At 36.0% G+C, this 144179-nt stretch overlaps 3 protein-coding genes across 4 annotated transcripts; 1 reads left to right on the plus strand and 2 right to left on the minus strand.

The window, feature by feature from the left end:
* Window positions 1-11187: 11187 nt before the first annotated feature.
* VTA1 (vesicle trafficking 1) lies at window positions 11188-77819 on the minus strand. 2 transcript variants are annotated; one of them, XM_060029873.1, is made up of 8 exons: window positions 77667-77819; window positions 59423-59517; window positions 56754-56881; window positions 56046-56121; window positions 37989-38097; window positions 32433-32606; window positions 20262-20342; window positions 11188-13413 (listed from the first exon to the last, which is right to left on the minus strand). In XM_060029873.1, exons 1-8 carry the CDS (start codon window positions 77785-77787, stop codon window positions 13268-13270), a joined length of 930 nt encoding a protein of 309 aa, XP_059885856.1. In that variant the 5' UTR covers window positions 77788-77819; the 3' UTR covers window positions 11188-13267. The 2 variants fall into 2 exon arrangements, with proteins under 2 accessions (XP_059885856.1, XP_059885857.1); XM_060029874.1 differs by lacking the exon at window positions 77667-77819 and adding an exon at window positions 69535-69553.
* A 10368-nt stretch (window positions 77820-88187) lies between these two features.
* On the minus strand, window positions 88188-90049 carry GJE1 (gap junction protein epsilon 1). Its single transcript, XM_060030505.1, has 3 exons — window positions 90011-90049; window positions 89149-89331; window positions 88188-88583 (listed from the first exon to the last, which is right to left on the minus strand). The coding sequence occupies exons 1-3, from the start codon at window positions 90047-90049 to the stop codon at window positions 88188-88190; spliced, it is 618 nt and encodes a 205-aa protein (XP_059886488.1).
* Window positions 90050-112088: 22039 nt separating this feature from the next.
* On the plus strand, window positions 112089-117641 carry NMBR (neuromedin B receptor). The gene is given in 6 exon segments (XM_060030659.1): window positions 112089-112309; window positions 112311-112385; window positions 112822-112941; window positions 114375-114664; window positions 114667-114718; window positions 117155-117641. Coding segments are annotated over 6 exon segments (1245 nt in total).
* Window positions 117642-144179: the final 26538 nt, after the last annotated feature.

The following is a 144179-nucleotide window of genomic DNA, read 5'->3' on the forward strand; positions in this document are numbered from 1 at the left end:
ACTCACATAAATATCTATCCCCCAAATAAACACCTAAATGGCAAAAGATATACCCACATTTATGTTTGTTGAATAATTGTCAATTATAACAGCAGACAGGGAAGATATTAATTAAATTATGACAAACATAAAATTGAGTACTATGTTGCACTACAATTGATGACATATACTTTTATTGTGGTGATGTGAAAAAATATAATAGATATTGCTAAATAAAAAGAATCAGGATATAGAATTCCGAGTGGTATTACATGATATAAAGATCTTACAAATATATAATCGTGTAGAAAGGGAGCATATTTATCAAAATGTTTACAGTGGTTATCTCTGGGGCTTGAGGTGGTTTTTCACTTACTACTTTGTTCTTTCCTAATATGTTGGATTATTTTTCCCACTGAGAATGAGTTATTTTTCCAAAATAAGAAGGTATACATCTCATATCTGTGAAAATCAACCTACGATGATTTGAATACTAGAGTTTGTTCGCAAAATCTGATTCCTCTTCCTCCTGGGCACATAGCTATACTGCATTTGTCATCCTCCTTTGCAGTTAGGTGTGGTCATGTGACAAATTCTTTCAATAGAATTTGAGTGGAAATGATGTGTACAACTTCTGGGGAAAAACTTTTAAGAAGAGGGTGTATCACCGCCAAGTTCTTTTCCCCATTCCTCCAGCTGTATATTGATGATAAAAAGCCTCTGGGGGATGAGAGAGCCACAAGACAGAAGCAGCCTGGGCCCATCACTCACCACTTGCAATACTATGTTGAAAAAAAGTGGCTAGAGTGGGCATCCTTGTTTTGTTCCTGATCTTAGAAGAACAGGTTTCAACTTTTTTACCATTGATTGTGATGTTGGCTCTGGGCTTGTTATATATGGCCTTTATTATGTGGAGGTACATTGTCTCTATACCTTCTTTGTTGAGAGTTTTTTTCATAAATGGATATTGAATTTTGTCAAATGCTTTCTCTGCACCTATAGAGATGATCATATGATTTTTGTCCTTCATTTTGTTAACGTTGTGTATCACATTGACTGATTTGTGAATATTGAACCATTCTTGCATCCCTGGAATAAATCCCACTTGATCAAGGTGTATGATATTTTTAATTGAATTCAGTTTGTTGATATTTTGATGAGAATTTTTGCATCCATGTTTATCAGTGATATTGGCCTATATTTTTTTTTCTTGAGGCTCCTTGTCTGCTTTTCGTAGTATGCTATTTTCTACTATATTAAAATTAATTTAAAAAATCAGAACGGTCAAGTGCTGTTTGCATCTCCAATAGGTATTTCCTCTCTTTTGTCACCACTTACCATACAATGCCCAGCATTTAGGAAGTTTTTAGTTATATGACAATACCAATAAAATGCTGGTCTCAGTTGAGGGTTGCTATTAAAGATGTGAGATATTTTTCAGATGTGAGAATATACAATTGCTTTAGTGAAAAAGTAAGTCCAAACTTTAGGAAGCACAACTTAAATGTTTATTGATTTTTCAGCTGCATTTTAGCATCACTTTACTTTTTCTACATTTTAGAAAACTCCCTGCAAGACATTCTGAAAATCTCCCATGTGATAATAGATGTCATTTAACACAACTTTCTGTACCTGAGGCAGAATGTGCATCTCTATTAATGAGAAATATTAGTTTTGAATTCCTGAAAATGCATCAAGGTTCATAAAGTACGGAAAGAAGATGTATCACTTAACTTAGACCTTGCGCAGTGGAAAGCTGGCAACATTACAGTTTTGGCATTCCATTTTGTCCAAGGCCCAGATATTATACTTTATTATACACTGTATGTTCTTGACTTCAACAAAACTAGCGTGTCTGTCTTTCATTACCCAAAGAAGTGAGTCCTGGGAAGTAATGATTAGATTACTCTATGTATATTTTCAAAAGCAAATTGATCAGTGATTTACAATTTTATAATGTTTGCATTGACGGTTTTAATTAAAATTTTTTTAAATACCCACAAGTACACATTTAACAAGACTGCTTGTTACAAGAGCATATGGAGGTTGTGCTGATAAGTGTTTTGTAAGTTTTAACCAGCAGCAGACAAATGATGCTGCTGTTGACATAGGTATACTTGTTGCTTTTTACATGGTGTAGTTTTACGTAAGGGAAGAAACAAGTCTTTTGGAATAAGAATTTCTTTTTTTTCTGATAGACTCCAAAGCAACAGATAAGAATGGCACCAGTAAAATTGTACCAGGCATTTCCCTAGAACTTTACAGAACACAAATATCATTATCAATTTTAATTAACAAGATAATTCAAAAGGTGCTTATTTACACTTAACAAGTAGGAAAATGGAAACACTTTTTAAAGTCATTTTGGCATCAACATTTTATACCAGGATTAGAAACAGACCCCCAGAATTCCAACAAAGGAATCATCAGAGACCCTATCACTACTGGGAATGGGAAACACATCTCCTTTGGCACATGTCCTCTTTATTGGATTTTCATTTTTTTACAACAATTCCCTGCATGATATTTTAGTAGCTGCTGGGTTCATTTGGAAGCCTGTAAAGTAACAATGTCAATTAAAGGAATTAAAATCACTCTTCCCTTGGCTCTCATTCCTGCATGAATGAGTTTCATATGTGAATGTAATCCAGACACGGAAATGGTGGAAGCCAGAAAAAATAAGAACCACTGAGAAAGAAAAGTACTGAGAAAAAGCCAAGTCTGAAGGAGAACTGTGCTTGTGATTTTGCTACAAAAATATTTACTGGAACATTTGGACCATTGTCAAAAATATATATATATATTTACCTTTGGGGTCCCAGTAGACATTGACTGATGTCAATGTCAGATTACCTAAGGTTTTCCTTTTAATTGTAGCAACAGACACTACTACTAGGCAAGGTTTTTAACCTGTACTTGTGCATGAACATCTTTGGTGAAGTTCTCAGAATAATATTTTAAATGAATAATATAAATAATATACTAGATTTCTATTGCTGCCATAACTACTTACCACAAACTTAGTGGCTTAAACAGCACAAATTTATTATCCAACAGTTCTGAAGATCAGAAGTCTGATAGAAGTCTTACTGGGCTAAAATTAAGGTGCTAACAGGGCTGTGTTCCTCTTTGGAGTATCTAGGGCAGAATCTGTTTCGTAGCCTCTTCCAGTTCCTAGAGGCCATCCACATTCCTTGGCTCATGGCTCCCTTTTCTCATCTTCCCTTTCCTCATCTTTCAATTTGCCTGCAAAGGCAAATCAAGTTCTTTTCATGTCCCCCTTTTTCACTACTACTGGGAAAGATTCTCTTTTTTTATTTTTATTTATTTATTTTACTTTGTTTTGTTGTTTTTTTCGGTATGCGGGCCTCACTGTTGTGGCCTCTCCAGTTGCGGAGCACAGGCTCAGCGTCCATGGCTCACGGGCCCAGCTGCTCTGCAGCATGTGGGATCTTCGCGGACTGGGGCACGAACCCGTGTCCCCCGCATTGGCAGGCGGACTCTCAACCACTGCGCCACTAGGGAAGTCCGGCATTTCAATTCTTAAACTACTTGAGGAAGCTGAATAATACTAGAAACTTGAATTCAGTCCTAATGAAGTGTTAAAAGCTTTAATAATGTTGATGAAGGTGATATAAACTCTTTGATTCACAAACTCTTAAAGACGGTAGAGGTCCCCTAGAGGTGATCTAATCCAATCCTTCCATTTTTACTAAGGATGGAATTGAGACCCAGGAGAGATGCATTTACTTGATCAGTATCACAAAACTGATTAGTGAAAGAGGAAAAAAGAAGAAACTCCAACTTTCAGAGCAAGAATCTTTTCATATAATAGATCTTGTTCTGAGGACTAGCTCAAAAAGACTAAGCACAATTCTTGAAATTTGTCATTTTCACCTAAATATGTATGTAAATACAGTTTGAATCATTAATTGATTAACTGGTCAATCACTTCATACATATTCACCCATTACTACTCTTAAAAGCTCTCAAAGCTCCACTGAGGAACAGAGATGTGTATTACTTTATTTATAGAGATCCAAGCTCATCAGGGTGGTAAGAAACATACGCATGAAAGATATATAACATCTCAAGGCAATGTATGATAAAATGCCAAATCAGTGAGAGAGAAAAAGGTCCCTTGATTGAGAAAAAAAACATATTTACTGTTTTAACTTCTAGCTGAAATTTACCATTCTTTGTAAATATAAATATAAACAACAAACCACAGTGGTATGAGCAATTCCAGTGACTCTGTTACCAATAAAAATTACAGATATTTTCATACCTCATCACAGTCATTGCAGTTGTTACTGATACATTGAAAAATCATCTACACTCACCGCTATTTTGAATTTATGGACATTAGTAGACCTGTTCTAGATCTTGTTATTAAATACACATTATTATAGGACAAGTTTGGCTTTTTAATATATTTTTATTACTGATTTCCACATAATTATTTCATCCATAATCCTAATTATGTAGAATAATGGTCCCCAGGATCCCCAAGCTCTAATCCCCAGAACCTGTGAATATGTTACCTTACAGGGCAAAAAGGACTTTGCAGATGTGATTAAACTTAAGGACCTTGAGGTGGGGAGGGGATCCTGGGTTATCTAGGTGGTCTCCATCTACTCACATGCATTCTTTAAAAAAAGAGAATCTAGGGCTTCCCTGGTGGCGCAGTGGTTGAGAGTCCGCCCGCCGATGCGGGGGACACGGGTTCGTGCCCGTGTCCGCGAAGATCCCACATGCTGCAGAGCGGGCACAGGCTCCGGGCACGGCTCACGGACCTAGCCGCTCCGCGGCATGTGAGATCTTCCCGGACTGGGGCACGAACCCGTGTCCCCTGCATCGGCAAGTGGACTCTCAACCACTGCGCCACCAGGGAAGACCACTTTGCAACTTCTTAAGCAAAGTTTGTTGAACTGAAGTAGATTGAAAACCTGCAGTATCTGTTCATCAGCTCAAAGATCATTCATTAGAAATGTTTGGATCATCTCTTGCACTCCATTTTGAGGAGAAATAACTACCCAGTACGGTAGGAACGAAAATGCACCTCCAGTCATAGCAGATGAGGAAATTATAGTAGAAAATAAATTATTTATGATTTTCTTTGCTTTTTGTTCCACATAATTCTAAAAATAATTTTCAAAAGGATTACTGTCATTCGTGAAGCAATTTCATTCTTTTTCCAGTATTGTCTTAAGACACTGTTTATAAACATCTCCTGACTTTCTAAGTGTTTTCAAAAGTCTGCCAACCAAGCAGCTTGGAAAAAATTTATTCCAAGTCACTATAGTAGAAGCTCTCAGATTAATTATATATACATATGTAATATATGTAATTTATATAATATAAATATAATTACATATACACAAACACAACACATTTATTTAACAGGATCTTCTATGTTATTCTACCTGTGACATTGAGAGTTTTCTCATAAATGGTACCAATAAATAAAGAATTAGAGAGCTTTCGTAATAGTGACTTGGAAGAAATACTTTCTATGCTGCTTGGCTGGCAGACATTTGGAAATACATAGAAAATCAGGGGATGTTTATAGACAGTATCTCAAGACAATATTACAAAAAGAATAAGTATATATATATATACACACTCTCAGTAAGTATATATACTCATTTGTAAATAACTTAGCACACCCATGCGTTTCCCTTTAAATTCAGCATCAAAAAAAGCAGACATATTGCTTGCAGTCTTCACACATGTAGAAATAAAACCTCCAATTTTGACAAACAGGGTCAGAAGATTATTCTCATATCATCCTATGTAGGAGTCATTACAAAAGAAGAAGAGCAAACAAAACCCACTGCAAAAAGAAAAAAAAGATACATTGGTTTTATTCAGGGTCATAGACCAATTTTAAGGGTCATATTTTCTTATTGTTCCATCAATTAATAAGATGGCTATTAAAGTCCCCAATTATAATTCTGAATTTTTCTATTTCTCCTTGAAATTATACTAGTTTTTGCTTCATGTATTTTGAAGCTCTGTTAGTAAGTACATAAACCTTTAGGATTGTTATGCCCTCTCGATTAACTGACCACTTTTTCATTATGAAATGACTCTCTTTGTCCCTGGTAATATTCTTTGTCAGATTTTTGCTCACTGGCAATCTTTGCATTGGCAGTAGAAAATTCCCTGCCCAAAGGAACAATTATTTTGCTGCCTTGGTCCTTGGTTTCAACTTTGTTCAAAAGTATTTATTTACTGAATTCTTGGCATATTAATATAAGATATTCAGGGGATATTTATTCATTAAATAGGATGGATGTCAGAATTTAAGTTTTGAAAACATGGTATAATGTGTCTAGTTCAAATGAAGACTGATTCAAGGACCACTGACCTAACCTCAAAATTTGCCTACAGAAATCTATGGAGTAGTCAGAGACTTAAGGAATCTTAGATCTTTAAAGGACATTAGATATCTAAACCAAGCTGCTTATGTTATATGTGGGACGACTAATGCTCAGAGGAAGGTCAGGGAGGGTAAATTTTCTCTAGTCAATGGGCAGAAAAGATTACAGCAACAAGGGTACTGGAACCACGGTTACCTGACTCAGAATAGAACACTTTGCATTATATCACCCTTTGCCCGTGGTTTTATAATCTCCACACCTTTTCTTCAGTTGCTTGTCTTTGGAGCAGTGGGTAGAATAAAGTAGTATATACTGAGAAAAAAAATTCAAATGAGTTCTGACTTTTCTCAAAATGTTCAGGTCTCAGTGGCTGCTTCTAAAATTTTAAACTTTTATTTGCCCATTCATCTGTAAAAACAATCTTTCAGTTACAATTTCCTCAGACACCACAATTATTTCCAATTTTCACTGTGGCCTGAGTATTTTTTTCCCCCTACTTTTAAGACAGAGGATTTTTTGTCAAATAACTCCAATGGGCTTGAACATGTTAATTTCTGCTAGAGTACAGATAGACTGAGAACCTATAAGCTGCCAGCAGGGAACATGTATGTTGTTACAAAGATGTTATTAGTATATATGATAAGAATGTTCTGAGCATATCTAAGTCACTGTTATCCTTCATGTTTTCAACAAAGAACCACGTATTTGAATTAGTAATCAAGACTTACTGGGTGGTATAGATGGATTCTACCAATATTCCAATATTCTGATATTGTGGAATGAGGGTTTCTTAGATAGCAATGATTAACAAATGATTTCAGAACATTTGGATGTAATTATCCTTATAAATTTATCTTACACTTCAATATTTGAGAACTTTGAACACAATATTTGAGGTTTCTGAACACAATTAACATTTATTTTATGAGTTCAGTATAATATCTTTATTCTTCCACCCATTCATCTATTAATTTTGCCAGTTAGGGATACTTAATATGCAACAGACATCATGTGAAATACTAGGGATTCACAGATATATAAATAGCTCTCACCATACTTAGCATCTAATGATCTATCTATATATATATTTAACTTACATGATATATAAGGTGAAGATGTAAATAGTAATTTTGCCAAGTTATGGTTGTTAGAGGGGTATTATTAGTTTTATATAAAATAGTATAGGGACTCCCTTGGTGGTGCAGTGGTTAAGAATCCACCTGCCAATTTAGGGAACACGGGTTCGATCCCTGGTCCAGGAAGATCCCACATGCCACGGAGCAACTAAGCCCGTGTGCCACAACTACTGAGCATGTGCTCTAGGGTCTGCAACTACTGAGCCCGCATGTTGCAACTACTGAAGCCCGTGCGTCCTACAGCCCGTGTTCTGCAACAAGAGAAGCCACTGCAATGAGAAGCCCGTGCACCACAACAAAGAGTAGACCCTGCTCGCTGCAACTAGAGAAAGCCCGCACGCAGCAACGAAGACCGAACGCAGCCAAAAAAAAAAAAAAAGTATAAAAGCACAGCACAATAGACAAATCTAAATTCTTCTTCTTTCTCAAGGGACTTTGAATGGCTCCTTTATCACAACACAAAATAACACAGCTGAGGGGTCAAAAAGACAAAACTAACTTGATGGTTTACCAATATAAAGCAAGCAACCAATATGTTAGGAGCATATCTGAGGCGATCAAAGCCTTAAACTGTGAGAAATTTAGGTTGGAAGTCCAAGATCAAGGTGCCAACAGGGTGGGGTTCTGGTGAGTTCATTTTTTCTGGCTTGTAGGTGGCCGCCTTCTCATTGTGCCCTCGCGTGACCATGGAGAGAACTCTGGCATCTCTTATTTCCAATAACACCAGCCCTATGGACTTAGGGTCCCACCCTTATGACCTCATTTAACCTTAATTACCTCCCCAAAGGTCCTATATCCAAATATAGTCACATTGGGAGGTAGGGCTTCAACCTGTGAAGTTTCGGGGGGAGACTATTTAGTCCATAACATCTTCCCACGTATGCAATCTCACATTTGTAATTCTTGGTCTTGATAAGCCATCTGCCACAGCAACACTAAATTCCTCAAATTCCCTGAATTTCTAACATTTTTTTCTCCATGTTTTTGATCACGTTTTATTTTTGCTAAGTTCTCCCTGCTTCTCTCTCTGGCAAACCTGCAGGTCGATCCCTTTTCCCAGGCCTTCCCTGACTTTCTGCAGGAAGAATGACTGTGTCTCCTACATAACCTCTCATACGGTACAGCACTATCACGTTAAACTTTAATTTATGGTAGACGCTCAATACATATTCATATTTTTCAACAAATGGATGATACTAACATTTTTACAAAATCTCCCAATATTGCTCACTATGAAGATAGTTCTCCAGGAAGTTATATTCATGGATTATTGTTATGCAATCATTTCTTTTCCCCGCAATTTTAAGGGATATCTAAAGTTAAGGGATAGGTGTTCTTGTCTCATACTTTTGGGCAAAAATTTAATTTAAAGAAATAACTAATTATAAACGTTACTGTTATTTTGAAGTCCTGTGACAGCTACATAATTAGGAAAAACAGTTATGTTGTTTAAAATAAAGAGAAAAAGACAGGTGTGTCTGGGAAACCCAGGACTCCGTAGTGATGTGGAACTCTCTCCAGATGACATATTAATCCATTGCACCAGTCATTCAAATCTGCCTATTTTCTCTCTGGACACAAACTCCATTTGCTATCAGGCCATGGCTCCAGCGTGTGTGATCATGCCCTGTATTCACTGCCTAGCACCCACAGTTAATTGGAACATATTGTCCAGATAACAAAAAAATCTAGTTGCTACACGTCCCACTAATAAAAGGAATTGTCCAGTGACCTTGATAACACCTCATTCTCACAATAATTTAACTGATCCTTTACCTACATGGATGATAATATTATTGCCTGAAATAGGCAGCCTGAGCTTAGAAAATTTCAATATTAGCTGTGTAGCCTCAGGCAAATTTATTATCCTGTGGTTGTCTCATCTGTAAACGGGGACCAATGGTAGGACCCACCTCTCAGGATCGCTGGCAAGATTAAATGAATACATGTAAAATACTCAGAATAGTGCCTGACATTTAGTAAACACTCAAATGTTAGTTACTATATTTACTATTATTAAAGTATCACTTAGTTGAAATTAGTCCTACTTAAGTATACTCCATTAAATGAGCTTTTAGTCTCAGAATCCCATATGGACATCAAAGATTACAACGAACCAGGTGAGCATATTTCCATATGAGGGGTGCCTTAAAATTCTGTGATCTCTTGAAAATAGAACTTTTCTACTGGTGGAGGTTTATGTACTGTCCAAACTAGATGATCTGATCCAATTGCTTTGGAACATAAAATGAGTAAAGTTAAAAAAAAATGGGGATGGGTAGAGAAAGCCGTGCAGATCACCAAAAACATTCAACCCTGAGTCAGTTATTGTTGTTTTCAAGTTGAAGATAATTGTAACAATGCTATTAGGATTTAAGTTTCTTTAGAAAGGACAGTATACAACCATTTCTTAATCCATACACAGTGACGTCACATTTCTAGAAGTACAAGTTATATATAAATAAATTCTATGAATACTAGGATGTTAATTTTCAAGACCTGTAACTGGGGTCTTTTTCATGGGTGTAATCTTGAAGCCTGCAAACTTCCTTGACCATAACCTTGGGAACCGTTCTTGGCTTCTAGGTCCAGTTCAGCAGTGATTTGGTGAGATGTCTGTGACAATCACTGTAGACAGAACTTATCTTTTCTTCTTCCTCCTCTGTCTGTATTGACAAAACAGTATTATCAAATAGTTTTACTGGGATGCTCACCAGAACTTGGGAACACTGTACTTCAGCCTAAATGTCAGCATAATTCTGCGACTTTCCCCACTGCAATTAATGACTACTTGCTCCTTCTAAGCGTTCAAGTTAAATTTGGGGAGTCAACCTTCACTCCTTCTATGCTCATACCTCAGATCCGGTTTATCAGAAATACTGTGGCTCTACAGAAACCCACTACACTGTATAACCTCCACTTCTACTCCTGATCTAAGCCATCATAACACTGCACCTTGAATTGTTGCAATACTCTTTAACTCCTCTCCTAGCTTCCACCCTTGCCCACCTTATGGTCTTGTCTCAACACAGTAGCCAATATGATCCTTTTAAAAGTTGTGGCTACTCTTTTGTTCAAAACCTTTGAGTGGCTCCCTATCTTGCTCAGAGGAAAAGCTTAGTGTTTTACAAAAAGCCTGTGTAATCCTGAGCTTCTCGCTCCTTCACCAGCGTTCCTCACTTATCCCCTCTTCCCTCCTCTGTCGACCTCCCTCTGCCACGAATACTCTTCCTCCCTTTCCCTTTTCACTCAACTGTCACCTCAGTGAGGCTTATTCCATCCTATTTAAATGTGCACAGGTCCACACACACCCAAGCATTTCCTATCCCATACTGTGGTTTTCTCCAGAGCATTTATCACTGTCTAATACAGAAGTTCCTGAAGTGTGATTCCCATCCCACGTGACACTGATGCTGGGCGTCCAGGCACACTTCAGGCGAATCTTCCTCCCAGACTCTCAATCTTTCCTATGGGAGTAGGGCTAAACCACTGACTTGAGGGACCACCAGATTACAAGAAGTGTTTTGTAAAGTGTTTCTTAAATCTCAGAAGGCTGGGCCCCACCCTTGGAATTTCTGATTGGGTAGGACTGGGGTAGGGTCTGAGATTTACATTTCTAACAATTACATGTTCAAAACCACTGGTTGAATAGAATATATGATATACTTTTTATTAAGTTTGTCCGTTTCCTTCCCATTAGAATAAAACTCTATGAGGCAGGGATTTCTTTTTCTTGTTTTCTGCTGTTTCCTCATGCAAAGGACAATACCAGGCACATAGTAGCTGCTCAATAAATACATGTTGACTGACCAAATGAAAACTATTTACCCTAGTGTTACATCAGAAAATTTCTAACTTTCTCCTGTCAGATTTTATAGCAGATGAAAGCTAAAAAATCTTTATAGTTCAATCCCTTCATGCAAGAAAGCATTTTAAAGTAATGGGCCACAAAACAACTGGGATTTCTGCTACATCACAGCTCACTTCTCAGTGGACTCCGTGGTTTCCACAGCATCTTCTCCCCTCCATGTGCTCTCCCAACTGGGAGCAACAGGTACGGTGTGAAATGAGAGGTGACAGTTTTCTTTCTAGTGGCCAGACATGTTAGGATTTGAATTAAAATTTGCTGAACTGTATTTTACATTTATCTTTTATGACATGAAATATCACCCTAGTCATTTTTCTACTTCAATAAACTTCTATAGAACTATATCAGAGTCCTGGAACTCCAGATGCAAATGTTGAACCCTGCAAATGTTTTAAGAATTCAGCTGTGAAAGATATGAAAATGTTTTTCAGGAGGTATGTTTTTGGGGGGCTTGCTTTTGCAATAATTTAGAACAGTTTATTCTGTCAATATTCATTCTATGGAACTCTATATAAATAACATTACACTTATGCAAAGAAAAATAGGAGGACATAAGAGATTATGAGATAATGATTCATTTTCTTTCAAACAGACTGTCAGAACAGGGGTCAGCAAACTTTTCCTTAAAGGGCCAAGTAGTACATATTTTAGACTTGCAGGCCATATAATTCTGCTATCATGGAAAGCAACCAAACACAAAACATAAATAAATGGCTATTATTTGGTTTCAATAAAACTTTATTTACACAAATGGCCAGCCCATGGACCATAGTTTGCTGACCCCTATGTTAAAAGATTCCCAATATTAGTGGAATGAATGAAATGGACCAGATAATTTAAGTAAATCTGCCAAATTTCTCTCTCTTTACATTCTTATAACTAAAAATAATGACTTTAGAAAAGTGACAATTTTAGCATGCAAAACAGACATTTGGCTCTGTGATAAACTGAATTAGTTAAAAGAATCCTTGTATTTATTTTTTAAACAGCACAAATGCAGGTGACATAGGAAGTCCATAATTCCCACATAACTTATAAACTTAACAACTGAGAGTCTATGTTTTTATAATCTTCTGCATCATTCATAACTATTCACTCTATGGAATCCATTCCATAGCAGCAGAGGAGAACCTTAACTCAAAGCACCAAGTTTCCAGGCATTATTACAAATGTCTTGTTTTCATTCTCTAACACATGCAGTCAAACTGCCTAGGAAGCAAATACCAATTCACCTTAAGCGTCAATGAATAAGGAAAAACAGTTGAGCAACCAACATTACTCTTACGTCTAAAACTGATTCTACCTCTTTACCTTGTTACATTTCCTTCCATGAACATTTTAACTTTTAATGTAGCTATATTTAATATGAATATAAATTGAAATTTGAACATAATCTCTTTCAGATTCAACAGTTTAGGATGTTCGTATCTGTTTCAGAAGTCCTGAGGAAAACAAAAACATTTCTAGAATATTCTGGCAATCTTTATTAAAAGTTAAATTTAGAATTTTATAGCAAAGTAATATGGTCTGTTTGTCCAAATTATAGATTAAAAAATTCCTTAATTTACGTAGATTAAGATACAAAGCTAATTCCCAATACATTTTATAGAAGTGTGTTCTCATTTTTTGAACAAGCAGGGTTCAAATGGGCATTTTTAGGACCTTGCTCACATCAGCCCTATACACCCAGAGACTACTGAATCCACTAAATGGACAATGAAAACTGGTTGAGGCTGCTGATGAATGCTTCAACAGGAATCTGATACACAGACACAGATTCCATTGTTATAGTCAATGGAACTGAAGTCTTCCTTAAAATATGCTCCTGATAGGCTGAAGATAGAGTAGTGGACTGTTAGTTCTTTAAGCCAAAAATGCATGGATGTTGTACAAAGGCTTCATTCTCTGCCTGTAGTCAGTAACTTGAGGGCCTTCTGTAGATTCTGCACTGCAGTGCTGACATCTTCATACTGCAAAGCACTGCCAGCATATTTGCAGTATTTCTGAGCTCTAGCAAAGTCCTCTGGTGTTAGTCGGATATCTCCTAAGAGAAATACAGAGTAATTAAGATATTTATAAAGAATATAGGAAGCGTTCTTTTAGGCTAGGTAAATGCTTATATTCAAGATTACAGAAAATGTTTAAGGTTATATTAAAAATTGAGGGTTGTTTTCCCCAATCCCCAGTTGTATTTGAATAGTTTCTTTATGCTTTTAAATTTTTAAATTACTAATATAAACCATACAGATGTCAATACATAACAACTTATATGAGCAAGATTTTCCTACCAGAAGTCATAAACTGGAAGCCTTTATATTTTGGCAAATTAACTGCAAAAAAAATCATATTCTGTATAAAACAAGGAAAATTGCTTTGGTGTGTATGTTAGAATTGCTGAGACTCTCTTCATGGAACAATAAATACACACAGACTAAACCATTCAACCCTCATTTGAACTAGAATATAAATATAACTCAAAAAAAAAATTAAATGACAAACTTTATGTTAAAAAATTACATAAGTCATCTAACTTTTTTTAAGCAAGAAAATAGTTTGCATTTTTGTGCTGTCCATATACAAAACTCTACGGTTTAACTAAGACATATCATTACACTACACAATTTTTAAACATGTAAACAACCCTTACCAATTATTTGTCCAAAATTTTTTCCAGCAAGTTTTCTAGTTACACTATGATTGATATGGATGAGCCCAACTAAATAATTTGGGTTAAAAAAACACACTGAAAACATTTCATTTAATCTAAGATTTGAATATACTTGAATATATATTTCTAAAGGTGAAATTAAAACTGACTTTGTGTCTTATCTTTGGAAATAAATACAATTTTCTTTAGAAATTTTTATGAGGACTCTAAGGAGAACTGGTCAGAAGGCTGGGGGCATACAATATAACGAAAAGATAATATATTTCGATTCTGTTTCTAAATGAACATATATTTTGATCCTGTTTATAAGCTTGTAGTTATAAATATAATTACTTTTTTTAGTTGCTTTTAATTTTGCCAGATAGTACAGCATTAAATGAAAACTTTGACATTCCCTAGGCAAGGACTTCAAAGTATTTAGCAATTCCAGATACTCTGATACTAAATTCTTATCCAAATTATTATTTTCTAAAAATTTTCAAAAAAGAATACTGAAACAATGTATCCTAAAGTTTCTAGCCCAGTGTAAGTGCTGAATAACTTCAACAAAGGAATATAAAAAAGCTGTCTGTACTTTAAATTCTTTCCCACATTTTAAAAGGAATAAAAGTTCACATAGAATTAAACATTGATTAAATTTCAGATTTTAAGATAATGCACTTAGACATCTACATATAGTAACTAGCCCAGTGTGTTACACATACAAAGCCTTCAAATATTTGTTGAATTAATATTATTAAAGCTTATATTAAGAGTTGGTCCTTACTGTTGTGAATCAGAGATTACACATTCCAATTTTAACAGAACTTATTTTAATTTCCCTGAATTCTGGTCTTGCCTAAACGTAAGAAATACAAATGAATAAACTAGTAAAATGTAATTATATATTTAAAAAACAAAAAACAGTTTCTCCACAGTTCTATTTTTAGTATTGTAGTGACTTGGCATTTCTTACCCATTAAACCTAAAAAACAACTGTCCTGCAGTTCTTTTGACAATTTAGTCAGGCACACTTCTTATTTTTTTTACTGAAAGATTCATCAATGTTTTTTCAAAGTATATTGAGAGGCTCTAGTCACCTAGATGTGTACTATTATCTAGGTGAGTGAGACATATTATCTAGGTGAGTGAGACATCTATGAAAATTAAGTTTACCTTAATACTACTCATTTTGTGCTTTAATAGTCTATTCTTCTATCTCCAGGCAATGTTTAAATATGTAAGACATCTATCCAGAATTTACTGGACTTTCTGGAGGAAAGCCCTAATGCTCAGGACTAATTTTATTTTTTACAGCATCAGCTTTAACACTGTTTTGCTGACATATCACTTATTTATTAATAAGATAAAAATGTGTATAGTAGTAAGAACTCCGTTACTATTTTAGTTTTTATAAACTTATCTACTAGTGATAAAACTATTTAAAAACAAAAATATTGCATTTTTTATGGTATAACAATTTCAATATTTATAAAATGAATATCTTAGAAAACTATAATTATAGATACATAATATATAGCTTACAGCATGTATGACAAATTATGTAACTATCTTATAAAATGTAATAACTAGATGATAAGAACCAACTTAGATTTAGATGCAAAATGTAATTTACAAATTTATATAGATGTTAAGATTTATTTTTACCAATTAAATATATAAATATTTATAAGTAAATATATATTTATGTAGAATATATAAAAATATTCTATATAAATATATAATATATATATAAATATATAAAGAACTTAAAAAGCCATGTCAAATAGTTACTTTTGCTATTTTGTAATATTTCAAGCTTTCTTTCCTTTAAAAATATTATCTATAAGTCATTAATAATAAAACACATGAATTAAAATTTTAAATTAAATAAAATTTGCTTCCTAGTTAGGATTCTTTTAAATTAGCATTTAAAAACTAAATAGAGAAAGTAAAAAAGACATAACAAAGGAAAACACATTTTAGGAAGAGAACAACTATTCAATTTCAGTTTCTCTGATTTTATATTCAAAATAGTAACTATTACTTAATGCACCTAAATGAAAGCTGTTTTTTTTCCTATCATTAAAATTTACCAGAAGCCATAATCAGAACCAGAGAGAGCACACTGTGGACCTAAAAGGTGTTTAAAGAATTAGAAAAAAGAAAGATCACATACAGCTAATCCAACCGTTAAAAAAAAAAAAAGAATTAGAGAAGTTGTCTAATTTAATATAATATCTCTTTTTTGAAATCTGTGCTTATAAGTTCCAGATGCCTTCACGAAGACTGTCTTTATCACAGAGCTGCTTCTCCCCTTCATAGGGCAGGACAAGAACCGGGCAGAGGAGAGGTAGAGCCATCAGTTAAGTTCTCTATTCCGGGGGAAAGAGCCTGGGTCAGCACTGGATCAAAAGTAACATTATTTGGTATAAAGAGAAATCCCTGCATGCTCAGTTGCTAGAAGCATCTATTTCCAAGGTTGATTTATCTAACCTTGGCAGAAGATGGAATACTTAATTGTAAATATTTCCGAAATGGGTCTTTAGAGATTTTTTCCTACTTAACTAGAAATGCATGTGAAGGACCTTGGATAATCTGATCCTAGTGTACTCAATTATCCTCTGACTTGAATGGAAAGCATAGGCAAAAATCTTATGGGAATCATCTGATTCCCTGAAGTAAATCTTGGAGGTAAATATAAAGTACAGTACTGACCCCTTAAATCCAGGCATCGCCAGGACACATCACTTAATAATGGCAACAGCAATGATTAGAGGCAGAATATTATTATGTCACGAACCATACTAAATATTTTTCATATATTCTATTTAATTTTTAAAAAACCTTTAAGCAGTAAGTTGTTATTCGCACTCTAATACTATCAGGTATATACAAGTTAAAAAAGTAAATACTGAACTTCAAATACCTACCTTCCCAATTCCATTCTCCTCTTCAGAGTGAGCCACAAATTCACTATAAAAGTATTTAACCTTTTTTAATATGTGCACAGTATTCCATAGGACAGATGAGCCATAATTTCTCATTAATAGACATTTAAAATTGTTTTCTACTAATACAAGTGATGCTGAAATAAAATACCCTTGTAAATACATTTTGTGCTCATGTCTAAATATTTCTCTAAGATAGATTCCCAAAAGTGGAATAGCTGAGTCAAAAAAAATTTGCAATTCTGACAGTGACAGAATGCTACTGAAGAAGGCTTCACCAATTTATATTCCCACCAACAGCATACAAATCATTCCCTATGTTTATTTCTCTGTTTTTTTTCCCTATTAAGTTTTATTTATTTATTTGCAGGAGCTCTTTATATATGCTCTGAACAGTAATTCTTTATTTTTTTAAGTATTGATTTCCTCCTGGTCTATTAGTTGCATTTTAACAATATAATGGGGAGAAGAAATCTTTTGCTGTATGCAATTTATTACTTTTCATTAGTCTAACCTGTTAAGATACAACCAAATGAGATACAGGAATTGGGGGATAGTATCTAATATATATTTTTTCTAACATCAGTTTTGATGTTTTGTTTTTCTTGCCACACTGTTCCAAATGCCACTTTTGTCATTATTTTAATTCCCATACTGTGTGGCCTGATTTCTGGATTCTTTATTCTGTTTCACTGTTCTGTCTAGTCTGCTTCTGATATTTTCACATCATATTTTAGGGAGAGCTTTTACAGGTACATGGGACTGTAGAGAGGAATCTGGAAAACAAGTTTAACAGAGGAATATAGTATTTACTGGGCAGGTTATCTGTCTACTAATAGACATTTTCCACTATGTTCTTGGGTAATTTGCTAGTTTATTATAGTTTCTTTACTCTTCTTACCTTAGCACTGTGTTCCCCCATGAAACATACACAGACTCTTTTTTTTTTGCGGTACGTGGGCCTCTCACTGCTGTGGCCTCTCCCGTTGCGGAGCTCAGGCTCCGGATGTGCAGGCTCAGTGGCCATGGCTCACGGGCCTAGCCGCTCCGTGGCATGTGGGATCTTCCCGGACCGGGGCACAAACCCGTATCCCCTGCATCAGCAGGCGGACTCTCAACCACTGTGCCACCAGGGAAGCCCCATACACATACTCTTAAACTAGGCCTTTCAGGATTCAAAGGCCATTGCAGCTCTTGATTTTAGGTTTTATAACTTATCTGCTTTTAATAAAATCAGGAAAAGTAGAATAAACTTAACATAACTCATACACTTAAATAAGTCATCTACCTTGCCCCTGCCCACTTCACTTTTGAATTATTTCTATTTTTTGTTTTCTCTAGGTTACTTCCCTAACCCCAGTTGATAAGCCTATACCATTTCTTGATTTATCAGTCTTTAGGCTTTATCTACTGACACTCTGCTATGAAAGGTAAAGAATTTATCTCACTATCCTCCTCTCCTGCCCTGTCTCCTTCTAAATTTATTAGTGCTTTTAAATTTCTTAGTTGCTTACTTTTGTCTTCTACTTCTCATTCCATCAACTCTAGAAAAAAATCACAACATTTCACTTCTGGACACTCATCCTAATAACAGCTTTCTTTTATTCCACCTTTCAACTTCCAGAAATATCTCTCTACCTTCACTTGTCAGTGTTGATTTATATTCTGCCCTGAATAAAGTATTCTGTTTGTGATAAGCCTATGCCATTGCAAGGAGAATGTTCTTTGTGTCCAAGTCAAACAAAATCCCTTTTCTTATATTTCATAATTCTATTATTGCTCAAAATCATGGCATATTTCAGTTTGCTTCTTACTTGAAACTACTTGTACGATTTAAAATGTTTTCTTGGATCTTTTCGTTCTTCTTGGGAAAGGAATTCTACAGCTTCTTATCCATTTCTTTCCCAGTCTACAGCTTCTTATTCTATGTATTGCATAGAATCCACTTGATTTTTCTTAAAGGAGGGGAGCTCTGATTTTCTGTTCTAATTTTAGAGCAATTGCTTTTCAAGCCTATGGAAAAGCTGTCAATGGACTTTTTCTTTAGGTGACCTAAGATTAATTTCACCAATTCTTATATCTCGTATTTCTTTTCTTGGTTATCATTCTTTTCTTGATGGAGTAACTTCTTCTGATAACTTCCTTAGAAATGGTGTATGGTAGGCAAAACTTCAGAATCCTTACATATTTAATAATATTTATTTTGCCTTCATACCTGACAGTTTGGTTGGGTAAAGAATTCCAGGGTTCTAGTTCTAGATGGTAGACTAAGCATACATAATTGACTATTTTTCCTTCTGAAACTATATTAAAATGATAAGGTAAAACAAAACGAAATAAAATTCCAAAACTGAAGGAAAAGCAGAGAAGAGAAAAGAGTGTAAAAACTGGAAAGGATAATTGACAAGAGATTTAAAGAAACTTCTAGAAAAGTAGAAATTAAGTGAAGGTATGCTGTTAGATAAAACAGTGTCAAAAAAAATCCCAACTCAGAACATGTAATATAGGAGGCAACTGGGGAGCCTATCCAGAGAAACTTCAGAGAGGGTCTAGCTGTATGAGGAGTGGGACTGGGGGGATCTTTACTGAGTCAGTCTAAAACAATTATCTGCACTAGTTTCACATCCTTCCCCCCTCTATCAACCTCTGCATACCTGTACACCCTCAGCCTTAATGGCTTTCCATCTCTCACATGAGACCCTAGACAAAAAAGATAGAGAATGTCTCTCTAAAACTGTGGAATTAACTTCCTGGACAGAGCTAGGATGGACAAGGTATGTGTGGTACACTCTTTGCCATCCCTCTCCAAGAAAAGATCTCATCCATGGCTGAGATGCAGGAGGAAGCTGAATGGCCTGTTCCCACTCACAGGGGAGAACAGAAAAATCAAGTGAGAAACAGACCTGCAGACATAGTATCGGGGGAAATTCAATAACATCTACTGAAAATAATCAATCAACATCTTCATTCTAAATATAAAAGGACTAATCTCAGCAGACACATGAAGAAAACTCTGAATAAGAATGACCAAATTAAACAAACAGAACAACAAAGTGGGGGAAAAAAAAAGAAGTTGAAAAGATTTAAAAAGAAAGAGAGAATGCCTTTGGATTTAGGTATTTTTGATAATAAGAAACAATCTTGGTTTACTGGAGAATCTAGTGAATAAAGGCATTCAAAGAAATGTGTTTCAAATTACCTAGACATTCAAATACACTGCACTCCTAAGATAAAAGTACAAAACAACGCCCCCAAACAGCAGAAACACTATATCTCATAAAACAGCTGACTTACCCTGGGAAACTGTATTGAAAAGTGCAGGATCAATGGCCGGAATAGTCTGTGGAGTAGGCTGGATAGTGTTACTTGCTACACCTGCAAATCAGAAAACCATAAATGGGTATAAAAGTGTTACACCTCTCAATTACATTCTAGGAAAGTGCTCAAAGGATCATGGAGGAATTTCATTACTTCACTTAATTACTTTCTTGAAACCTTAATGAACTGAAATTTGATATACTTATTTGACGGTGGAGGCTGCTATAGGAAATATGCAGAAAAATACATTTTGAGTGTTTACACACATGTATTGGCCACACATTTCTTATCATGTATTTTGCATTTTCTATCATGTCTAATACTTCAAGTTGCTTCTCAAGTAAAGCTTACCTAATATCTGTAGAAGTAACAGACTCCCTTCCTACCTTTTAATTTCTTAAATAAATAATTAATTTTGGGGATAAGGTGGGCTATAATTATGATTTAGTTTAACTTATGGGATGAGTCCCATTTCATCACTATGAATGAAATTATAAATTATATATTCCAGTTTTCTAGTTTATGTTTTTAAGATAATATTTTTATATATCCAATAAGCAATTAGTTTTGACTTCCTATTAGAACCTGTCATGACTGTCATATTTAGTGGATAACTAGCATTCTTGACTAATACTAAGTAATATACTAGAGTTGAAGATTATTAATCATCTAAAAAATTAACATAAATTGTTGAAACTTCCCAAAAGAGACTTAGGTGATTCAATTAACAAGAAAGCAAATGAACAGGAAAAGTTGATTGCTCTTGATTAATGGACTGCCCTAAGCTAAGAGGATTCTTCTGCCCTAAGCTAAGAGGTTAAATCTGAATAGGCAATCTGTAGTAACGGTAAAGTAGGATAGACACTAGGACAAGAAGGCGGGAACAGAAGAGAGGGAGAAAACAAATTGTGAAGTTTTCAGGGTCACGGATACATAGCCAATGAGAGTTCTAGAGCTATGGTTTCACAAAGGTTGACTGAAGTTCTGAAATATATTCTGCAGCTATGAAGTCTTGAGTGTGAAGGATCTTCTCAATCCCTATCCAAAGGAAAAAAAATGGTTTAAATATATACTATTTTATCTCATTTAATTTTGTCTTAGGACAAACTAGTTTCACTTTACAGGCTTGGTGCTATTAAGTCATGAAAGTCTTACTTTTTAAACTAAAAATTGAACTAACAAAAATTTTAACAGTACAAAGGGGTATGGATGAAAAGTCAAGTACAAATTTTAAATAGTACAAAAAAAAAAAAAGAGAGGCAGAGAAAAAAAAACGGTGAAAAGCCTGCCTCTCATTCCTATTCCAGGTCACTTGAGGGCTATCACTAGTTTTAGAATACCCTTCTATGCACATACAAACATGTGTGTGTCCAGGCGTGTGTGTGTGTACAAGGAAATAAATGTACTTTGCTAAGAAATTTGTGTTCTAGCCTAAATCAAAACCCTCCGGACAAACTCCTTTCTCTATGGAGAATGCATTATTTGGTATGTATGTTTTGCCAGTGGTAATATGTCTGCATACTGTACTATTCTGTGCATTTTTCACTTAATATGCCTTAGCAATAATTCCAGATTAAATATATTTAAATCCACCTTTTTTTTTTAAGATTTTTTTTTGTGTGTGGACCATTTTAAAATCTTTATTGAATTTGTTAAAACACTGCTTCTGTTTCATGTTTTGGCTTTTTGGCCATGAGGCATGTGGGATCTTAGCTCCCCAACCAGGGATTGAACCTGCACCCCCTGCACTACAAGGCAAAGTCTTAACCCATGGACCACCAGGGAAGTCCCTAATCCTCCTTGTTCTTTTTAATGGCTACATAGTGTTCCATTCCATGCATGAACCACAATTTATAATGCTATCCATTACTGACGAACATTTACGTTGTTTCCAAACTTTTGTTGCTAAAGCTAATACTACATGAATATTTTTATACACTGTATACATATATATGCATGAATATATTTACAGGAAAAAAATTACAGAAGTATAACTGCAAAGTCAGGAGATATACAAATTTAAACTGACCAATTCAATGTCTATCTTTTGCTTGATTTTGATAAATACTAACAAACTATATTAAACTGTAAACATATGACATAATTCTCCCCATAAAACTTGAACTTTCAAAGGCACATAATTTACATAACATATATATTTTAAAGTTAGAATGCAAGATTTGAGAGGGCTCTTGAGACTACCTGGTGAAGTCCAGTGATTTGAAGCAGCTGAGCATAAAAACACAGGTAGGTGACTATATATATTCTTCACACGGATCTTTAGAAAAGAGGATAAGTTGACAACCATCTCACAATCTGGATATCAGTGCCATTCCTTACTAAGTAATTTGTGCTTCTGCCTAAATTAAAATTCTCCTAACAAACCCTTTTCTCTATGGAGAAGGCATACTTTCTTTGGTCAGCCTCCTGCATTAATTTTTAAATGCTTATTTGTACATCTCCAGATGATTAATTAAGTAGGTAATATTATTTAACAAGAACAAAACAGAATTTACAGAGAAATAATTTACTTACGTAGTAAAATTTTACTTGAGCGATATTAAAAGAAAAACACAGGTAATCTGCATTTTATTAAGAACTCTGGTCACAGTCATTCAACCAAGACTTGAACAGACAGCACAGGCTGCTCAACACGCCTCATGCAGCAGTCAGAGATGCTGCTTCTCATTTGTTTCCACGCCCAGGGACCAAGGCCTGTGTTCTTGGCAGCCATCATGACATGTTCCCACTGGGGCCTAGCATACAGGTTCAACTAAGTGCATAAATATCTGTTAAATCAGTAAAGATGGTTTTTAGTTTATGTTATTTATTTTTTGAAATGCCCAAATCTAGTTAATTTTCCTTCTTTCTTGATTTGGAAAGATTTCAACTGTCAATTATTGAATGGATTGCAGCCCCCTGGACTACAGTATGTTGGAATGATGTCACCATAAAAACATTCCTGGGGGAAAGCAGAACTGTGTTAGAAATTTCTTTCTTTCTATTACTTAACAAAAAGCAATGTTAACAAGTAACTTCTGGTTAATTTTTCAGCGGATGGTTGTTACACAGGCTATTTGATGAAATTAATATATATTCAAGAATTAAATGGTATATGATTTCTAATTAAGTACTAAATTGTTCTCCTGACTATGTGGTGTGGGGATTCTGAAAAGGGAGAAATGGGTGTTATTTAGAAAACTCTAGAAGATGTTGTAAAAAGTATTAATTAAACAGAACCCTGAAGGTCAGTAGCATTTGAAGAGCCAGAGAAAGAGAAAGACATGCTAACTATGAGGAACACTGTAAGCAAATGTAAGAAGATTGGGTTAAATAAACCTCAGAATAGTCATGGAAAATAGCACTGATAGAAATGGTTAGGCCAGAATATTAACCACTTTGAAAGCTGTACAGCAGAATTCAAATGCAGTACTTCTGTCACTTAAAAGAACAACAATAAAAGAGCTAAGCTTTGGATTTACTTATGAGGTGAGCTGCATTTATAATTAAAAGGCTAGCATTTATTCTAAAATAACTCTTTTAATCTATTTAGATTTATCACTGACATCTTCAATATTTACAGACTGTGAAAAGCATGTTTCAAGAGAAAGAAAAAACCATAGGCTGTATTGCCTCTATCTGATATTACACAGTGGTAAAAGCACAAAGAGGTAAACACTTGGCTGTTCAAACAATCTCTATCCCGGCCCTCCTTGCACCCTCTGCTTTTCTGTGGAAGAACTAAAAACTGTATATTAGTACATACTATTCTTTTCAGCTATCTTAAGGATTTCCCTTTGATAAAAGTGCATCCTGGACCTTTATATGAGAGAAAGTAAATCATTCTTAAAGTGAGTAAAAGGGGAAACATCTGCTATATTTATAAACTAAAAATGTTATTTCACTTTCTATTAGGCAACTATGAACTTTTTTTTTTTTTTTACTGTTTTAAATATAATAGAAAAAAAAATCTGCCAGCAAAGAGGAGATTCCCATATCTCAAGCCAACCTTAAGAGGAAAAATATTATGAGAAATGTAGGTTTTGATTTGATAGAACTTTAGTTCCTTGGAAGGGAAACAGAAGGGAGGTGCCAAAAACATGAAATCCAAAAGACTTGGATTCAAATTCTAGTACTGTTACTTATTAGGTATGTTTCTATGTGTATTTTTTTTGGATAACTGCTTAATTTCTTTAGTTTGTAAAGTAGGGATAGCAATATCTAATATAGCTCTGTTAGAATAAGTTTATGAAATAGCTATGATAATTATTTAAATGCTAAGTCTATAAGAATGTACACCTGATGCCCTAAAGCAGTTCCAAGGTTTTTAGTTTTATGTCTCACTCTGAAGAACATGAGAGTGAAAAAAAAAAAATAAGGCTCATGCCAGATTTAAATGGATCAAAATGAACTGTTCATGCCAGAAAACTTCCTAACAGAAATAGAAGACTACCTCCTGATATCTATCTTTATGTGTGGATATTCTGAGCAGGAGTCTATTAGCTTGAACATATGAAACTACTAATATTTTATCACTTTTGTTGTACAAAAAGACACTTTGTTTGGTTCAACCTATAACCCTCCTACTACAAGCATATTTTCCCTCTCATATATACACACAGTATGCCTACATATAAAATATATGTATATGGGCCTATACCACAACTCTGCCCTAAGATACACTGCCTGAGCAATACCCCTTAGGCAATCTTTTTGTAAGGTCAATGTCCTACCCCAACAGTGACACTTTTCTTGATTCACAAAATGATTTTAAGTGTTCATTAACTTCCTATTAAATACCCTTTCTTTGGCACAGAAATAGGAAGGAACATTAAAAAAAAGGAAGCACAACTAAGGCACGTACCAGGCACCTGTGGAGGACCACGGACACCTAAGGGGACGGCAGGAACCCCCAGCGACCGGGTAGGACGTGGGGCGTGGGGGGGTAGTGAAGGGGGAGGAGAAGTGGAGGTGGGAGGGACTGGTGCCCCTGTGGGGGGGGGGGCTGGGGGAGGGGAAGGGATCCCACGCCAGAAGGGGGAAACTGGGGAACCACTGGGAGGGCAGAGGATCAAAAGGGAGCGTGGCCAGGTTTCTCCTGCCCACTTGGGCCCCCAGGAACCTGCTGAGATCCTGGGCCTGATCCTCTGCCCACCACGGCCCCCTCCAGCCATGCGGGTCCTGACAGAGCGGGAGGGAGGGAAGGGGGAGCAAAAGTAAAGGCTGGACCTCTGGAACCAGCGCCCCTGAGGGGTGGCTGGGGGAAGGGAGGAATTCCTAAACCCAGTGACCCACACACGGTTAGGGGTCCCGTGGGGATGGGGGAGACCCTGGGGAGGAACGGCGGGGGGGGGTACTCAGAGGAACAGAAGGGAATGGGGCCAGAGCTTTCCCTGTCCACTTAGCTACGGGGGAGCCTGCTGGGCTCTTGGGCCTAATCCTCTGCCCTCGGAGCCAACCTCCTGCCGTGCAGAGCCCAAGCCCCACTCCCACACGCTCACCCAGGCCCTACCTCCAAACTCCGGAACTCCACACTCCAGAGGCCCTCCTTTGTACATGCTGCCTCTCGCCTTCCCTTCAGGTCCTAAGCAGAGGCCCCGTCCCCAGGGCCTTTTCCAGCTGGGTCCTGAGCCTAGGCCCCGCCCCACGCTCAAACGTCACCCCCCCACCCGCCTAGGCCCCGCCCTACCCTAAACCCCGCCCCTGCCTAAGTTCCACCCCTGCCTAAATTCTGCCCCATACAAAGGCTTTTTTTTTCCTCCTCTTTTAGATTGGGGTTCTGTTTTATCTTGTGGATTCACTGTTGTTGATTCACTATTTTTCCTAATAAAGCTTTTATTTTTCTAAATTTATTTTATTCTTTATAGTTTGTTATTGTTCTCTCTCTTTGGCTTGTTCCCCTGACCTCCCTTTTTTTTCTTTCTTTTTTTTTTTTTTTGGTGTGCCATGCAGCTTGCCAGATCTTCACTCCCAGGCTGGAGGTCAGGCCCCAGCTCCTGTGGTGGGGGCTCCAAGTCCAACCCACTGGACTAACAGAGAACCTCAGATCCCAAGAAATATTCATCAGAGTAAGACCTCCCAGAGGTCCTCCTCTGAACACCAAGACCCAGCTCTATCCAACTGCCTGCAAACTCCAGTGCTGGACACCTCAGGCCAAACAACCAGTAAGACAGGAATAAAGCCTCACCCATCAAAAAAAATTTTTTTAAATGGAAATGACAAAAAAATATGTTACAGATGAAGAAGCAAGGTAAAAACCTACAAGACCAAATAAATGAAGATGATTAGCCAACCTACCTGAAAAAGAATTCAGAGTAATCATAGTAAACATGACCCAAAATCTGGGAAACAGAATGGAGAAAATACAAGAAACATTTAACAAAGATCTAGAAGAACTAAAGAGCAAACAAACAGTGATGAACAACACAATAACTGAAACTGAAAATACTCTAGAACGAATGAACAGCAGAATAACTGAGGCAGAAGAACGGATACGTGAGCTGGAAGATAAAATGGTGGAAATAACTGCCAGGGAGCAGAGAAAAGAAAAAAGAATGAAGAGAATTGAGGACAGTCTCAGAGACCTCTGGGACAACACTGAACACACCAACATTCGAATTATAGGGGTCCCAGAAGAAGAAGAGAAAAAGAAATGGTCTGAGAAAATATTTGAAGAGATTATAGTTGAAAACTTCCCTAGCATGGGAAAGGAGATAGTCAATCAAATCCAGGAAGCGCAGAGAGTGCCATATATGATAAACCCAAAGAGAAACATGCCAGACACATATTACTCAAACTATCAAAAATTAAATACAAATAAAAAATATTAAAAGCAGCAAGAGAAAAGCAACAAATAACATACAAGGGAATCCCCATAAAGTTAACAGCTGATCTTTCAGGAGAAATTCTGCAAGCCAGAAGGGAGTGGCAGGACATATTTAGAGTGAAGAAAGGGATAAACCTACAACCAAGATTACTCTACCCTGCAAGGATCTCATTCAGATTCGATGGAGAAATTAAAACCTTTACAGCAAGCAAAAGCTAAGAGAATTCAGCACCACCAAACCAGCTTTACAACAAATGCTAAAGGAACTTCTCTAGGCAGGAAACACAAGAGAAGGAAAAGACCTATAATAACAAACCCCCCCAAATTAAGAAAATGGTAATAGGAACATACATATCGATAATTACCTTAAATTGAAATGGATTAAATGCTCCAACCAAAAGACACAGACTGGCTCAATGGATACAAAAACAAGACCTGTATATATGCTGTCTACAAGAGACCCATTTCAGACCTAGGGAACATACAGACAGAAAGTGAGGGCATGGAAAAAGATATTCCATGCAAATGGAAATCAAAAGAAAGCTGGAGTAGCAATTCTCATATCACACAAAATAGACTTTAAAATAAACACTATTACAAGAGACAAAGAAGGACAGTACATAACGATCAAGGGATCAATCCAAGAAGAAGATATAACAATGGTAAATATTTATGCATCCAACATAGGAGCACCTCAATACATAAGGCAAATGTTAACAGCCATAAAAGGGGAAATCGACAGGAACACAATAATAGTAGGGGACTTTAACACACCGCTTTCACCAATGGACAGATCATCCAAAATGAAAATAAGGAAACACAAGCTTTAAATGACACATTAAACAAGATGGACTTAATTGATATTTATAGGACATTCCCATCCAAAAGCAACAGAATACACTTTCTTCTCAAGTGCTCATGCAACATTCTCCAGAATAGACCATATCTTGGGTCACAAATCAAGCCTTGGTAAATATAAGAAAATTGAAATCATATCAGGTGTCTTTTCCGACCACAACCCCATAAGACTAGATAGCAATTACAGGAAAAAATCTGTAAAAAATACAAACACATGGAGGCTAAACAATACACTACTCAATAACGAAGAGATCACTGAAGAAATCAAAGAGGAAATGAAAAAATACCTAGAAATGAATGACAAAGAAAACACAAAGAAAACACAACCACCCAAAACCTATGCAGCAAAAGCAGTTCTCAGAGAGAAGTCAACAGAAATACAATCCTACCTCAAAACAAGAAAAATCTCAAATAAACAACCTAACCTTACAACTAAAGCAATTAGAGAAAGAAGGACAAAAAAACCCCCAAAGTTAGCAGAAGGAAAGAAATCATAAAGATCAGATCAGAAATAAATAAAAAAGAAACGAAGAAAACAATAGCAAAGATCAATAAAACTAAAACGCTGGTTCTTTGAGAAGATAAACAAAATTGATAAACCATTAGCCAGACTAATCAAGAAAAAAAGCGAGAAGACTCAAATCAACAGAATTAGAAATGAAAAAGGAGAAGTAACAACTGACACTGCAGAAATACAGAGGATCATGAGAGATTACTACAAGCAATTATATGCCAATAAAATGGACAACCTGGAAGAAATAGAAAAATTCTTAGAAAAGCACAACCTTCCAAGACTGAACCAGGAAGAGATAGAAAATATAAACAGACCAATCACAAGCACTGAAATTGAAACTGTGATGAAAAATCTTCCAACAAACAAAAGCCCAGGACCAGATGGCTTCACAGGCGAATTCTATCAAACATTTAGAGAAGGGCTAACACCTATGCTTTTCAAACTCTTCCAAAATACAGCAGAGAGATGAACGCTCCCAAACTCATTCTATGAGGCCACCATCACCCTGATACCAAAACCAGACAAAGATGTCACAAAAAAATTACAGACCAACATCACTGATGAACATAGATGCAAAAATGGAAATAAAAACAAAACTAAACAAATGGGACCTAATGAAATTTAAAAGCTTTTGTACAGCAAAGGAAACCATAAACAAGACAAAGACAACCCTCACAATGGGAGAAAATATTTGCAAACGAAGCAAATGACAAAGGATTAATCTCCAAAATATACACGCAGCTCATGCAGCTCAATATCAAAAAAACAATCAACCTGATCCAAAAATGGGCAGAAGACCTAAAGAGACATTTCTCCAAAGAAGATATACAGACTGCCAACAAACACATGAAAGAATGCTCAACATCACTATCATTAGAGAAATGCAAATCAAAACTACAATGAGGTATCACCTCACACCAGTCAGAATGGCCATCATCAAAAATTCTACAAACAATAAATGCTAAAGAGGTGTGGAGAAAAAGGAACCCTCTTGCACTGTTGGTGGGAATGTAAATTGATAAAGCCACTATGGAGAAGAGTATGGAGGTTCCTTAAAAAACTAAAAATAGAACTACCATACGACCCAGCAATCCCACTTCTGGGTACATACCCTGAGAAAACCATAATTCAAAATGAGTCATGTACCACAATGTTCACTGCAGCACTATTTACTATAGCCAGGACACGGAAGCAACCTAAGTGTCCATCGACAGATGAACGGATAAAGAAAACGTGGCACATACATACAATGGACTATTACTCAGCCATAAAAAGAAACGAAATTGAGTTATTTGTAGTGAGGTGGATGGACACTGAGTCTGTCATACAGAGTGAAGTGAGAAAGAGAAAAACAAATACTGTATGTTAATACATATATATGGAATCTAAGAAAAAAATAATGGTTCTGATGAACCTAGGGGCAGGAAAGTAATAAAGATGTGGACGTAGAGAACGAACCTGAGGACACAGGGAGGGGGAAGGGTAAGCTGGGACGAAGTGAGAGAGCAGCACTGACATATATAAACTACCAAATGTAAAACAGATAGCTAGTGGGAAGCAGCCGCATATCACAGGGAGATCAGCTCAGTGCTTTGTGACCACCTAGAGGGGTGGGATAGGGAGGGTGTGAGGGAGACGCAAGAGGGAGGGGATATGGGGATGTATATATATATATATATATATATATATATATATATATATATATATATATATATATATATATATATATATATATATATATACATATAGCTGATTCACTTTGTTATAAAGCAGAAACTAACACAACACTGTAAAGCAATTATACTCCAATAAAGATGTCAAAAAAAAAAAAAAGATAACCAACAAGGACCTACTGTATAGCAAAGGAAACTCTACTCAGTATTCTGTAATAGGGGCTTCCCTGGTGGCACACTGGTTGAGAATCTGCCTGCAAATGCAGGGGACAAGGGTTCGAGTCCTGGTCTGGGAGGATCCCACATGCCACGGAGCAACTAGGCCCGTGAGCCACAACTACTGAGCCTGCGCATCTGGAGCCTGTGCTCCGCAACAAGAGAGGCTGTGATAGTGAGAGGCCCACGCACCGCAATGAAGAGTGGCCCCCACTTGCCGCAACTAGAGAAAGCCCTCACACAGAAACGAAGACCCAACACAACCCAAAATAAATAAACAAACTCCTACCCCCAACATCTTAAAAAAAAGAAAAATTCTGTAATAAAATATATGGGAAAAGAAAAAGGAAAAAAAAAAGGAAAAGGAAGCTAATTTGCTGAACACTGATTTTGTGTTAGGCATAGTAGTCAACTTTCATACTTCTTCCCCTTTAATAATTGAAACAACTATGAGAAGTATGATTAATTTCATTTTAAAAGAGAGAATAACCTCAGTCAGGAACTGAGTAACAGTTGAGTTTGTGGTTTAGCAAAGAGTAGAAACTAATTACTAATACTATGTGACTCCCAAGTGTATTTTATTCTCACTTCACCCTTCTGTAAAGATGCTTGTGTTGGAGGCTCTTGGTCAGTTTTTAAACTTACTACCAATAGTATAACTTGAGCAGTATTTATCAAAGGCAAATACATCTAAATATGTAGCTGGTTTTGCTTACTTCATTCTACCCTGGAAATACTGAATATTTCCAAAAGATAATAAAATATTTAAAAGAGTGTTCTATGAAATTTTACTTACAAAACTAATGGAAATTGGTCTATTAATTCTATCACATAGACCTTAAAGCAATGAAAAGTCAGGCAGGGTAAAATATACAGAATGATGATACTAAAGAGATCAGTGTTAAAATTATCATGTTCATCAATATGCTTACAAAAATGTTTGCATTATTTGTAGATGATATGAAGTTGAAAGCTGTAAAATAGGAGGAAAGAAACTAATCGTAATTGCTGCTACAAGGGTCAAAACAGAAAACTCTTAAATGTTGTTCAACTCATGCAAAATAACCTAAATGGTTTGGGTAAACTGAGGCTGAAAATTTGAAAGTCAATGAAGTAATGGTGAATAACCGCAATAGTAGAAATCAAGGCGCAAAGGCAACTTTTATTCTATTAATTAAATATTTTGAAATATATAGGTTACTACCATAGATTACCCTTATGCTGAGATAAAAGTTTAAAAACAATTTTTGGAAAAAAAATTAATTAAATATAAGATTTATTTAAACTATGGTTTTAAATGCCCCTCTATTTGGAAGTAAGGGTTATACTCTGTCAACAATACAAGTAAATAAGAGTATCTGCAACTTTCAAAAGTTTATATTATAACATTGACTTACTCCTGGAGACTAGTTTTGTCAGATCTTTTTTCTATGAAAACACAGACATATAGTACTAATTTATTCATAGATAGCAGGCATCACTTCTGTGGTTTATTTTTAGACACGTTTGTAATATTAAAAAACCAAACCACCAAACCCCAACCCCCCTCCTTTCACTTGTCTGTGAATCCACGGCTATTGAGATTCTGTGCTCAAAGCTTGCTCCTTCATCAATAATACCCATGTTGAGGGAGGAGGCAGGGTCCTAAGGGAATAAGTCAAGAAAAATGAATCTTGCGATCACAGTGGGAACCTGACAGACACATCCTATAATAAGCCCCACTCACCTCAGTGCTATTCTTGAACAGTGAAGGGGAAAGAAAGGGAGGGGAAGAAAAAGAAAACAGCCACACACACGAAAAGCACAGGAACTTTACTTATTAATAAAACATAAGGTCAATAGTAATTAATTGCACATAAATATATTTTGTCATTTCTTAAAAAATTAAAATACAACTAATATTAAAACTTCAACGAAAAGGATGTAACTTTTTGGTGGGTTCAAGTGGAACTTAAAGATCTTATCATGCTTTAGGACCATCATTATGAGGCACAAATATGAGAAGCACAGTTGTTATTTATGAAAGGAGAGTTCAAATTCGTTAAGCTTCAATTTCCTACCTGTGCTATGAGGCACTTCTGCTGGGGTATTAGCTGGAGCGTGGGCACCGGGAGGAATCTGTATTCCAGCATAGCTGCTTGATGGCATGTTGCTTGGGTCATACGCTGAAGATGACGGCTGAGGTGGCTGACTGGGCAGAGAGGCTGTTCCAGCATCTTCATTTTCCTCAACATCTATTATATAACATACATGCAATGTTAAATGAGGTCCACACAGTCCCTGATTCATGGGGTTTTTGTACGATGGTGCAAAAGTGATAGGGACTCAGTAGAAACCATACTTTGAATTTTGATCTTTTCCCAGGCTAGCGATATGCAGTATAGTACTCTCTGTGATGCTGGGAAGCTGCAGCCACAGCTCCCAGTCAGCCACGCAACCACAAGGGTAAAAAACCGATACACTTACAACCATTTTATTTTTCACTTTCAGTACACTATTAAGTAAATTACATGAGATATTCAACACTTTATTATAAAATAGGCTTTGTATTAGATGACTCTGCCCAACTGTGGGCTACTGTAAGTGTTCTGAGCACTTCTAAGGTAGGCTGGGCTAAGCTATGATGTTCAGTAGGGTAGGTGTATTAAATGTATTTTCAAATTATATTTCCAGTTTATGATGGGTTATCAGGATATAACCCCATTGTAAGTTGAGGAAGATCTGTATTTTGAAATAGAAATGCCAAATATTCTTATTTTGCTATACGGACATGACAGACATTTGACTGTAATTCTATTTAATGCAATTGATAAGCAGCTTCTCTTAAAATAATTGTTTTAATTTTTTTCCTTTTCTTGAAACACTTAGTTGTGCCTGGCAGTATGATCAACATTTCTTTAAATTAATACTTTCCAACTCTGTAAAATCTTTGCATATATTATATTTTTCTTAAAAATAAATTTTCTTTAAACCCATTCTTTAAATTTATGAAAAATGGAGGACATTTTTGGCAAAACATGTCACATTTATGCTCTCCATAAGAACTCTACTTTCTGACAGCTGCCTTTTACTTAATATTTATTGTTTACTAGCTATTAAATGATTACCTGTGTGTTGTTCAACAAATTAATCAACAAAAACAAAGGAATAAAATTTCACATTGAGCTGTCTATGTAGAAAGGAGTAATAAGAGAGCCACTTTGTTGTTCCATATCCAAGTGGATATGGAAACTTAGAGTTTGAATGTTAACAGATATTCCTTCAGTTGAGCCTAAATTTTTTCTAGAACACTTTTTTGTACCAATCATATGGCTTCCTTAAGTATATTCTGACAATATGGTGACATAGTACTGTTTTCAAAAATTAAGTATACTTCTTTTTTTCTTACTCTAAATTAACTAAGGTATAGTATCTATTATTTTTTACTAGCTTTACTAGAATTCAATTCCAGAATGACAGAAAATTAGACTTTTATTAAACATAATACCTTCTACACCTAGAATATCTTATAAAATTTAAAAACACAAGAGAATATAATGCTACACTGAGAAAAAGAAAAATCAGTTTTAAAGAAGAGTTTTTGCATACATATTCAGATTTAATAACATCCTCTTTTAGAGCCGTAAGCCATTTCTGAGCAGACACTGTTAGATGTTATGACATTAACACCTAATGACACCAGGGTATTTTTTAAATTAACAGGTTGAAAAGTATACAATGAAAATATACTCCTTTATATCTAAAAGGATTATTAGTATTCTATAGCTAACAATTTTCTACTATCCAGAAGCTCTATAAAAACTGAATGAAAATAATGAATAAAAATTACAAGCTCAATTTAAGCCAATTTTGGGAAAGCAAAATAAAAATTACATAGATTTAATAATCTATAGTATTATAGAGGGCTTAAAACAACCATTTCAGAACAAAAGAGATCAAGATAATAATCAACACTTTCAAGAGAAAAAGGTTAAAAAGTTTAAGATTAGAGAAAGTTACTGATGCTGAAAGAGTGCCTGAAAAACAAAATTGATCATTTATAGGTATTTCAGTGTATCTAGAATGATACCTCAGAAATACTACTGAAAAGTAAAATGATATGTTTAAAAAAACAAAGATTTTTTTCATGGTGTATTTTCATACATAAGCATATATAAGCAGTGAAGTATCTTTCAAATCAAATGAGAGTAATTATGAATATTACATGTATTTTTACATTTACTACACATATGTGTATGTACCTTATATGTAATAACAGAAGTGTCTCTGCTTCAGACTCCAATTTAATATGATTACTAAAGGTGAAAAAAGGTTGGTTCCACCTTTGGTTTTAATTCTTAAGCAACCCATTCCCCCTGGGTGATCCAGCATTTTACTTTGGCTTCACTTCTTCCTTTCAAACTGACAACTCCAAAATTCTACTTTCAGCCTTGACCTTTCTTCTGAAATCTTGGGTAGAATATCTAATCGCTATTGAACTTCTTCAAGTAGTAATCACATTAGCATCTCAATGCCTTCCCTTGACTTTTCCCACCAACCTGCTCATCTTGTATTAGCCATTTCTTTGAATGGAATCACCATGCCTCTGAGCACAAAAGCCCAAAACAGGAATCATTTTCTGTTTTCTCCCTCTTGTCTCATATTAAACTATTCCTTGATCCTATTGATTACACTTCCTTAACTATACTTCCTTCTCTTTATTCCCCCCTGGCCAATAACTTACCCAGATTTTCATTATTTATAATTTGGATTACTGCTCCTGGATTCACATTACAACCTGCAGAATTATCTTTCTCCAATTCACTTTCAAAAACATTTTTCTTCTTTTTTTTTCCCTTTCTTTCAGTTCTTACAGTTGGCCAGTTCTCAATCCGCCTCCCTGCCTTTGAAGATGCTATTCTCTTCAGTTGTAGCATCCTTCCCTTTTTTCTTTACCTGACTTAATTAGTTCAATTTATCTTTTAAGACTCAGCTCAGGCACCACTTCTTACCAACATGTACTATAACTACTTATTAACCTATAGCTCCCCATGAGAATGTAAGCTCTTACAGTACAGGACCATGTCTTATCCAACCCTAGTACGCAGGTAACGCCGACAAAATGACTTTAAAAAAGAAAAAAAAAGTTTCTTAAAAAATGAATGAAAAAAATGTATAAGATTTAAAAAATGCAAGCACAAGGGTATGCCCTAGGAAATGGGAGGTCATTACAAATTTGGGGCTCTATACCATGGCTAAAGCACAGAAGTGTTTCTCATAATGTTGGTACTATGTTCTCAAGGGAAGACTAGATTATGTTAAGTTGATTGGTTGATTGGGACATTTTCCTGGAAGGCTCAATGGGGAAAATATATACGTGTTAAGTCTTGTTATCTGGTTGAGGAAAAAATACATCCACTTAAATGTAGAATAAGAGCATAGACGTTAGAATGATAAAGATTTGGGTTCAAATCCTAGGTTCCATTAACTAGTCATTAGAGCTTGAATAGCGATGCCCAGCTACCAACAGAATTATATGGGGACTAAATTAGATAATATATGTAAAATGTCTATCACAGTGCCTAACACCTAGCATGTGCTCTATAAACTATAAATATTATCATAAATTATAAAAATACTCACTTTATTAAATATATATTTTGTAAGAAACTATAAATACATACATAAAATAGCTCTGCAGAAATTCACATGAAGGCTTTTACAGAAAGGCAGGATTCAGACAGGTAAAGAAAGATGAACATTTTAGGAGGGAGAAATGGTTTTAATTAAAGAAAGAGACAAAGGTACTTTCTTGCCGTTAACTTCTATGGATATAATAAAGGGTTTATATAGGTGTTATGGACTGAACTGTCCCCCTAAAATTCGTATGATGAAGCCGTAACCCCCAATGTGACGGTATATGGAGACAGGGTTTTTAGAGGTAACTACAGGTTAAGTGAGGTCATAAGGGAGGAGCCCTAATCCAACAGGAATGATCTGCGCCTCTCCCCCTCCTTTGCCCCCTCTCCTTGACACTCCACCATATGAGAACAGAAGGAAGGTGGTCCTCTGAAAGCCAGGAAGTAGATTTTCACCAGAAACCAAACTCTGCTGGACCTTGATCTTGGATTTTCCAGCCTCCAGAACTGTGAGAAAATAAATGCCTTTTGTTTAAGCCACCCCGTCTATGGTATTTTGCTCTGGCAGCCCTAGTGGACAAAGACAACAGGAGACAGGAGTAGGAAATAAAACTGGTCAGTGCCAGATCGTGGTGAGTCTTGCTTGGTAGGCTAAGGATCTTGGATCTTTTCTTTTGGAAAACTGGAAGTGACTAATGGTTTTGTAAACAGTAGAACTAACATAAAACATGCCTGACTGTGGTCAGTATTAAAGCAGTGAAGGAAGTATGTAAAACATTCCGAAATATTAAATGAAAAAGTGAGAAATCAGGTTGTAGCAATACACTTGAAAAAATCCAATTTCACCGCCATGCTGTAAATAACTCCAAAACTTAACCATGTCTTAGACTAGTTAACTTTAAACACTTAATAACAACTTAATATTACAGTATTCATGCTATAGTGTTAGTAAAAAGAACAAAGGACTTTGAGTAATAATTCAACTTATGGTTCTCCTTCTCTGTGGTTCTATGACATTAGGCAGGCCAAAACCCAGAACCTCAATTTCCTCTTCTGTAAAACAGAAATAACACCAACTATCTCTTGGAGATTTTTGAGGGTATGAGATACATGAAAATGATCTGCAAGCTTTAAGGCATTATATGAATGCAAGGCATTTATTATATGACTGCAAGAAGCATTCTATGTGAAAAAGGCTACCTCAAGATTAAACAAGGATATATCATGAAGTGTCCTTCAGGAATAGATAGCAAAAAATTCACTTGAAATGATGCATAAAAGCTTGCTCCTCTAGGAGCAGAGCTGCAAAAACAGTTTACACATAGTATTTATAGGTAGAACTGTAGTGTTGCTTTTTTACTGAGTGGCATTATAAAATTCTAAATAGTCCTCCAAATGAATGAATAAATAAACCAACCAACCAGATGTAGAACAGTGTGTGTATTACCAATTGTGTGAAAAAAGTGAGGGTATATATTCCTATTTACTAGTAATTTATAAAAAATAATCTCTGTAAAAATACACAAAACACTAAAAACATTATTTACTTATTTGGGTTTCAGTAGAATCTGGGAAGATAAAGGGTATGGTGGAAAGGAGAATTTCACTTCATATTTCTTATATACTGTATAAATTTTTAACCATGTGAAAGTATTACCTGCCCCTCTCCCCCCAAAAAACCCACCTCAGGTATATACAAAATAAATTCAGTGTTCTTTGTGGTTTGGAAACATTTTATAGATTAAAAAAGGACTGCCTGTCCCACGTAGGAAAGAAATCTGATTAGAGGCCGGAGACAGATATTAGAGCAGTTGACACAGACAGATATTAGAACAGTTTGGCCTTAATTTTTCACTTGTCCCTAAGTTTATAATTTTACACCTGATTTCGGACCTGATGAAGGAAACAAAACTGTATCACCCCTTCTAAAAACTCTGAATAATAATATATTGAGCAATTATCATTCTACTAAATCATTTTACTTAGATAAATACATACCATTATCTTCTTCAATCCCAACAGGCCCTGCTTGAGGAGTCTCTCCATTCTTTAAACAATTGTGAATATATGTTGCCTTCCACCTTGCATACTTTCTGTGTTTCACATTCTAAAAGAAATATTTTTATGTTAGACTGCAGTAAAAAAGTCAAATAAAAATATACATTATGATGACAATCATACTTCTGTGATAAAACCTATTTTTGCATGGTACAGCTCTGATATATTCTGGCAATCTCCCCACTTTATCATGGGATTCTACCAACTGCCTAGGGCTTGACAGACTTCATGAAAAGCCATCTTCCTCAAGATACATAACTAGTTCTCTTTTGTGGTTTTGTGTTTCAGAAAAGGTCTATAATGGAATTATAGGAGTGTCCTTTCAGCAAAACTGGCAACTTTTATGCACAGGACAGAAATAGGCTAAATTGAATTTAAAATTAAACGTAAAATAACAACATACTAAACGATTTTCACTAAAGAGGGAAAAATTAATCTGTACAAATATATGAAAACAAACAAAAAACTAAGATGCTATAGTGGTTACAGCAAACACATGAACATTAGACCGACAGCTACGCAAACTTGACCTTCTAACTTATGTTATTTACCAGCTCTAAATCTCAGTTACCTCGGTTCTAAAAAGGGGAAAATAATACATCACTGGGTTGCTGTAAAGAGAAATGCAAAATCAGTGAAGAACCTGCTAGTTGCCTCTTCTTCTTTCTTGGCTTAAAATTTATGCTACATGCTATAAAATAAGACAAAAATTTGCTTTAAAAATACAAGAGTAAAATCTGTTAGAATTTCGGATGGACTACTGATTTTCAGTTTATATTTTCATTTGACCTTTATTATAATCATGGACCAGTGGCACTGCTAACACCTGGGAGCTTGTTAGAAATGCAGACTCTTCTAGCCTACCCCAGACTTCCTGAACCACAATCTGCACTGCATCAAGGCCCCCCAGGTGATCTGTATGCACATTAAAGTTGGAGAGAACACATGACTTTATTATGTTGAAAACAACTGTAATTTGCCTTTTGTAAAGATCCACTAAGTCATCAATAACTACAAGTACTGCATACAGTCCAGATACTTAGTTGAGTATTCTGTAATGTGAGATTCTCTACATACTACTATAGATAAGTAGTACAACATACAGAAACCTAAAGAAAAGTAACCCTTCAAATTACTGAATTTGTATATTTAACTTCTCTTCTCTTATAAAACAATCCTCTCATATATTCCATTTTTTAAAAAGTTCCATACGTTGATTTTCATTTTCTTCCAGGTACAATTATATTTTGCTCCACTTCCCCTTACCTGGTCCTTACCACAACCTTGAAATTTAGGCAGGTCATGTTTTACTCACACTAAGGCTCTGAGACATTGAAAGACTGACTCAATGTAAATACAGATTAACCTGGCATTCAAGGCCTTCTACATTGTGGACATGGCTTCAGTCTCATTTCCTACCATTTCCCTCAAACCAGCTGGGATTCTGCCTCACCTGCAGTCTTTCTCATGCTATTCTCCCTGTCTCATACGGCTTCCTCTTCTGCCAAAAGTCTCCTCTTCTCTTAGGTTCAGTTCAAATGTTTATTCCCGTAATGAGCTACCCTGACTCCCAGCAAGTCAACAGCTATTTATCATTTACTCAAGTCAGGCACCATGCTAAGCACTAGAGGTAATGGGATGAACAAATTAGGCATGAGCTTTGGAGTCCAATGTGAAAGCCAGGCAATAACTTCCATCACTAAATGTGACACCTGTATTATCTGAAGTACATAATATTTTCTTCATCTTTTTCTCTTAGGATTCTATAATGCCAACATTATAGAGATGAGGAAGTGGCATTACAAAAGTAAAATGACTTATCCCACGTCACACTAGTAGTCAACCCAGCCATTCAATTTAGGGCTGTTCTGGTAAGCTACAATTAGCAAACTGCAATTTGTAATTTAGACAGGAATATATACAATAAGGGAAAGTGTACTTTTTTAATTATTTTTTAACACCTTTATTGGAGCATAATTGCTTTACAATGGTGTGTTAGTTTCTGCTGTATAACAAAGGGAATCAGATATACGTATACATATATCTCCATATCCCCTCCCTCTTGCGTCTCCCTCCCACCCTCCATATCCCACCCCTCTAGGCGGTCGCAAAGCAATGAGCTGATCTCCCTGTGCTATGCAGCTGCTTCCCACTAGCTATCTATTTTATATTTGGTAGTGTATATATGTCCATGCCACTCTCTCACTTCGTCCCAGCTTACCCTTCCCCCTCCCCGTGTCCTCAAGTCCATTCTCTACATCTGTGTCTTTATTCCTGTCCTGCCCCTAGGTTCTTCAGAACCAGAAAATGGGCTTTTAGTTACTTTAAATATAAAGAGAATCATTTTGAAAGTAAATGAATAAATTGCTTAGGAAAGTTTAAGTTACCTTCTTTTGGAGTCTTTTAAAAATGAGACAGACTTTCTTTGGTCTGAAATAATTTAACATCGCCTAAAGCCTTAATTGGGTAAGTCGTATTGTAATGACTTTAGAAGGTTCCTTCATTCCTAATTTCATAGTATGAACAGTGTAGAGACATTTAAACCACGTTGGGTTCCTTCATTAGTATGTGAAGTTTAAAAAACATTACTCTAACCTGAAATGGGTTCATTTTAATAAATAACATTTAAAAAAATTTCCCCAAAGCAGATAAATCAACACAACAGTTTGATTTTTATTCCACACTATTTCCAAGACATCGCTAGAAACTGGTGCTTAAATTCTGAGCAGATTTTGGCAGTTGTAACTCAAAACTAATTCACCTTTTCATTGTTTTCTTTAAAATAAAGGATGCTAAATATTAAACAATATTTGAAGAGGAGAATTTCAAGATGTCAATATTTTTGAAATTTTTAAACTTATTTTGGCTGATTAGACATCCTTTCTGGGAAACAGGAATTACAAAAAGAACTTTTACTTTTGTCCCTGGCCTCTATGTTCCTGTTTTGTAACTGGATTGATGAGAGTCACTGACAACTGCAAATTTTAGCCACTGAGTCAGCAGTTAAATAAGAATTTTCATTTAATTTTTAAATCATTTGCACTTGCTACACTGAAGAATGACTGGCCAGCAAACACCAATCATACGTTAAAACAGGGGTTCTCAAACCTGGTGCATGTAAGAATCATATTAGGGTGTAATAAAAAAATAAATTCCTGGGACTTCCCTGGTGATCCAGTGGTTAAGACTTCACCTTCCAATGCAGGGGGTGTGGGTTTGATCCCTGGATGGGAAGCTAAGATCCCACATGCCTCACGGCCAAAAAACCAAAACATAAAACAGAAGCAATATTGTAACAAATTCAATAAAGACTTTAAAAAAATGGTCCACATGAAAAAAAAAAATTCCTGGCCCAAATTATAGAAAACCTGATATAAATCATTCTCCATTAGCATACCAAAAAGCCACCTTGAAAGAGAATGCTTTATTTTTTATAACATCTTTATTGGAGTATAATTGCTTTACAATGGTGTGTTAGAAAATGCTTTATATTAGCTGTCTCCAATTCTTCCTCTTGAACCCATCCTAGTCAAGTTTTTATCCCTAGCATGCACTGCAACTGCTTTTGTCAAGGTTAAGGATTACTTCTCTTGCTAAATCCAAAGTTTAGATGTCATCTTACTTGTCCCCATTAACGTGGAAAGTTGAGTACTCCCTCCTCCTTGCAACCCCCTTTTCACTTGCTTTCCTGGTCTTCTGGTTTTGCCTCACTGGGTGTTCCTTTTCAGACCTTCATAGTGATTCTTTCTCATCTCCAGGGTGGGGAGTGCCACAGACTTCAGTTCTTAGACTTCTTTTCTTGTTTTCAACACTTTACCTTGACGACCTCTTCCAGTCTAATGGCTTTAAATACTGTGCGGTCAACTCCCAAATTCATATTCTCTGCTCAGACCTCTCTTCTGAACTTCAAGATGTATACATTCAACTCAGCATTTCACTTGTACATCTGATAGCTCAAAACATCCAAAGTTCAAAACCGATTTCAGATCTTCCCGCTACTCAATTCGTTCCTCCACGTCAGTAAATGTCTTGTAGTTGTTCAAGCCCCAACCTTTGAAGTCATTTTTGAGCCCTCTATTTCTCTCATATTCCACCAATGAATCTTAAATTCTGTCCGTTCTACATTCAAAATGTATCCAGTTTCTCACCATGTCTTCTATTGCAATTTCTGGTCTGAGCCACCACTGCCCTCACTTTGATTATTAATAATATACTAACGGTGCCCCTATTTCCACCGTTGTCCATTATAATGCAAGTAATAACACTTTAAAGATAGCAGTCAAATCCTGTCAACTCTATTTGAACTCCCCTTCCCCACCGTCACCTGCCAGCACTCTCCTCACTCTAGATTCAGCCACGTTGTATTCCTTGCTGTATCTTGAACTTCAACAGGTACCTGTGCTGTTCACAAATCTTTGCACTTTCTCTTGTCTCTTCCTGGAACATCTGAATGATTCACTCCCTTATTTCTTCAGGGCTTTGCTAAAATGTTGCCTTCTTAGTGAGACATTCCCCAAATACCTTATTTAAATTGACCTTCCTATCCCTACCATGGGATCCCTACCATAATACTTACCATATGACATACTATACATTTTATGTGTTTATTTGCTTATTGTCTGTCTTCACCAGAGGAATGTGATAACCACGAGGGCAGGGATTTAATCCACTGCTGTATTACTACTGCCTAAAACAGTGTTTGGCATGTAGTAGACATTAACAAGTATTTGGTGAATGAATGAATGGACAGTAGATTCTGGAATCCATTTTTTTTTTTTTAAATCAAGTACCACAAACGATTCTGAAGCTGGCTGTCCTAGAACGGCACTAAGAAAAATACTGAACTGGAGTGAAACACTTCTTGCTAACGAATAAATGTGAACATTAAACTTCAGTACACAGTTTCACTTAAGCTTGCAGGGAGGGGTCAGTGGATAGGGTGAAGGGTGTCCTTGAAACCCCCTGCATTATATGAAAAAAAAGCAATACACATATGCATGGGAGAGAAGCCACAGCTTTCATAACATTTCAAAGTAGTTAGTGACACAAAAGAAAATAAGAATCTCTAAGCTGGTGGTAACATCACAGATAACACATTTATACTCTTAGGCCCTCAATTCTCCCAAGTATATTACACAAACAAGGGCTCTATATAACTCCCAGGAACACTGGACACAGCACAATGAGAAACACTTTAAAAATACATATTCAACAAACTTACTATCATGATTCAAATATTAAAGTGTTATCACAAATAATATGTATTTCCTGGAGACTTATTCAAAATTTTTATACCTTTACATTTATCAAAGCAACTAGAATTTTATAAAACAAATTTTAAAAATGAGAGTAAAACTGTACCAAAAAATCTTAACTATAATACACAAATACTTAAATTTACTCTATTTTTATAATATTTGAAAGGTACACTCCAATTAGATGAAAGATATCCAAAGAAGGTATGAACATTAACTATTTAAAACCTAATCCACCAGGGCAAGAAAAGAAGCTAATGCTATCTTCTGGGGGAGAAAAAAAAAATATATATATATATATAGTTTTGTGAAGGAACTTTATATAATTTCATCAAGCTTGGAGAAAAGTTTTAAAACTAGTACACGATATCTTTCACTCAGATCACCCAATTGCTTACATTTTGTTATTATCAATCTACTCATATACGCATGGACTTCCTATGCACATATTAATATGCAAAATGTTTACTGCATTTTTTTCTGTACCAATTAAGAGTAAGTTGGAAGTCACTCTGCCCCCTTACCCTTTCATTAATCATTTTCTAAGATCAAGGACAATCTCACACACAATGGTTATTAAAATCAGGAAATTTAACACTTACACAAGAATACTGTTTGATCCACAGTCCCAATAAATTCTGTCAATTGGCCCAATGATGTCCTTGGTAGTTCCTCCCCTGGGTCTATTTAACTTAAAAAGCATACATTATTTAGTTGTCATTATCTTTTTAGCCCTTAATCTGGAACAGCCTTTGTTAGTGTTTCTTGACCTTGACATTTCAGTTTGGATTTGTCTGATGTTTCCTCATGATTAGGTTCAGATTATGCATTTTCCACAGGATTTGCACTGAAGTGATATTTGCCTTTCTCACTTCATCTTATTAGGAGCCACATAATATCAGCTGGTCCCAATATTGAATGTGTTAGGTTTGACGACTTGGTTAAAGTGGTGTCAGACAGGTGTTTCCATTACTGGCTTACTATTTTCCCCTTTAAAATTAATAAGCAATCTGAGGGGAGATATTTAGAGACTAATGTAAATATCCTGCTCATCACCAAATTTTCTACCCACTAGTTTTAAATCCCATTAATGATTTCTAACTTCACTGTCATTTCTCTATTAGTTAGAACGCTACGGTAAGGAGCTTTCTCCGTCCTTTCATTATTTATTTATTCATTCATTTATTTATTCCATTGTATGTTTCAGTAGGGACGAATGAATTCTTATTTTATTCAATGCATTACCTATTAAGATCATTCATATTTCGATAGTCAAATTGTCCCTGATGCCGACAGTGGGAACCCTTTCAAGTTGGCTTCTGGATCCTTCTGACATGTTCCTGTGATTATGTGAACCATTTCTTTACTTTCTGGCACAGTAAGAAGATCCAGCTTCATTTAGTACTTTCCCTTACCCAGCCCTAGATTCAGTCCTTTCTATAAGAGTCCTGGTTGCTTTTATAGATGAAGGGTATTTAGAACCCAAAATCAGGCACTAGAGGTGCTCACTGTTATTGATGCATCATTGCTTCTAGGTTCTTTCAGTACAGAGATATAGGAACTATGTTTTATGTGCATGTGTACACACACCTATGTATGTATGCTGTATATACAAATACATGCATATACTGTATATGCACACATTTATAGTATACATACATACTGTTTATAGAAATATATCTATTTTGCCTTATTTGTATATTTAAAAGCATGAGTTAATATGGACATCTCCAATGCCAATCCAACAATATAATACAATATAGTCTTCTCCCACCCCCCACTGTAACTTCTTTCCCCAGAAGTGAGAAATCTGGCTTCCTCAATATATTTACTCATTTGCACAGTCCTCGAATATAGAGTAAGCAGTTTTAGAATTGCCAACTCAATATCATCAAGAAAAAACAAACCTACAAACAATAGTTCAATATTTAACTTTTTTTGCAGTAAAACTGATATACCTTGAGATGTATAAATCTTAAGTGTATAGTTTGAGTTTTGACAAAAAGATCTACCTGTGTAAAACATACTCCTATCAAAATACATTTCTAGTTCCCCAGGAAGCTCCTTTATATCCCTTTCCAGATCAATTTCCCCTTTCCATACACCAAAAAACTCCTAATTTTCTTCACTAGAATCAAGTTGTCTATTGTAGTACTTTATATGAAGGGAATCATACAGTTTGTATTCTTTTGGGTCTTTTTTTGCTCAACATAATGTCTACAAAATTGATCCATGTTTTAGGGTATATCAGTAGCCTCTTTTTATACCTTAGTAACAGCACAATTTATTTATCAGTTCCTCTGCTGGTGGACATCTAGGTTGTTTACACAGCTTTGGGATATCATGAATAAAGTTCCTATGAACACTCCTGAACAAGTCTTTTCTGGACATATGTTTTCATTTCTCTTGGATAAACACCAAGGAATTGCTGGGTAAAAAGGTAGGTGTATGTTTAACTTTACAAAAATCTGCCAAATCTCTTCCCAAACTGGTTATGACATCTAACATTTTCACCAAGCGATGTACGAAAGCTCTTGTTTTCACACATTCTAGCCAATATTTGATGTGGGCAGCCTTTATTCATTTTAGATAATTTTACTGCTTTTAAACTATTTATCCTACCAATGACTGAGAGGGGGGTGTTAACATCTCCAATCACTATTATGACTTTTTTCCTGTATTTTCTTTTATTTTTATCACGTTTTGTTTCATAAAGTTTAAAACTGCTATTAGGTACATAGACATTTATAACTGTGGTACCTTCTTAATGAACTGTAATATCTTCTTGATAACAAAACGTCCCATTTTACCTCTGGTAAAACATCATCTTAAAGTTTACTTTATCTAATATTAATATGGCCATCTCAGATTTTGCTAACTTAGTATTTGCATTGAATATTTTTTCATCCTTTCAGTTTCAAAATATCTGTGTCTCTGTATTTAAAGGATGTCTCTTATAAATAGTATACAGTTAGGACTTGCTTTCTACTTTTAAATTGGAGTGTTACTCCATTTACATTTATAGTATGTACTGATACAGCTGTATGCAGGCCTAAAATTTGCTATTTGTTTTATATTAGTCCTATCTGCTTCTGTTTCCCTCTGTTCCCTTTCCCTGCCTTTTTTTTTAGAGGGGGGGTTACCAAATATATATGTATAGTTACAATAAGTTTTAGTTAAATGGCATATATATTTTTTTAAAGAAACGAATAAAAGAGGAAATATATAGTTTTTAATGTATTTACTTATACACTGTATCAGTGTACTTTATTCCTTCCTATAAATCCAAGTTGTCATCTGGTATCATTTTCTTTCAGCCTGAAAAACCTCCTTTCTGCTGTTCTTTAGTTCTTTAGATCTTTAGTGCAGATCTGCTAGTAATGAACTAATTTATCTAAAAATGTCTTTTATTTTACCTTCATTATTTGAAGGGTAGCTTTGCTCTACATAGAAGTCTGAGCTGTCAGGTTCTTTTGCTTGTTTGCTTTTTCTTTCAGTACTTTAAATATGCCAATTTCATTATCTTCTTGCCACAACTTTTTTAAAAAATGAGAAGCCATCCATCCTTCAAAGCATTGTTACCTTGTGCGTAATGTGTCGTTTCCCAAGACAGCTCCTTCAAGATTTCCTCTTCCATCACTGAACTTTACTGGTTGGACTATCACAACCAGTAAATGCTCTCAGGTATGGTTTCTTTGTATTTATTTTACTTGAGGTTCACTGAGCTTCTTGGCTCCATAACTATTTTTTTCACTCAATTTAGAAAATCTATGGTTATTATTTCTTCAACATTTTCTTTCTAGTCTCTTTTTTGGGACTCCAATTGTACATGCTAGACCTCCAAATATAGTAGTAATAATACACAATACGCCTATTTCTGAATAAATTTATCTTAATATATAAGATTGAGTAGATGAGGATAGTTTCCATTAAAATTTTCATGTATTTTACGTGGATGTCCTCTCTAAATACAGGATATTAGAACATTATCCATCAACTAATAAAAGCAAAATTAATGTTTTTTAAGCGTTTACTATATGCTAGGTACTTTGTTAAAGGCTTTACATGTATTTTCTCATTTAAAATCCAAGACACCTTGAAGAAGTAGGTGTTACAATTTTCTTCATCTTACAGATGTGGGAACAGGCTTATATAAGTCAAATAACTTACCCAAAGTCACACAGTTATGAAGTGGCATATGGGATTTTGAGGCCAATGCCTGCAGTATTCTGAACCACATTATACTAACATTGTATGCAAAAACACTTCATTCATTTACAACTATTTGAAGATCATGTACAAGACACTGTTCTTGGCAATTATTATACAGAAGTGAATACAAGATACATGAAATTCCTACTCTAATAAGAGAGACAATACTACCCTCATATCTTTCTATTTATTATTACAATTACTGAGACATTCAGTGTACAGTGAGAGCATGAAAACTTAAGGTATGGTGTATGTACAAAACACAGTTTTGTAAGTAGATGAATTTCTCCTGATCTACCATGGTTTTCTAGGCTAGCAAGAAGATGTTGCTTAATTCTGAACCTTACAGTGCAAATGAATACCTTAAACAGACTACCTCCTTTGCAGACAGCTATTCATGTATATTATTATTCCAGTTATGTTGCAGCCCTGTTTTTCGAGTAGAGAGAGTCCATGATTGAGATACAAACAGGATTCTCTGGGAGCTCCCATAGAGGGATGTAGATCAGTGCCAATCAAAATATGGTCTCAGAACCAGAGCTGGCCTGCAAACTGTTTACCACTTTTGTGACAAGACAATACAGAAATTGAGAGCATTTAGGAAACTTATAGCAAATTAGGTTTGTATTTTATATGTCTTTTTAAGGTTTTATTTTTCTAGTTAATCATTATTTATATTTTACAAAACAATCAGCTTGCAACAGAATGGAAATTAAGAAGAAAAAAATGCTAGAGAGTTTGTTAATACTGTTTATTACACAGTATTACACAGAGTTTGTTAATTTATTTATTTATTACACAGAGTTTGTTAATACTGTTCTGGGCCATAGCATCTGGGGACAAGGAACTTCTATTTTCTGATTCTGTTTTCTCACTGTAATTCAGGGTTGTGAAAGTGAAACAAGATATATCTAAAGTGTCTAAGCACAGTGCCAGGCAAATGGTAGGACTGGATCGCATCACTGTATTTTGTCATTACTACACCATATATCATCATACTCAGTTATTCTGCTTCCCTTTCCAAGTTGGAACACAAACCTTGTGAGGGCAGGAAAACATACCATATTCATTTGATTCCCCCAAACTAGCAGAAACTCAACAGATAAAGGCAAAATGGTATCTGCTCCTCAAACATTGCTAGAAGTGAAATAAATCTAAAATACAATAAAAGAAAGCCTATCAATACTGGCCAGAAGTAGTTAACACAAGATGTTAAAGAAAAATAACTTATTTATATTTTGAACATCGCTTGCTTTAAAATACAAAATTAAAAATTTTAATATATACTTTTGGTGACTTTATACCTAAAACTGGGACACTGATTCCAAGACAGTTATAAGTGGGATGGTAGAAGTTTACAATGACAACAAATTTAATCAAATTCTGAGATGGAATTGTATATATAAAGCACAGTTAAAAGAGTTAAATACATATAACTAAACAGATAGGAGTGTTCAGAAACAGAATAGCAACAAAGTATTTTTTTTTAAGTTGAAGATTAAAGAAAATACAGACTTTAAAAATTTTTGTGAATACTGCGAACTATGAAAAATGACATGAAATTAAAAGGAAAAAATGTCAGGAAATAGACCAAGAAAAATGAGATCTATTACATTTTAGATGAGTTATGAAAGAAGTTCCATGTAAACAAGTCTGAACATTACCTTCAACTATAGATTGAAAAATGAAAAGCTAAACTATAGCAACTTTTGAAATATCTATAGCTAAATAGCTACTAAATAGCTACTGTTTTTACTCTGAGGTTTTACCCAATGTGCAAATTTACAGCTACTGCCCGAGAAGATGTAAGAGTAGAATGAGACAGTCTCCCCTTTGAGGACTTGCAGTATAATTTACTCCAAAATACGATATATAACACTTAAGTCAGGGACTTCCCTGGTGGTGCAGTGGTTAAGAATCTGCCTGCCACCCTGAGAAAACCATAATTCAAAAAGAGTCATGTACCAAAATGTTCATTGCAGCTCTATTTACAATAGCCAGGAGATGGACACAACCTAAGTGTCCATCATCGGATGAATGGATAAAGAAGATGTGGCACATGTATACAATGGAGTATTACTCAGCCATAAAAAGAAACGAAACTGAGCTATTTGTAATGAGGTGGATGGACCTAGAGCCTGTCATACAGAGTGAAGTAAGTCAGAAAGAGAAAGACAAATACCGTATGCTAACACATATATATGGAATCTAAGGAAAGAAAAAAAAAAGGTCATGAAGAACCTAGGGGTAAGACAGGAATAAAGACACAGACCTACTAGAGAATGGACTTGAGGATATGGGGAGGGGGAAGGGTAAGCTGTGACAAAGTGAGAGAGTGGCATGGACATATATACACTACCAAACGTAAAATAGATAGCTAGTGGGAACCAGCCGCATAGCACAAGGAGATCAGCTCAGTGTTTTGTGACCACCTAGAGGGGTGGGATAGGGAGGGTGGGAGGGAGACGCAAGAGGGAAGAGATATGGGAACATACGTATATGTATAACTGATTCACTTTGTTATAAAGCAGAAAGTAACACACCATTGTAAAGCAATTATACTCCAATAAAGATGTAAAAAAAAAAAAAAAGAGAATCTGCCTGCCAATGAAGGAGACACAGGTTCAATCCCCGGTCTGGGAAGATCCCACATGGCGTGGAGCAACTAAGCCCGTGTGCCACAACTACTGAGCCTGTGCCCTAGAGCATGCGCGCTGCAACTACTGAGCCCATGCGCCGCAAATACTGAAGCCTGCGTGCCTAGAGCCCATGTTCCACAACAAGAGAAGCCAATGCAATGAGAAGTCCACACACAGCAATGACGTGTAGCCCCCGCTTGCCGCAACTAGAGAAAGCCCGTGCGCAGCAACAAAGACCCAATGCAGCCAAAAAAATAATTTTAAAAAAACAAAAATCTTAAGTCAACACATTTATAGTGTAACATTCATAAAGTTAAGATCCTAAATGAGTTGAGAGAATGGAGAAATGCATATAAGGGCTAGAATAATGGAGCTACGACTCGAAGAGAAGGTAACACTTAGACAAAGCAGGCTAAAAAACCAACGTTTACAACGGTGAAAGCTGAGCGCGGGAGGTAAGCAGAATGGTCTGACAAACATACAATGGGACTGGTAAGAAGTAGCATAGGAAGGAGTCTGGACTTGCAATGCCAGGAAAGGAAAAGTCCCTGTTAGGTTCTTCAATAAAACAATGACAGAGGAGAATAGGTTCCAGGGTAAAAGAGCCTAAAATAGGAAAATTAATTAGGTAAACTGCAGTAGTGTAGCTTGTGAACCAACGACCTTTAAAAAAAAAAAAGGCTGGAATGTTAAATAAAAGGAATTTAATTAGAAGACGCAACATCTTTACGTACAAATGCCATAAGAAGGCCCCAGATGTTCGTCTTGCTCCCTCCCTACACTGACAACCTCTACATTGCCATGTCATGTTTCTTCTCCTTTCTTCCTACTAGAAATTAGTTCTCTGTTGTCATAATTTCTGGTGGCTCTACTTTTCATTATCATTTATATAACTTAAATGGGTAATTTTTCATCCCTCCTTTTGGAGCTTCTAATCTAAAACTATTTTTGCTTCTCTCTTTTTCTTTTTTTGTCTGCTTTTTCATCTTTGCTTTTTATTCTCCTTTTCCTATCTCTTCTTGCATGTTTGGAACACATAATCATAGACTGGTAGAGCTGCACAGGATCTCAGAGATCTGCTTGACCAGGCTTCCCATTTTATAGAAGAAAAACCAAGTCCTAAGAGGTAAAATGACCTCTTGGCTTGGAGTTTAGGCTTGGCTCTGACAACCACTGTTGCTATTCTTTTAAATAAATTTTCAGAACTGACAGGAAAAAACCATACCATTTTTTAAACTTTAAAAAATATAATTAAAAAACCCCCATTATCTTGATTATAAAGATGATAAAATTAAAAGATAATTTTAAAATACACAAATAAAGGGCTTCCCTGGTGGCGCAGTGGTTGAGAGTCTGCCTGCCGATGCAGGGGCACACGGGTTCGTGCCCCGGTCCGGGAAGGTCCCACATGCCGCGGAGCGGCTGGGCCCGTGAGCCATGGCCGCTGAGCCTGCGCGTCCGGAGCCCGTGCTCCACAACGGGAGAGGCCACAACAGTGAGAGGCCCGCGTACCGCAAAAAAAAAAAAAAAAAACACAAATAAAAACTACAAGATAATTATAATGCCTTCCCCTTCCTCATTTTCTGTTATTGTAGTCTTTAATGTTTCTCAAGCAGCATTCTTTGAGAAGCAAGGCAAACAACTCTTTTTGAAGAAAGTTCCAGCTTTATTAAAAAGCTATGGGATATTATGCAGGTAATAACACCACCACATTTCCTTTATAAATGAACAAATAAGAAACAGCAATTCCTGAAATATACCTACAGGAGTATATGTTAAAAAACAAAATCTGGGGGCTTCCCTGGTGGCGCAGTGGTTGAGAGTCCGCCTGCCGATGCAGGAGACAAGGGTTAGTGCCCCGGTCCGGGAGGATCCCACATGCCACGGAGCGGCTGGGCCCGTGAGCCATGGCCGCTGAGCCTGCGCGTCCGGAGCCTGTGCTCCGCAACGGGAGAGACCACAGCAGCGAGAGGCCCGCGTACCGCAAAAAAAAAAAACAAAAACAAAAAACAAAATCTGCCTACCTGAAATCCTTAAACTTATTCTTTTCCCACCTTTCTGTTTCCTGTCTTTGTCTCTGCTAGTGTTTTCAAAGTATAGGATGAAACTAAAGTGAAAGTGGAAAGGAGGAATGAGTTACAATGCTTTGAGTAACCAGTTATACCCAGCTTTTAAAACATGTCATATTTTTAATAGTTATTGTGAAATAAGAAATGTTCTGCTAGTTTGTGTCTTATTTTAGGCACAGAGTGCTTAAATCACAAGTAAATAAATACAAGCCTTAGATTTCCTCAGACAACAATGAGGACCTACCAGAGAGGGTTGATGCCGATGATACTCTGCTTATCTGTTTTGGTAGGAGCTGCGAAAGTCACAGCTAGAGCGTATTCCTCCCTATTCCACTCAAGTGGAGCATTATTTAAAGTTATGACATTTTAAATCATTATTTTGAAAAATCTGTATCTCAGTGATAATGATGAATATGCCACTTCTAGAAATGGAAAATGATGGAACAAAAACCAACATTAAAAGTAAGGGAAAATAGAATTTGAAACTAGGCTGATCAAACTGGCTGGCTGGGGGATTATGTTATTGCTGTATGAACAGTCTTGCCAGTATTTCACTTTCCTTGTCGGCTGCCTTTATTTAGTCAACCTTAGTTCATGGCCAAAAACCAGTTCACTAGTCATATAAGGATAAGATCACTGTATAATAATGGATATGAGAAATGTCAGTATTGTATGCCAAACAAATTATAACTTTTTTATTTTTTTGCGGTACGTGGGCCTCTCCCTGTTGTGGCCTCTCCCGTTGCGGAGCACAGGCTCCGGACGCACAGGCTCAGCGGCCATGGCTCACGGGCCCAGCCGCTCTGCAGCACGTGGGATCTTCCCGGACCGGGGCACGAACCCATGTTCCCTGCATCGGCAGGCGGACTCTCAACCACTGTGCCACCAGGGAAGCCCATAACTTTTGATATATACAACTTTCACTGGATGTATAAACTTTGCATGTTATAACAAGCATATGTAAGTTAGTGAAGAGCACCCACATATAATTACATACTAAATGTGTGTACATACATTTGCTAATTTAAAATGCAGGATTTACATAAAGGCCCAAAGAATAAACCTCAGCCCAATCAAATAATTATAGGGACGTCCTTTCCATGCTGGCCTTACAATGCCTAATTTCTTTTTTCCATACCATTTCAGACCCCTCCTGCTCTCTGGATCCTTTAACCACCAACACAGATGTTATTTCCTACTTTAATGCCAATGCAAGGCAGAAAAACTTAGGTAGCAGGTTGGGTGATTAGACAGGGAAAGAAAAGAGTGTAAACATTTTGGAAAAATGTCCCTTTCACTCTTGGGCTACATGTAGTCTTTAGTATCCTCAGTATCTAAGCATCTCTCCCCCAACTCCTTTTGAAGCCCTCTCATTTGTCCCATTAAGAGTCCCTGCCTTAGCTACTATATTCAAATAACTAAGAAAGCTGTTCTTTGTTAAGGATACCTGTATGTAAACTTAGATTTTTTTTCCTTCTGAAATGCAGATGAATTACATGCTAATTATGTGTGGAGGTATTTATGTGTCCCTTAAGTAAAACAAAAACAAAACAAAACCTACATTACTCACTTAAGACTTCTGGACATTTTGTTCTTTTTCCTGTATCTATTACTTTACCTTTTATCTGGGTTCCCCACTGTTAGCAGTTATAACTTCAAAGAACTGTGTGCTTGCTTCTGAGATACATGGGCAAAAGCAGCTCCTCTAAGTAAGAAGTAGGAGAGGCAAGAAAAGCCATCTCAGAAGTATCTGGCAAACTGATCTGCTACTGCGTTTTACCATGACCTTCTCTTCTGATATCTTACATTTCTAGCTACTTCTCTACTTGTGTTTCTTTATTCACTTCTTCCTCTAGTCTTTTAAATACAGGTGTTTATCAGGATGTTTATCTGACCATTTTCTCTCTCTTTCAAAACTATCTTCTTACCTGAGGGTTTGTCTAATCTCCTAACTTGAACTTTTATCTCTATTTTGCATATTTCTTGTCTTTTTATTTCTAAGAGTCTTGTGGTGATTTATTTTTGTATGCTACACCTGCACCTCACACTTTAAAATTTAAGTCTAAACATATTATTTCTCCTCAGGTCAACGACAACCCACTTTGTACGAAGTTCCACAGTAATCATTAACTAGTTCTTTTGCCAAATGACTTGTAGTTCTTTCCTACCCCAGTTCATTCTATACAGTCTTATCATACCAAGCACCCCAAAGTAGAATTCTTTATTCAATAAATATAATAAATATAAATCCCCTAATTGAAGATGCCAGGCCTTTCATCATCTGTCTGATCTGGCTTATGACTTACTTTTCTAATCTGGTCTCATTATTCTCCTTCAGCCACCTGGTACTCGCCAAAACCCTACTACCTTATCTACAGCTTTCCATAATATCATGCTTAAATCACCTCTATGTCCTCTGTGTGCCCTGTTTAGTATAGAGCCCCATACTAGTAAAACAGGAAAAAAAATCCAGATCAGTAGTAACAGGAGACAGGAGTAGAAAGGGAGCTAAACAGTGGATCCACAGGGCCTCTAAAATGCAAAAAAGTGAGAAGCATTTGTGGTTTTCACACTCCAGGCCTCAGTTTTCTCTGATGTTGCTCTATTTCAAGAAAAGTTAACAGCAGTGGCTCTCAATGGGCATTGCCCCATACCCTCGCAAGTGTTTGGAAATATCTGTTGGTGGTTTCTAGTCATCTGACTGGGGAATGCTGTGTGGGCAAGAGACAGGGTGCTTGATGTTTTGAAAGAAAAGGGACAGTCACACACAATAAAAAAGTGTCCCTCATTTGGCACAACTTTGAAATGTCCTGCACATCTCTGCCAACTCAAAAACTCAGCTTATGATCGTCAGGCCTCGAGCTTAACTACATTTTACATATAAACAAAGCATTTATTGCACAGTTTTGATGTAGTTTTACGAACATGTAAAATATCGCATAGATAGATTGTACTTTGTTTTGTTTGGAATGATACACTGAGCTGCTCACCATTTTGAAAAAATCATTTCATAGAAAGCAATGTTCTTCATAGATCTCAAATCACTAATATGACATGCCTCTATCAGTCTCATTTGTAACTCTCTTTTCTCCTCCCTTCCTCCTTCCCTCCTTCCCTCCCTCCCTTCCTTCCTCTCTCTCTCTCTCTTTTGTTCTTTCTAGATTAACATCTCTCCTTCCAGGTCAATGGTAAAGCCTGCTACAGTGAAAACAACACTGAACTCACGGCAACAAGTTTGTCACTTAGCCTCAGTTTGCTCATATATAAAATGAATATGTGCTCTACTTATCTTAGAATGGTTATGAGAAACAAACTGATAAAATGGATAGGAAGTATCTTGTAAAATATCAAGTTCTATATGTATTTTACAATAGAGACAAATCTTTAACAATAATATTTCTGGCTAGAAACAAAATAGGAAAAAAGCAGTACTAAAAAGTCTCTGCCTCCAGTAATGTTTACCAAATAACAGTACAGAAATTTAACAGCATCCAGGATCAGTAATATTTAAACACTTAATAAAATCAAACTCTGAACCTGGGGTTCAGAGACCAATACAGTAGCTATGTACTCACTAAAGTATAAAATACATGCTGGATTTAAAGAACTTACTACAAAAAATAACATTTATCATTAAAAATAATTCCATCTTTTGTTTTCACTTTTTAAAATGTGGCTAGTAGACAATTTAAAATTACACATTTTGCTTATACTACATTTCTGATGGACATGCTGCTCTAACTAAACAATGCAATAATAAAACTAATAAAAAGCAACAATACTGATCTCCAGCTAATAAGACAATAAAGAATGTACACTCACTTCATCAGTGAGTTCTCCAAACACTGTTATGACATCTATTAAAAGACTTGCAGTATAGAAGGACTTGATCATGTTTCTGGAAGAGAAAAGAAAAGTTCATCTAATTCAAATGAAAAAATGTAAGAATTAGTCTTGTAGCTACAAGACAAAAGCTTCCAATGTTTATAAAAGCACTCTGAAATTGTTTTAAATAAAATCAGATTTCAAGAACACAATGGAGCTCCTGTAATCTGTTATTAGGAGGAAGTTACAACACATATAACAGGTGAATATGCTACAACAAGGTTTCATAGTATGCGTCTGATTTTAGAAAATGTAATGACAGTACTATCTGAATCCATATCAAGCCATGTGTATTTCTTTGTATTTAAGTCTTATTATAATAATGACAAATCATTTGAATCGGTAGGGGTGGGAATTTTTAAAATCAGTATCATTGGACCAGGCTGTTTTTGGCTAAAATCAACACAGATCTTACTAAATGGCTAGTTAGGGTATATTTATGAAGAAAATGAATCTGCCCTGGGTATTCTTCGTTTAGCCATTTTCTCTAAAAAGCCAGGATCACTCTTGTAACCCAAACTCATTCTGAGATTCAAAAAAAAAAAATCTAAATCGTTAATCAGGAAGTCTGAGAGTAATCAAGAGAAAACTGGATAAATTCTGGTTATACAGTAACTAAATTTAATTTTATCTATCTTTACTTACTTGTGAAATCGCCCAGCACGATCTTCATTATCTGCATACAAAAACATTTTCAAAGCATAATTCTCCAAATGGGCACAACCAACTATTTCTTGAGTAACAGCTTCATTATCGCCCAACTGTTTCTTAAGCTAAAATAAAATGAGATACAGAACTTATGATTCTGGGCTCACAGAAGTGTATACTTAAGTATAAAAATTCCCAATAATCAAATCCAACGTTCACAAAATTTTGAAGAAAGACACTTATGATAACGTGAACGTTTAATTTAGCTCTAAATATCAAAATAATCAAGAAAAAAAACCATCCAACTATCTATGTAAAGCATCAGACAAATATTTCAAATGTACTAACAAGATCCTAAAAATGGGATTAAGAAATTCTTTCCTAACCATACATAATTTAAATCTTTAATTTATTCCTATTTCAATTTCTTCTATCAAATACAGAAAAATACAATGAGAAGGATCATTATATCCTAAAAAAGTATCTCTCAGAGCACACTGCATGAGAGATCTAATTCTAAGTAACGTATAAGAAAACAAACTTAGAATAGGATTACGGAAGTTTTAAAAATTTAGACAAATATATACCTCAAATCAACACAATTTACAACCATGTAAATTTCCAGTCAGTACATCCCTTTCCTACACATACAATAATTTAAAGTGTTTTAAAAACAACAAACTAAATTCCTACATTTTACTCAGACTGTCATATTGGAGTAAAATGACCTTCTGGAATATTAGATCTGAGCACCACACTACTGTTTAAAAATTGCTTTTTTCAAAGAACATTATAAAGTAACAAATTAAATTTAGAAAAAGCGAGAGGATTTTTCATAAAATCAGCAAAGTACATATTCTCATAATTAAGGCCCAGAAGAGTTTGAATACTGGAATTTAAGGACATCTGAGCATGCTCATCCTGAACAAAAACAGAAAAAAAGCCCCACATATAACACTGGTTTACTGTATCCACACTGCGAAATGCTTTAATTGTAGAGGCAATTTATTTCTAGAAAAATTTAGTGGGAGCATGTCATTTCATCTCACCTTCAGCATAAAAAACTGGCAGCAAAAACATAATATACTTGAAGTGTTCCAACTATAAATATAAACATTATAGCACAAGCAGATATGTTCTCACCATGGAATGAACTTGTTATTTAATGTAGATAATAATAAATTCCTGGTAAGTCTCTTTATAAATGTGATTTTACATTTTGCATATTATAAAGACAGTTTGAGTTTTGTCTTATCCATAAGCTATTGTTATTTTAGCTATTATTGTTAAGCTGTAAAATTAATAAAGAGATATATTCTATATAAAATGTCTGTAAGAGACTGTATTGTACAAATGTATTGCTACGTGTCAGACACATTCTTCCTCCCACCTCCTAACCCCACCCTCCAAAAGAAGAGTACTCAAATTCTTCCTGCATCCACAGAAGCAGTATTAGAAGTAGAAGGCCAGACAGGCTCCAAGGGCAGCTGAGTTGTCATCAGTGATGCCACCAGGCTACCTTGGATGGTTAATAGTAGCAGATGACAGGATTCTGGGTCAGAAGGCCAGGCACCCATACAAAGTTAGAGAGAACACTATTGCCCATGGCTGCTTAATACAAGTAGGCTTTGATCTGAATAACTTTCAACTTTTAAAAAAAGTTCTGGGCCGACTGGTATAAGTGCATTGATTTTTAATATGTCTGAATTTTGTTTCTCTAAACAAAATAATGCAACTGATCAAATAAATATTTAGGTTTCTAATTCTCTTGAGCAGGTCACATAACTAAGCAAATAAAAAGTAAGCCACAGCTATGACTATAACTGCCTTGGAGGAGATGCATTAATGAGAAGTACACCTTGACATTGTTAAAAAAGAAACTGGGATGGCTGGGCATGGGAGGCACAGGGTGGAGCCCTGCTTACTAAGTAAGGTTACTATGGTTTAATAATGCCTTCCTGATGCACTGACACCCAATCAAATCCTTCAATTTTCCCTGGATTCGTGCTTCTACATAACCTGTGAAGTTCTATCACAGTTCAAGATGACTTATTGGTCACCTCCCACATTTCTGCTAGCAGAGGAAAATGCCTAGACCATAAGAGTATCTTGTTATGGGACCAAGAGTAGGAGGAAGAAACAATAGGCAACTTCCTTCATGGTCCTTTTCACTAAATAAATAGCCCGTTTCTTTCTTTTTTTTGCCCGTGCCTCACAGCATGTGGGATTGCAGTTCCCCAACCAGGGATCGAACATGCACCCCCTGCAGTGGAAATGCGAAGTCTTAACCACTGGACCACCAAGGAAGTCCCCGATTTCATTATTACAAGAGCCATTTAAGAATTCCCAAATCAATCATCGGTGTGACTGCATGAAGGAAGGTTAGAAAGGGTTTGTCACTTACAAAAGAATGACTCAAAGGTCATCTACAATAACCTGGAACAAAATATAATGTATATGTAAAGATACTGAAACCGACGTATACCTACTTACAACTCCCTAAGCAGTATGATGTAAATGAAAAAAAAATGTGTCTCATTTTTCCTCAGCTATGACATTGCTGATTGCTGCCAACAGGAAGAACTAAAATGACAACACACACACAAATGAAATAAAATGGCATTTTAAACATTAAGCAGAAAATAAATTTTCAGTGTTCAACTTACAGCTTCTAACTGATCCATTAGCTTTGATAAAAATTTACGACATTCAGGAGTTTTACTGTCAATCTTCATTCCCGTTTGCATCGCATACAAACGACCTACAAAGAAAAATACGATTTGAACAATTTCCAGGACTGAATGTTTAAAATATGTTTTGTCTAATTAATAATTCAAGTTTTAAGTGAATTGAGAAATAAAATAAAACTTTGATTTACTATGGCTCTTATTCACAAATATAAAGAACACAAAAATATTATCCAAAGAATGCAAGATGAATGATGATAAGTTTCTATGAAGTAAGGCCTTCTCTTTTGGCATTATGTTTAAAAAATAAAAGGACTAGGTCCTAAGCTGTCAAAGGGACCTGCAATTTAATAGGTAAGTGAGGGCATTCAGAAAAACAACCACGTGTACAAGAGCACTTGCCAAGGGCGAGATAAGTAATACTGATAAAATACACAATATGGGCTGGGACAAGGGGAAATGCCACTCAAGCTGAGGCTAACAGGGAGAATTTTTTTGGTCATTTTTATATATACAAATAAAAATAAGTATACCATCTCTTTAAAAAAAATAGAAATATTAGAGATAAGGCTGAAGCTAAAAACCTCTCTGCTACCACAATCCTAAATAGCTTTCCCAGTGATAAGAGCTGTAAAGTTTGGTGGTAATTGTTGTTACCACTGGTATGTACATATACTGCCTATAATTTACCTCTTACATTCAACAATATGCTCAGGAGATCTGCGTAGCACTACAGTGCTCCACACTATGGCCACAACAAACTAAAGCACATTTGGGTAGTTCTCAGATTTTCATCGTTACAAACCATGTTGCGCTACCAGACCTTCTTGAGCACACATTCAAGAGTTCCCTGACGGAGATACCAAGAATGAGAATTGCTGGCTCATAGTATATGTAGTACCTTTCTCACTTTAAGGGCTACTCTTAAAACTGTCTTCCAAAACGAATTACCACTATGCAGTTATATCTATAACACATGCAAGCACCCATTTCTCCTAAACTCACAAAAAATTGATATTAAATTAAAAATTGATATTAAACTTATCAATCTCAGAACTGTGTTACCTCACTGTCTGATTTTGCATTTTCACTGTTCAAAGGTATTAGAGATTTACTGGATAGCTCTATATCCTCCTTTATGAATTAGGAATAGCTATCAAAATAAAAGGAAAAAATCTGCCAAATTTTCTGTTGGGTTGTTTCCTTTTTAACAAATTGCCGTGTGGCAGTTCTTTGTACAGTAGAAAGGAGGGAGATCATGTTTCCCCACCAAATGGAATCTTGTGAACACTATCCCCCTTCCCTGCTTTATTTTCTCCTCAGCAGGTAATCATCTTCAATTTTTTTATCCTCTGATTCTACTACAACTCCAACTTAAGCTCCATAAAAATGGCGATTGTAGTCTACTTGGTTTGATGTATCCCTGGCATCTGGGATAGTGCCTGGCCTTCGATAAACATTTTCTGAATAGATAAATACATGAATGAAAGAATAGCGCATTCTGCCCCACTGATTTAAATGCCACTTTTATCATTCATTAGCATACATTAAGTTTTCATGGGATAAAAGGGCCTAATTCTTTATATTGTCTATCTTGCTTTGTTATTTGTTAGTCTACTGGTCTATCATTGCTTTATTTACTGCAGCTTTAGAACATGGCTTGGTATGTTAGCTACTCTCAGGATTTCCAATTCAATTATGTCAACCCAATCATATCTTCTTTAAAGATGTATTAATATACAAATAATACAGTTATGTATTCTGCATGTATTTTTAATTTCAATAGCTGTACCTGAGGGAACTACTTTTGAAGGCTTAGGCTTTTACAGCTATCTCATGTTATAGAGCTTTAAGCTTAATTAATTAACACATTTATTTCTATATCAAATTTAAGGGTTTGATCCATCTAGGTATTAATGAGAGGAAAAAAATGGAGTTCTAAAAGTACTGTAGAGATTTACACTGACTTACAGTGTAAAAAGCATGATGCTTTCATTTTCACTGCACAGTAACCAGCACTGGATATCACTCTGACAAAAAAAAAATCTGAGAAGCAAAAAAAGCCCTTATTATCCATTGCTTTAATCACAAGTGTGACTAAATTTTGCCTTTTCCTCTTTCTTTTAACCAGTCATATTTAACAACATGTCCAGGTCGTTTACCCATTTGAGTACCAGGTTCTAATCACCTCTCCCCACTCCACGCCTTTTAAAGCATGGTTGAACCCCCTCCCCTCTTCAAACCAGTCATATCTCTTGAGTTGTTCAAGCTCTCTACCTGTTTTAGTCAGTTTTTGTTGTTATAATTGTGACTGAACTCCCCAACACCTCCTCTCTGTGAATTGTTCTGGTCTTCCAGCATTTTTGTTGCATTTTTTTTTTATTATTAAAAGTGCATCACATGAGCTCTTTGGAAAATAAATATTGGCTGAAAATATTGTGCCATCTTCCAATTTTTGAATATTGTTTTAAAACACAGAAGCTTAAAATATTTATGTACCCAAAGCGATTTTTTCCCCCGATCAATTCTAAGCTTGGAAAGCTCTTTTATCTCTAAGAAACTGGATATTCAGTTATGATTTTTCCAGTTAAATTCCTTTTTGAATTTAACTTTTAATAACATGCATCCACCTCAGTTACTGGCATCTGTCTCAAATACACTCAAGAAATAATCCTTTCTTTCTCTAATGATTTGTGGTTCCTTAATATGTTTTTGCTTTTTATATGTCTTGGCTATTTGATTTCACTGAGATCACAGATTAAATGTCATCTCACATGATAATACCTATAACTGATAATATGCTTTTTCTTCCTCCAAATTTAATCTTACTATGTCTTATGGTGCTACAAATTTTTTTCTGAAGAATTTTAAGTGTTCTTGCTCTTATTTTTAAGGGGAAGGCTTTTAGTTGAGAGTAGGGATCAATTCTGTGTTAGGTTGCTCCTATTTCCCCTAATAGTCCCCATCCTAAGCTATACTGAGGCTGCAGCCTTTGAGACCTATAAGATCCCAGGGATTGGCAGGAGTGTGGGGAAGAAGATATCAGCATTTCTATTAATACATGTATCTCATTCTTTATAAGTTCCTATTTTTACATATCTTTTATAACACATATAGTATTTTTCTAATACATATATAGTATTAGTACATCAATACAGAAATGTTATTTATAAATAATTACATATTATTGGAGATTTGTGTTTAATTATTTTTAACTCGTGGGTAGATGGGCAAAAGGTTAAGAATCACTGCTCACTGCATCCTTACTCTTCTCAACTGTAAACTGTATTTTCTCCACACAGCCCTGTTCCTTCTACCATATTCCCTGGAACTACTGTTTCAGAATCAGCAAACTCCCCTTACCTCTCCTCAGATTCCTTCTTCCTCTTTGTCTTAATTAAAACCTGAATGTCACTTGAAGAAATAATTTTATTTGCAGTCCTCTCAAGTAATGAGTTTTAATTCTCTTACATTCCTTCTAGTGTGTAAAAGAATTGAAAAAGAGAATTGGCAGGTATGATTGGTTTTCTCTTTGCATCCCACTATTACAGTATTCTCTCAATGTTTTCTAAATACGCTGGTCTAGGGCTCATCCACTCTCTTCCATTGGATTGTTATGCTTGTAATTGCCCATGGACCTCAGGGTCTCTCCTTGTCTTTCCACCATCTTCAAACTTTCGCTGTTCACATGGATAATCAATACTTCTGGCAAAGACTGCTAGCTGTCTACCTGCATCCTTTCTCCCCGTGTTCTTTACAAACTAGATCCCTACACATTATTAGGGAGCTGTAATGTAACTAGCCAAAATAGTATATTTCCCAGTATTCCTCAAAGTAAAATACGGCCATGTTATTACCGAAGACAAATATCATATAACCAGAAATTGTTGGGAGAGACTTCTGGACCTTAAAAGGGGGAATGACAGCAGGAAAGGACCTTACTAACTCCTTCCCCTTTCTCTTCCCTGCTGCCAAGAATAGAAATGGGATGACTGAAACTCTAGCAGATATCTTGGACCACAAGGCAACCTTGGTAATCGTGCTAGTTTGTAGACTTGAAATTAGAAAGAGCTTGAGTCCCTGATGACTTCATGGAATTGGCACACTAGCGCTGGGTACTGCCAACATCAGACTTTCCTTTAAATGAGGGAATAAATCCTTATTTTACTTAGCAATTGTAATTTTGAATTTTCTGTGATGAAAAAGCAAATCTATTTCTTATGCATACAGTGAGTGCTGTGTTCTCAATTCTTATCAACAATGATCTCCAATAACTGTACATCCTCTCCTTTACATGCCAGTCACCCCATAACTAAATTACCATCTCAAAGTGCTGTACTGTCAATATCAGTATATCAATCACTCACTCTAAGCATAACTCCTTTTCTTCCAATTTTAAACTCTGCTTGTTACAACAGGCTTCCAGTTCACTGGTGTTGCCCTACTTCTTCATTACAACCAGTCTTTTCTCCTTTAACTTCCCTCTGCAACCAGCTTTGATTTTATGACAGATTTTTCTTGAACTTTATTGTCCTATCTCCTATCCCTGAATCTTTTTATTACATTCCTCTGGCAAAAGCACACTCATATATAAGCCCAACTATCCTCTCTTCCTATGCCTACATACTAGCAACAGAGACCACTGGCAGATCAGCATCACTATAAATACCATAATTATCAACCTCAAATGAGCTTAATACCTTTTTTTATAATTGAATATTTCAGTATTATTTATTCGACCAAAGTAAAATACACTTTCTATCACTATAAACTGAGCACAAGCTACAGTTGTTTAAACATCCATATTTTTATGATGTGCCAACATTTTGCATCCAATGTGAAACAGTTGGTTTGAAAATATTAAAGTTCTCTAATTTGTTTACCATCTTCTCTCCTGTTTTCTCCATTCTCTGAAGACATTTTATATTAATTGTGTAAGACGGATTTCCTTATCTTCCCAACCTCTCAAATGACTTTTTCAAACATCTTTCAAACAAAACCTCACCCAAACACACACACAGAAAATTCAGTAGACATTAATTAATTACTCGCTATCTATATATACTATTAGTCAACACAATAACACAATAATGTGAGGAAATACAGTACTGACAGTTTCATTCCCCTAGGAGGTCTTTCTCCTTACTTTATCAAAGTAGTGAACAATATATGAATCCTACCATCTATGGAGTGTAGTTAGCTACCTAGTGGACCAACTATGGGCATAAATGGCTATCCAGCATAGGTAAGAGCCCATTAAGCAAACATGCATAAAATTAATCAGCACTTTCTTGCTACCAAGCAATGAAGATTATCTGTATCTCCTTTGAAACAAAAATTAAATTATTCCCAATTCACTATCACCACAACCATCATCAATCTCCCTCACAACACAAACATAAACAAATGTCAGCTTCTTGTTCTTTAAAAGTTAACCTTAATACAAATGGCTAGTACTCAAAATATAGTTTAATGACAATATAGTTTAATGGTTTCACTTACATGCATTTTTTTCTTGGCTTACATGCATATTCAGTTTTCGCAATTATAGGACATTATTATAAAGCAACACCTTTAAATGAAGGACTGGAAAGAATCATCTCAGACCCGGAAAGATTTAGGATAAAAGTTGGCCTCTTACATTTTTGAATATCTTACATGGTTTACAATTCTTAAGTTGTATCACAAGATACACTTTCTAATATTAATAAAAGTGAAAAGACATTAAACCTACTTATGAAAATTAATAAATACACCAAAAGATCTTTTTCATAATGGATGGAAAAAAGCATCACTTTCACACAGAACTCTGTTCAGGACAAGTAATTCATTGTAGCAGCAGCAGTACGACAAAAAATTAATGTCTAACATGGAAAGTTGCCGACTGAAACAGAATAAATATGTAGCTAGAATCATGTATAAGAAAATATATTTGATTTATTTCATCAAGGAAATGTTTATTTTTATGAATAAATATTATTTGAAGATGAGTAATGAGACATATTTGCAAAAGGATTAAATACTTTCCAACCTAACTTTAATGTGAAACATTTAGGAGACAAACATTTACTAATCCTGAAGGTATGAACATTAAATCTAAACATTAACATTCTAACACACCCTTGCTTATACATGAGAAATCTAAAAATATGAAATGCATGATATAAGCACACAAAAGGTATATAAAAGCAATTGTGAAGAGTTATGAGTTAATAGGTTAAATTAATGTAGCACTCAAATAGGAATCATTATGCTATACACTGATGTATCAAAGCAAATTTTATTCCAATAAATAGAACTAAATATATTACTCTACTCATAAGTATATTATAAATCCCTGCTTTTGTGAAAGCAGGGATTTTATTATCTTTTGTGAATGGACTTCCAAATCAAGGAATAAAAACAAAGTATGAATGAATATATATTAATAAAGGGTATTTACTTCACTCATTCCTTCTTAAACAAATTTTTTAGAGCTTCTGTCATAATACAGTAGCTTTAAGAAAAAGTTAGCTATTTCTGAATTCCTACTAAAACACCATGCTGGTACTTAGCGAACACTAAGTGATGATTTGATTACTAAAATGAGAACACAGATTCTAATTCTGACCACATGGAGTAGTGAGATTTGCTATCCCACTGTAAACAACAAAAAAACTAGACAAAATATACAAAACAAGTTTTCAGACAATGGAAACATGGTAAGACCAAGACATCTGAAGAAAGGAAACATATGAGGTGACACCAATATCAGCCTAACATTCTGCCTGGAGGTACATCCCAGTCTAAGGAGTAGGAGGGGAGTCCAAAGCAGAGCACAGTCCTCTAGCTGAGTTGAGAAAACAGACTGGAGTTCACGGAGACTGAGGCAGCTGTAAGTTGAGGGGCAGAGTTCTGAAGAGGATGAAGCTATGAAGAAAAGAAATCCAGAAATCTGTATAGGGGTAAACTTGAGGCTCAGGAGAACCCTACCATAGTGCATGTGAAGGAGAAAACTCCACACGGCCAAAGAATGAGCAGAAACTGTGAGCTGGACTGTCCCCAGAGCACACACAGGGCTGGGATGTATTCAAGTTCCAACCAGAAGGAGTGGAGAGCCCCAGATGCTTACCCAGGATATTCAGTAGAGACCCCCAAAGGGATATGCTTTAGTGATAGGGTTAACCTGTCCCTAAAGCAAAGGCTACTTTAGACCTGCTCCCCAAAGCTAAAAACAAACAAAATAAAGCACAAAAGAATCTAACTGAACAGCAATTAACTTAACTGTTGGTCACATTAAATCCCTTCAAGAACAGACATTCAAGAACTTAAAATTCACTCTGCCCTGCAACCAATCAAGAATGACTAATGATGGCAATAGCAGAAGAATGTGAACATAAGATAAAACAATAAGATAAAATAAAACAATGACAAAATAATGGAAATAGCAGACGATGACATTAAAATACTGGGGAACTATTATAAAGTATATTTAATGGAAACCATGAATAAAATGCAGAGAGAAACAGAACATACACAAAGGAACACAAATGGACCATCCAGAGATGAAAAATACACTATCTGAAATAAAAAATTTACTGGACAGGATTAACAGTAGTTTAGACACCATAAAAGAAAAAATTAGTGAAATTCAGAACATAGCAATAGGAACTACTTAAAGCAGGGAGAAAAAGGATTGAAAAGAGAAACAAAAACAAACACAAAACCGGAGTTTCAGTGAGGTGTGGGAAAACACCAAGTGCTCTAACATACATGTAATTGGAATCCTCCCCTCCAAAGGTGGGGAGGTGTGGCAAATACAATTGACAAATTAAAATTTTTAACCAGCAAAAATATCTTTCAAAAATGAGAATGAAATAAAAGCTTGTTTCACAAAAGAGAAGCTGAAAGAATTGGTGGCAATCCTACAAAAGAAATGATAAACTTTTCAACAGGAAAGAAAATGATACCAGATTTAAAACAATCTACACAAAGGAATGAAGAGTGCTAAAAATGGTAATTATGTGGGAATATATTAAAAATTATATTTCCTCATTTTATGAATCTTTTTAAAAAGGATGGTTAAAAAATATATTCTAGGGTTTATGGTATATGTATAAATAAAACACATAACAACTACAGGCAAAGGACAGGAGAAAAGAAAGTGAAGTTCTTAACTTATATGTGAGGTGTTATATGATAGTAGACTGTGGTAAGTTACTGTAAATGCTAGAGCAACCATTAAAAATACTAAAACAAAGAGGAATATCTAATAAGCCCACAGTGGAGGTACAATGGACTCCAAAGTGTTTCCAAAGAGAAACAACTGGGATTAAAAAACACCTAAAAACCAAAAAACCTGGACAAGCCACAGAAAAATACATGATGAATTGAATGAAAGTGAGAATTTATCAAGCACTGAAACCTGTGCTGCTCAAGAGGATGTAAGCTTTCACTTTGAACAATCATAATTGTCATTAAAAAAAAAAGAATCTTATCAAAGATGATTTAAACTTGCATGGGTGCCAAACATAAGACAATGACAGATAAGGACAAGTTACTTGACCACACTGATCCTGTCCCCTCAACCTTAGAAACAGGTTGAAAGAGTCTAAAACCAAACTGATTTACTTTACTCAAAAAAGGAGTAATTATTGGGCTTCCCTGGTGGCGCAGTGGTTGAGAGTCCACTTGCCGATGCAGGGGACACGGGTTCGTGCCCCAGTCCGGGAAGATCCCACATGCCGCGGAGCGGCTGGGCCCGTGAGCCATGGCTGCTGAGCCTGCGCATCCGGAGCCTGTGCTCCGCAACAGGAGAGGCCACAACAGTGACAGGCGTACCACAAAAAAAAAAAAAAAAAAAAAAAAAAAAGGAGTAATTATTAAAATGACTATTTTACGATATAAAATGTCTGCATATATGTTTGCAAAAACAAAAAGAATGGAGTACTAATGGATAAGCCAGTAGTCCAACTTTCTGTGCGTATTTATTAACCTGTCATTGCTAAAGTAAAGTATCCCGAGTCAGCTTATAATAAAAAATGATAAGTACTTAGGTAAGAGGACTATGGGCTCAAATTAATTGTTACAGATTCAGAAATCAGCAAAAAGAAAAAAAAGCCACTGCTTATCTTCACTGGCTTAGTTAAGCTTATCTGTCATTAAAAAAATCCGATTTCTGTGTAACAACAAAAAAATAACAGGCAACTGATTATTAATCCTAATATCCACCATGAAGCAAAAAATCCAATATTTTTCGGTCTTTAAACTAAAGTAAAAATTTACACTTGTGCATCTTATAACATCTTGTATATGAAATATACCATTTGTATTTACAACTTCCTGAAAACTACATTTAATTTTCCTATGATCATATAAACATGACTCTGAAAGAACACTTGTACACTTTTACTGAATGTCTATTAACTGTACAATATCACCCCCTAGAGGAAACTTTAAAAGAATAAACTTGAAACTTTATGTATTTAGTTACTTAAGCAAATTTAAAAGGAAGGAATCTTTCTACTTTTAGCTTTATCCACAACACCAAACTTCACAGAATCAAAATAGTTATCATATGGTGCCCATGTTTAGTAGAGACTCAAGTATTTTCTGGCTTCATTGAGGAAAAAAAAAAAGAGACATAACAGAGCTCAGAGATATGTTAATAACATCAAGCCTGTCCTCCATTTCTACCTTCCACTTATTAGGAATCTTCCAGATTACTGCATTGGCTCCCCCTTTCTTTTTCACCAATTTAACTAGTCCCTTTACCTTCACTCTGTAAGTGGTATTCTAATTACTACCTACTATCAACAATTTTACATATAACCATTTCTCATCTAGAATCTGTCATTCAGGTCCTGGCTCCATCACTTACTAATAAAAGGACCAGGATAACTATAAGGTTCAAATCCGATGCTCTGAAGAAAAGTATTGTTATTAATGCCAAGAGCTACATAAATGTTAGTTATCTGGCCTCTTTATTCAGTGACAGCTATAAGGCCATAATTCCCTGTAGGGACTATAGCTGCCTTAAAATTCAGATCAATTTAACATTTTTGGAGCACCTATTCTTTATTGTGTAAATATGTCTAGTGACCTAGCACTACCTGGTACAGTAAATGAATAAAGAGCTCCCAGCAGCGTGCAGTCTTCTTAAGTTTACCACCTAGAAGACAAAATAGGCAAATGAAAAGCAATTAGGTAAAGCCATACAAGGCATAATGAGGACACAGAGATGATGCACCTTAAAACTAGGGAGTTTAAGAGAAGGTCTCCCAGAAAAAGTGACATTCAAGCTAGTATCCAAAGGATAAAAATGAAGCGGGGATGGCAGGGAAGGGAAGAGGTACCAAGGGAGAGAGAACAATGTTGGAAAGCTTGGAGACAACAGAAAGCCAGTAAGGTTCTAGAAACGGAATGAAATTCAGTTTGATTAAAACTACAAAAGATGATGCCATGTTCAAATCATAAGTGGTTCCTAAAGGCACTTATATTTTTTCTGATAGTCAGATGGAGCTACCACAAGTACCTTTACAAAAATTTTTGCTTTCAATAAAGCTTTTGTTTTTTAGTATTTATGGGACATGCCCACTTACAGAATAGAAAACATTAAAAAAAAGACAATCAAAAGAAAACCATATATAAACCTAAAAGCCACAATTTCTTCTCCAAGTGTATGTATGTATGTACATATAAGAAAGTTCAAATCGTAGTATATATATAATTTTATATCCTGTATTTTTATATCAATTTTCTCCCATGTTTCAAAAGATGCTTTCTAATTTTTAAATGATTACATCACTTTCTATCTAATGGATATACCATAACTTACTTAACCATTTCCACAATGATATATATTTAGGTTGTTTTGAGCTTGCCACAAATGTATAAATAATCATTCAGAGAATTCTGCATAAAGTTCTTAATATATTAGTGATTATTTCCTAAGCACAAGCTTTTCAAAACTGGAATTACTGAACATCAGATAGTTTTACAATTCCATACACTCTGACAAAATGCTTTCTAAAACTATGAATCAACTCACACAGCCACATCAATGAAAATTTTACCATATACTCATTTGCACTGAGTGATAACTTTATAGTCCAAAAAAGGTATGCCATTTTAACTTACCTGAATGTTAATAACTAGTATTCTCTCCTTTAGTAGTACATACATATTCTTTGTCCATTTATCTATGGGGATCTTAGTTTTGTTTTTTTTTTAAATGGATTTATATGAGTGTTTCATATATCAGGGATATTGGCTCTCATCTATTGGATCTTGGATCTCTCATCTTTGTCTCTCATCTATTGGAAATATTTTTTCCTAATGCAATGTTTTTATAAATTAATTGTACTGTTTGTGTCACATACAATTCCTAAATGTTTAGTTAACTTTATCATTCTTTTATTCTGCATTTTTTCCCCTAAGCATTTAAAGCAGAACTTTTTAGTAGCAACAGGGATTACCTGCTTGAAGTAGAAGGTAGGAAGCTATGTCAATAGCTTAGATGTAAGGTGAGGGGATGATATCAGAGAAACTAAGGAGATAAGTAAAATTTTAAATGTTTGATGACTGGCTGATTGTGACAGGTATGAGGAAAGGATGGGAAGGTTAAATTTGTAATTTTTAACTAATAAATTTGAAAATCTGACAGATATGAAAGATATTCTAGAAAACTTTAATACATCAACATTAGCTCAAGTCTAATTTTTTAAAATGTAAATTGACAAATATAAAAAATAACTTCCCCCCAAAACATAAAGTTCTGGCTGTAACAGGGTAACATGAAGGATTCTTCTTAGGAAACTGCTCTCTATCTTCACTACGGTGATGGATACATGAACCTACACCTGACAAAACTATTTAGAACTAAAAACACACGCACACGTAAATGAATACGTGGAAAACTACGGAAGTCTGAATCAGATTAGTGGGTTGTGTCAATGTCAATATTCTGGTTGTGATACTGTACTATAATTTTGCAAGATATTACCATTGGGGCACAATGGGTAAAAGGCACACAGGATCTTCTGTATTATTTCTCACAACTGTATGTGGATCTACAATTATCTCAAAATAAAAAGTTTAATGAAAAAAAATCTAATAGGATTCTTTCCAGGAATGAGGAGATGTTCCAAATATGAGTAAATTTAATAATTTGTTATTAGTTACTACATTAAAAGGTTCAGAGAAGTAAACACTAAGCATATTAGTCAAAAAATAATTTGATCTATGGTGTTTCAACACTCATTCCTGACTTAAAAATAAAAGATCAAACAATTTAGAAATGTTTAATTCCCATTAAGGCCAGATAGAAATCATTTTTGGAAATCACAAAATACTGGAAAGGAGGAGGCACAATGGGCACATCCTATGACATATCTATGACTTAATCTAATACCCACAAGTCATAAAATACTGTGTTTTGAAATTCTTTTCATTACGTTTCCTTACTGTAGTAAGAGCATATGAAAAAACTAAGAATTACCGTATAGTTCATTTATTCAATCAACAGATATTACATGTAAATTACATAATTTACAATTATCCACCATGGCTTAGGTACTGTATTAGGAGTTAAGAGATTCAACTAAGACATACTTCTTGCTCTCACAGAGCTTACATTCTAGTAAGAACGAAATATTCGTAATATTTAGAACAATGGCATTCATTAAATATTTATGAATGCCAATTATGTGCCAGGTGAAAAAAAGGTATCAATCCCTGTCCTCCAGGAGAATCCAGGAGACAGAAAGATAACAGTGTTATAACACAATGTGATCAAGATGAGGGACATATGTGAAACAATTTCTAGACCATTCTATGAGGTCAGGAAAACCAATCTGCAAAAAGTACTGAGTCCGTAAGCATAAATTAGATTAAGAGGAAGTCAGAGGGGATTCCAAGCAGAGAGCAACATATATAAAGCCTCAGAAATAAGAGAATATGGAACTTTTATAAATCAGCAAGTACTTTAGCAAAATAATCTTGAATTTTTTTCTCACAAAAAATTCTTCGTTGCTCTAGGAATTTAGAATATTTTTGTTTGCTCTAAGTTTATAGAAATGTATCCCTTCACACATTTTTCAGTTGACATCTACCACTTTTCATCAGAAGTTTAAACAGGTAAAAAAATGTAATTTCTGTACTACATCAAATATTGACATCTAAAAATTATATCACTCTTTCAACTGTAAATACCATAGTAATTTGATATCTATTATAATCTATTTTAAGATACAAATAGCTTTTTTAAGAGTCAGAAATACTGTGCATTTTCTTTTAACCTGTATTTCTATTTACTTATCTTATAGAATTTTATTATAAAAAATGTATTTGTATGCTCAAAAGTCCTACTTGATTATCCTATCATACTGCTCTGCAACAGAAAGGATATAAAAATTGAAATTTTGACAAAATTTCCTGTGAGCGAAGCTACTATGTGTTAAAATATTTCTTCTGGAATTGAATTTTGGCAATTATTATTATGTATAATTGATCAGGACAACATGATTATTTATTTTAATAATCATTAAGTATAAATATTACAATTTTCTTGGAAATGCATCAAATAATGAGTTAAACTGCCTATCTATGAATTAATATGATTTATCCTCATAATGAACCAGGGTAGAGTATTGGTTCTATTCCTACGTTCATTTTTATGAATTTAACAAGGGAGAAAATTCATTCATATAAAGCAGCAGATGTGAATGGAAGCTCTGTCACAGCAAAATCACTGAATTCTTTAAATTCCTTCTGGGTTATAGGCTAAAAACCACATCATCACTTATCATCAAATAATATTGTTAATAATCTCTCTTAGCTGACATTTTAATTAGGTCTGCCTGAAAATTTGTTTTAAGACTAGAAAAGAATCTGTCACCCCATCATTAGAGTATTCATTCTCTCAATTCCTGTGAAGTATTCAGAAAAGATCTTATAAAGACTCATCATTTTCTTTCAAAGGCTTCTTTTTATCCTAAGACAGTGACACAGGATTGGGAAAATGGAAATACTGTTCATTTCAACATCTGCTGGCAGGAAAAAAAATTTTTTAGTATTTTAATTTTGTCACTTGTTTTAAATGTATTTCTGAAAAAACAAAACACTTCAGAGCTAAAGATTTACCTCATTTAAGGAGAATGTCCACCATTTTACATAAATGGCAAAACCAGCTGTTAAAGCCAAACCAATCAGCCACTGGAGGTTTACTTTTTTCAGAAAAATATGACTTCTCTAATTCGAATAAATACGTTAACATGTCCCCGCAAGCCCCATCTCATTTCTGAATTCTAATTCTAAAATTTTGATATCCTACAGACCTTTACATGAGCTTGTGACTTGGATGAAATAAGGCACTGCCCCACTTCAGCATTTCCCTTTTGTTTCTTACCTCCGGAATGACACTTTAGTAAGGAACAGAGAACAAAAAGGTAAGGTCATATAATGAAAACTCTTACCATTTTGAAACTTCAGAACACCTCAACACAGGCCAATTTTGAACATGAGATGTTACCCTTAATATATATACATACAAATGTAAGAGACTCTGAAATACAGAGACGTTTCCACTGTGGTACGTTCATGTCCTTGTTCCCACAGCTAACCCTCTCCACACCATCTTGCACTTGATCTTGGTCGCACACTGTCCCTCTGCATTTCTCTGGATAAAATCCAAAATGACCAAACAATGGCTGCTAATAGCTAAGAACAATTCCTTCTTCTTCTGAGTTTCATTCCTGACCGCTCCCCTTATAAAAAGTTATATGTTAGAATGTTCCTTTGACATCCTTTCTTTCTCATGCCCAGCATTTTAAAATAAAAGCTTACTCTTTGCTCTGACTGGTGTTCTTCCAAATAAGACAGAGAAAGATAGGAAGCTCTACCTAATACCTTAATTGAGGTTTCACTAATACCAGTAATTTATTTGAACTGTTCCTTTCTTCTGGACACCCTGGAGTATTTTCCACCTTCTTCTCCAGGGCAATACACCATAAAAATGCTAATGAGGCATCAGAGTATGTCCTTCTTCTTTAAAGTAGGAGAAGGGCAACTGAGAACAGGATATGATTTAAAAAAAAGGAAGAAGCATACTACTTTGCTACCTTGACCAAAGGAACTTTGTCAGGAAAGAAACATACAGAAGTTGAGAACTGTGAAAATGATTCCCATAGAATTATTTGCATACTGAAGTTTGAAGAGCACTGGTTTAGTACATCTAGAGCATAAATTACAAGGAAAAAAGTCATCATGAGCCATCTTCTGTTAGACAGCAGAATCACACCTAAAATATAACATGCACAGGAATTATCAGACAGCAAATATAAACGTAAATATTTTTTAAAGCATTTAAAGAAGAGTGTTTTAAAAACACAGTTAACAAAAGATTATCAGAAATGGCTAGTTGATTTAAAAACAAAATGAGAACATCTAGAAATAAAAAATGGAAATAGAAACTCAACAGATGGGTTCTACAATAGGATATGTGGAGGTGAACACAGACCTAAAGAAATTATACAGAATGTAGCACAGAAAGAAAATGGATACAAACTATGAAAGCATTAAGAGACAAAGAAGCTAAAGGAGAAAAATGCAACACATACCTAATTAAAACTGCAGGAGAGAATAGAGATAGCAGAGAAGCAGTACTTGAACAGATGATAGTAGAAAATTTTCTAAATTTAATGAAAGACACCAACCTACAAACTCAGGAAGCCAAAGTGCCAAATAAGGTACACAAAAAGAAATCAAGGCCTAGAAAATCAGAACATGAACCATAAGGAAGAGATTAATAAATTGGCCATATTTTAAAATTAAAAACTTTTGCACATCAAAGGATTTCATAAATCAAGTGAAAAATCAAACTATAAACTTGGAGAAGACAATCACAACGCATATACCAATGGATCAGTAGCTAGATTATTAAGAAAAGACAATGAAATAGAAAAACGGTCAAAAGCAATAAATAGGTATTTCAAAAGGAAATCACAAATGGTTAATTAAAATATGAAAAGATGCTCAACTTTATTAAGGCTCAGTGAATTGCAAATTTCACTCGAATGAGACATCATTTCACACTCATCAGATCAGCAAAAATATAAGTCTAATAGCAGCAAATATGGTGAGTACATTAGCATTCATTTTACTGTTCCTTACATACATTATATATGTTCTTTAACATGCATATGTTTCATAACAAAAATATTTTTCAAGTGTCACCTGGATTTAGCAATAAAAATGTTTGTTCATGACCCTGCTGAGAGCAATTACAGTGAAATAATGGGCATGAAAACCAGACCACAATGGGCTGAAAAAGTTCTATTAGATAAGGATGTAAAGACAACTACAGACAATTATTTCAAGCTTATCTTTGAGGCTGGGCAGACAGGACTGCAACTTTAGGGGAATGTCACAGTGAGAGCTCCTTTTAGTTTTTAAATAAAGGAAACTAGGGCAAGTTTAGAAAGAAACAGCAAAAGAGGGAAGATAATGACATGGGAAATAAAGGGTCTCTGGGCAGTCACAAAGGTATATAATACAGAACCCATAAACAGGGATTAGTTTTACACAGAATCAAGGGTTCCTATTTCATTGTTATAAGAGATAACCTCTTTGACTTTAATCACATCGTTTTTCTCCTTGCTCTATCACTCCAGTTACAATGGTCACCTTGATCCTCTTTCAAGCAAGACTTTTGTGCTTTTTTTGTGTACCCCCTCTATGGAGAGTACTCTTTCCCCGGTGATGCAAAGCCTGCCTTTCACTCCTTTCAAGTCTTGCTCAGATGTGAACCCAGTGAAGCTCTCCCTGACCAGTCTAAAAATGAAATCCCTTCCTCACTTCCTACCACCCTACTCCTGGTACTCCCTATACTTTCCCTGCTTTATTTTTCTTTGTAACCTTCTAATATTCTATATAATATACTCATTTTATTGCTTAATCTCCCCACCCCATAGTATGTAAATTCCATGAATGCAGGAACTGTAGTCACAATTCCTGGTAATGCTCATACAGGTAGAATCTTAATAAATACAAGCTGAATGAAAGACTAATAGTCCCTACTTAAGGAACCTCAAAAACAAGTATAATGGAAAAATGCTGCTACGATTTGAACAAGCTGAGGTAAAGCCTTGAGAGTAATCAACTTACTGCCCACAGAAGTGGTGACATTTGAGTTAGACCCTGAATCATAAGGAGTTTGCCAATTGGAGAATAAAGGAAGAAGGTCCAAGACAGTGAAGAACGTGGAGGTTTGAAAGAGGCTTGCAATTTGAGAAATGAAAATGGGGTTACCTGGAGTATGGCAGGGATGACAGTGGACCATTTTTTAGCTAATCTTATAACGTCCACAATAGAGGACACATTATATTGAGCTTCTCAAGGCTAAAAATCCTTTTCAGAAGCTTTATAGTTGCTTAGTCACGTGTTTTATTTGCAACAACATTAGAGTATGGAATATGAAATAAAGTTTACCGAATCTACTCTCTTCACTGCAAAGAAAAAAGTGTCAACAAATTTAATCTGTGTTTTTCATCACCTGTAGATTATAAGCATCACAGTCAACCAAAGCAAGACTATTGCTACCAAATGTCTCGATCCCAGGTATTATTCAAAATCAAGACTATAAATTCTCATTGGTGGGACAGGGTAGTTTGAATGCAGAAGGGGGAATGGACAAATCCAAGTGCTTGTTTTGTAGCAGCTACTCTCCATTTATGAATTTTTGAATGCGCTTGCATGTTGTCCTAATTCACGTGCACTTATTACTATAGTTTCAACTAGTCTATCTTCCTTTTGTCCACATCACTACTGTCTTTGGGACACTTACCTTCGTTTTAGCTCCAACTCAATTACTTAGCTACCCAGGTTATTATCAGGATTCCCTGGTGGCGATAAGAGCCTCTTGTGTGTACACGCAGAAAAAAACCCTTAGAACAGTGTGTTCCAGAGTTCATGAGTCCAAGTATTCTGTTTAAAAATATTTAAGCACAAGACTGGGTAGGTCGTAGACACCATGGTCCTTTTGAAGTTTTGCCTTTCTGGGGCCTTCAAGGGGGCGGAGAGAAGGTGGAGATCCCTGAGGAGGGAGGGGCCCCAAGGGATTCCCAGGGCAGGTCAGAGGTCAAAGCTCAGATCTAAAGCTAGGGAAGCGGGGCCTGCCTCAAGAACCAGGGGGTGGTGTGTGGGCCCCGGAGGGTAAGTAGGGCCGCGGCGACTCGGAAAGACTCACAGTAATAGGCCACCACAGGGTCCCGCTTGTCATGCTCCTGAGCCGTCCTCAGATGATGCTGTATGCTCTTAAACTGTAGAGGCAGCGGGGGCAGCTGGGGGAGCGGAGCAAGGGCCGCCATCTCCACTCCAGGAACAAGCCCTTCTTACTCGCCGGCCACCGACACTTCCGCTTCCGTCTGGGAGGGTGCGCGCACTAACGCGCAGGCAAATCCCGCCCATTTTCCCGTTGCTCAGCAACGTCGAGGCAACTACGGGTTCCCAGCAGGGACAATCTCAGTGCGCCTGGCTCGTAGCAGTTATAGAGCCCAGAGGAGGTGGAGCAGCTTGGCTGTGATACAGCCTATGGCACCAGCGCTCCCTGCTGGCCGCTGGCCGGAGAGAGAAGAGATTTTGTTTTATTTCTCTTCTGTTTCCAGCCTCTACCCGCCTTTTGTGGCTGAAGGATGGGTAGAAAGGCAAACACAAAAAGAAAATAATGTTTGTTGATTGGGAGAAAAGGTAAAGACATGAATTGCCTTTGGCATTCTTCAGGAATTATCGTTTCCAGTACCTCAGATTAATTTAATAGCGTCCATAGAAGCTTTTCTAATTTTAGAAACTTTAAATTCAATTCTTGCGTAAGATGAGAGATGATGTGTTTCCATTTTAAATTACACTCTTCTGTATGGGCACATTGGATAAAATAACCAGTTACTTTTTCAACATAAATACTAACACATTAAGCTTGAAGAAAATTGAGCTTTTGTTCTGAGCTGGAGAGCATATACACCAGTGAATGAATAATTTGTAGATCGTTTGTTTCTGGAGAGTAATGAGAGATTTGCAAAGTCATTTGACAGCTACTATCTTGTCAATGCACAGATAAGGAGTTCAGGTAGTAGTTCTTGCTCAATGCTGCCGACTCATACCATTGTAGGTAGGCATCAACTTTTCTTTCTACCATCAGTGACGTCATCAGTTCTTTTTCTCTCCTCTCCAGCCCATGCTATCAGGACTTTACACTTTATTTACCTCCTCCAGTAACCTTAATTTTTATTTCTTTATTTTATCTCACTCCCCAGTTTTGAGAGTTCATCTTAAAACTGGTTTTCATTGGAATCACACCATCTCCAAGAAACAAGATCTCAAGCTCTGAAATTTCCCTCTGCCTACTATTTTCTAACCAACACTCCACCCTATCCCCACCCCCAAGCTCAGCAGAACCTACTCTGTGTCCTTGTGTTGTCTCCAGTCCACATTTTTGTCTATCCCTTTTTGCAGAGTAGATCACCTTAGTTAGCGGGCTACCTGTTTTACAAGAAACTTGAGTTCTGTATTCTCCCCAATTTCAGCAACACATTCATTACCAGTTGAGAACGTATGTACTATGGACTGAATATTTGTGTCTCCCCAAAATTCATATGTTGAAACTGAATGCCCAAGGTGATGATATTAGGAGGTGGGGCCCTTGGCATATGATTAGGTCATGCAGACAGAACCCTCATGAATCAGATTAATACCCTTATAAAAGAGACCCCAGAGAGCTAGCTTGCCCTTCCACCATTTGCAGATACAATGAGAAATCAACAGTCCTCAGCTTGGAAGAGGGCTCCCACCAGATCCTGACCATGCTGGCACCTGAACTTGACCATCCAGCTTTCAGAACTGTGAGAAATAGATTTCTGTTGTTTATAAGCTGCCCAGTCTGTGGTGTTTTGTTATAGCAGCCAGAACAGACAAAGATAGTATGGGTTCTTTCTCCTGCTCTATTCCCACTATCCAATCAGAAGTTGCTAGATTGGTAGAGAAATTAATGAAGCAAAGCAGAATCATCTCTCTGTCCTTATGATGTCTCATTTATTCTTTCCTATTAGTTCTTGATTCTCAACTGTGGTTGTCCTTAAAGTTCACCCCAGAAAATTTTTTTTAATTAATTTATTTATTTATTTATTTTTGGTTGTGTTGGGTCTTTGTTTCTGTGCGAGGGCTTTCTCTAGTTGCAGCGAGCGGGGGCCACTCTTCATCGAGGTGCGCGGGCCTCTCGCTGTCGCGGCAGAGCACAGGCTCCAGGCGCACAGGCGCACAGGCTCAGTAGTTGTGGCTCACGGGCCCAGTTGCTCCGCGGCATGTGGAATCTTCCCAGACCAAGGCTCGAACCCGTGTCCCCTGCACTGGCAGGCAGATTCTCAACCATTGTACCACCAGGGAAGCCCCAACCCAGAAATTTTTTAAAAGCTCATGTCTAGGTACCCCCGCCCAGGTTTACGGATTTTACTGTTCTGAGTTGGATCCTAAATACCAGTATTTTTAAAAGGTCTTTAGTAAATTGGCACACTCAAGTTTGAGGGCCAGTGCCCTAGTGAATCATCAGTACATGGCTGATGTTTTAAGCCTTCTCCACTCTCTTCAAGTCAGATCCTCTAGCCTGATTGCCCTGGTTAGAAACTGCACTTCCTGCTACTGAAGTTAAGTTCACCAAATATGAATTGTTTCACCTCTTCCGTGCCACAACAAAGCAAGAATAACTAGCTAGCAGTTTGCCAAGTATCTACTGTGTATCGGGCATGTTTCTAGTTACTTTAAATCATTTAATCTTTACTACAACCCTGCAAAGAAGGTGTTATCATTTTCATTATTTTACAAGTGAGAAAAATGAGACACATAGAATTTATTTAAGTTGCACCAAGTCACAGCTAGTAAGTATGAGTGTAAACAAGGTAAATATTAACAACATGAAGTTGATTTTTCCGGTTGATGATTTACAATTAAGAATTTACTGATATTTTACTATGAAGAAGGACCTAACTTTCTTCCATCCAACTCTGATCAGTTGCTGAAGGACCTGATGTCACCCTCCAGGTTGGGGCTAGAATCTTGGCAAGTTAGGGGAGGGCAGAGATAGGGGATAGGAGCAACCACAGGAAGAAGAAAAGGGAGAGAGACCAGAACTGACTGGTGTTTTGGTGGGAAAAGGTAAATGTTCTGCACCATTCCCTGGACTCCAGTGTACTCGTGGTCTTCTCACAGCAAAACTTTCTATTCTGATTGTGGTCACCAATATTTTGATGGGAAATGACAGGGCTCAACCAATGTAATGAGGGTAGTATATACCTATAGCTGTCTCTTTTGGGTACACTCTCTATGGTAGAAATTTGTCTTCCAGTATATGAGACTCACATTCTGATTGTTTAGCATCCCCTAAAATAGAGTTGTTTTTTTCCCCTACAGTTGCTATCAGAAGACTGAAAGAGATGACCAATGACTTGGCCAGGTCCATTTACACATCCATGGCTGAGACAGGGGTAAAGGTAAAAAAATGCTTTTTATTTTTTTCAACATGGATATCTGGTTGTTCCAGCACCATTGAATTAAATTGGAGAATTAAAAGAAACAACAACTATATATGTGCTGAACTATTTTTGGTCTCTATTGTTCCTGTAATCAATATGCCTATCTGCATACCAACCCTACTCTGTTTTGATTATTGTACCTTTGTAGTAAGTTTTGAGAATACATAATGTAAGTCGTCTACTTTTACTTTTTCAAAATCATGTTGGCTGTTCTAGGTCTTTTGTATCCCATATAAAATTTAAAAGCAGCTTATGAACTTCTACAAAAGCTTTCTGGGATTTTGACTGGGATTGTATTGGATCTACACATCAATTTGGAGTGACCGAAGTTATAAAAGATTAAGGTCTCTAAACCATGAACTTGGTTTATTGTTCCACTTATTTAAAACATCTTTAATTTCTTTTTTTAATAAATTATTTTATTTTATTTTATTTATTTTTGGCTGCGTTGGGTCTTCATTGCTGTGCATGGGTTTTTCTCTATTTTCAGTGAGCGGTGGCTACTCTTCGTTGCGGTGCATGGGCCTCTCATTGCGATGGCTTCTCTTGTTGCAGAGCATGGGCTCTAGGCACGCGGGCTTCAGTAGCTGTGGCTCATGGACTCTAGAGCGCAGGCTCAGTAGTTGTGGCACATGGGCTTAGTTGCTCCACGGCATGTGGGATATTCCTGGACCAGGGCTCGAACCCGTGTCCCCTGCATTGGCAGGTGATTCTTAATCACTGCGCCACCAGGGAAGCCCTAACATCTTTAATTTCTCTCAACACCATTTTGTAGTTTTTATTGTACAGGTTTAGCATATCTGTTGTAAAATTTATCTCTACCTGTTTCATACTTAATGAATAATATTGTAAATCTTATTTTAAAATTTAAATTTCATTTTTTATTGCTCTACAGAAATTTCAATCTTGATAACTTAATTACAAATTCTAGTAACTTTTAGCACATCCTTTAGAATTTTTTATTTACATGATTATGTCTGTGACTAAAGATGATATTTCTTTGTTTCTAATCTGTATATCTTCTATTTTTTGTCTTACTGCATTTATTGAATAAGTATATATTAAATATATATGTAATTTTTGTTTTGTTTAGTCTTATTGGCCTTCAGTTCAATGTTAAACAAAAGTGGTAAAAGTACACATCCTTACCTTTTTTCCCGATTATATGGGAAATTATTCATTCTTCCACTATTAAATAGGATATTTCCTGTAGGTATTTTTAGTTGCTTTTTATCAAGTTTAGCTAGTTCCATTTTACAGTGAGAGATTTGGGGTTTTGTTTGTTTGTTTCATTATAAATGGGTGTTATGTAATCAAATGCTTTTATCCGCATCTATTAGGATGACTAGGTGATTTTTTTCCTTTATTCCATTAATCTAGTTGAATTACATTAATTGGTTTTCGACTGTTAAAAAAACTTTTCACTCCTGGGGTAAACCCCACTTGAACATGATGTATTATCTTTATATATATTGCTGGATTACATATGCTAGACTATTTTTGCTAAGAGTTTTTGATATCGAGGTTATGCTGGCTTCGTTAAATGACATGGGAAATAGTCCCTCCTAGTTCCTGAAAGAGGTTGTGAAGTATTATTTCTTAAACGTTTGAAGGAATTCACCAACGAATCTATCTGGGCCTGATTTTTTTTTCTGGGAAAGCTTCTATTTTAAATTCAATTTCTTTAATAGGTGTAGAGATATTCATATTTTCTGTTTATTGTTGAGTCAGTTTTTAGTAATATGTGTCTTTCAAGGAATTTTTCCATTTCATCTAACTACCAAATTATTGGTATAATATCATTCATGGTGTTTCCTTATAATCATTTAAATGTTCTGTTGTGATGTTTCTTTCTTTTTTCATTTATGATATGAGTAATTTTCATTTTCTCTTTTATTATCTCAATCTGTCTAGCTAGAAATTGGTCAGTTTTACTAATCTTTTCAAAGACCATCTTCTCCTTTCATTGATTTTTCTATTGTCTTTCAGTTTTCTATTTCAATGTTTCATGCTCTTATTTTTATTTCCCTACTATGTAATTTGTATTTAAACTGTTTTTTAAAATAATTTCTTGAGGTGGAAGCTAAAAATTCTTTTTTCTAACATAATATATAGAACTTTTAAAATGCTGTCGAGAACCGTTTTAATTGCTTTCCACAAATTTTGATAAATTGTGTTTAAAGTAGTTTAAAATTTTCCATGTAATCTCTTCTTTGATCAATGGGTTAATAAAAATGTGTTGTTATTTTCTCAAATATTTGGGCATATTTCAGATATCTTATTTTTATTAATTTCTAGTTTAATTCTATTGTGAATTAAACAAAGTCATTGAGACTTTATCATGACCCAGAAAATGAACTTTCTTGGTGAATGTTACACTTGCACTTGAAAAAAATGTATATTCTGCTGTTGTCTAGTAAGAGTGTTCTCTAAATATCAGTTAGTTCAAGTTGCTTATTGGTAATGTTTGTGTTCTGTTTCCTTCCTGATGTTCTACTTTGTCAATTGATTACTGATGAGGAATGTTGAAATCTTTAATTATAATTGGATTTATTTCTCTTTTCAGTTCTAGCAGGCTTTGCTTCTTCTATTTTGGCACTGGTGGCATACACATTTATAACTGTTATGCTTCCTAATGAAATTATACTTTAATCATTATGAAATGTCTCTTTTATCCCCGTCATTATTCTTTGCCCTGAAATCTGCTTGAGTTTTCTCATATTAATACAGCTAATTCAGCTCTCTGATGCTTACTGTTTGCATGATATATCTTTTTCCACTTTTATTATTATTTATTTGTAAAAATATTAAAATGTTTTAATATTTAAAGTGGGGTCTTGTTAATAATTTGATCTGGATTTTTTTTTTAAATGTGGGGCTTCCCTGGTGGCGCAGTGGTTGAGAGTCCGCCTGCTGATGCAGGGGACATGAGTTCATGCCCCAGTCCGGGAAGATCCCACATGCCGCGGAGCGGCTGGGCCCGTGAGCCATGGCTGCTGAGCCTGCGCGTCCGGATCCTGTGCTCCGCAACGGGAGAGGCCCCAACAGTGAGAGGCCCGCGTACCGCAAAAAAAAAAAAAAAAAAAAAATGCAGTCAGAAATCCCTGTTTTGGTTTGGAATGCTAAGACCTTTATATTTATTGTAACTGTTGATATTTTTAGGTTTAGTTCTACTACCTTGTTATTGTTTTCAATTTGTCCCATCTGTTTTTTTCCCTTTTTGTCTTTTTGGTCATCTTTTGGATTAATTGAATGTTTTAATTTCCTTTGTTGGTTTAGTAGCTAAAATTTTGTTGTTTTTCTGGTTGTCTTGTATTTAATAGTATACATCTTTAAATTATCACAGTGTACTTCAAGTGATATATAACTTCATATATATTATAAAATCTTATAAGGATATACTTCCACACTTGATTTGATATGCCACACATAGTTTTTTCAAGAACAATTTTGGATTTATCCATCGTATGCTGTTTTTTTTCTGATTTATTATTTTCTGTCTTTATTCTTATTAAATTATTTTTGTTTTCCTTAGTTTTATTTTAAAGTTCTTACATTTGCTGTTTGAATTACATTTATTGTTTATTTTTTAAGAAGAAATGTATCTTCCACTGTCAATTGGCCATGCACTACAATTTTGACAATATCTTATAGGTTTTAATATGTAATATTCTGACTGTTGTTCATTTATAAACAAACTGAAAAACTTCAGTTTGAATTACCTTATTTGACCCAACAACTTTTTCTGGAATAACTTTAAATATATTTTCAAGTGGTTAGTTATTTGTTTAACTTTGACATTCTTAATAATTTTTGCTACATTTGCAGTTTAGTTAGAAAAATCAGTTTTTATATTTTAAACTGTATTACATATATTTAAATATCTTATATTTTATAAATGCTATATTTTTATGTAGCATTTATTATCCAGGAGTATACAGCTGTGTGCTAACAATCCTGATATACTTACTAACAAAATGAAATCATAGAATGGTATAGATCATTAAGGAATTGAAAAGACTGTCCAAACCAACTCTCACAGGATCTGTATCTTTACACATAACAATATGGACTGTTTACTTAAAAGAAGCAGAGGTGACCAGGGTTCCTCTAGTGGCTTAGAAATGCTATCCTTCCTCCTTGTGAGTTGAGGAGAGAGAGTCCAGGGCTAAAGAGGCTAGTTTTCATAGGACAGACTACCTTAGAGGGAGAAGCTACAAAGCATGAGAGCTCCAGAAATCTGTAAAGGGTCTTCGACTGAGTCCTGATCAATGTAACATCTTTAAACATCTTTGCAGAAAAAGAGCTACCTGAAAGGATTAAAAGGAACAATACCCAAGATTCACACAGAACTGAGAACAGTTACTTTTTCCAACAGCTAGGGTAGAAATCCTCTTAAAAAGGAGCATACTTTGACAATGTCCTAGGATGAATCAGCATAAGAATAAATCAAATTGTTCGCCTGTGAATGGGCAGTGATATTAAGGGGAGGTCTGTTGGTTTTTTTAAAAAATGATCTTCCCTTAGAAAAATCCTGAGGGGCAAACAAGAAGAACGTCTTTTTGCCCCTTCTCCCTTCTTTCCCTGGGCACAGCAAAAACCTGCTTCCTGTAGCTACAGCAATTTCTGTTGTAACCATAAGTGCAATGGGCCGAATGTTGTGTCTCCCCAAAATTCATATTTTGGAAATCCTAACCTCCAATGTGATGGTATTAGAAGGTGGGACCTTTGGGAAGTAAGTAGGTCATGGGGAGGGAGCCCTCATGAATGAGATTAGTGTCCTTATAAAAGGAACCCTAGGGAGCTCTCTGGCCTTCTTTCTACCATGTGAGGATACAATAAGTCTGTAACACAGAAGATGGCTCTCATCAGAACCTGAACATGCCAGCACCTTGATCTCAGACTTCCATCCACCAGAACTATGAGAAATAAATTTCTTTTGTTTATAAACTATCCAGTCTAGGTATTTTGTAATAGCAGCCCAAATGGACTAAGACAATGAGTCAACCAGCTTGAGGAAGGAATTCAAGAATTTGAGAATGGTGGAAAGATAACATTTCCAAAGTACCAAAGAGGCATCTCATAGAGCACTCAGAAACGTTTTGCCTTAGTAACGGGGCAAAATTAGCCCTTCAGTAAGGGCTACACTGGTCCCATCTAACAAAGCTTAAAAGGAAGTACAAAGGATCAACTGTTTCCAAGTAATTTAACTGTGCCCCAGAATAAAATTTAAGAATTATTTATGGGAAGACAAAAATATTCAGCATCCGACAGGGTAAAACACACAATGTCTGGTATCCAATAAAAAATTACATGCCTTCTAAAGATGCAGGAAAATATGAACCATATTGAAGATGTATGTGTTTGTGGGAGAATTGGTTGGAGGAGTCCACCCTAGGTACAGGCAATAAACGGTATATTATCTACAGATAATTTAAAAATAAGAATAAAACATACTAGACATTGTTGCTGCTTATTATCACTAAGGGCCAGTGATTCTAAACAAAATCAATGAGGAAATAGTCTTTCCCTTCAGAGGGGGCTATTTCCAACAGCCCCCAGCCTCTTGTCATATCACTGTGCCCCTCACTAGAATATGATCTTATAACGGTACTACATCTTGTTTATCTTTGTATTTGAACTTTTAATGTGGTACATGTTTAATAATCGATACTATGCAGCTATTTGTTGAATGAAGGTAAATTGGATTTTTTCTTGTGCTTTTCTGTGGAGAAAGCCTCAATGATTTAAAAATTAATGTAGAAATTCATGATATCAACCATAGGTTGAATAATGCTTAAGAAAAAATTGAAAACCTCAGTTTTTGACTGACTATACTTATTTCCCTAATAAAGCACCAGTATAACGCAGTCATACACAAAGTTTTTAAATGATATCAAATGGACATGATTCTTGGTAAGACAGGCAGATAAAAAGAAATGCACTGAATTAATATAAAATTACCTTTGACAATGTTATGTGGCAGCCTGAATGGGAGGGGAGTCTGGGGGAGAATGGACACATGTATATGTATGGCTGAATCACTTTGCTGTGCACCTGAAACTATCACAACATTGTTAATCGGCTATACTCCTTTATAAAATAAAAAGTTTAAAAAATTGCCTTTGAAATCATTTCATAGCTATTTAGGAAGTCTAGCTTAATATAAATATAACTTACTATTTCAATAATCTTGAATATAGAAACTATTGTTGTAGGATATCTATGAGCACAGAGGAGTTTTTTTTTCCAACAAGCAACCAGGAAATCATGCACACTATTTTCCATAGCATTTTTTATTTATTTGGTGGCCACATTACCATATCATTTAATATTTAAAATTTCAAGACAACAGTATGAGTATAATATTAAAAATGTAAGTGCTCCATTTCTTCAAGTTAGTCATCAAATTATAGAATGACTCTTTTAATAATTAATTGACAACTTTTGCACTTAAATAAGTTATATTTTACATGAATACAACAATAATTACATCCTCAAAGTTTATGCTGCATAGTTAAGTGGAAAGGGAAATAGCTTTATAGTTAGGAAAGCTGAATCCTAGGATTGCATATATTAATCTCCCTGAGCCTCATTTTTCTACTCTGTGTAAAAGAGTTAATAAAAGTTTCTCTGGCCATAAAATACTGTGATTGATTAAGATGTTGTATATGAAAGAACTCTGTAAAAGTACTATTTAAAAATGAGTTAACATTAGTTCCATGTATGTTTCCTAATGTGTGACAAAATTAAAATGGAACAAAGGTTTTGTTCAAGAATCCCTTTCTTTGGGGCTTCACTGGTGGCGCAGTGGTTGAGAGTCCGCCTGCCGATGCAGCGGACACGGGTTCGTGCCCCGGTCCGCAAAGATCCCACATGCCACGTAGCGGCTGGGCCCGTGAGCCATGGCCGCTGAGCCTACACGTCCGGAGCTTGTGCTCCGCAGCAGGAGAGACCACAACAGTGAAAGGCCCGCGTACCGCAAAAAAAAAAAAAAAAAAAAAAAAAAGAATCCCTGCCTTAGAACTGAGTATTGTACTTTATACTAGACATAAATTTTAGACACACTGAGGTTAGTTTGAAGAACAGATATTTATGTTTGAAATTGAGATACTCACTGAATGAGATAAAACTAAATAAAAATGGTTGATAAATAATTGTGGCATGACAGTAGGTAATCAACCTTTTGGTCATTGCTTAATTAGAAAGCATAATCTTCTAAATATAATCTCAAAAATCTCAGCAACACATAAGACTATTGTAATTACAGTAAATGTATACATTGCAATGAGAAAAATGGTCTTCTCAAAGTGTTCTGGCACCATGCATCTTATGGTAGTAAATTTTTTCCGAAGAGACACAGCATCACACAGGTAGAGAGGTTTTACTTGGAAACCAAAGAGGTGAATCTGAAGCCAAAATGCTACCACTTCTAGACTAATTCTTAATAAAACAGAGAGGATATAAATCACAGTGTAGATGGGCTTTTGAAGAATGCATTCTTGATTGATGCTTTTACATGCAGCATAAAGATGAAAAATAGCTCCAGGAACCAGGACAATCACTAGTTGTAATGCCCAGAACACCTAAAGTATGTCAGAAATATCTTAGTCAAATCAGTCAACACGTAATGAAAAAACACACTAAAAAAACCCATAATTCACTGACCCTCAATAGAGGCTAATTTAAAAATTCTAAGTTTTGTAAGTCTTATGAGGATAAAAATAATATAATGAAGATGGTAATGCTGGACATAATCTCATTTAATTACCAAGATGTTTAGAGTTTAAAATTTTAAACACTTAGTAATTGTAAAAATGTAGTCATATTTTACTGTCATCACCTACCAATTACTAATAATGATGGAATACGTTATTTTAGTATCTACTCAATTTCCATTTCTAATTACAAGCCTGGAATATAATTCTAACATCAATAGATAATAGGATGCTGGACTTGGAAGAAACTCTTGACCAACTCAAATTAATTTACCTGAAATATACAGCTAATATTTTAAAAAGGTAATTATTCTAGAAATAATACCTGTTAGAATATTCTTCATCTTATTATGACATTATTTTACATTTAAAAAGAAAACAATTTTACCTGGTGTGGAGTAAGGTTTACATTTGTGCACACAGAAACACTTACTTGTGGAGTGATTGGCCTGAACTGATTGTAACAGATGAGGTTTATTTCTCTCTTGTCTGGATCACAACTGAAGTGCAAAGCCTCATTCCCATAAACTGCAAAGCCTAACACCCCAAGGAAGAACATTCTGACCGATCCAAAGAAAAGGGTGTGGAATTGACCGATCACGGTGGGAGGCTTCATCTGTTACAGTTTTAGGAGAAAAAAAAAACTTTTGAAAACAAACATTAAAGGGGGATATTTTAAAGGATGATTTCATTATCACATTAAAAAAAATTTAAGATTCATAAAGTTTCAAAGAAAGACAGGAACTTAGAGATCATCAAGCCCAATTCAAATCCTGCATTTTGAGATTTCTTACCCTTTTCACTTTGAAATTCTGAAGTGCAACAGTCAAATAGGAACTTGTTGCTAATGACATAAATAATTTTGGAAACTTGTAAAAAGCTTTGAATTTAATTAATATCCCTTACCCCTGTAAACCTTTTGCAATAAAATCAAGGTAATCTTAGTATATCTAGTACCTTTTTAAAAAATTGGATAATAAATCCAACATTAAATTCATTAGTATACACACTATCTTAATAAGCAAATAAGGTTTATTTAGTTGTCATTACAGCTTCTCTTCTCAATTATCAAATTGAGAGAGCGATCAGCTTTAAAGCACCAACAGCCAGAAGTAATTCCTGAATTATTCTAGTTACAGTTATTTAAATTCAGAATATGTTGAAGCAAATGGTTGATATTTATATCATTCTCCATACATGTAGAGGACCTTATTCATCAGCACTCATGCAAATCATGTTAAAATAACAGATAGGACTCATACAATTGTTGTTGCTGCTGCTTGTATAATACTTACACATCCTTCATAGAAGTTTTTGATGTAATTTAGAGACATGTCTCAGGAGATGTTATCCCAGCATCCCTGTGGGTTAATCCTTGACCCACATTGCCAGTTTGTTTCTGCCAGAATCAAACTCTTATTTTCTGTCATAACTTTTACAACAGAAAGCACTTATACTGCACATTTCTCTCCCCTCCTCCTTTTCTTTTTTTTTTTTTTTTCATAGATCTCTGGGGCTCCAGTCAACTTTCCTCTCTCCCTCCCCAAACAAAACAAAAACAAAGAAACAAAAGACTAGGGCATGTGGTCAATCTGATAATCCCTTGATTTACACTGTCAGCATAGCCAGCCAGACAGACAGGAGTGCCAGTAAAGCAGGAGGCCAGGCCAGCAAGGGTTCTGACACTCAGTGCCTCTCAGTTACCTAAGAATTTCCTGCGCGTAAAGCAGCGGACTCTCTAGCTTAGAGTTTTCTCTGAAATGTCAAGTGATTTTTTTTTTTTTTTGACTTCCTTTTAGGTATGTCTGAAAAGATAAGTATGTGGGAAATATTCCTGATTCTTTCTTGTTTACTTCCATGGAATAAAACTGATTTCTGGGAAGTTTAAGAAACTGTAAAGCAGGTTATGATAGCTATTACATCACTGAATATTACTAATGTGTTACTATCTTTGTCTTTTTTTTTTTTTTTTTTTTTTTTTGGTGTGTGTTGGTTATGTGCAATTACTACGGCATTTTATTTATTTTTTTGCGGTACGCGGGCCTCTCACTGTTGTGGCCTCTCCCGCCGCGGAGCACAGGCTCCGGAGGCGCAGGCTCAGCGTCCATGGCTCACGAGCCCAGCCACTCCGCGGCACGCGGGATCCTCCTGGACCGGGGCACGAACCCGCGTCCCCTGCCTCGTCAGGCGGACTCTCAACCACTGCGCCACCAGGGAAGCCCCTATCTTTGTCTTTCTGATGAATACTTACCACAGCCATGGAAAAATCTGCAGTTAGATCTTGATTCTAAGGAAAAAGATAGATACTGCTAACCAAGATAAGACCTGGATCTAGCATAAATCATGTGAATAATCCCACCCTCCCTTTCTTTTGTCCTCAGTAGACACATCATCTGCTAGACATGGTTATGGGTACTGAGAATGAGCAGGGGCCAAGAACAAGTGGCTGCCTTCTAACTGATAATACATCTGCTTGCTATCTTCCAGCCGCCTATAACACTATTCAGCCAATGGTTGATCAAACTTGATTTCTTCACTTGCTTTTCTCATCTTTGTTTTGTTTGCAATCTGTGAAAGTGATAACTCCAATTGACTTCATTGCTCTTGTCAGCAAGTGGAGAAGTGATTGCATAACACATGTAGTTATAACCAATGAGCAAGAGGCAGTGGCCTTTTGAACCAGACTGTTGTATTGGATAGGAAAAAATAAAAATGGGCAATGTAATCACCCCTCAGAACTGCTGAGTAAGAGAAATTGGTATATATTCTCATCTTCTGTGAAACAGAATTCCAGGTTCACTGTGTGTTGATTCCTTCGAAGGGGTATCCAAAAGCCAAAACAATCATTGGCATGAGAGGAATCCTGCTTTGACTTCTACCATTGTACAGTAGTAAATGTTTTTGTTTAGACAAATATATTCAAGTGTCAGACTTGTAAAAATCATCAAAGTTCTTCCTGTGTTTTTCCAGAGATGAATGAAATTGTCTTGAACCTTAATTGCATGTGTAGAGGAGGAAAATGCAGCATCATTTCATTGTTGGGATCTATGAGAGGCAAAATAAATAATACTGGTCTTCCTCTTATGGGTTATGACCCGACTGAATCATAAGACAAAGGAATAAGGCAGATGGGTACCAAAATGTCACCTTTGTTACACTCTTACTACCATAAAGATTTGGTTGGAAAAGGGACATAGCTTAACTCTTTGGGAAAGTGTGACTTTCAGGCAGACACAGGTGCAGGCCAGGTCAATGCTGTATCATGGCTGCCTTTCCAGCATGGAGCGCCCCCCTCCTGTATAAGATTTATGCATGAAAAGAGCAGAATAGAACTATTGATCTCTGTGGGCAACCTGCTCCCAAGGGGAAGATGCTAAGAAATGAATGATGTATGCCAAGTTTTACTTTCCAAATGTAAGGTGAACTCACCAGATAAGATAGTGAGGTTGGCCTCACATGTATGATACTTGGTAGGGCTGTTAATTAGGGTGACAACCTGAGCTTCCTTACATGTTAATAGTTGCAAGTTTCCAAAAGCAGCAAAAGAGGGCAATCCCCAGTGTGCAAGCATTGTTTAGGCCTCTGCTTGCTTCATGTTTGCTGATGTTACATTAGGCAAGATGAATTACAATCCCAACCCAGATTCAAGAAATAGATTCTATGTCTTGATGGACCTGCAAAGTCATGTTGCAGAGCTGTGGGTACAAGGATAGAAAAAAATCTGTGGCCAACTTTATATTCTACCACAGTGTGCCCTATGATCACATATATTCATATCTCTCCTACATGTCTTCACCTTAATCCCAGGATGTCAGAACTCTCATCTAATTATAACATTAAAGTTTGAGTCCAGGGTTCTGTGACTTGTCTCATGTGCAAATCTGGATGTGGCTCAGAGGTGACTCTTGGTGATCCAGAATCTAATGAAACAAAAGGAAAAGTTATTTTCCATACAAAGTCAATATACAATGATGATAAGGGGTAGGATGATTCCAATAGGTGCTTCCACTCCAACAGGAGGCACATCACTGTCACTGGTCCATGACAATCTTGAAATCTTGCAGGGGAAATGTTGCCAGTTCTTCCTATTCTGGAGTCAGAAAATGTCTGTGATTAAGGTATAGTACTATTCCCCGAAAGCTGCTCCCTAATTTACTGTACTCTACTGCTTAATGGAAGTGGGTCCTTGGCTGAAAATATCTTCCCTTTTGCATTTAAAAGAATGGCTATATTCGAAGCTGATTATCTTCCTCAAACCACTTCTTGTTAGAAGAAAGTTGGGGCACCAGAAGTCATTTCTACAATTTCACCACTATTTTATTTTAATTAAAATTAGTAGTTCTTTTACTTGTACAAGTCTCTTAATCACTTTTTGAGTTTTCTATGTATTAGATTTAATGCAATTAATTTGGAAAAAAAGGTATACCCACAATTATTTTACAGATATTTATTTATTTATTTACTGCTATTTTTGGATTAAGCTTCTCTGAGACCATGCTTTTAAGATTTTTAGAAAACTTTTGTCTAATTGATTGAGATGATCATTAGTCATGCCTTAAGTATTTGAGTCTTATCAAGGCTGTTATAGTCACATGAATGATTTGTTTTTTACCCTCAAACCATGTTTTACATGAGAAAGTTTTACTGGCCAACACTAGGGATAAAAAAGAAAGAAAGGAAGGAATTCCTGTGTAGCAAGTCCTGATCCCTCTATATTTTCCCCAAGTTTTCTTTGCAAACTCATCTCTAGGCTCCTTCACTAGGTAATCTCTCTCTTCTTATACCTTATAAAATGTGGCCAGTAGTACCAAACTGTTACCTTTAGTATTCTCTCTGGGATGTTCCTTAGTCAAATCCAACATTTAACTAATACATTTTCTACCTTCCAAGTTATTTCAGGTGACTGTTGTGCTAATTGTCTCACTACATATAATAAAGGTTACCATATTTCCAGCCTGTCACAGTAGTTTCCTCACTGCTTTTCCAGCCTTCACTAATAGTTTCTCATTGCTTTCCCGGATATTAGTAATAGTTTCTTTGTTACTTTTCTACCTTCTGCCTCCTGCCTGGTCCCAAAGATGATGTCATGTTTTTTTAACGTATTTGTTATAGTAGCTCCTGATCCTTGGTACCAATATCTATATCAGTTAAGAATTGTTTTCATAGCAAGCCACTCAATTAATGGTCAAACAGCAAACACTTACTTAGCTTATGGTTTGGGTGATTATTTTTCCTTGTCTGGGCTGGCTCAGTTGACCTCTGCTGGATTCTCATGTGTATGTGTGGTCAGTATGCAGATAAGCTGCCAGAAGGGTTATCTAGAATGACTTCACTCGTGTCAGGTGGTTGGCAGGCTTTGGGTGGAGTGATAAGGGTGACTATGGCACATGTTTCTTGTCGTTTGGGGGACTAGCCCAGGCTTATTATGGTGGTGATTGCAGAGTTCCCAAAGCAGCAAGTAATGGAAAAGCCCAAATGTGCAAAAGCTTTTCAAGTTTCTGCTTGATTCATGATTGCTAACGTTCCACTGGCCAAAGCAAGTGTCACCGCAAACTTAGATTCCAGCTCTTAGTGGGAAGATCTGAAGTCACATTCCAGTGGCATGGATGTGGAAAGATGAAGAATTTGCAGTAATTTTACAATCTATCACATGACTGGGGGCATAAATCAAGTAAATTTAATATTCAAGAATTTTGGCTGTTTCGAAATGCAATTTGAGAATCATGGATATGTACTTTCTTTCGTAGAGAATCCTAGAATCGATTTATGAGAACTAAAGTTTGAGGTCAGGCTTATGTGCTGTTACATTGAGCCCCTACTTCCTGGTGTGAAAGGAACATGAGAAGGACTAGAACAGATGGGAAAAGAACTCTCTTGTAGTTAAAAGCTAATAATAATGTATTACACTTATTGAACGGTTTCTATTTGCTACTAAGTGTTTTAAACAAATTATCTTTCTAAATTCTTACAACTCCGTAAAGTATGTACTCTTATAGATCTATTTTGCAGATGAGGCTTAGAGGGTTTAAGCAATTTATCCAAAGTTACAGTTAGTAAGTGGTAAAACCAGGTAGGGACAGACAGTGAATGAGTTACTTGTTGTTAAATGACAAGCTAAAGGATATTATTGAGGATATTAATAGGTTGATTGCTAGGATCCTGAAACACAGGGAATGAAGGGGAAATAAGCTCAGACATTCTTATTTTCTCTGAGAAGAGCTCAGAGAGTTATCAGGACACACAGCAGCTGGATGGTTCTGCAGAGCTTGGCCCTTATCCCATGCTCCTGGCCAGATCTCATTGTGAATATGAAAGGCCATGAAGAGAGCTAACCAAGTATAATACGTGCTGGGGGAGTACTTGAGAAACATGAAAGACTCCACAGAAATGAATTTAGCTAATGTTTCTTTCCCAATTGACCTCAGTGTAAGGCGAAATGACCACATGGTATCTGGGATCAGGGGCTCTGGAGTCAGAAAATCTACACTGTTTTCACCATTTAGCTAGATTTGAGATCTCAGGAAAATTTACTATCTTAATCTCAGCTTCTTTACCTGGGGATGACAATAGTATTTACCTCACAGGGTTGTTGCATGTGGATTATTAAAGCACTTGGAGGACTATTCCTCCTGTCTTTAATGAGAGCTTGAACCATCAATTGTTTTCTATTCATTTTTCCTTGTTGTGGAGACTATAGGATATTAACATATTAATAATCTTTCTTAAACAAGGAAGAACCACTACTTTCTTCAATGTAAAGAAACTTTGGGTTGGCCAGAGTAAGAATGTTTCAGGGAAGGATAAATAACATGCAAATGCCATGTCTATTTTCAGTGTCTCTCTCTTCATCTCTGTTTCATCTATTTGGGAGGTGTGTCTCTTCTGTTAGGGTCTATTACTAAGATGGCAAGATATGGACTTTTGCTCAGCAAGGACTAGTGGGATTGAACCCCAGTGGGCTTTGAGTAAATTTAATCACTAAAAGCTACCTCTGCTCTCCAAGCCTCAAAGATTTAAAAAAATGACCAGGACACCTCTATCAATTTCCTGACTAAATGGCCAAAAATTTGAGGCAACCATACCAGCTTACTTGCTCAAACTTGCTTAAAGCTTTTAACTTCAGATAGCGGGGTGAAGACAAGCTCAGGTTTAGCACTGCTACTGCTGCTGCTACTACTGTACACATACACACAAATTGCTGGCATTTATGGATCGCTGCTACCTTCCAGTACTAATCTAAACCCTGGAAGTCACATATAATCTTTGACAGATATTCTTGATGTCCTAAAATTTCTGAGATTAAAAACATTTAAGACCTTTGTGGTCTAACCCGGAAGGGGGGTAAACCTTTAATTCTGTGCAAAACCCAAGACAGTATTGAATAAATTAACAGTGTAGAAAAGCACTATTCATGACAGCTTACACATGAAAATCAATCCATACGTTAGTTATTATTACTATTTAGTAATCTGCTCTAAATTAGTACTTTAAAATTGAGTTATATGTATTGCTCTAGATCTATGCTTTTCTATGCGTTTGTGCTTATTCACCCATTTTTCTCATTCATACACTAAATATTGAGCGCCTACAGTATCAACTGCTGTGTAAGGTATTGGTAATATGTAAGAACGTTGTGGCCCCTGCCTTCATGGGGCTTACATAAGAGCATGTGTGCTTGTGTTGTATGTATGTATGTATGTACATGTGTACATGTGTATACATGCATGTAGTTGATGTGTATACTCCTGAGAACTTGCTTAAAATGAGGCATGACATATTAAATCCTTCAGAGTAGTGTCGTAAACTATCTTGGGTTATTTTATATCTGGCAAACAAGAAGAAATGATCTCTATATAAGTTTTGCACCGTTACAGTATTTACCCTCCTCCACATGAGCTATCCAATGACTGTTGAATGGGATGGAATAGAGGTCAGTTTAGGTGCTCCCAATAGTGTGCTTCACAGAAGGACAGCTGAGATAAGGCAATCTGGATAGCTGCCTCACTTCATAAATCACAGTCCTTAACCAATTCACATCTCATTGAAATCTCTGACCTGCCAAAGTTGGGTTTGTCCTTCTGCATGAATAATTTATATTTTCTGGAATGGAACTGGGGATGGCTTAGAATAAATGGTCAGTAACCAATGATGTTATTTTAGGCAAGTTATTTAACCTTCTGGGGTGTGTTTCCATTTCTCCAAAATGAAAAGACTGGATTCTATGATTTGTAAATAATTTCACAATCTATGTTTTTTTTTTTATTCTAAGTCTTATAACCATACTTGGAGCTATTTTACTAGCTCTGAAATTTATTGTCAGTAATTTTTATGATGCCAGTAATTACTTGACCTAATGGTTAAATTGAAGGCCTTGTTTTCCATCTTTATCAATGAGTTTGTATTTTAAATATTCCTAAACTACATGGTTTCTAGTTATATAATACGTATGCTTTATTTCTTTTTTCAGATACTCCATCCATATAGCCAAGCTCTATAGGAGAACACAGCCTGTAAATCCAGAAGACCTGAGTTCATGTCTTTTTCTACCATCACTGGTTGTTATTTAAACATTCTGTCTTAACTGTGAGTTTTAGTTTTTTCATCTGTAAAATGGGGAAAATTATTCTTATCTTAATAGAGATACTGTATCTGTATCTTAATAGAGATACTGTAATTAGATGAGAGAATATATGCGATAACATGGAGCACAGCGCTTGATGCATATTTGGCTTCTCAAAAAATACGACCTTTGCTCTTATTATGGAGACTAGAGTCATTCTATCAAGTTTGAGAGGAAGCCTACCAAATAAGTAAAAACTTGGGTTCTTTAAACAGCAAACATGTATTTGAATCATAGCTTGTAATGGAAATACATTGGCAAAATTATCTAACAACTCTAAACCTGTTTCTTCATTTGCTTGGAATTTGTTGAGCTCTCTGTATCTGTAGACTTGTTTTCAACACATTTAGAAAAACAAATCAGCCATTATTTCTTCAAATATTTTTTTCTTTCTCCTTCACCTCTTGTTCTCGGACTAAGAATATGTATATATAACAAGACTGCTTGATATGTTGCCAAATATACCTGATTCTCTCTATAAATCATTGTTCTCATGGTGTTTCATTGTGAATAGTCACTATGTTAATTTCCCTGATCTTGTACAGAATCTTATCTGAAGCTAATCCTATTCAGGCCATTTTTCATTTCTGATATTTTTATCTCTAGGACAGGGGTCAGTGAACTATTTATTGTCCATAGATCAGCCCATTCTTTTTGTAAAATAAGGTTTTATTGCAATGTAGTCATGCTCATTCATTTATGTGTTGTCTGTGGTTGCTTTTGTGAGAGTTGAATATTTGCAATAAAGATCATATTGCCCATAAGCCCCAAATATTTACTATCTGTCCCTTTAAGAAAAAATTTGCCAATCTTTCCAGAGCCAACCCTGCTCTAGACGTTTTGGGTTTTTTTTTTTAATGTATTTATTTTACTTTATTTTATTTATTTTTGGCTGTGTTGGGTCTTTGTTGCTGCACATGGGCTTTCTCTAGTTGTGGTGAGCAGGGGCTACTCTTCGTTGCAGTGCACAGGCTTCCCATTGCAGTGGCTTCTCTTGTTGCGGAGCACGGGCTTTTGGTGCACGGGCTTCAGTAGTTGTGGCTCGCGGGCTCTAGAGCGCGGGCTCAGTGGTTGTGGAGCACGGGTTTAGTTGCTCCGCGGCATGTGGGATCTTCCTGGACCAGGGATTGAACCCGTGTCCCCTGCACTGGCAGGCGGATTCTTAACCACTGCGCCACCAGGGAAGCCCTGCTGTAGAGATTTAATTTGGGTCTTTTTTTAGTCTTCCATTTCTCTGAGCATAATGTTCATATTTTTCTCTACCTTTGTAAATGTAGATGGAATATATGTATTTATTTCACTTTTTGTCTTGACAAATAACATTACATTATTTTAGTTTCAGGCATACAGCAGAGTGATTTGATATTTTTGTATATTGTGAAATGATCACCACAGCAAGTCTCATCAACATCCATCACCACACATAGTTACAAATCTTTTTCCGTTGTGATGAAAACTTTTGAGATTTACTGTCATAGCCACTTTCAGATATACAATACATTATTATTAACTACAGTCACCATTCTGTACATTAAATCCCCATGACTAGTTTATTTTATAACTGGAAATTTGTACATTTTGACCCCATTCACCCATTTCACTTACCCACCATGTCCCACTTCTGGCAATAACAATCTGTTTTCTGTATCTATGAATTCAGTTTTTTAAAAAAAATTTAGATTCCAGTTATAGGTGAGATTATATCATATTTGTCTTTCTCAGTGACTTATTTCACTTAGTGTAATGCCCTCAAGGTCCATCCATGTTACAAATTTCAAGATTTCCTCCTATTTTTATGGCTGAATAATTTTCTATTGCATATATATTCTGCATTTTCTTTATTCATTCATCCACTGATGGACACTTAGGTTGTTTCCATGTTTGACTATTGTAAACACAGATGCAATGAACATAAGGGTGCATATATCTTTTCAAGTTAGTGTTTTTGTTTCCTTCAGATAAATACGCAGACATGAAATTGCTGGATCACGTGGTAGTTCTATTTTTAATTTCCTGAAGAACTTCCGTACTGTTTTCCATAGAGGCTGCACCAATTTTCCCACCAACAGTGCACAGGCGTTCCTTTTTCTCCACATCCTTGCCAACACTTGTTACTTCTTGTCTTTTTATGATGGCCCTTCTAACAGGTGTGAGGTGACTTCTAATTCTGGTTATGATTTGCATTTCCCTGATGATGAGTGATGTTGAGGATGGAGTATATTTTAATAGCTGTTTAATGTCCTTATTTTCTAGTTACATCATTTCTGTCATTTTTATGTCTCTTTTTAATGATTGATTTTCTCCTCATTATGGGTTATATTTTCCTGGTATTTATATAACTGATAATTTTTAATACTGGATGCTTGACTTGTTGGTTGCTGTATTGTATTGTCATACTTTCAATAGTGTTAGAATTTGTTCTGGCATGCAGGTAGGTCACTGGAATCAGTTGGATACCCTTGAGGCCTGATCAAAGCATTGCAAAGCTGAGTTTAGATTAACTTGTAGTATATGGCTATTTAGGCTCACAACTCAAATAATATGTTTCTAAGTATTGTACAGGGTACACATTGCTTTACAAGGTCTTTCCACTCTCCTGTGGAGACACAAATTACTCTCAGCCCAGTTTGTACTTTAAATCTTAGTGGGTGGTTCTTTCTCTAGCCATGGGAAGTTTCTTCTCATGCATAAGCATATCAGTACTCAGTCAAAGCCTTAAGTGGAACCCCCTGCAGATCTCTGAAGTTCTCTCTGTTTAGCTCCCACCTCAGTAGTACGCTGCCCTCCAAATTCTAGCCATCTCTGCCTCCTCAGATGCTGCCTCTGGTTCCTAAATTCAGTGAGGACTTTGGGCTCTATTAGGGTTTCCACTTCCTGATCAGTGGCCTGAAAACTACCTCGAGGAAGTAAGTTCTTGTGTTCAAGGCTCCCGTGGTTTGCTTCCCTCTTCTCGGTGATTATAGTCCTGTGCTGCTTGTTTTCCAATGGCTGTCTCATATTTTACAATGATGGTTACCTTTTTTGATCCAGTTTTCTAGTTGTTGTTATGCAGAAAGTAGAAGAGAATACCCAATCCTCATTACTCCATTTCTACCAGAACATAAAACCTTTTACACTGGTTTCAGGGTTCTTGACAATGTTCGAAAGAGTTAAGATCATATGAGCTTTGAATAAGTATAATGTCAACTTTGCAATCTTTGTAACGCAGTAGATCTAACTTTACATTTAAAATTAAGAAGTTGGGCTTCCCTGGTGGCGCAGTGGTTGAGAGTCCGCCTGCCGACGCAGGGGACACGGGTTCGTGCCCCGGTCCGGGAAGGTCCCACATGCCGCGGAGCGGCTGGGCCCGTGAGCCATGGCCGCTGAGCCTGCGCGTCCGGAGCCTGTGCTCCGCAACGGGAGAGGCCACAGCAGTGAGAGGCCCGCGTACCGCAAAAAAAAAAAAAAGTCGCTTTTGGAAAAAAAAAAAAAGATAGCTCTAGGTAGCTGAGGTGTTTATCTTTCAGATGTGCCGGAAAATGGAATATTTCTTAACTCTCAGATTCACATTAACTTCCCCAAAACTTCCATGCTTCCTGACACTTTTTGAATAGTCCACATATTCCAAAAGATTTTCAGACATGGCCATTTCTCCTAAAAGTGATTCCTAGATAAACCTGAAGGTGTGTTAGTGTAATTCTTCAATTAACAGATTCTCCCAACATGAGACAATCTGTATCAATAGACCTGACTTTGGAGGGTTCTTATCTGAAGTTATTACAAATTGCCAATAGCAAATGAGAAACTTAGGTATTAGGGTTGGCTATGTGCACAGGATTAATATTCTTAGTAATAACTTAGTGATGACTACAGATATGAGTGTATTAGCATATACCTTTAACATGCCCAAGTTTTCATATTATTTCAAATTACTTCAATACCGAAGGAGTTAGTGAGCATTATGGCGCTGTAACGGGACCCTGTAGATTTATTGATTGGAGGCTTTACTCATCTTCCTGAGAAATACTAAATTTTAAAATTCATTCATGCTCAGTTTTATTAAATTATTTTCTGTGAACCAAGTATCTGCAGGGAACTAAACATCTGACAGTCAATGGTTTTTGTGAAATTATTTGCTACAGAGTCAAACTCAGAAGCCCAATCTTAATATTACTCATTTGTCAGTGCTTATCCTTGATTTCACCCCAATTTTCATCAGTATAGGTTCTATAAATGATCAATTTGCTGTAATTTTCCAATGTTGGACATAATGAGAAATTGTAAGTGCTTTTGTTGCATGCTTTAGTGTGGAGAAAAGTATGATTCTTTTATATTTGGCAAAGCAGTATACTCCAACAGTTTCTTAATTTCAGTATATACTGAATCATATTTTGCATTGTTGAAATACATAGCATTCCTTTAATTTATGAAATGCTTGTAGTATCAAACTTTGGTGCATATAATCAGTCTTATGTGCATAAACTCCAGATTACTGAATTAAAACCCTGTTCTAAATTGCTGGGCTATCATTAGAACTTCCATTCTTTATTCCCTTTGTGACATGTTACCAGGGAAAATTCATTGCTTTGAATAATAATGAGCTTGAGACAAATTTAGCTTTTGAAAGCTGATTAATGACTTTCCTGCTATGAACACTTAATATATAAACCATATTTTCTCCCTTTTAGAAGCAAATTTTAACGTCCATTTTTCTATGAATTCCTACTTATTAAGTATTAGGGTATGCTAGTTTACCTTTAAAATGTTAATATAGATCTCAGGATGCAAATGTACTGGAGCGGGTAAAATATGAAACCATATGTGAGATGATTATATAAATATGCTACTGACTATAATTATTTGAGTTTTATGAGTCAGATGAACTAAAACCATCACGTAGTCTCTGATAGTTTTAGAAGGAATGATTTATCCAGCTTTATATGTTCAGGGTACATACTTTTCAAGATGTAGTGAAAGGTTTTGTGAATGTCTAGTGACCTTTAGTGACCTTATCATCACAAGATCCTTGTACACTGCAACGAATGGAAACCAGTCCCATCATTTATGTTTTTGAGATACAAAGAATTTAAGGTGAGTTTATGGGCTGTAAGTTCTTAATAACACTTTTTATCTATAAAACGTACATAAGGGCTTCCCTGGTGATGCAGTGGTTGAGAGTCCACCTGCTGATGCAGGGGACACGGGTTCGTGCCCCGGTCCGGGAAGATCCCACATGCCGTGGAGCGGCTGGGCCCGTGAGCCATGGCCTCTGAGCCTGCGCCTATGGAGCCTGTGCTCCGTAACGGGAGAGGCCACAACATTGAGAGGCCCGCGTACCGCAAAAAAAAAGAAAAAAAACATATGTAAGACTTAACTTATTTTGGGTGAGGTGGCAGGTTTCTAATGATGATGTTATAAGTTAATTTGTTTAAAGCAATTATGTTAACTACAAAGATAATAATTATGGGGTTATTTGCCTCACTGGATAAAATTTACAATAACAATAATCTGAAAAATGTTTTTATGCCAATAGATCTTAAATCTATTGAGATATGTAACAGTTATGAATGGGGATTTGATGGATAAGAAAATAAAAGAATGCCTAAGTCACACCTGGCTGAAAATTGCTTATCAATTGTCAAATGACAAAAGGAGATCTTGGAAAAAGCAAGACCCTGGAGTTGGTAGACAGAGTAACTTGGAATCAAGTGGTATCACAGATATGATAGAGAGACCTTCCCCTGATTCCTCCTATGTCACAACTCAAAAGCATCAACAACCTTCTAGAATTTCAAGACTGTTAGTGAAAGTACCTCATGCTCATGTTAGTGAGCATGAGTTCTTCATAAAAGGTTCTAAAAATAGAACCCCCTGAAGAACTTTATCTGCATTCAAACAAGGTTTTAATAATGCTACACACTCCCTTTGAGCCAAATATTCTGTGCACAGCTTCCTATAGTAATTGTAGGCTGAAGATATGTTTTTGTGTGGGTGTGGGTGTATGCGTTTGGGTAGGTGTATGTTTTTGTGAGATTAATAGAATACACAGAACAATGGGTGGATCCTTTGCATTTTCCAAAAAAATGTCCTACTTTACCTTCCCACTCTTCATCTTCCTAGTTAAAATTCTATACTTCTTGTCAGGCTAAGTTTAAATTTTATGTGTATGATCCTATTTCTGATCAACTGAGCTAAAAGCAAACTTCTCCCTGAAGTTGCAGAACATTTGTCACCACACGGGGCTGGTACTAGATCCCTGGACATTTTTGTATAAATGAGAAAGAATCACTTAATTTGGGCAGACAGTCCCACAGGCGCACAGCTGGGTGAACTGACTCTGATTCTAAGTGAATTAGAAAAAAGTATTTCTTAATCCTATCACATGTAGCTCCTTGCCAGGATGCATTTTTCCTAGTGAATGGAGATTCACTAGACTTCAGTTGTTTCTTCTGTCACTGTCTAGCTGGATGACCTTGGATATGTTAGTTTACCTCTATAAATTTAGTTTTCTTCCTGGTAAAACAAGCATAATAATATGGAGTTCATAGTGTTGGTAAGAATGCGACATGAGATAATGAATGTAAACTGTCTAGCAAGTTATTTGGCATAGAAACCCTAATCAGTAAGTTGTACTGACCTTTACAAATATTATGTTTTGTGCCACCATCCTTAGTCTCAGGACTAGTTTATTTTCTCCTTGAATTGAAGTTTCTGCTATAGAAATTAAATGTATTTGTAGACACAAGTACATTTTTGGGTTTTTTTGACTGAAATGTTTTCTGATGATCAAGTCAGTACCTCTTAAATAAATATTAACAAGACTGCATTTCTTGAAGCATGATGTTATTTTCTTCTGCTGTTGACATTAGCTAGACACAGACTGACATAAAACCTAGAGAGAGAAAATAAATATGAGGAAGGTAGAAGTCCTATTCATACCCTGACCTTAATTTAAAGTCATGATGGATTTTGAGAAAGACATTTGTTATCATGATCAATCATTTCCATTTAACTAACGAGAACCCTTTCCATTTTTTGAAAGACAATTTGTGAAAAAGTAGCAGATTACTGACCACAAACCACTTAGTTATGTGGAGAAAAAAAAGTGATAAAGATAATTCTCCACACAACACCAAAGAAAAAGGTCTTAGCCTTGACCCAAGGAGATTGCCTTCAAGGCAACGAGGTAATTTATTTTTCCAACCTATGTGCATTCAAATTCTTGTCTTCTCTAGCAATATCACTGCAGGTTATATTCAGTGGACCAAATTCTTATCAGTTTTTTAACCTCTCCAGAGCACTTTGTAACTGCATGTATAGGCTTTGAGTGAGCTTTTCCCATTTCATAATTGGGCTCTTCATGCTGAGAAACCTCTGGGGCATCACCAGAGGTTTACAGCCAGGAAAATGTGAATGTAGGAAGGAATTGAACCAAAGGAAGATTTCTGCTAAATATTCATGTATTTGCATTTGGAGACTACTAGTGACTTCAATATTTTGGCTATGTTTATATTTTCAAAACATCAAAGGCTCTACGTGAAAAGGAAATGTTCAGACAAAACTGTTGAATATCAATAAACTTGATACTTAACCACTTTAAGTTCTTCATGTGCTTCCTGACTCTTTCAGTTGTTTCAGAGAAGTCAGAAGTTTGAATTACCACTCCATTTTCATCAATTGAGTCTTAATACACCATGTTCCGTGTGTATGATTCAATGCATTTTCAAAACTGAAAAATAAAATATGACTTTATGCTATAAAAATACCCCCCCTTTATTTTTAGATATGAGAAAATACTAAGAAAGGGGTTTAAACATCAAATATGGAAAATCTCTTTCCAGTGAAATAAAATATTTCAGCTTTCCCAAATTTTTGATTAACCAAAGTTAAAGTAACAGCCTAGCTTAGATCATAAGTTCAGTTGTAGCATTTTAAAGTTTTTTGAAAAAAATTAAAACTGAAAATGGCATTCCATTATGGGTTAAATTGTATAGAATGTTTTAAATTTTTTAGTGTTTTGTGGTTTGCAAAGATTTTTCACATGGATTTTTTATATAATTTTTATTATAATTCTGATGAGTAAGGCTGGTATGGCTTAATATTTGCTTTTGTCAAATATTTTAATCAAATTAAGTGTCATACTTATATAAATGAAATTTAAAGATAATTCTTATTTTTTTTGACCTGACGGTCACTGCTCTGGCTACTGCATGTCTACTCAAATAGCATGGATTAAAAGAAATGCTGAGATACAATCATTCTATTGTCATCCTTCTGTTACTTTGATTTGGTTCCTTTTGCATTTACTTGTAACTATTTCTGAAATGTGACCAGCACTCGGTAGGTGGAGCTAATGAGACACAAAATATTGAATTGTCAACTCCTATTGCCCATGAAGATACGTTATAGTTTAGTAATAAGAATTAAGGGGGTAAAGACATGCTAGTCATCCTGTCTCTTATTTGAGGAGTGCTGATGCCACATCCAATGATTTTCGAGATTTATTCAATTCTTACTTTATATTGAGTTTGAAGATACTATTTATTCTTTCATGTTTACTTCATAATATTTGAAAAACATAAAGCACCTTCTACTGAAAACTAAGTCAAGTTGTTTGCCTCTATGAACTACTTTCCAGTCATATGCTGCAAGAGGGGAAAATGTTGAATCACAGTGTGGTGATTCCTTTAAGCACAAAATTCAGAATTCAAATGAAATTCTTGGGAGCTACTATCTCCCAAGAAACTATAATCCTGCCTATTTTTGAAAGACATGAGGTTACCATGGGGTTTGTGTAAACTGTCTCATAGATAAAATAGTCCTTTTTCTGCTAATGGCATCTTATCTTCATTTGCTTATATGGGTTCCATGCTTTTCCTCTTTCCCATTTTTGATTTTTTTGTCTCAAATTATCCCTTTTCTTGTTGTGAATTTGTTACCAAATTGAAGTAGTTATAGTACTATCGCTGCTTTTTTCCCTTTAACCTTTGTGCTACAATTAAGTTTTTAACAAACTATCCCAACAGAGTTGCATTTTTCCTGGATGTCTATTTATCATCTTACTCAAAGTTTTGTGTGCTTTTCCCTTTTCATTTCAGATAGAAGAGCTTCTTTCATTATTTCCTGTAAGGCAAGTCTAGTGTTGATGAACTCCCTCAGCTTTTGTTTGTCTAGGAAATCCTTTATTTCTCCTTCATATCTTAAGTATAATTTTGCTGTGTGGAGTATTCCTGGCTGAGAGTTTTTATCTTTCAATACTTTCAATACTTTGAGTGTGTCATTCCACTCTCTCCTGGCCTGTAGAGTTTCTGCTGAAAAAAATCTGCTGATAGCCTAATGGAGGTTCCTCTGTAGATTACCATTCTTTTTTCCTTGGGTGCTTTTAAAATTCTTTCTTTGTCACTAACTTTTGACAGCTTTAATATAATATGTCTTGGAGAAGTCCTTTTTGCTTTTAGGTAATTTGATGTTCTCTTAGTTCCATGGACTTGTATATTCATTTCCTTCCCCAGGTTTGGGAAGTTCTCTGATTTTATATCTTTACATAAACTCTCTGCTCTTTTCTCCCTCTTTTCTCCTTCTGGGATACCCATTATTCTAACATTGCCCTTCCTAATGGAGTCAGATAACTGTCATAGAATTTCTTCATTTTTTAACATCTTAATTGTGTCTCCTTTTCTACTTGTTTCATTTCTATATTTATATCTTCGAGCTCTCTATCATATGGTCTTCTCTATTTCCAGTGCTTTCTAATGTGTTCTTCATCTCATTTATTGAGTTCTTCAACTCCAGAATTTCTGTTTGGTTTGTTTTTAGAATTTCAATCTCTTTGATAAAGTATTCCTTCTGTTCATTAATTTTATTCCTGAATAAAATTATTTTATTTTATTATATCTTGAATTCTTTATCAGTTAGATCATAATATTCCATGACTTTAAGTTTGGTTTCTGGAGAATTGTCTTTTTCGTGTATCTGTGATATCACATTACCATGGTTCTTCATGGTGCTTAATGATTGGTTTCTCTGACGGGTGCAGAAGGAGTCTTGTGTTCGTTGTTGCACCCACACAGAGAGGAGATTTTGTCATGCAGAGCTAGCAGTGTGGGGGATAGAAAAAGAAGATCAAGTCTCAAATGTCAGACTTTGGATGTTTTCACTTAGATTTAGTAGATAATATTGAATAATATTTCTTCAGTTGCTGTATGTACTTTGGACAATTTCTAGAGACATTAAATGATTATTTATGTTTACTTATAATTTTCACCAATTATGGTTGTTTCACTAGGGAGACTGTATGTGGACTCTTTGCACTGCCATTCTAGACATTGTCCTCCCATCCTGGGCTACTTCTGCTTCTATCTGTAGTAATATATCTAACAGCTCTTTTCGATTCAGAGTACAAGCTCCTTCCTACCATTTTGTTCATTTCTTCCCTTTGGAAGAAATTTAGTTAAAGCTTCTTTACCAGACTAAGAAGCTTACTCTCATTTGCCTTCTCCCTAGAATAAGATGTCATGGGGCACCATACTCTTGCAAGAAGGTTTTATCCTCTGAATGTTTCTTTGCATTAAAGGTGAATTCTGTTTGTGTTGATTTACCTATGTCTAGTCTCATTTCCCCTGATGGTCTCTTTGACCTGGTAGTCCAGTTTTGTTTTATCTACCATATATGTTGTGTCCATTGTATTGTAACTGCCTGAGTGAAATTAGGAAACACATTTGCACAGAAAGTTTTTCCATTTCCCAAGACAAACTCATGTGGGAGTGGTTACCCCTAAATATACCTTTATATACCCAATATACCTATGTGGATCTCCCATAGGCCACCTTGATTGAAAGTAATGTGATCTCCAGTATCTGAGCCCAGTTATGTTCTCCATGGATTCATCTGCATTAATAATCTCAGATCTAGTACATACCTTGTCAGATTTATACCTAAGTATTTTATTTTGGTGGGTGCTAGTGTAAATGGTACTGTGTTTTTAATTTCAAATTCCACTTGCTTATTGTCGGTATATAAGAAAGCAATCGACTTTTATAAATTAACCTTATATTCTGCAACCTTGCTGTAATTGCTTATTAGTTACAGGAGCTCTTTTGTTGTTGTTGATTTTTTTGGATTTTCTACATAGACAATCATGTCATTCCCTAACAAGGAGTGTTTTATTTCTTCCTTCCTAATCAATATACCTTTCATTTTCTTTTTTTTTCCCTATTGCAATCCTAGAACTTGCAGTACAATGTTGGATAAAAGTGGTGAAGGAGGACACCCTTTCCTTTTTCCTGACCTTAGTGGGAAAGCTGCTAGTTTTCAATCTTGGTAGAGTTTTCTTCTTGTTTCTTCTGCCTGGGATTTGCTTTCATCAAATTTGAAAAATTGGGGGCCATTTTTTCTTCAAATATTTAAAAACCTCTTCCTTTCTTTCCTGTCCTTCAGGGACCTACTTACAGACATTGTGCGCTGATACTCTGTTCATTATTTTCAGTCTTTTTCTCTCTGTATTTCATTTCAGATAGCTCGTCTTACTATATTATCAAATTCTCTACCTTTTCTTCTGCAGTGTTTGATCTGCTGTTAATCCTGTAAAGTTTATTTTTCATCACAGACATTGTTTTTATCTCAATATAAATTCAATATATTTATTTTTATATGCTCCATGTCTCTCCTTACATGTTAATGTTTTCCTCTTACGCCTCAAAATCATGAAATAATGTTTTGCTAACATTTTTAATATCTTTATCTACTTATTATATCATCTGTGCCATTATTGGCTTACTTTAAATTGACTGATTTTGTCCTTATTTTTGGTTGTGGTTTCCAACTTATTTGCATGAATTTGAAACAGCAAGAAATGTTTATATATAGTTCTGAAAAGCATTTGTTCAGTTTAAGGCCATGAAATGTATAATGTATATTTTATAAACATTGAATGCCTTAGTACTAAAAATATATCCTTCAATTATATAGAAATCACATTTTCCCAGGCACTTTTATTCTCTGGGAACAGTGAGATACAATAGACTTTGAAGTCAAATATAATAAGCTTTAAAATGCAGTTTTTCTGATGTCTTTATAAAATTAAGAAAGTTATCTTGTCTCTATGAGTTTTGATTGTCTCATATGTAAAATTAAGATTCAAATACCTACTTCATAGAATATTTATAAATGTTAAATTAGACATGATGCTAAGGAATCTAATGTAGTGTATGACACATTGATTTAAAAAAAAAGGTTTGTTCCTTCAACAGATATTTATCTCTGATGTATATTGCTCCTATACAAATGTGACAACACTCGTGTACCTATATGTAACTTGTGATGTGTCTAAATAACACATACATAGTGCCAATAACTTTATAACATATTTTAATAAAATATCAGGAAGGCCATCACTATTAACACATTTATTATACTCTCCACTCCTACGAGCCCAAGCCCTTCAGTAAATGCATATGGATTCACTTGAAATGGAAAAAAATCAATAATTCAGGTGCCCTATTTCTACAACGCTAGGCAATTGGATATTTATTAATCCAGTTTTACATGAGACATTTTTCTTATCTAAGTCCTTAGCATCATCCAGACACAATCAGAAGAGAATACAGCTATGCATACAGCAATTTAGATTAAAATATGTTTTCATATAAAATAGGTTAAAATGTATAGTTGCAGTTTGAAAGGCTGAGAGATTTCAGAATTTAGAAGATTGCTTTGTAGTTAATTTAGCTTGCATAATGAGATAGGATGCTAAAAGTGAAAACTTAAATAACTTTGAAGATAAAATTCCTAGAGACATTTTCAACTTATATGTAATATTAATTGCCTTGATATCTATGATATATAAAGTTCATTAACACATATTCAAATGTATTATATAAGCATTCTATTTAGCCAACCTCAATAACAGACTATTTTAAGTAATGAAATCCAAGAAGAGTATAATTAGCACTTGTAATTGTGTTAGAAAAACGTAAAATTGATTACAATGCAAGTGTTTACCTTGTCTAATTAAACTATGATAATTAAATGCTGTTCTTGGTCAGCAGCATCTGAAAAAATTACTTAAATTTTACAAATGGCCTGGCACTTTTCATCAGCTTATGACTAGATCATTGTAGGCAGTCCTTGACCAATTTTCTTGTTATCATACAATTTTATCCTTTAACCAAGAATTAGCCAGATGTTTTTTCCTAATGTAAAAAGTGTTATTTGGCTAACTTCAGAACTGTACCACTCCTGAGAGGTTTATATTAGACTCAAATGGTGTTAATTTGGAGAGTTATTTCGTTCTTAGGGACATTCTATTTAAAACAATGTATCAGATATATATTGAGAATATACTTAGGGATGGCATTGCTCAGTCATAGACGTGCATATGTTCAGCCTTAATAGGTATTGTCAAGCAAGTTTCCAAAAGAAAAAAACTTGGAATTCACTTTGAAAAATTGTTAATTTCTGCTCAAGTTTAACATAATCATTGTGACCTAGCAAATCCACGTCTGGAATTCCAATGTGCACCAGAAGACAGGCACATGGATATTTACAGAAACATTACTCAAATTAGCTAAAGCTATAAAGAATCCAAATGTCAATCAACATTAGAAGGGATACCCGAACAGTGGTATATTTATACTGGAATAGTATACAGCAATGAAAAATACTACACACAAAAATATGGGTGGATCTCACAGCTATAATGTTGAGTAAAAGAAGCTGGACACAAGATTAAACATTTTATAATTTCATTTATATGATTCTCAAAAGCAGGCAAACTAACTTTAGATGATAAAAGGCAGAATGAATAGTGATGACATTAGGGGATAGTGGTTAGACTGTAGATTTCTGAATGGTGGTTAGACTAAACTTACTTTTAAGAATTGTGTACCTTATGCATGCTATATTTCAATAAACTGTAAGTTAAAAAATAATATGCCAGCAGTAGGAAAGTTTCTATATTTGGGGTGAGAAAAGTGGATCAAGGAAGAAAAGTAGGGAGGGAATTCCATTCATTTACTTCCTCTTTTGTCACTCCTTTTCTTTCCTAAATTCAGTGCGAGAGCCTCAGGGACTCACCAGCTCAGCTCCCAAATCTTCAGAGGTTCACAGACTTCTGTCTGGGGCGTCTCCTACTCGGAGGTGAGTAAGGATAGATCTATATAGGGAGGCAGTGTGCGAGAGAGGACTCAGCCCCTCCAATCCCACAAAATACAGCAGGAACTGCAGAAACAAGAGCAAAGCTGTGGGACGTTGCGGAGCACAGGCTCCGGACGCATAGGCTCAGCGGCCATGGCTCACGGGGGTGCCCAGCCGCTCCGCGGCATGTGGGATCTTCCCGGACCGGGGCACGAACCCGTGTCCCCTGCATCGGCAGACAGACTCTCAACCACTGCGCCACCAGGGAAGCCCTGGCAGGTATTTTAATTAATTCCAGAGGGATAAATCTTTGTTCACAAAAAGGCTGTTCTCCGCTATCTATAAGCGAGAACAAACCATTGAGGACTGGAACAAAGACTCAACTTCTTCCTTTTTTTTTTTTTTTTTAAATTCGGAGCCAGCAGGAGCCAATGTGCGTGCCCCTTCTAAAAGTGAAAGGCTGGAGCCTGTGGCCAGTCTTCTCACCCGGCCCGGTCCTCCTCGGGACAAGGCGGTGTGACGCGATCCCCGCGGGAGGTAAACTTAGCAAGAGGGAAATCCATTAAGCCCAAGAGTGCGTTGCACTTTTCAAGGCACCTGGGTGCATGAAAACTCCAGCGGACTCTCCTGGGAAAGAGACCATGCCCCCCGAGTCTCTTTCCAACCTCTCCCGGACCGCGGGCGTGAATCAGAGAGGTTTCGTTCCAGAGGTCTTGGAAAGGGATTTCCTACCCGCCCCGGACGGGACCACTGCGGAGTTCGTGATCCTCTGTGTGATCCCGTCCCTCTACCTGCTCATCATCACAGTGGGCTTGCTGGGTAACATCATGCTGGTGAAGATCTTCATCACCAACAGCGCCATGAGTCCCCAGCATCTTCGTCTCTAACCTGGCCGTTGGGGACGTGCTGCTGCTGATCACCTGCGTCCCTGTGGATGCTTCCTGCTACTTCTTCTTCTTCTTTTTTTTTTTAACATCGTTATTGGAGTATAATTGCTTTACAATGGTGTGTTAGTTTCTGCTTTATAATAAAGTGAATCAGTTATTCATATACATTATGTCCCCATATCCCTTCCCTCTTGCGTCTCCCTCCCTCCCACCCTCCCTATCCCACCCCTCTAGGTGGTCACAAACCACCGAGCTGATCTCCCTGTGCTATGCGGCTGGTTCCCACTAGCTATTTTACGTTTGGTAGTGTATATATGTCCATGCCACTCTCTCACTTTGTCACAGCTTACCCTTCCCCCTCCCCATATCCTTAAGTCCATTCTCTAGTAGGTCTGTCTTTATTCCCGTCTTACCCCTAGGTTTTTCATGACCTTTTTTTTTTTTTTCTTCTTAGATTCCATATATATGTGTTAGCATACGGTAACAAATCCCGCTACTTCTTTGACGAGTGGATGTTCAGAAAGGTGGGCTGCAAACTCATCCGGGTGATCCAGCTCACCTCCGTGGGGGTGTCCGTGTTCACTCTCACTGCCCTCAGCACCCACAGGTAAGGGCATAGGTAACTGTGGGTGGTCTAGAAAAGCAGTGAAGAGGGGCAGGGAGTGTACCTGGGGAGAGGAGGGAGAAAGGAAGGGCTGAGAGGAGGAGGGGAGAAGGAGAGAGACTGTATCTGGGAATCAGAGTAAAAGGAGTTAAAATTGACTGATGTGACGCTTGAAAAAAATATAAGAAAATCATTATTTTAAAAATAATTAAAATTGCATTAGAGGCTCCCCTCGGAAAGGTATTAAGGCTGGGGGCTGCTCCTCTCCCGTGGGCAATGAGACATATCTTTAGAGAACCTCAGAAGGAGACTTTATCTGCTTGTTATGTAGCTTGAAATATTATGAATTTTTAGAATATCAGACTAATTCAAATGTAAATAAGGAGAAGGTACAGGGTCATGGCATGGTTAATATCTGCTAGGTGCCAGGCATTGTAGTAGGTATTCTATACAGTTTTTCTAATCACAAAACTTTGAGGGTGGTGTTTTTATCCCCACCTTACAGATGAAGAAAAAGATCTTAAGTGATTTTCCAAAGGATATCAGAGATGGGATAACAGTGCAGACTTGTCTGACTAAAATTGCTTTCTGCTGTATCTTGTTAACCTCCTAGGTATACTGTAACCTGAAATACTTTTAAAGACAGATATAAGTAATTTGAGGTTTATGTACAATTTTGCTCGGTTTGTATTTTTATTACCTTGCTTAATAGTCATGTGTAATTGAATGAGGTATAGAGGCTTGGATTGTTTAAGCCATTGCATCCTGGAGTGTGGTTCATTTACCACTACGATGGTGTTAGGTGGGAGGAGAGAAGACTGCATGAGGTCTTGACATTAAAGAAATTTGAACTGTAAAGACAGAATGTTATTCCATTTTCAGTTCTTTTCGTCCTTATGACTGAATTAGGGAGAAAATCCCAGTCTGGATTAGCCTGTAAGATTTCTTAATGTCCTTAAGAAAAAAAGTAGGAGACCCAGCCTCAGAAGCTCTAGAAGAGTATCCAGGTAAATTTTAATAACACTATTTTGTGAACATTTTATATTTTATGGTTATTGTATATTATATCAATTTCAGTAGTAATAGATTTTTGGGGAATAAAAGTATTTAAATAAAAATATTCAGTATACAATGATACTTGTAGTACGTGTAGATTTAGAAAATACTTGTGAAGGAGGTAAGCAAATTACTGCAATTTGGGAAATGACAATGTAAAATATTTGCTTTTCTCTTCATGTCTTCTGTGCTAATAAGCAGTAGAATAACTTGTAGACAGAGAGACACCAAGGATCTTAGTTATTCCACACAGTACGTAACAGCCTGGGAATAATGGGGTGTTGGCACCACTCTTTTAGTAAGATCTCTCTCTCTCTTTTCCTTTCTCTTTTTAATTTTTCTTTCTTAAGAGAGTAATTTGAAATGTATTATCTGCCCAGGTACAGAGCCACTGTAAACCCCATGGGTATCCAGACATCAGGGGCAGTGCTGTGGACCTGTGTGAAGGCCGTGGGTATCTGGGTGGTCTCGGTGCTGTTGGCTGTTCCAGAAGCCGTGTTTTCCCAAGTGGCGCACATCGGTGGCTTGGATAATGGCAGCTTCACGGCGTGTATACCCTATCCTCAGACTGATGAATTACATCCAAAGATTCATTCAGTGCTCCTCTTCTCGGTCTACTTCCTTATACCACTTGTTATTATTAGTATTTATTATTATCATATTGCAAGGACTTAATTAAAAGTGCACATAATCTTCTGGGAGAATACAATGAACATTACCAAAAAACAGGTAAGCTTGGTAGGTGTGTGTGTTGGGGGCAAGCTGGGCAGAAGCATTAGGTGCTATTTTGAGTTCTATTTCATGGGCTTTCACTATCAGAAATGATTAGAACAGTCAGAAGGGCACTGGAACACGCACTAGCCTGAACTGGAAGGGATGTTGGGGGTTCTCTAATATGTGGCCATGTGTTAGCTCTAAAAGCCCACTGAGGTCCAGCTTATCTGACATCTGGGCCTAGGCTCATTTGAAATTAATGTCTCTGGTGGCTTTTCTTTATGTGCAAATGTTTATGCAAAGAAACACATAACAAACCAGAAAAGAATTTCACATTATAAGTATACATTTATTCAATTATTTTTTCTTCTCCCATTAGCTCACTAAAGATGACAGAAAGTCTGGGGGAAGGACGCATCAGGAAAGGACTGTAGGACACTGCTGGGGTCCGGGGATGAGGTTTGGCTAAGATGCCAAAATGAGAGACTGGGAACAGAGGGCAGCAGAGCAATAGTGAGAGTGATCAGAAGGTGGGCTGGTGCTGAAATAGGACTTGGTCTAATTCAACTTTATAGCTTTTCCGATAAATAAATATTACATACTAATTTTAAAACTATGACCTGCACCTTATGTACTTTTTCTTCTCTAAAGAATACATAGTACTAATGTAAGGTAAAACCAGTTGCGTTAAGATGGAAATACTGCAGTTATGGGACAGTTTCAAGTTGTACATTTGTGCATTCCTAGTGAGGAACTTCTTCCAAAGGGCTCTGTAGGTACGCGGAGTTGAATCACAGATGATTAAAATTTGATGGGCTGTAGCTGGAGGCACAGGCTGGGGCTTTGGGCACTAAATCTGGTTAAGGTTTTCCTGTGCAGATGGTGACCTCTATTTATTGATGTCCATAAACATCAGTGATCCACATCTGCTTTAAAGGCTTAAAAAATACCAGTCATTAAAGTAATTATTAGAAAAAGTAATATATTTATTACCTCAATACCTGGCATCATTGAAGCAAAAATGTCTGGGTCACAGGCTCACTGTACTTTTCCCTTTATATACAATCCTTTTATTCAGAGCCCTGTGATCCAATTTGTATCTCAGTTTGGGTATCTGAGTTTTTGCTTTGGTTTCTAGAGTTGAGTTCCTCTGACCTTCCCCACCTCCACTTTTTTGTTTTTCAGTGGTCTTAGTTCTGACTTTTGTGTGTGTGTATGTATGTGAATTTCCCTACTGGGACTTATAAACTCTGGCTGGGTAACTGGGCTTGACATCTGCCAAGAAGTAATCTCAATGCTAACAGCCTACCTATACATTTGAATCTCCAAGTATAGACTGCTGCGAAATTCTTGCACCTATGCTCCACCTGCTAGGGAGGACTGTGCTTAGTAATGTAAATTTCACATCCACCTCATTTATAAGGCCAAGTTGCCTAATTTATGCCACTGGGATACATCTGGAATACCACATTCTGCTTCTTGAACTAGATTCCTTTTCACTTGCACCTTTGTTTACCGTCACCATTCACTACTACTTACTCCCTAGTGTCAGATCTGTTTCAATCCTAAACCTTTCCAGACTTCTCTGGTATATTCTAGTTAACTACCAATAGCTTTAGCTCAGAAAATATGTTGTCTACTATAAATATCTTAATAAATTATGTTTTCACTTTCATGCTGCCTTATTTAAATATTCAAACAAATTAGACATATCTGAGCTAAACTTTGGACTCTAGATGTTAGAAAATGATTTTTAGATTTAAAACGATTAATGTCCCATATTTGAATTTTGTCTATTTATCACAGTCCTGAAGACCTTCTTATAAAACAGTAAACATAGGAGGTGAATTTTATGAAAAGATAGAAAATGTTTTTATTTTTATTTTAAGGTTAGGCAGCCGAACATAGTAATGTTTATAGAAATGACAATTATGTCAGGTTATTTTGATTTATGGGAGTCAGGAGTTTAAATTAAATCTCAAGGTTTTTGGTTTTTTTTTTTTGTGGGTAAGGGTCATGCCCTTTTTCAATAGATCAGTATTTCTTATTTAAAATAGTCTGATTTAAAAATTTTCTAAACTTGAATCTATTCTGTGGTTTATTAATTCAATGGATTTAATACAAACAAATGATTTATATTTATAGTGATCACAATAAGATGTTAAGCAAAGGAAAAAGAGTTAAAAATAAGAAAATTTTCAAGATCACAGTTTTAACATGAAGACATACCCATTTATAAACTGTCAAATGTTTTAAAGTGAAATTAGTATAGTGACCAAAATAGGCTTCATCAAATTGTTAAAATCATTACTTTGACTAGGAAAATCCTTTTTGTGCTTTTGGATGCACTTGCATGTTAAGTTTTACATCTTTTATACCATGATGTGTTTTAGAATGTGGCTGCCTCCGTTTTCATTTTAATCAGTGGGACTATTTCCTTATATTTGCAGATGGAAACACAGAAAGTCCTGGCCAAAATTGTGCTGGTCTTTGTGTGTTGCTTTGTCTTCTGCTGGTTTCCAAATCACATCCTTTACATGTATAGGTCTTTCAACTATAATGAGATTGACCCATCTCTAGGCCACATGATTGTCACCTTAGTGGCCCGGGTTCTGAGCTTTTGCAGTTCTTGTGTCAATCCATTTACTCTTCATCTGCTCAGTGAAAGCTTCAGGAGGCACTTCAATAGCCAGCTGTGTTGTGGAAGGAAGTCCTATCGAGAGAGATCAAGCATCTACCTACTCAGCTCCTCCGCAGTGCGTGTGACATCCCTGAAAAAAAATGCTAAGAACATGGTGACCAAATCTGTATTACTTAGTGGGCACAATGTGAAGTAGGAAATGGCACATGTGATTTTGTGCCATCACATTAGTGATTTTGGCCATTCAACTCACTACCTGAAAAGAACTTACTCTCGTATCTCTACTGAGTAAAGCAAAACTAAACAACGTTTTCTTTCTTACTATATCTCAGCTAATTCATTAAACAGTTTCATGATTGACTCAGAAAAGGCAAGTCAAACAGAGTTACCATTTTTCACTGAACAAGACTTTAAATGACATTAAAAATATATGTATTACTCACATTAAAAGTGATTCAAAAAGCAATATATGTGTATTGCTATATGCATATAAGTCAATATTGCTTCAATATTGAAGTTGTTCCTAGAGCCAACCTAGCACGTTTATCTTAAATTTGTTCTATTTGGGAGCATGAAATAAATTTCTTTATTGACTCAGTGATTCAATGAGTATAATATTCAAACTCCAAATATCTGAAATACAAGTCATATTTTCCTGGTGAATTTTATTCATAACTAGTGCCTGTATATATCTCCTTTGTTTGAATAAACTAATAGAAAATTCAAAAGGTGGAGCAAATCGTTTTATGATTAATCATAATTTATAGAAATAGTTTATATCTGTAACTTCTCAGTATGTGATTAAAATGTATGATGACATTTGTATTATGCATAGTGAAATAGATATCATCTGAATATGATCTGAATGTAAAATAGGTATCATATGTCATAAACTGTAAAACTATGACTCAGAAATTGTCATGATCATCTTTGTATACATTGCTAAATCCCTGGATATTTGGGTCATTCTGTGTAGCTGTGATGAGATATATGTAATGCTGCTGAGTCCAACCATTTAATGAGTTCAACCATCCTTTTTTTGCAATAGCACCTGACAAGTGTATATAAAATCTACTTGGGAAGTTTACTCTGCGTAGTATCACAGTCATCTCTGAATAATTTTGGATTAAAATTTTTAAAAAAGGAACATTTAAAATATTTACGATGGTCTTTCAAAAAATACACAAGGTAATATGTCGCACTTATACAGTGTAACATTAGTAGCATTTGTCAAACATTAGTAGTAGTCCTAGTTCATCCACTATTACTCACCTAACAATTACATGGAAGGAAAGACTTAAACAAAACATGAATCCCTAATGTTTTCATGTCACCTGTAATTTGATGAATAAGTTATAGTTTATTAATATATTGTCAATATTTAATATTACATTAATGAGTCCTTATTTGCAATATTGCAAGATTTGGAATCCAAATAATTAACAAAACATTTTCCATTTTAATAAACATCAATTTTTATTAAAATTAAACAAAAAATAAAGAAACCTAAAGAGGATTCCACAGCCATGTGGGAGAGGTAGGATTTAAAAACCAGACACCATACCATGATGCATGCACCCACTATTCCATCATCTCTCAATTTCTTTCTTTCTCTATTGACTTTCTTCTAACTCTGATAGTTGTTCTTAACCTTTAGGAAAGTTGGAAAGCCACTCATCAGAGAGGTGTAAAATATCGCACACAAATTTTATATTGACTCTGGGTATTTTATAAATCTTTCAAGTCTCATCCATTAAAATCTAAAGAACCATGGGTTTCTGGGTGAGAATCCTTGGTCAATGCAGAACCATTCTCCTTGTTAATAATGTGATGGTAGAAATAGGTATATATGAAAAACTACAAGATACATGCATATCAGATTACATAACAATATTATTCTTTCAAGCTCTAAATTACCAGGACCTTATAGTTAAGATGTGCCTATATCCCTTTAGTTTCAGATATATGGAATACATATTATACAGTATATATTCACTATATATATAAATATATACTATATTAGACTGTATATATGAATACATACACAATACATTGCATATGTATTTAGTTTCACATATGCTATATATATGAGAAACTAAAAGGACATACATACATCTTAACTATAAGGATACAATAATTTAAAGTTTAAGAGAATAACATTGACATATACTCTGATATCTGATTTGTTTTTTAAGAATGAAAAAATATTTATTTATAAAATATCTTAGAAAATTTTTATTTTATTAAAAAACATTAAAAATTTTTGTTAAAAATGTTTTTCTGTAATGATACTAATGGAGTAATAATGGCACCACAAATTTCAATTTTCCTTTTTTTTAAAAAAAGAATTTTAACAATAGCCACATATCTGATTACATAATGTTATCAATATTATCAAACTTTTGACTGCATTTTAGAATTTTCTTTCTGGTTACTATTTATATTAATGCTGAAAATCAGACTGTCTCTTAATGTTGAGCCCTGCTCTTTGGAGACATGCTCAATACTTAGAGTTCTCTTCATGAATTAAGCAGTTTGAGGATTATCTGTACAGACATTTTTGTGAATCTGACTGTTGCATTCTACAACTGGGTTCTAATTTTAATTCACTCACTAAACTTTTATGATTTCTCATTTTCAAGGAGTTCTGTGAATCGCACAATTTTTTCAAATATTTCCTTTCTTTGGAATAGAAACCTGAGAGTTACTATATTAGTATATATTCTATGATATATGATCATACTATATATAGCATGATGAAGTAAATATTTAATGTTTACTTTTATCATATATTTTCCAAGTCAAACAAAACTTCATGCCTTATACACACATACATGTACTCACACACGTGAAATTTGGTTCATATTAAAATTAGAGTTTTAACTTTGGCCTTGATCAGATCTTATGTATACTTAGCTTATTTATAGTTATTGTACATATATTGTGAAATATTTCTATTTATCTCTGGACATTTAAATTTTTTATTGTTATTATTATTAAGGAATGAAGTTAGAGGACATAAGCTTCAAATTTATTATCTATGAAATCATACAACAGAAACAAATCAAACCGATTATTAGCCAGAAATGGAACAAAAATGCCAGATTCCAAATCTGTTTAAAAATGTAGGGTGAAATAGATCTTTAAAAAACACAATCAATGAATTGATTTATATAATTTCATCTAGTAGTATTGTAATTCATGGAAGTATTAGGAAAAAAGCTATGTCTAATGTGGTAATATCTGCCATAATGGAGGGAAATTTCTCATCAAATTATTATTTTTAACGTAGATATAGCCTACGTCTTTTTCTCTGAATCTCCTCTTTAAGCCTAGAGTAGTTCAAAAGAGATAAAAAAAAATATAGCATCTTTGAAATGCTTGGGACTAGAGAATGTCTCCCCTTAATTGTTTTGTCTGTAAAATGGGTTAACAACGTTGTAAGGGTCAATTTAGATAATGCATGTAAAGTACTCACATGGTGCCTGGCATAACAGTACATGTTCAGGAAATATAGTTTCTATCATCATGTTTTAAAGTCATCTTTCCGCATGTAGTAAAATAATAATAAAATTTGTTAAACATTTACTATGTGGCAGATCTTGTAGTATATCCTTTGCAGGAGTGCCTCATGTCAGCTCATAAGGAAGGCATGATTCTGGTTCCCATTCTATGGGTGAAGGAACTGAGGATTAGTAAGCAGATAAGTAAAGGATGGAAGAGCTTGGTGTTGAACTCTCATCTATCTAACTTTAAATTTGTGTAATTTATCTATAGTCAATACTGTCAGGAAACTGGAAATCAGATAATTCACCGGAAGAAGAAATAAGCATGCAAATTTTCCTCCCTGGAATGTAGAGCTTCCCTGACAATAAAGGACAAAAAAGAATAGTTCTCTGAGCTTACCTTTCTCATTCTGGGGTAAGGATAATAGCTTAAATTCTGGTCGCCCATGTGAATACTTTTACAGAAATAAATTTCATATATAACAACGTGGGAACATAGTTTCTGCCCCCGCATTTCTTTCTCCGTTTTGTGCATGTTATACAAAAAAGGGAGAAGAGAAATAATAAAAATTAATGGAACATCTTTTGATACCAAAACATATATTTTATTGGACTATTTGCTTGTTAGAATATATCTTAAATGTTTATAATTCTATAGAGGTGTAAAATAGTTAGTGGATTTTGAACAAGTACAATTTTCCACTTACTCATATTTTATTACTGTCTTCATTGCACACTGAGGAACTATTTCCACTAAGTTTCTGAGAAATGAAATGCATGTGCATTTCAACTTCAAATAAATTAGCATGTGTGCATGTTTTCCTTAGACTTTTTTGAACAAGGAGCAAGGTGTGAGTGAATAGATATGAGCAAGGGGTGCCCAGTTTTAGTGCAGAAAGCCATTTTTGTAATGTTAGAATAAAATAAGAGTGCTAAAGAAAGTCCGATTATAACTGTATCTTTAATGGTTATTGGAGGAAACCTTACTTATATACTGTGGGTACAGCATTTTACACCATTTCATTTTCTAAATTATTTTACCAAGTTACTTTAAGAGCTCTATTTTTTTCCATATGTTGTGTCTTCCCAAAATTTCAAGCAGGAAATTTTCTTATACACAAAGCCAAGTCTTAATCTGTTGTGGGTAATTTGTACTTGAAGTAGTGTACAGCAAAATTTAACCAGGATTTTATTTCTGGGAACTAATTCTCCTCTTGGGCAATAAACAGATAATAATTATCCATTATTACTCATTGTAGAAGAATAATATAAATGTAACCCACTTAGGGACCCAAAAAGTATTTTACAAAATATTTAGTGGTACTTAACAGAATTAGTTGAAATGGGAAACCTGTAATCATTTGAGGTATTTTGGCATTGTAGATAATCAAATCTGAAAATCAAGCACTTAAATGTTCAAATTGTTGTTTGCATATGTTGCAAAAATTTAATGGTAAACATGAGTCTAGGCTTAAAATTTCTAATTTTCTTATGAATTTTATCTATTTGCTTTGAGTGTGTGGTATTCTGCTGCATTCTTCAAACCAAGAAGTGTAAGCCCTCATCAGTATGATCCTTTTTTTCCCCATTTTGCATGTTTCTTTACGTGCGTGTGTGAAAGAAAGGAGAGTATAAAAAAGCATGGTGTTATGAGAGTGAAGAAGTAGGAGGAAAAAACCCACAAATTATTTTAGTATTACTGCTTTCTCCATTAGACTTACTCATCCACATAAGTTCATGGTTTTCGATGGCTAAAACTTCTCCACCTCAAAGCAGGAAGAATTTTGTCAAACAAATATGTGGTATATTGCAGATACTAAATAAAATTCAATAGGAAATTGAATTTAGTGTAGACTTCTAACTTATTTTAAAAACATAAATTTACTCAAATAGCCAGTTACGAAGAGCAGTGTTATTTCTGCTTATGTGTTTAATCAAATAAATCTCTTGGAATCAGTAAGGACCATGTAAAAGTGCATGCTGAATTTCAGGAGTACTTGATCTCCCTGCATTTGTTTTGTATTTCAGCCTAGGCTATAATAAGCTGTCTAGAGTATTTAAAAATTAGAACTTGTTTCTCCTCTCCAGGCAATTTGCCAAGAAGCATATTAATGAAATGTATCGTGTTTTAAATAGAATGATTTGGCATACCTCACTGCACAGGACAAGAGAATACATTTTCTTTAGGATAATTTATTATAAGTGAACGAAATCAAGACATAGAAAATAAAGATAAATGTTTGAACACTTTTAATGCTTTTTAGTTCATTTTATATTGACCTCAGATTTAGAATACCATATTGACTTCTCTTTAATTAATAAAATATTACTTAATAAACTCAGGGTGCGAAGTTACACATATGAAGACAAAAATCACAAAGTTCTGGAGTCAAGTTCTACAGTCTTCTTAGAACACTGTTCTGGTGTCAAGTAGGGAAATTTCTATTTAAATTATCTAATAACTATATTCTTTCCTTTATTAATATTTCCTTAAATCATTCAAAATCCAAATAACACTATATATACAATTTTCTGTTAAGGTAATTGTATAATTTTTCAGTTAAAACTAAAATCCTGCTAAATATATATATATATTTTACATCTTTATTGGAGTATAATTGCTTTACAATGGTGTGTTAATTTCTGCTTTATAACAAAGTGAATCAGTTATACATATATCCCCATATCTCTTCCCTCTTGCGTCTCCCTCCCACCCTCCCTATCCCACCCCTCTAGGTGGTCACAAAACACTGAGCTGATCTCCCTGTGCTATGCGACGGCTTCCCACTAGCTATCTACCTTACGTTTGGTAGTGTATATAGGTCCATGCCTCTCTCTTGCTTTGTCACAGCTTACCCTTCCCCCTCCCCATATCCTCAAGTCGGTTCTCTAGTAGGTCTGTGTCTATATTCCTGTCTTACTCCTAGGTTCTTCATGACATTTTTTCCCCTTAAATTTCATATATATGTGTTAGCATACGGTATTTGTCTCTCTCTTTCTGACTTACTTCACTCTGTATAACAGACTCTAGGTCTATCCACCTCATTACAAATAGCTCAATTTCGTTTCTTTTTATGGTTGAGTAATATTACATTGTATATATGTGCCACATCTTCTTTATCCATTCATCCGATGATGGACACTTAGGTTGCTTCCATCTCCAGTCTATTGTAAATAGAGCTGCAATGAACATTTTGGTACATGACTCTTTTTGAATTATGGTTTTCTCAGGGTATATGCCCAGTAGTGGGATTGCTGGGTCATATGGTAGTTCTATTTGTAGTTTTTTAAGGAACCTCCATACTGTTCTCCACAGTGGCTGTATCAATTTACATTACCACCAGCAGTGCAAGAGGGTTCCCTCTTCTCCACACCCTATCCAGCATTTATTGTTTCTAGATTTTTTGATGATGGCCATTCTGACTGGTGTGAGATAATATCTCATTGTAGTTTTGATTTGCATTTCTCTAATGGTTAATGATGATATTGAGCATTCTTTCATGTGTTTCTTTGCAATCTGTATATCTTCTTTGGAAAAATGTCTATTTAGGTGTTCTGCCCATTTTTGGATTGGGTTGTTTGGTTTTTTGTTATTGAGCTGCATGAGCTGCTTATAAATTTTGGAGATTAATCCTTTGTCAGTTGCTTCATTTGCAAATATTTTCTCCCATTCTAAGTGTTGTCTTTTGGTCTTGTTTATGGTTTCTGTTGCTGTGCAAAAGCTTTGAAGTTTCATTACGTCCCATTTGTTTATTTTTACTTCCATTTCTCTAGGAGGTGGGTCAAAAAGGATCTTGCTGTGATTTATGTCATAGAGTGTTCTGCCTATGTTTTCCTCTAAGAGTTTGACAGTTTCTGGCCTTACATTTAGGTCTTTAATCCACTTTGAGCTTATTTTTGTGTATGGTGTTAGGGAGTGATCTAATCTCACACTTTTACATGTACCTGTCCAGTTTTCGCAGCAACACTTATTGAAGAAGCTGCCCTTTCTCCACTGTACATTCCTGCCTCCTTTATCAAAGATAAGGTGACCATATGTGCTTGGGTTTATCTCTGAGCTTTCTATCCTGTTCCATTGATCTATATTTCTGTTTTTGTGCCAGTACCATACTGTCTTGATTACTGTAGCTATGTAGCATAGTCTGAAGTCAGGGAGCCTGATTCCTCCAGCTCCATTTTTCGTTCTCAAGATTGCTTTGGCTATTCAGGGTCTTTTGTGTTTCTATACAAATTGTGAAAGTTTTTGTTCTAGTTCTGTGAAAAATGCCAGTGGTAGTTTGATAGGGATTGCATTGAATCTGCAGATTGCTTTGGGTAGCAGAGTCATTTTCACAATGTTGATTCTTCCAATCCAAGAACATGGTATATCTCTCCATCTATTTGTATCATCTTTAATTTCTTTCATCAGTGTCTTATAATTTTCTGCATACAGGTCTTTTGTCTCCTTAGGTAGGTTTATTCCTAGATATTTTATTCTTTTTCTTGCAATGGTAAATGGGAGTGTGTTCTTGAATTCATTTTCAGATTTTTCATCATTAGTGTATAGGAATGCAAGAAATTTCTGTGCATTAATTTTGTATCCTGCTACTTTACCAAATTCATTGATTAGCTCTAGTAGTTTTCTGTTAGCATCTTTAGGATTCTCTATGTATAGTCATCTGCAAACAGTGACAGCTTTACTTCTTTTCTGATTTGGATTCCTTTTATTTCCTTTTCTTCTCTGATTGCTGTGGCTAAAGCTTCCAAAACTATGTTGAATAAGAGTGAGGAGAGTGGGCAACCTTGTCTTTTTCCTGACCTTAGTGGAAATGCTTTCACTTTTTAACCATTGAGGACGATGTTGGCTGTGGGTTTGTCATATATGGCCTTTATTATGTTGAGGAAAGTTCCCTCTATGCCTACTTTCTGCAGGGTTTTTATCATAAATGGGTGTTGAATTTTGTTGAAAGCTTTCTCTGCATCTATTGAGATGAGCATATGGTTTTTCTCCTTTAATTTGTTAATATGGTGTATCACGTTGATTGATTTGCGTATATTGAAGAATCCTTGCATTCCTGGAATAAACTCCACTTGATCATGGTGTATGATTCTTTTAATGTGCTGTTAGATTCTGTTTGCTAGTATTTTGTTGAGGATTTTTGCATCTATGTTCATCAGTGATATTGGCCTGTAGTTTTCTTTCTTTGTGACATCCTTGGCTGGTTTTGGTAACAGGGTGATGGTGGCCTCGTAGAATGAGTTTGGGAGTGTTCCTCCTTCTGCTATATTTTGGAAGAGTTTGAGAAGGATAGGTGTTAGCTATTCTCTAAATGTTTGATAGAATTCGCCTGTGAAGCCATCTGGTCCTGGGCTTTTGTTGGTTGGAAGATTTTTGATCACAGTCTCAATTTCAGTGCTTGAGATTGGTCTGTTCATATTTTCTATTTCTTCCTGATTCAGTCTTGGCAGTTGTGCATTTCTAAGAATTTGTCCATTTCTTCCAGGTTGTCCATTTTATTGGCATAGAGTTGCTTATAGTAATCTCTCATGATCTTTTGTATTTCTGCAGTGTCAGTAGTTACTTCCCCTTTTTCATTTCTAATTCTATTGATTTGAGTATTTTCCCTTTTTTTCTTGATGAGTCTGGCTAACGGTTTATCAATTTTGTTTATCTTCTCAAAGAACCAGCTTCTAGTTTTATTGATCTTTGCTATCATGTCCTTCATTTTTTTTTTCATTTATTTCTGATCTGATTTTTATGATTTCTTTCCTTCTGCTAACCTTGGGGGTTTTTTGTTCTTTCTCTAATTGCTTTAGGTGCAGGGTTAGGTTGTTTATTTGAGATGTTTCCTGTTTCTTAAGGTAGGATTGAACTGCTATAAACTTCCCTCTTAGAACTGCTTTTGCTGCATCCCATAGATTTTGGGTCGTCGTGTCTCCATTGTCATTTGTTTCTAGGTATTTTTTGATTTCCTCTTTGATTTCTTAGTGATCACTTCGTTATTAAGTAGTGTATTGTTTAGCCTCCATGTGTTTGTATTTTTTAGAGATCTTTTCCTGTAATTGATATCTAGTCTCACAGCGTTGTGGTCGGAAAAGATACTTGATACAATTTCAATTTCCTTGAATTTACCAAGGCTTGATTTGTGACCCAAGATATGATCTATCCTGGAGAATGTTCCATGAGCACTTGAGAAAAATGTGTATTCTGTTGTTTTTGGATGGAATGTCCTATAAATATCAATTAAGTGCATCTTGTTTAATGTATCATTTAAAGCTTGTGTCTCCTTGTTTATTTTCATTTTGGATGATGTGTCCATTGGTGAAAGTGGAGTGTTAAAGTTCCTTACTATGAATGTGTTACTGTTGATTTCCCCTTTATGGCTCTTAGTATTTGCCTTATGTATTGAGGTGCTCCTATGTTGGGTGCACAAATATTTACAATTGTTATATCTTCTTCTTGGATTGGTCCCTTGATAAATATGTAGTGTCCTTCTTTGTCTCTTCTAATAGTCTTTATTTTAAAGTCTATTTTGTGTGATATGAGAATTGCTACTCCAGCTTTCTTTTGGTTTCCATTTGCATGAAATATCTTTTTCCATCCCCTCATTTTCAGTCTGTATGTGTCTCTAGATCTGAAGTGGGTCTCTTGTAGACAGCAAATATATGGGTCTTGTTTTTGTATCCATTCAGCCAATCTGTGCCTTTTGGTGGGAGCATTTAGTCCATTTACATTTAAGGTAATTATCGATATGTATGTTCCCATTCCCATTTTCTTAATTGCTTGGGGTTCATTATTGTAGGTCTTTTCCTTCTCTTGTGTTTCTTGCCTAGAGAAGTTCCTTTAGCAGTTTTGTAAAGCTGGTTTGGTAGTGCTGAACTCTCTCAGCTTTTGCTTGTCTGTAAAGGTTTTAATTTCTCCATCAAATCTGAATGAGATCCTTGCTGGGCACAGTAATCTTGGTTGCAGGTTTTTCTCCTTCATCACTTTAAATATGTCCTGCAAGTCCCTTCTGGCTTGCAGAGTTTCTGCTGAAAGATCAGCGGTTAACCTTATGGGGATTCCCTTGTGTGTTATTTGTTGTTTTTCCCTTGCTGCTTTTAATATGTTTTCTTTGTATTTAATTTTTGACAGTTTGATTAATATGTGTCTTGGCATATTTCTCCTTGGATTTATCCTGTATGGGACTCTCTGTGCTTCCTGGACTTGATTAACTATTTCCTTTCCCATATTAGGGAAGTTTTCAACTATAATCTCTTCAAATATTTTCTCAGTCCCTTTCTTTTTCTCTTCTTCTTCTGGAACCCCTATAATTCGAATGTTGGTGCATTTGATGTTGTCCCAGAGGTTTCTGAGACTGTCCTCAGTTCTTTTCATTCTTTTTTCTTTATTCTGCTCTGCAGTAGTTATTTCCACTATTTTGTCTTCCAGGTCACTTATCCGTTCTTCTGCCTCAGTTATTCTGCTACTGATCCCTTCTAGAGTATTTTTAATTTCATTTATTGTGTTGTTCATCTTTGCTTGTTTCCTCTTTAGTCTTTCTAGGTCCTCATTAAATGTTTCTTGCAAGATTTTGGATCATCTTTACTATCATTATTCTGAATTCTTTTTCAGGTAGACTGCCTATTTCCTCTTCATTTGTTAGGTCTGGTGGGTTTTTATCTTGCTCCTTCATCTGCTGTGTGTTTTTCTGTCTTCTCATTTTCCTTATCTTACTGTGTTTGGGGTCTCCTTTTTGCAGGCTGCAGGTTCGTAGTTCCCGTTGTTTTTGGTGTCTGTCCCCAGTGGCTAAGGTTGGTTCAGTGGCTTGTGTAGGCTTCCTGGTGGAGGGGAGTAGTGCCTGTGTTTTGGTGGATGAGGCTGGATCTTGTCTTTCTGGTGGGCAGGTCCACGTCTGGTGGTGTGTTTTGGAGTGTCTGTGGACTTATTATGATTTTAGGCAGCCTCTCTGCTAATGGGTGGGGCTGTGTTCCTGTCTTGCTAGTTGTTTGGCATAGGATGTCCAGCACTGTAGCTTGCTGGTCGCTGAGTGAAGCTGGATGCTGGTGCTGAGATGGAGATCTCTGGGAGATTTTCGCCATTTGATATTATGTGGAGCTGGGAGGTCTCTTGTGGACCAGTGTCCTGAAGTTGGCTCTCCCTCCTCAGAGGCACAGCACAGACTACTGGCTGCTGCACCAAGAGCCTTGAATCCACACGGCTCAGAATAAAAGGAAGAAAAAGTAGAAAGAAAGAATTAGTAGAAGTAGAAAGAGAGAAAGAAGGAAAGAAAGGAGGGAGGGAGGAAGGAAGGAAGGAAGGAGGGAAGGAAGGAAAAATAGAAACGAGATAAAGTAAAATAAAATAAGGATAAAATATAATAAAGTTATTAAAATAAAAAAATAATTATTAAGAGAAAAAAAGAAAAGAAATTAAAAAACAACAACAAAAAAAACGGACGGATAGAACCCTAGAACAAATGGTGGAAGCAAAGCTAACAGACAAAATCTCACACAGAAGCATACACATACACACTCACAAAAAGAGGAAAAGGGAACAAAAAATATATATCGTTGTTCCCAAAGTCTACCTCCTCAATTTGGGATGATTCGTTGTCTGTTCATGTATTCCACAGATGCAGGGTACATCAAGTTGATTGTGGAGCTTTAATCTGCTGCTTCTGAGGCTGCTGGGAGGGATTTCCCTTTCTCTTCTTTGTTCTCACAGCTCCCAGGGGCTCAGCTGTGGATTTGGCCCCGCCTCTGCGTGTAGGTCGCCGGAGGGCGTCTGTTCTTCACTCAGACAGGATGGCGTTAAAGGAGCCGCTGATTCGGGGGCTCCGCCTCACTCAGGCCGGGGGGGAGGGAGGGGCACGGAGTGCGGGGCAGCCTGCGGAGGCAGAGGCCGGCATGACGTTGCACCAGCCTGAGGCGCGCCGTGCGTTCTCCCGGAGGAGTTGTCCCTGGATCCAGTGACCCTGGCAGTGGCGGGCTGGACAGACTCCCCGGAAGGGGGGTGTGGAGAGTGACCTGTGCTCGCACACAGGCTTCTTGGTGGCGGCAGCAGCAGCCTTAGCGTCTCATGCTCGTCTCTGGGGTCCGTGCTTTTAGCCGCGGCTCGCGCCTGTCTCTGGAGTTCCTTTAAGCAGCGCTCTTAATCCCCTCTCCTCGCGCACCAGGAAACAAAGAGGTAAGAAAAAGTCTCTTGCCTCTTCGGCAGGTCCAGACTTTTCCCCGGACTCCTTCCTGGCTGGCCGTGGCGCACTAACCCCATGCAGGATGTGTTCCCGCCGCCAACCCCAGTCCTCTCCCGGCGCTCCGACCGAAGCCCGGGCCTCAGCTCCCAGCCCCGCCTGCCCCGGCGGGTGAGCAGACAAGCCTCTCGGGCTGGTGAGTGCCGGTCGGCCCTGATTCTCTGTGCGGGAATCTCTCCGCTTTGCCCTCCACACCCCTGTGGCTGCGCTCTCCGCTGCAGCTCCGAAGCTTTCCCCCTCTGCCACCCGCAGTCTCCGCCGGTGAAGGGGCTTCCTAGTGAATGGAAACCTTTCCTCCTTCACAGCTCCCTCCCACTGGGGCAGGTCCCGTCCCTATCCTTTTGTCTCTGTTTATTCTTTTGCCCTACCCAGGTACATGGGGGGTTTCTTGCCTTTTGGGAGGTCTGAGGTCTTCTGCCAGCGTTCAGTAGGTGTTCTGTAGGAGTTGTTCCACGTGTAGATGTATTTCTGGTGTATCTGTGGGGAGGAAGGTGATCTCCGCGTCTTACTCTTCCGCCATCTTCCTGGAAGCCTGCTGCTAAATATTTTTGAGGAATATTTTATTTCCTCTCTGAAATAATTCAAAATACCAAACTAGCAATAAAGTCACAGATGAACCAGTTTCACTACCCTCAAGTCCACCTGCCTCTCAGCTTCAAATATAAAGTACATTTTTCTTTTGTTAGAAAAGAATGAAGTTTTTGAAGTTTACAAAGTGGTATTTATTCCATTTTAATGACATACCATCCTATCCCAGAATTATTTAGGGCATTAGTGTGATTGTTTCAATCAGAATCTGCTGTTTAGATTTCTAAGGTGCATATTAGGACAATTTGCCTATGATTTTGAGCCCTTGGCTCAAAGTAGGAAGCTATTCTTTTCTTCTGTGTTATGTTTTTCATATTGATGGGGGTAGATGAATGCCAACTTGAAGTATTCGTTCGGAAAAATAATACTATAAGTAAAAAACTCATATAGTGATCGTTAGAATTTTAAACACCTGATTTTAAGATGTTTGCTGTTACTATTAGTTGATATTCATTCTATTGTTTGAAACTTTAAAGAATTAGATGTCATGATAAAGGATATTATGGTAATTTTCTTTAAATTTTGAGTTATGATTTGGCAACATACAGATTGTGGGAATGTGCAGAATTGGGGAATTAATAATTCCATTTGATATATTAGTATGACTGTTCACTGTTATTTTAAAGGGATAATAAATTTAATGCAAGTTAAATTAGAATCAGTTCTAACGCGAGTGTTTTTTTTCCTTTCTATCTCAGTCAATGACATAATTGAATAAATAATCTTGGATTTATTTTGAACCTTGTGCTTTTAGTGAGTGAATTTTCACTGAGGGACTGGCCAGAGATTATTGATTGCAATTATTGTATCTCTTTAAGTATGTGTGATTACTTTTTATATTCTTTGACTTAATAAACAAAAGAAGTCAGTGCCTCATGAATAAATTTATTTTTATTATAATAGCATTTGTTCATAAAACTCAATTGTGAGCAGTATTATCCAAGAGAAAACACATTAAAAAAAGTATAAAATATATAGCTGCTTACAAAGAGGAGGATGTCATATGTCAGAAACTTGAAATCTATAAGGGTTACAGAGAAATTAAAAAAAGTTGAAGTTGTTATTTCAGACAAAAATACTTTGTAAAAAACTTGGGTTTAATTTCAACTGTGTATTCTAAGAAAAGAGAAAATCTTGCCCTCTCAGTATACTTGTTGAGAGTTTTTGCTTCAAAGTTCAAGATGTGAGAAGTCTTTTTGGCTTTAACAGTTTAATTGGTTGGTGCATCATGATGTCTGGTATTTAAATTACTTGCATGGTTTTCTGTTGCAGTAATTGAGTTTTGTACCGATTGAAACCACCATTAGAGGAAGTGTTTCTGGGCACATACTCTTCAGAACTGTATTATAAGATTTAATGCATATTAGTATCTCAACCCCTCCTAATAGAAAGACTGCAAAAGTGGTGACAAATGAGAGGGTCTTAACTCAAATTTTCATAAAGTAATGCATTGCAAAGTGAGAGATGGGTCTGGAATCTTGAAGCAAAAATTGCTGCACTTGATTAATCTTTAAAGGGTATTTTTCATTCCTTTTTGCACATGTATTTTACGGTTGGATAGCATTCTTGTCCACTAGAAACATACAAACCAATGGTATTTCAACAGAGTGCCAAACATCTGGATGGAAAATGAAACTTCCACACAATCACCTTACTGTTTCTTATTATTTGGTGTTTAGATGAAATATCTATATGATTATGTCAATCTTTCATCTTGTTGCAATATTTTAGTGTTGTTACAGCTTAAACTCTTGTAGTAGATCTTAGTGGCTAGGTTAACTATAAATAAATTATTTCGTTAGTATAAGTTTCTTATGTTTTTCTTAAATTGAGTCAGTTACCTCAAAGTGTATGAAATCAATATTTTTCTTAATGTTTCCACCTACTTTTTAGTCATGATGAAAGAAAAATTATTCTTTCATAGTTTCTTTATCTAAACAAATGAGAATTTTGTCCTGAGCTCTTAGCAACAATAATAACCACTGCAAATATTCAGTGAAAGCCTCTGTGGATTTGCTTATTAGACATAGAAAGTAGGAGACAATAACTAGGTCAGGTGTAGCAAAAGATTTGCCTTCTTACATATAATTTCTTATGAAAAGGTAGATATTGGCTTTTTTTAGCCAAAAATATTCTAGAGTAAGACAAAAATCAGAAATATAATTAATGGGAGCTTATTTTACTGGGCATTTATCAGAGAAACAGAGTCAAAATGTTTCATGATAGCTTATATGTATTTCAGAGAGCATTCTCTGTGTCGATATGGACTATTTAGACATCTTCAATGCATTCTTTTATGAAGGTTCCAGAAAACTTTAAAAACTGCTCTTTAATGTTGCAGTCAATAAATTATTTCATAGGATGCCCCAGAACTTGTGAAACAAATCAAGGGGACATTGTTTATTACTTTGTAGAAGACTTTGAAGAGGAACCTAGACTTCAGTTGAATCGGCCCACTAAACTAGAGATGCAGTGGGTAAGGGTTTGATTTGGAAGTGGCTGTCAACAGTTGGTGCATTAAGGGGATTCTGATTAATGAGGACTCACCATCAGTCATTAGTAAGAGAGCAGAGATAGGAATAAATTCTTTTGGTAGAGTGGGTATGTTTAAGATCAAATACAGAATCGTTTAAAGTCCCAAAGCTATGCTGAAGTGTGGTACAGTGTCCTGGGATAAACAGTTTAACTCTTGGGTGTAAGAAAAGGAAGAGTTCCAAAAAGGATGAGAAAAATAAAAGAGAAGAAAAGGGGAGGGCTTTTTGAATCACTGTAAGGCTCATTTTCAAGTTTTAGCTCGGAGACTGATTTGTCCAAGAGCAAGGGACATAGGTTCTGGACGGGCCTTAAAGAGGGCAACAGCTATGGTCCAGACCTGCAGATCACACTGTCTGCATGAATATTTCAAAGTCATCTCAAATGAATATGTCTGCATCTAATTCATCATTCCTAAACTTGATCCCTCCTTCTTATGCATTTCAGCAAATATCATGACTTCCACACTTTACTGAAGGGAGATAAACCCAGGAGTGTCTTAATTCTTTCTTTGCCCCTCCACATCAGCAAAACCTGTTGATTCTACTTCCAAAATATATCTTGAGTCTTTCACTATCTCTCCATTTCAATTGTTACCACATGCTCTAAGCTACCCTCCTCTTTTGCCTAGATTAATGCAGTAAATGCTTAACTAATCTCCGTGTTTCACTCTAGTTCACATTAAAGGCATTCTCCACGCTGCAAACAGAAATCATGGTAAACTTAAATTAGGCCATGTCACACCTTTGTTTCCCAATAGACTTAGAATAAAATAAAAAGTACTTGCTTAGACCCCATAATCTGGTCCCTGACTACCATTTCAAATTCACCTCCCACTTAGCTCACTGAACTTCAGCCTCACTGGCCCTCTTTTTTGTTCCTCTAGCACACAGGCAGCTTCCCACTTCAATGTCTTTGCACTTGTGCCTTTTGACTAGAAGTCTCTTTTCTCAGATATTCGCATGGCTGACTCTTGCCAGAGAGGTTGTCTGTCACCAAACAATTCATAGAGGCCACTATCAGATCATTTCATTCCATTACCTTGTCCTGATTTATTTTCCTACGGTATTTATCTTGTTTCTTTTTTTACTCACTTGTATGGTCCTTTTCCTTCATCTTAAATAAAAGTCCTATAAGAGCAGGCACTTGTCTGTGTTAATGTGTACCATATCCTCAGGGCTTAAAACAGTTCCTGGAATATAGTTTAATGTAGTTGGTGCTCACCAAGTAACTACAGACTGAATAAATGAAGAGTTGAATGGTGCTGGGCTGGGAGATAAAGAGGGTCCCTGGAAATAAAGAATGGAAGCATTTTGTACAACGCCTCAAGGGATCATCCTGTAGTTCTCTTTCTTACTGAACTAAATGGAAACCTTCTTTCAAACAGGAATTCGAAGACAATTGATCCAACTCTATGAAGTATTGGGTTCATCATAATGTTATACTCTATATCCTCTGCACTACTATGCAGCCATAAACATGGCTTTCCTCACGTCAGGCAAAGCTTGGAGTGTCTGACAAAGTATCATTTGGATGATACCTTTCAGGGGAAATGCCAAGGGCATAAAGCATAATTGAACCCTTTTTTCTGAAAGCTTCATGAGATACTCATGCCTTTAGATTTGCCTTATTTTAAAATGTCCAGTAGTTTGAAATGAGAAGAAAGCTCACAGTTGGTCATCAGGAAACAACTTTTAGGGTACCCTGAGAACTCTTACAGATTAAAGCAGCCACTTTATGGCTGTGGGATCATGATTCTACTATAGCTGGGAAGTAATCCACTGACTTCCATTATTATCTGCTTGAAAATTTACTTCCATTTTTAGGGATTTATAACTAAAACCTGACTGCATTCTGTTCTTTTTGAAGGTTCCACTAAGTGAAAAAAATGAAAGAAAGGGTCATTGTATAATATAATCTTAGATAGTATTCTTAATACTATAAGTAGTACAGATAAATGGTTTTCTAATACAACGTGTAAAATTCATGAAATATCTGTCAAATATTTTCCAATTTAAATGATTATGGTTGGATATAATTGACTGGTTAGGATGAAAAAGCCAGAGACTTTGGGTGAGCTGTGGGCATTTGCTGTCGTGAGTGTCTGCTTTTCTGATCTAGTTCTTGTATTGAAAATTCTGAACTCCTGAATGCTATAAATTCCATACTTTGTATGATTTACCACCCTCTCGCCCCTCCAGATTTGGTTCTCTTATCCATTGGGATGCAAGTTGCCTAAAAAGGCTGAGGTGTAATGTAGTAAAAGCACTGAGAAAGGCTAGACTTATAATTCTTGGTTTTTTTCTCCAGCTGGGTGCCAGATGTTTTCTTGATTGAGAGAGACTGTTTCATTGACTTATATTTTCATTGAAAATATAGATGTGGATAAACATGGCTGGTCTTTTTTTTTTTCACTCTATGGTTAGTAACAAAAATGAAAATAAAGTTGCCCAGGATGTATTTTACATTGGTGAAACACTAGTAAGCGGGAAAAATAATCAAACTTGGGACAAATGTGAAGTCTAACACATCAGGATGACCAGGTACTATACTTTGCTGGTCCAATGTAGGTTCTAATCCTATTCTTATCTCTAACTTTTGCATGGTAAAATGGCATTTAAACTGTAACTTTGATGAGCAATTTCAAGTATGGTGGTTTCTTACAGGTTTATTGCATTAACTTCTGAACAACCGTAGATCACTAGAATCATAATCTGTGCCAAAGCTTTATCTGCTGTAAGATGACTTCAAAACCACTAGTAAGAGAACTGTGATATCTCATCTTTAAAATCTCCATGAGAAACACTGCACAGCTTTCTTGGTAATGTATAGAAGTGTACAACTTCAGTGTCAGAATATTTTTCTCAGTAGTCTACCCTTCCTTTTCTTTTGTTATGGTTCAATTAGAGATGAAATAACTTTTTTGGCATCCTCAAGTTTAAGTTTCCCAACACAGCATTTTTGCACTTTATTGTGATAACTACTCAGCAGACCCAAATAGTAAAGAAGATGTGTATAAACCATATATATATTGTTTTTTTAATATTTATTTATTTGGCTGTGCCAGGCCTTAATTGTGGCATGCGGGATCTTTTTAGTTGCAGCATGTGGGATCTTAGTTGCAGCATGCAGGACTTAGTTCCCTGACCAGGGATCGAACCTGGGCCCCCTGCATTGGGAGCACAGAGTCTTAACCACTGGACCACAAGGGAAGTCCCACCTTCAACTATATTGATTGGATTACAGTTCTTAGACCTGTTTTTTCTTCATAAAACAGCATAAAATTTTATTTGAACAAATGTTTATGTAGCATCACTATGTAATGGGTGCCCTGTTAGATCCTGGGTATACAGTGTAAATAAAGCAGACATGGTCAGAGAAATCTTAATTGTCAGGAACGGACACTAGCTAACTCGAACAGAAGGAAAATCTTGGGGAAGAATATTAAGAATTCCCCAAATTCAGGGAAACTGGAAAGTTAGGCAAGAAACATTGGCAAAAGCAAATATTTATGCGGGATGGTCAGGTAGCTAAAGTGGGCCTTATGGGTATTGTTGAGTCTTATAGGTAAGTGTGGGAAAGACACAAGAGCAAAGAAAACAAAACAAAAAAAATCAATATATGGTTATAATATGATGCTGGTGCTGTTAGAGAAATAGAGGGCTGAGACAGAGAACAACAGTGTGTGGGTGGGGATGAGAAATGACCTTAAGCTGAAAGGAAGGATGGAAAGACACCTTATAGTAGGCTTGTTTTCAAAATTATTTTACTATTAATATTGTTTTATTACATGTACCTGAAAGAGATCTGACTGATACCTCGGAGGTTAAAGGGTGGGTTTGTTGGGCAGCGGTGATTAGAGGAGTGTTCCAGGCAAAGGAAATAGATGTAAAGTCTTGATGGCAGAAAGAAACCAGGATATTTTTGATGGGCTTAAAGGAGGCCAGTGTGACTGAAGTAGAGTGGGTGAGGGGAAGGGAAAAAGGAGATGAGGTTTGGGAGTTCGGCAGTGGTCCTAACTCCAGACTTTGGAATCTGTTTGAGGGGAAATTGGAAGTTTAAAAGAGTTTTAACCAAGCCGATGTATACTTATTTCTACTTACTGAAGATTATTTTGGCTGCTTTGTGGAGAATAGAGAGAAGTTGGGAGATGAGTAAGGAGTGTACCGCAGTAGTACACAGGACAAAGATGTGTAGTCACTGATGTCTTGTATCAGCATAGTGGCAATGTACATTGGGGAGAAGTGGTCAAAAATAAGATATAAACGGGAGTATACATGCAAAGAGTTGTTGCTGGATTATGTACGAATTTTAATAGAAGGATTTTCAGTTCTTGAATGGAGAAGTTTACTTATGTGTGTGATATTTATATATTATTCTAGATGCTTTTGACTGCAAATGACAGAAATTGAATTAAAATTAGATTAAGAAAAATAGAATGTATTGGCTCATATGATTGAGGAATCTAGTGGTGGATTGGGACGTTAGGCAAAACTGTGTCCAAGCCCATGGATATTCCTGAACTTTGTATGGACCTCTTATCTCTGTTTCTGTGCACGAAAAAAGTGTTTCTCTTGTTTTTTTCAAGGCTCAGGGCACATTATCTCAGGCAGCTGTAAATTAAAAACATCAGAGGAATCAGAGAAATGTCTTCTTCCACCAGCCACATATTGAGTCTCTGAGAAGGATTCTGATGAGCTCTTCTTGGGTGTCTCATGCAGCAGTGACTAAGCATTTGTCTAAGGCCTGGTGCGCATGTCTATTTCCAAGGGGGCTATTACCCTATGGAAGTGTTGGGGAAAGTTTACTGTGCCTACACAAACAAACAAATAAATGAAACCATGATAATCTACTACAGCTATATAGAATAACCTGTGAGAAAGACAAAAACAGTCCCTGACATCCAGAAGCTGGCCCTGGCTCAAGCAAGACCTTAGTGTTCTCCTGTTGAACATAAGCAATTTTGCAGAACATTAAAATCAGATAAGGCCATGTGGTAACTATGATGGACCAAGAAAAATATGTGCCTTGTCCAAGCCACAGAAATTACCTGACAGCCCCTTATCCTGGCTAAATATGAGTAACTACTTCTTCTTTACCAGTTATGGTGTTAGACTGGGTTTAGCTTATTACAATGCCCAATCATAGAATTATCCTCAATCCCTGAGGCGTCCAATCCACAGCCAGGTCCTGCTTCCTTAAATCCTCCCCACAATCATCTAATGCAAGCTCACATCCTATCGTAAGTCTTCTCTAGCACCCTGTCACTGAGCTAGCCTGTGGGTCCCATGATGTGTCTTCATCCTCACAGCACAAGCGAAAAATCAACTTGTTCAACTATAGGGTCATTCCTGGTGGTCTTTGGCTGGAGGGCATTGACATCAGTGTTTTTATCATTAATAAAAACAAAATGAACAACAATAACAACAACAAAAAATTCATTCAAGTTTAAGTTGCAATCTGTAAACGTCATTCGACCTTGCCTGGCAGTCTCTCTTTCTCCCTCATATTTTCATTTTGGGGATTAATAAAAAGACTGCAATAGTGAGGAGTTTAGAGACAAGTAATGACCACGACATTGTTATCACAGTGATGCACTTGAACTTTTATGGGATATCATGTCACTCCTCATGTTCTACATGCACTAACTGACTCCACTGTAACACAAAGCCTGTCCTGGTTCTTTGATGAATGAGGAAGCCATGGTGCTTCACTTTAGCCATCAAGCTAACATGATACCATCAAGCTTCCTTTGGCTTCCTCTGATTTTAATCATTCATGGTTTTCTCCAGATTTTTCTCTAGGACTGTACCAGCCCCAAATTGGCCAAAGTACAGAAAAAAAAATCATCTTTGCTTGTGACTATTTCCTGGCCATTAAAGCAGGTTGAAGATATAGTGTAAATAAAGAAAAACATTTTTTTTGCTGCTTGGAAATGGGATGAACAACTTCAATATGGTCTCTGTTGAAATTATTGCTTCTTCTGTATTCTTTTAGCAGCCAGCTATGCCTAAACTCTACAAAGACTGAATGATTTTTATGAAAGTCTATCTTTCTTGAGGGAGGGAATTTATTATTCAACTGTAAGTTCTCAAAAACTATCATTATTTGTGACATAAAGTGGGTACTTAATAAGTGTTTGTTGAAAGAATGAAAGGATACACTTATAAATAAACTTTAGTCTCTTCACATTGCTCCTAAAACAAAATCCAAACTCTATCCATGACCTTCATAGTTGGCATGATCTAACGAACTCTCCAAGTTGATCTTATACCCCGCTATACCCTCCATCTGGACTTTAAAAAAATGTACCAAACCATTAATATCCAGGACTTTGCTCTTGTAGTTTCTTCAGCTGGAATGACCATCCTGAATGCTTCGTAAGTCCGTTTCTTCTCATTCTTCAAGTCTCAGCCTAATTTTCTTCTCAGTGTAGTCTTCTCTACTACCCTAGGCAAAATTATCTCTCACATTCATATCACCATATTTATTTCCCTTATAGAATTTGTCCCAATATCTAGGCTACTTATTTATTTACTTATTAGCTTGTGTACATTCTGTTTTCCTATTGGAATGTGAGTTCCTTGTGGCAGAAATCTTTTCAGCATGCGCATAACTCTATACCCAGTGCTTGTCATGAAGACTGGGATTTAGTAGGTCCTCAACAAATGTTTATTGATGTTATGAATAAAAGAGTGAAGGCAAATTAATTTTATATCTGACTTAAAGAATTCATCTTTAGTGTGGACCTAAAAATAAGAACAGATAATTATAATATCTTGAGAAATGTATTAGATATTGTAGGAAATGTACAAATGATGAGAGTTCAGGGGTTGAGAGTTTCTAGATGCTGGTTATCAGAAAAGCCTTGAAGAGCTGGTAGTACTTAAGCAGGGCCTTGAAAGATAGTTAGGATTTAATAAGTGGAGATCTGGGATGAGATAGTATCAGGAGGAAGGAATAGCGTATAATAGGTAAGTCTTAAAAATAGTAGTAGGTCTATTTTGGCTAGAGCATAAACTTGCCAGATGAAATTGTTGAAGCAAGAGTTAGGAAGGTAAATTGATGTCAGACTGTGCATGGTTGGAAAGACATGCCAAAACTGGATTCTGTATTGCAAGCTAAGGGCAATCACTGACTTTGAGCAAAGAGACGTTTTAACACAGTTGCTTCTTCAGGTAACTTATATGAAAGTAGCATGGAGGATGGTTTGTGCAGGGGAGAAATTGTTAGAAACAAGTTGGAGATTATTGCCTGGAATAGTGCAGATGAAAAATTGTGAAGACCTGAACTAGAGTTTTGGGAATAGGAAGAAGATAGTGGGTGTAAAAGACAATTTAAAGGTAAATCGCGCTCGCAGAGTATTCAACAGGGTACATGGAGTTGTACTAGGTATTTATTCTGCACTTTAATAATTGTCCGTACATGAGACTTTTACTGGTACTATTAGCTCTTTTATTGAGGGAACCTGTGAAGTGGAAAATTACTTGATCTGGAAAGAGAACAAGGCACTCTGACCAAGACTCAAATTTCAGAGAGAAACTTAAAGTCTACACATCACAGAGAAATTCACTAGCATTAGCAATTCCAGAGAAATGTTTGTAGTTGTGCAGGGTGAACTGACCAGTTACAGTTAGAAATGGATCAAAGTTGGGGCTTACTACTGGGACAGAATGTCACACTGATTATAGAGCCAAAAATCAATGACTAATTATAATATTGCAACTCTTTTCACAGAGGTATGATCCGGGGGTAAGTGCTTTAAAACCCCATTTTGGTCTTTTTGAGTCAGTTTTACTTGAGGCAAGTGGTAGTAATATTGTTCAAATGGAATAACAATATTTTACTACTATCATTGCATATTATAATGTTACATAGATATCTCAGTTAATCTATTATTGATGAGCAGACTCTAGCTTACATTTGGGACAGTCTCCAGATAATCTTTCAATTTATAAATGAAACGCTTCATGGAGCCATTTTTACTTTGTGACTCGAACTCCACAACTGCACAGGACTTAATCATGGAGAAATATATTCTTTTAAGAGTGGTAGTGTCTATCAATATTAGGATAAGTAAATCATTTATTCAAGTAATTATTTATTGTGACTAATATTATAAAGAACCGATATTGCAACAATAAACTATTCTGATAGAATAAATATCTGCCTTTGCATTTAAAGCTTAATTTACTATTACATCAGTAATAATAAAAAGGTGTTGTTGAAATATGCACAAATCCTAAATAGATTACTTCTTACTCTCTTTAATCTTTGATTTGGCTTGCCTCTTAACATTTTGGACTGATTATTGTTTCTCACTCACAACCTGTATTTAGTTTAAATGACTTTATCAACTATGCGTACATTTTAATCAGCTCTTGTTCCATGTTGGAGTATAGTTCAGTTCTATTAAATAATTCACTTTGCCATTAAATTCACCTCTCAGTGGTGTTGCCTGTTAAATATGGTGTTTTGGAGAAAATCCATATTACTGAACATTCACTGGTGACATGAATTATCTCCTGAAGATTGTGTTGTGATTCAATGTCATAAGTTATTTGGACAGCTCTTACGGTAACTCTGTTTTACTCTGTAACACCTCATAACTCACTGCTGTCAGCTGAAAAGGGTGGGAGGAAGTCCGCACATCCTATATGCCCTCGTCCATTTGTCCTCCTTCCTTTCTCTCCTAGAAGAGAAAAGGTCTGTCATAGTAATCACTGGTAGAATTTCCTTTTGAACCGCATGGTTTATTCTTTGAATTGTTCTGAATCTGAAACAATTAAATAACCTCTTGAAAGAAGGGAGAAAATTCTGATCCTTTCAGTAACAGTGCATTTATTGTCCAACTTTCTGGAACAAATATTTGTATTAAGATATCCTCTCTTCTTCATGTTCCCTATGGGGCAGAAGGCTTATTTGCAACTTGATGAGGTCACCCAAGAATCATCTGAATGTTCCACGTTATTGTGCTGGGTTGGCAACAGCAGGAGGAAATATGAGGGGGAAAATCTGACGGTTAAGATGCAGAATTGGTACAACATCTGTCATTTCCGACAAATGCCAGAAGATGGCAGTCCTATTTGTTCAGGACTTTATGAATTTTGTAAGACCCGTGAGTCCTCTTTGGTTTCAACATGATCATAGCTCATGAAGAAAACCCAGAAATTAAGTTTTGTTACTATAGAAACCCGATGGAATGAGTGAAATGTTTTTAAAGAAACAGTCTAAAAAATCAGAGTACTAGGAAAGAAAATGTGCTAGAGAAAACAAAACACTTATTTTTCCCCCCTTATAGCAGCACTGAGAAACTCTTGAGCCTTTAAAATTCTTTTGCTCCTTTTCTTTTTTTTTAAAACAGAAATATAGTGAAGTTGGCTTTTGAGATCTATTGCTTTAAAACAAATTAACATAATTTGTATTGTTGTTAAGTACAATAAACATACAAGGAGGAAACTGAAAGGATTTATTTCAGTACAAGAAATAGATCAGGGTACTTTTCATGCTTTTTCGTTGACTATAAAGGATTTCAAAGCAGAAATGGTCTAAAACAGTGCTAGATTTAGAAAACAAAATTGTCTTGCTTTCTCCTCCTCCTCAAGGTGTTACTAATGCAGACACTTTGCAGCTGCTTTTCCCTTGAACTGATTTACTATATGAGCTACCAGATACAATGATCATTTTTGACTACTCCAATTAGCACATTTAACATTCGGGCACTCAACCTCTCTCCTCATATATAGTATTTGATGGGGCCTGTTTTACTGCATTTTAATTTTGCATGGAATCTAACTAGTGAGCATAAACAATACATTAAAAAAACCCTGCATTTTAAGAAAGTGCCTTTATTCTCTATCCTGGGAGTAAATAATTATATACCCATGGGCAGTGACCATTCATGAGGAAGAGATGATCTTCAGGATAATGGAGAGGGGCTAGTGCAAATAAGCTGAACACTTTTATACCCTGTGTGGTTCCCATACTCTAAAACCCTCCTTTTGCTTCACCTGGGATGTATAATCCTCTCTTAAATGTCATAGACCTTATGGGCTAGCATGACCCAAGGCCCTGAACCACAGCTGGATTTCTGTTAAGAGCCTGTTAACTGATCGTTGGCCCCTGCTACACCCATTGTGACTCTGCCTGTCTTTCCACACCTCTCCTCCACATCTCTTGAGACCCATGCCACTATACCATGGTCACCCATGGGCTCATCTAGACTGTGGTCTGGTGTCACAAATAGATCCTTGCGTCTATTTTGCATCTGATGGAAACCTACAGCTGTCCTTGCAATTTAATATACTGCTAAATTGTGCACACAACTTAGTTCCAGAATTTGGCTTTGTATCTCTATGTTGGAAACGCTACAAAATGAATGTTACAACATATCTCTTCCCTATTCTGTGACTTTACCTGGGTAGCTCGAAATGAGCTACAGTGGGAGTATTTACCCCATGTAAATTGGCAAGCAATATAAACTAGGGCTTCCCGGCAACACATCCCCAGGAGAACAGGTGTCAAGCAATTATCAGAACATCACTACCCCTCAACGTAGAGATGCAAGACCACAATTTTCCTTTTAAAAAATAATTATATAACGAATGAGAATCCAATTTATGTGGAAATGTAAGCATTGGCAACATAGTAACATAGTTTTGGGATTTGTATTAAGGTATGACAAGAAAAGGAAAACATTAGCTGAGATTCATACGTTTAAAAATAGAAAAATCACATACTGAAGAATTTGGAGCGGGGATGGAAGAAATGGGTGAAGGTGGTCTAAAGGTACAACTTCAAATTATAAATAAGTTCTGGGGATATAACTTACAGAATGATTACTATAGTTAGCAATAGTGTACTGTAAAAAATAGAATTTGATATGAAGAAACAAGACATATTATAACAGAGAAGGAAGCACTGTCTCCTTATCATATTGGAAAATTTAATATGTACAAGGCTTTCAAAATTTGATTTTTAAAATCATTGTAC

This window comes from Delphinus delphis, chromosome 14 (assembly GCF_949987515.2).
Source record: "Delphinus delphis chromosome 14, mDelDel1.2, whole genome shotgun sequence".
NCBI classification, from domain to species: Eukaryota; Metazoa; Chordata; class Mammalia; order Artiodactyla; family Delphinidae; genus Delphinus; species Delphinus delphis.

Coding starts and splice junctions, on each gene's coding strand:
- VTA1 (XM_060029873.1), bottom strand. CDS start 77,787: ATGGCGGCCCTTGCTCCGCTCCCCCAGCTGCCCCCGCTGCCTCTACAG. Junction 56,882..59,422: donor TAATGGATCAGTTAGAAGCT/GTAAGTTGAACA, acceptor ATTTTATTTTAG/CTTAAGAAACAGTTGGGCGA. Junction 56,122..56,753: donor CGTGCTGGGCGATTTCACAA/GTAAGTAAAGAT, acceptor TTTCTCTTCCAG/AAACATGATCAAGTCCTTCT.
- GJE1 (XM_060030505.1), bottom strand. CDS start 90,049: ATGTCTCTAAATTACATCAAAAACTTCTATGAAGGATGT. Junction 89,332..90,010: donor AAAACTTCTATGAAGGATGT/GTAAGTATTATA, acceptor AAACTGTAACAG/ATGAAGCCTCCCACCGTGAT. Junction 88,584..89,148: donor TCAGGCCAATCACTCCACAA/GTAAGTGTTTCT, acceptor GACATACTTTAG/GTGTTCTGGGCATTACAACT.